Source organism: Zalophus californianus, chromosome 3 (genome assembly GCF_009762305.2).
Source record: "Zalophus californianus isolate mZalCal1 chromosome 3, mZalCal1.pri.v2, whole genome shotgun sequence".
NCBI lineage: Eukaryota > Metazoa > Chordata > Mammalia > Carnivora > Otariidae > Zalophus > Zalophus californianus.
This window is the reverse complement of record NC_045597.1, coordinates 57,835,624-57,945,901: the sequence shown is the minus strand read 5'-3', so window position 1 is coordinate 57,945,901 and position 110,278 is coordinate 57,835,624. Positions and strand designations below refer to the sequence as shown.

The window sequence follows — 110,278 nt, the reverse complement described above, 5'->3', positions numbered from 1 at the left end:
GTTAAAAACAATTGATAGTTTGGACTTCATCAAAACTTAAAACTCACTCTCTTTGAGAGACACTATTAGGGATGGATTGTATTTCACCCCTTCCCAAATATATTTGATTATGGGGATTTTGGGAAGTAATTTGACTTAGATGAGGTCATAAAGGTGGGATCCTCATGATGGGATTATGCCTTTACAAGAGACCAGAGAGCTTGATCTCTCTTTCCCCAACATGTGAGGACATAAGAAGAAAGTGGCTATCTGTACACCAGAAAGAGGGCTCTCACAAGGAGTTGAATCTGCTGGCACCTTGATCTTGGACTTCCCAGCCTCCAGAACTGTGAGAAACAAATGCCTGTTGCTTAAGCTGCCCGGTCTATGGTATTTCATTACAGAATCCTGAGCTAACTAAGATATAAACTATGTTTCAAAATGAAGACAAGCTACAGACTTAGGAGAAAAATGTGTAAAGCACATTTCTGATAAAGGACTTGGATATAGAATATGTAAGGAATCCTCAAAACCCAACAATAAAAGCTAACAACCCAATAAATAAATGGGCAAAATTATTGAACTGAGATTTCACCAAAAAGCAATATGGGTGGCAAACACATGCAAATATTTCAACATGATGAGTCATTAAAAATTTAAAACTACATTGAGGTACCTATATACATCTATTAGAATGAATATATTTTTTTTTTAATCACAAAGACTGGTAATATCAAATGCTGGAAGTCCAGTTAGAACTCTTACACAAATCTCTTGTCAAATAAATAAATAAGGGGGTGCCTGGGTGGCTCATATGATTAAGCATCTGCCTTCAGCTCAGGTCATGATCTCCAATTCCTGCGATGGAGCTCCCAGCTCAGCAGGGAGTCTGTTTCTCCCTCTCCCTCTCCCCCTGCTTGTGCTCTCTCTGTCTCTCTCTCAAATGAATAGATACAATCTTAAAAAAATAAAATAGTGATTTATAAACACACACACACACAAAATAAATAATCTTTAAAAAAGTTTATAAAAAAAAGAACTCACATCATTGGTGGGAATGCAAAATGGTACAGCCACTTTGGGGAAAGCAATTTATTGTTTCATATAATGTTAAGCATAGGTTTATCATACAACTCAGCAATCCCATTCTTAGATATTTACCCAAAAGAAATGAAAATTTATGTTATCTTCAGGACCTGTATGCAAATGTTTTAGTGGCTTTATGCATAATAATAAAAAACTGTAAATAACTCAAATGGTCTTCAACTGGCAAAGGGATAAATCAACTGTAGTACATTCATACAGTGTAGTAAATTCAGACAATAGAAAACTACTCAGCAATATAAAGGCACAAACTTCTGATCCATTTAACATGGATAAACTTACATTATACTAAGTGAAAGAAATCAGATATAAAAAGCTACCATGTGTATGATCCCATTTCTATGACATTCTGTTAGAGTCAAAACTATAGACATAGCAAAAAGTTCAGCTTTGCCTGGGGCTGAGCATGTGAGGAGGTTGACTAAAGGGCATGAGAGATGTGGGTGAAGGAACTGTTCTATATCTTGATTGTGGCAGCAATAACATGGCTACGTGTTTGTCAAAACTCAAGAATTATACACTAAAATGGGTGAAACTTACTATATGTATATAATGCCTCAATAATCTAATCTAACTTTAAAAAAAAGCCAAAAAAGAAAAATGCAATGTGGAGTTGTGGAAAGAAAAAGTTGAGCTGGCAGTTCAGCAGTGGAGAGCTTCAAGGCAGCACAGAGCTAAGCTGCCCTATTTTACCGATGTTAAAAGTTGTCATTCTTGTGTGTGGAGTTGTTCTCTGGAGATTATGGTGTTTCCTGGGAGCTAGCCTTAGGATGGAGCCTGAGCTGGGAGTGCGGGGGGAGTGTGTGTTCAAGGTCACAGGCATCCTGTTAAGGAGAGTAGGCTACTCCTAAACACATAGTAGGAAGTCAGGGGCTAAAGGGAGTGGTGGGCAAGGACAGCCTGTGACATTCAGGAGTCACATTTAGTAGCCAGTTTAAAGTTTTCCTTTATTGGGTTTATAATTCCATTTTACTATCCTGAAGCCTTCAATAAAGTCTGTTTACATGTTACAGGCTGGTCTTAACCTATGCTTTGAAGAGTTGTGTAAAGATGTGAAAAAAGAATAGCATCAGGCCCAAGACGCACTGAGGTCAAGGAGAATGTCTTTGATCTCAATGTTCTGGGGACTTGGAGCAGTGACTGACATGTAAGTGCCCAATAGATGAATACGTGAACAGAAGCTTCTCTCCTCATTATTGATGTGGAGAACAAAGGCAAAAGAAAAAAAAAAAAACTTCCTTAAACTTACAGCCCATTGATAAGTATTTGGGACAGGCAGTGTGACCTTCCTCCAGGAACTCACTGCCTCAATGTTAATACTTGGCTAAAGGCAAAAGGCAAGCTTAGCTTGACATTAGCCTGACCTCCAGGATCCTATAAGTCTACTTTAACATATGAAAGTCCCTTGGCAACTCCCTTTATCTCTACCCATTCTACCCACTGCAAGATATCTGCTAGCAATAATCCTCCAAGTTTACAGCAAACTGATAAACATCTGAAGAGTCTCTTGACTAGGGTTTTACAGGACAGTAGTAAATGACCTTTTCCTAACAACAGCTAGCCTCTCAAGGTCCTGGATACCTTGCTTCCAAATTCCTTAGAGATTTACACCATCCCTAACCCTCTCCCAACTTGGAAGTATGTAATCAGTCACTCATGACCCCCGGGCAGCTCTTAACTGCCCTTGGGTTCTGTCCCTGTGCTTTGATAAAACCACCCTTTTTGCACCAAAGATGTCTCAAGAATTCCTTCTTGACCGTTCGCTCCCGTTCGCTCCCAAACCCCAACATTTCACATCAATTATCAGTGTAACAAAATAGTTTCAATGTATTTAAACAAACTAGAAAACAATTTTTTCCTGAAATATTTATGTATATGTAAAAAGGTGGCATGATTCACATGAAATACAAATAGTGATGAAGGGAAAAAGACACCAAACTGATTGATGTTTATGAATCATACAAGAGAAGTGTAAATCAACCCACTTAGTTGTCACTCTATTTTAGAGAATTCACATATCACAATTACCTTCTGCAGGGTTTCCAACTAGGTGACCAAAGTATACCAGCAGTTCCTGCAGCATTAGAACCTAACAGAGCTTCGTATTGCCACATCTCCTTCCTAGTTTATTCAGATTCCCAGTTAAAGGGTGGGGTAGCCAGGCACAAGGGCCCCTCCCCTGCCCAATTCCAGGCTTTATTGGGAGAGCACTGTTTTCCTCCCAGCCTGTCCTGTGTTTGATATTCAAAGCTGTATATAACTCATGCACCCACCTGATGGTTTTACGCAGCATGATGTTGTATGCATTAAGGCAGAATTTAAATTTAACAAATTGAACTCACATCATAACTCAGATGCACGAAAATAATGACTTTCTTTCTCTTTCTCCCTTCCTTCCTTCCTTTCATTTTTTCCCTCAAATTCTTTGTCATTAGTTGGCATATGGGTCTGTAGAGAATTCGTTACCGTCTGGTTCAAGACAGTCCAGCCTAATAATTTAGTCAGGCCCCTTTTAAAATCACATTCAGTCTATCTTGGTTTCAACAGCTGGCCTCTCAGTCAACTTTCTCCCTCTTATTTTTACTTAAGACATCCAGATGTATGAAGTTGTGTATGTGGCTTGTGACATACTGTTTAACACTTTTGGAAGACAGTTTCCTTGAGTCCATGTGGACTTAACATGTGCCCAGGGATCAGGCAGGTAAGAAATCTGGAGTCCTCACATAACAACCAAGCGTGGCTGAAAGCCCCCCTCTGCCTGACTGTACCATGTTACCGAGTGTGTTCTGGTTCTGGAGATTCTTCAAGGCAACCTTATCTCAGAGCCTGAACGTGGAAGTGTGACAAGACTGGGGCAGGGCAAATCTTCTGCCTTCAACATTGCTCCCAGTGGAGCAGTGATGCCAAGTTCATTTCATATTTTCATATGTAGGAGATATATGAATATTTGTGTACCTTGGAAGTTGAATTCTATTATTAATCTTATTACGTTAAGTGCCAGAAAATCAACCTCTGGCAAATCAGGATCTATCTCCCTCCCACCTCCTTAGATCCAGGAGATAAATGCAGTGACAGATGAGCAGGGAACAGCTAGTCTGTGGTATTGTTAGATAACTAAGCTGACATTTATTGTCACATTCCTTTTCCAATATGCTCTGCGTCATTGTTCCTTAGAGGTCTATCCTTATATGTTTCCACCTGCTTTCTCTCCATGCTTGTCTACATAGCTGTCAAGGTTCTGGAAGCCATTGCAGGCTTCCCCAGCTTTGGTGGGGTGGGTACAAATCCTGGGAATATGATTCAGCTCCATTTGCAGGGGTATACCAGCCTGCCAGAGGTTTCCACTTCTTCTGTGCCACCTATGTGCTCAGGGGATTTTGTGTCTTCTTCCAATATCCCTTGTTTTAGATCCCCCAAACTCTTTGGGGGTGGTAGAATAACCCTTCATCCTGGACACAATGGCATTGGAGAATATATGACACAGGGGCCCTCCGCCAGGAACCACTAGAGTGTCTTGCTTCCCTCCCACTTTCCTCTCTCCATATTCTCTAGGGAAGAGATAATTCCAGTTCTATTTCTGAGGCATAAACTTTCCTTGAGTCCTTCTTGGTTCTGGCTTTTGAAACTTGAAGTTCAGTCTCTTGCAGGTCTCAGGCTTTGCATTTACATCTCAAAGTCTGTCCTCTGATGGTCTGCACCATCATTCTTTCCTTTAGGTAGTGAATACTATTAATAAATGGAGTGAAAGGTAAAAGGTTAACGAAAATGATAAGACGATATGAATCTTAGTTATTTTCTCAAATTCTCATCTTGCCATATGGAATTGGGTTCAGATGTTGTGCTGGAACAATCAAGTAAAAGCTATGACTCTGGGCAAGTTACTTACTGTTTCTGAACCTCTGTTTTCCCTTCTGTAAAATGCAGGACTGTGAGGATTACTAAGATGTGTTTCTGTCTTTTGCTACTGCCATTCTAGGGTGGTCTAGGTAAGTGTTCCTACTATTACTTCTGAGGCTTTAAAAGAACTAAGAGAAATCCTGTGTAAACATACAGTTGTCTCATACTCTGTTACTCCTTCTTCCTTCACTACTAAACTCTATATAAATCTGGTAACTGTTTATTTCTCTGGCACAGATTGGACGGGTAAAATGGAATAAGTTGAAAACCAGAGAATTCTGAAAATGTCTCATGGTAAAATAAAGGATAGAAAAAAAATGTATGTAAGAATCTGGCACCAAGGGTGCCTGGGTGGCTCAGTCGTTAAGTGCCTGCCTTCTGCTCAGGTCATGATCCTGGAGTCCCAGGAGACAGTCCTGCATCCAGCTCTCTGCTCAGCGGGAAGCCTGCTTCTCCCTCTTCCACTCCCCCTGCTTGTGTTCCCTCTCTCGCTGTCTCTCTCACTGTCAAATAAATAAATAAAATCTTTAAAAAAAAAAAAGAAAGAGAATCTGGCACCAAAAACTAAGTGTTCAGTAAATTGCCATTATTCAGTCAGTCATCAATAGAAGTTCAGGGTAAGCCGATATATTGGAAGTTGTTTCTACAGCACTTGGTAATTCTATTAATTCTATAGTTAACAGTAGGACAATTTATTTCAAGTGTTTCATTTCTCTGTAAAAAAAATTTAGCAAGAGTAATTTGGACTACATTTCAAACTTGCCTCCTTCTTTTTGTATGACTTAAAATACAAACCAAACCTCTTTTCTGTATCTTTGTGAATTGTCATACTTGTTTCTAAGTTTGAATCTGTCTCCAACATTTCTTTTTTTTTTTTTAAAGATTTTATTTATTTATTTGACAGAGAGAGAGAGACAGTGAGAGAGGGAACACAAGCAGGGAGAGTAGAGAGGGAGAAGCAGGCTTCCCATCAAGCAGGGAGCCCGATGCGGGGCTCGATCCCAGGACCCTGGGATCATGACCTGAGCCGAAGGCAGACGCTTAACGACTGAGCCACCCAGGCGCCCCTCCAACATTTCATCCATTGCATTTTCAATGTGATTCATGGCAGCCACTTTTCTCATCTGTGCCGATAAGTTTGCATTCACTAACTGGCTACATATTTAGAATCTCTCGAATCTAGATGGTGTTAACACTGATAGGTAGTGCTAACATTTCCAAGTCAGCTCTTTCTTCTATAATCCCATTTACATTTGTTTCAAATACTGCAAAGTTATTTGTAAAGTGAGTTAAAAGATTTTTTTAAGTTTTTATTTTAATTCCAGTTAACATACAGTGTTATATTAGTTTCAGGTGTACAATATAGTGATTCAACACTTCCATACATCACCCAGTGCTCACCACAACTGGTACATTCCTTAATCCCCATCACCTGACCAATAGGAGAATTTAGATAAGGCTTTGCTCTGGGCAATAAAATGTGGCAGGTGTAACAATTTAATGATTTTAAGGGACTGTGAAAAAAATTAAAGTCTCTCCCTCAGGAAATTTCTCTTCCCCTTTTTCCTGCACACCACGCCCATCCTTAATCTCCAAGTAGAGGATTAAAGTCTCTCCCTCAGGAAATTTCTCTTCCCCTTTTTCCTGCACACCACGCCCATCCTTAATCTCCAAGTAGAGGCAGAGATAGACAAAGTGGGAGACTACAGGTCAAGCATAAGAATAACATTGCACTTGAAGAATAATTTTCCCCGTCTTCATATACTCTCCCCCTACCCTCCACCTCCGCATATTCTACTTCATACATTCTGCCTACTAGTTTCTAAGATCCTTGTAGAAAAAAATTACAAAAGTGTTTGCCGCAGAAAAAGTAGTTTCTTAGTAAAGCAATTTCATTTTTTAAGGCTGACTGCCAGACTCCTGGGATTGAGCCCCGCAACAGGCTCCCTACACAGCGGGGAACCTGCTTCTCCCTCTGCCTGCCACTTTCTTGTGCTTGTGCTTTCTCTCTCAGATAAATTAAAAAATAATAAATAAAACTAGATATCCAGAGGAGAATAGGCACCAGCCATCTGTCCAGTGGTCAAGTCTTGATGGGGCACACATCTCATCTCAGGGTTTTCAATGTTTAGTGTGTGTATTCTCATTCACCTGAGAGCTCTAAGAAATCCTGACTCCATCCTCAGGTGGGTCTGGTGAGGGAAATTTTTCTAAAGCTTCCTAGGCGATTCTGTGTGCCATTTGGATTGGTAACTAGTGGCTGATCGTCTTTTTTTTTTTCTTTTTGGAAGGTAGAATCGCTTTGTTTTATTCACTGCTGTATCAACGCAAACTTTGGCACAAAGCGGACACTGAGTACTTATTTTTTGAATGAACCCCATCTTACAGATAAGGCAACTGAGGCTCAGAGAGGTTCAGATCACACAGATGGCAACGCTGGTCATTTTTCCAATACCACATCTTACCACTTTACCAGGAAATGTTCAGGTTGCTTTCTGGTCACAGGTTGGATATTGAGGCTGCCGTGCTGAGATCTAAAGGTCAAAGTTCGCTCTGTGCGCGTCAACCCCATCCTTGCTTGAGCTGGCAATTTCTGCTAAGGGAATCCGCATTTGCAGCGTTAACACCAGGTCCCGCCCGCCATGGGTGGGGCCAGGGGTTGGAGTGCGCGTCGGGAGCAGCTGGGTCGCCGGCCGCCTCGCGCCTCTGCGCCTGCGCACGGCGCCGAGGGGACGGGGTCGGGCTCAGAAATGGCGGCCTCCATGTTCTACAGCCGGTTATTGGCCACGGCCGCCCTTAGGAGCCGCGGGTCCCGGCCGGCGCTGCGGGCCGCCGCCCAGGTATTGCGGCCCAGCCCGCTCTCGCTTCGAGGGTCGGCAGGAGAAAGGGCGAGGTGGGAGACCTGGCTCCTGTGGGCGAGGTGTGAGGGGATGCGAGGCCCGGCTCGGGGTCACTTCTCAATAGGTGACATTGGGTGACATGGGTGTGCCCAGTCGGGCCCGCGGGCGGCTTGCCCTGGAGTGCTGCCCGCTGTGACTGCGAGAGGGCCCATGTTTGCGCCGCTCTGCTCTCGTCCTCAGCCCGCGGGGAGGGCTGCTCTCTCAGTTTCTGAGGGGCGGCGGGGAGGCGGGTGAGGGGGCCTGGGCAGTTTCTGCTGCTTTTCCCGCACCCCGCGCAGGGGGCAGAGGGATCCGTGGCCCTTCTTTGGGAGGGGGAAGATGCCCTTCAGATGTACTTTTATGCCCCTTGGGAGCTGTCGTAGGTGGGAATGTTTTCACAGGACCAGCTTGCTGACGGGCCTCTTGGGACGAGGCAGGGAAGTTTCCCACCTCCTCCCCCATGTAGTTGTTTTCTGTTTGTCAGTTTACCAGCTGGGGAAGTAAGACAGTTACCTTTTGGATCACTTCATTTTTGGGTAGAATATAGCATCATCACAAGTTTTTGTTTGTCTGTTTTGATTTTTTGTTTTGGAGTGTTTACCGTGTGCTAGGTACTGAGCTAGGCATTTTACTTGTAGTTTGTTAGGCTTTCCAGCAGCACTATAAGGGCGTCATTAATATCCTACTCATTGATGAAGAAACTGGCTTAGAGAGCAAGTAATTTGCGCTCCGTCACAAAGCAGGTAGGGTCAAAGCTAAGGCTTAATTCCAGAACTATCTGGCTCCAAAGCCTGTGTGTTTGAGTCTGCTCCTCAATTTTTTCCGGAAGACTTGGCCTGTTCTTTCCAGCGTTGACACCAAGAAACTTGTGAAAGGGCATGATAGGCTTCATAAGTCAATTCCAGAGTTTTAGATTATGTTCTGAAATTAACTCCTTAGACATGACAAAAATGAATTTATTTAGACTTTTTTTTCTTTATTCCCTAAACCTGGAGGCAGTGAATTACATGAGTATGCTTCTTAATAGGAGAAGTGATTTTTTTTTTTTGGCCTTGAACTTCCTTCTTAGGAGTCTTAAAGAGTGCTGTCTTGTTTTTAGAAAATGAGGATGTGGTGAACAAATATGTTTTCATCTGTCCTTTTGGAAATTCTTTTGAAAGCTCTTGTCTTTCCATATGGAGGTGCCTAGTATATTGTCTTAACAACATCTCTTCCACCCACACATTAAATAATACAGATTTAGAATTTGGAAGGCCCTTAATACAACCCCTTGCTTTTGTAGATGACACAGAGGTGCAGGATCCTAGGAAAATTGTTCAAGGTCACACAGTGAGTTTAGCAAATATTCTTAAACATTTTGTTTAGTTCTATGACCCTCCTACTTTCTTTGGGGGACTTTTGTCCAGTGTATCTGATAAAATAGTTCAGGTTATGAGCAGATGAACTAATTTTAAATATTTTCTCAGTTGTGAATCACGTTCTCCAGTAACTACATTTTCCCACTTTTGAATTAATGATTTAAATTAGGTGAATGATTGATTAAATGGGTGGTGGTATAGGGATTTGGCCAGGAGTTGGTGGCCTTTTGGCAGTAGGAATCTTCTAAGTGATAATGTGGAGAAAGACAAAGACTTCAGTGTGGGAATCCTTGTGATTCTTCAGGAATATTTATTACCAGGGTAATTAAAAAACTGATATTTCAAGTCATAACTTCTAGTGGTGCAAGGGAAGGATTATCAACACTTGAGATATTAAAAAACCTTTAAGGAGGTATAAAAGCCAGCAGCATACCTTATGAGTACTACTGATTCTTTGTGAATATAGATATTTGAAAGAAACTGTAAAAATATACTCAGAGCTTTGTGTCATTGGTTTACCCTGAACTTTTTTTTGGAAAAATTTCAGACTGATAGAATGTTCCAGCAATAGTACAGTGAGCACATATATTGCTTTCACACATTTTCTTTATCTTTAAAAAATTATTCATGTGCATATATATATGTTTATATATGTATGTGTGTATAAAATTACATTCATTTATTTTTGCTCAACCATTTAAGATAGGTGGCAGGTGTGGGCACTTCATCCCTACATAGTATTTGAGCACACACCTTTTATTTTATTTTTTTAAAGATTTTATTTACTTATTCATGAGAGACAGAGAGAGAGAGAGAGAGAGGCAGAGGGAGAAGCAGGCTCCCAAGGAGCAGGGAGCCCGATGCGTTACTAAATCCCAGGACTCTGGGATCATGACCTGAGCCGAAGGCAGACGCTTAACTATCTGAGCCACCCAGGCACCCGAGCACATGCCTTTTAAACATAAGGACATTCTCCTTAATATCTACAACATAGTTATCATATTTAGGAAATTTGTAATTATCATACTTGGGAAATTTAGATTTAGATTTCTCAAGTTCTCAAATGTCCTTTATAGATAGTAGTTTATTGATTTTTTTCAAAGATTTATTTGTTTGTGACAGAGTGCACCTGTGAGTGGGGAGGGGGGCGGGCGGAGAGGGAGAGGGGAAGGAGACTTCCAGCTGAGCCTGGAGCTTGCTGGGGGCTCCATTTCACCATGAGATCATGACCTGAGCTGAAGCCAAGAACCGGGAGCTTAACTGACTGAGCTACTCAGGAGCCCCAAGTTTTTTTATTTTCAAACTGGGATCAGGCCTCCACAGTATTTTTTCTAGTCTGTCCAGCTAATTAGGTGCTGCGTAATGACTCTGAATGCTCTTATATGTGTTGTAGGTGTTCATTTACATGCTCATTTACATTAAATGAATTCTGTGCCTGAGACCAAGTCGGTTTTATCCTTTCAGCATCCCTAGCACAGTGTCTGGTATGTAGGCCTTCAAAAAATAAATTGAGTGTGTAATTATTTTTACCAAGCTCTGCTAGGTACTCCCCGTCCCCCCTTATTTTTATTGTTATTTTGAGGTATAATTTATATAAAGTGTACAACTTTGGGTAGCTAGATTAATTTTTATGTATGTATACATTTGTGTAGCCACCATTCAGATCAAGATATGTAATACTTTCAGCCCTGAGAAGCACCTATATCCTCTCTCCTTATTAGTACTCCCCAACAGAAGGTGACCACTAATTCTGGCTGACTTCTATCACTAATTTTGACTGGTTTTGAACTATATAAAAAGTATGTATTCTTGTGTTTGGTTTCTGTTCCTCAAAATTATGTTTTTGAGATTAATCCATTGTTTTGTGAGCAACAGGTATTTTTAAAAAATTGCTCTGTAATATCCTAGTATATGAATATGCCATATTTTATTCTGTTGATGGGAGATTGGGTCATTTTCACTTTTTATTTATTATGAATAAGCCTGCTATGCACATTCTTATATATATGCCTTTTGGTAGACTAAGCACTCATTTCTGTTGGGTATATACCCAGGAATGGGATTTCAGAAAGTAGATGTGTACTGAATGGTTTGGGATATTGCTGGTTTTTAATATTGAAGTGACACTAAATCAGGGAGTTGAGTTACTCTGGTGAAATGTTATTCAGGATTTTAGCTTACCAGATGAATCAAATAAGTTGTTACTAGGTGTGACTGACTTTAGACTAGTGGTTCTCAAACTGTAGGGTGCTTAAGAATCAGGTGAATGACTTGGTATGAATGCAGATTTCCTGAGGCCCATTCCACAGATTCTGATTTTGTAAATGAGAGTGGGGCCCCAGAATCTGCATTTTTAGACACATCCCAGGTAATTTTGATGCAGATGGCTCATGAACCCCCTTCAAGAAAGACTGTTTAATAAAGCAATAGTTGATAATGCAGCACTGCGCATTTCTGACCCTCTTAACTGTCTATAACATGGACTATTAGTAAATGGTTTCCAATCTTTTATATTAAAAAGAAATAGACTATATATGATCCCTTTAAATTCAATTCTTATGCTATTGTGTGTTTCATGTGAGCTGTGTTTCAGTATTCTGCATTCCTGTGTAGAGAATGGAAATGTATGGCTAATACTTAAATGTGTAATTTCAGTTCATTCTTCTAGGGCTTTCATAGCACTTAATTTGTTCTACATATTGTCATATAAAGTTGATAGGATTGAGGAATTTGGATGATATTTGCGGGCTATGAAATAGTTTCATTGAGGAAGTCAACTGGAAAGTGGTATCTGGATCAACACCTATGGGGGAGTGAAGGAAGGAGGATTGAGTAGAGGGAGAAGTAGAAATGTGGTACAGCTGCAGTAGGAACCTTTGCCTTTCCTGTGGGATATCTGGAACTAAGATGGTCCTTCAGAATTATCCCAAATGGGGGAAGGGTGCTGGGACTTTATATCCTTACCTCAACCCCCATTGACCAGTCATTGGATGCAGGCTGACAATGGGAAGATGTGACTTTGGGCAAAGAAGCCAATGAGAGGGCTCAGCTGAGAGCTGTCAGTAGCCAGGACTCCCAGCAGCTGGGCTATGAAAGGGGAATCTGAGTAGCACACCACAGTGATCACTACAGATGAAACCAGGGTTTTGAGTCTTGTGTGTATGAAAGAGTAATTACTCAACTATCACTCAACTAAGTACCACATATCTAGTGCCAAGGGATTTGTTTGGTGCTGGAAGAATGATGGAGAGAAGAAAGCTGGGAAGGATTTTTGGTTTGTTGGAAAAGATGAGGTTGTTTTTAGATCTGCTGAATTTGGCATTGAGGTAGAAATGCTCTGTAGGTCATTAGGGATATGGTAGTAGAGCTCAAATAAGACCAGACATGATGAGAAAATAGTTGAAACTACAAGGGTAACATTTGATATTTAGCTGGTAGGTTAGCTCTTAGGTTATAATTTAGGTACTCTGAATATTATTCTTTGATGATTTAATGTAATGGTTTTATTACAGTTATGAAGAACCAAGTACTGTATATAAAAATATTTTGAGAAGGTGTTTTTAATAAGTTCCAAATTGCTGTCATATATAATATGTCCCCAATTTCTTTAGGTTCTGGGAAGTTCTGGATTTTTTAACAACCATGGACTACAAATACAGCAGCAGCAAAAAAGGAATCTCTCACTACATGAATACATGAGTATGGAATTGTTGCAAGAAGCTGGTGTCTCCATTCCCAAAGGACATGTGGCAAAATCACCAGATGAAGCTTATGCAGTTGCCAAAAAATTAGGTACTAACTTAAGAAAAACTTAAGGCACTTTGACATGGGCACTTCTGATAAGATGTGAACTTTACTTAGAGTTTATAACAGCTTATAGGTTTTATTTTATTTTTTAAAAAATGAAATTTATTTAAAAGAGAAGGTGGAACTTTATGATTGTTGACATTCTAAAATTATTATGAGATTATTATGAGCTCCCACAGAGTTAGTAACTTAAGAACCAATTATATTGGAATTAGGAAGCCTTTAAAGTCTTGTTTTTAGTTGGAATATAGTTATGGGGAAGGAAGATCTGTTTAATATTCTGAAGCTTAAAAGACTGTTGTCTGTGATGATTCTTCAAGGAAATAGTGAAGAAAATCTTAGCTGTTTATGTGATTGTAAACAAGTCTAATATTCCTCCCCTGACTTTCTTTGACAGGAAAAGTATGGAACCAAGGTGGTGCGAGGGAGGGGAGAAGCTGAGTCCTAGACTGTAAGCTCCATGAGAGCAGGGTTTCTTTGTCTTATTTTGTCCAGTGATACATCCTAAACTCTTAGAAGAATACCTGGCACTTAGGTGGTCAGTAACTATTGATATTTGTTAAATGAATTAAGTACTTGCCCATGTTTATTAGTAGATTCTTTTATTGATAACAGAAAACTTAATAGCTTTTGTTAATTTGAATTTTGTTAATTTATATTAATCTCTTATTTAAAAAAATATTGACTTTGGAAGGTATCCTTCACTGTACATTTTTAATGATTTAATATGAGGCCATAATAACGAGTAATTTACTAGCTATACACTGCATTTTATTTTTAGCAGTATTTAAAATCCCACCAGTTTTATGAAGATTAGCACAGTCTGTTGTATGTATACTTGATTAATAAGGCTTTGAATGTGCTTTAGTGAAGACTTTGCTTTTATTAGTATTTTAAGAAGGCAATGGAGCATTTAAAAATGTTTAAAATTTTTAAAGTTTTACTCTCATTTTGTACTTATTTGTTTCTAGAATGAGTTTTTCTTTTAAAAGTAAGGGTATGTACAAGTTCAGAAATATGTCATTTAAGTTATGTTTTTGAATGAGATGACTTCGAAGCATGATTTTTCATTGACAGTTTAATTTTTTGTTAATCAGAAAAAAAATCCTTTTTATTCGGATTATAAGCAAACTTCTTTTTATTCATTGAAAGCCTTGTGTAAATTGATACTAATTTTGGTGAAATTTTTTTTAATTAATGGTGACCTGTAGCTTCAACTTATGCATGGTAAAATATGTGCCTCATTTTTACCTTCAAAACACTGTATATTAGAGGCTCTTAAAGGTCAAGTTTAAAGAAAACTCGTGATTGTACTTTGTATTTCTGTAGTATTTCTTGCAAAGGCTACTTTTTAAATTTAATTTTATTTATTTATTTGAGAGAGAATGAGGGATAGCATGAGAGGGAAGAGGGTCAGAGGGAGAAGCAGACTCCCTGCTGAGCAGGGAGCCCGATGTGGGACTCGATCCCGGGACTCCAGGATCATGACCTGAGCTGAAGGTAGTTGCTTAACCAACTGAGCCACCCAGGCGCCCAGGGCTACTTTTTAATAACTATTCCCTTGAGATTTGATCTTACCTATATGACCTAAACTTTAATTTCTAAAGAAGAGTCAGCTAAGTAGAAGGGAAAACTGGAAATGCAATTGAGAAAGTATAAGGTTTTCTTATTCTACTGTTCTGTCCTTAATGAAATTTAGACCCTTGACTTTGTTCTTTTATTTTTGGTAGTCTAATCTCTTGAGTGATGATTTTTTGTTTGTTTACCAATTCTTTCCTTTGTAATAATGTTGAAGCTTAAAATGTTTTTCATGCCAGTGTTAGTAAGGCCTGATTTATATTTAATGAAGTTGGTAAAAACTATTTTTTTCTATTTCCAAATTATTATAATTGGTTTTTCTGTATTTTCCATATATTTACTCATTTAGTCAAAATTCATTGTTTTATCAAAAAAATCTGTAGGAACTTTTTCATAAAACAGATAGGATTTATTTGGATGCCAGTTTCTTGATTTCTTTATTCCTTATAAACTTTAATGATGCTTAAATGATTAAAGGAAGAAAGAATAGTTAACATGTGCAGGGTATACTCTGTGAGTATTTCTGGGAAGGTCTCTGGGACCAGGACTTCTATGAAGTAAGGAGCAGGTAGGCAGCTCTGATTTTGAGCCCCTTAGAACAGAAGGTATCTTGTCCATCTAGAAAGTACGTTTTTGTGGGATTGGGATATGGAAGTGGGATTAGTGACTAAGGAGGTCTTTTAAATTTAGAGAATCAGAAATGCTACTTTTAAAAGGTATATTTAGTAACTACTATGAATATGTTGAGGACAGTTTTGTCTTTCGTTGGGAGTCATTAATGTCAGAAGATGTTGATTATAGGATCTAATTGCACAAGGTATGATACAAGGTGCCTTAGAAATACACCTGGTTCTGTCCATCTGGCTAGCAATTCCCAATGCTGATTTTGGCTACTTTGCTTCTTGAGTTATTGAACAACTCACAAAGTATTAATTCCCATTTATTAAAACTCTTACATCGCCAACTGATATAGTGAGATATAAATGCTTTACAGGTGGGCCAAACTTGCTTCCTCTCAGTTCTGTGAGTTAGCATGGGGATTGGGGCCACTGAGCCTTACAGCTGGTGACTCCTCCTGAAATAGCCCTGGCCTCTTTCCCCGGTATTCCCTACAAATTCTATAATTTTCTGTGTATATCATGATGTGAAAAAAGTTGGAAACACTATTCTGGAGGCTAGTTTTGCCTGTTGTGAATAACTGAAGTTAGGGTTGGAAGAATGGTTGGGAAGAAATCTAGTTTCTTTTCCTTTGTGTGTGTGTTTTTTTTTAATAGACTGGTTTTCTCGTACCCATTTTTAAAAAGATTTATTTATCTTGAGAGAGAGAGAGATTGAGAGCATGTGCAGGGGTAGGGGCAGAGGGAGAGAGACAATCTCAAGCAGACCCCCGCTGAGCACAGAGCCTGATCCCAGGACCCTGAGATCATGACCTGAGCCAAAATCAAGAGTCAGACACCTAACCAGCTGAGCCACCCAGGCTCCCCTTCTCATATCCATTTTTATTTTATTTATTTTTTGGGAAAGATATATTTATTTATTTGTCAGAGAGAGAGAGTGTGCGCGAGCGCTCGCACAGGCAGGGGGAAGAGCAGGCAAAGGGAGAAGCAGGCTCCACGCTGAGCAAGGAGCCAGATGGAGGACTCAGTCCCAGGACTCTGGAATCGACTTGAGCTGAAGGTAAACACTTAACCGACTGAGCCACCCAGGTGTCCCCTCATATCCGTTTTTAATGATAGGTCTTTAGTAGACAGCTCATTAATTTCATGATTCTGTATTGCCAAAAATAGTATGTTTTAGGCTTGGGAGGTTTCTCCCATTTTTGTTTAATTTTCAGAGGAACTGTGCTTCATAGAATTTTAAAAGGTTAACCCTAGTACAAGTTCAGATACAAATACATCTTAGTTCCTCTATTACCCTAAATAGAATTGCATCTGTATTGGCTTTCCATGTTTGAAATTATACACAATGTAATCATTTTGCTGCTTGAAAATTGTTCAACCTAGTAAAATTTAGATCTGTATTTTTTACATATTTTGTTGACCCTTTTTTTAAGAGTAGATTTTTAATTGCCAAATTCTAAATTTCATTAATAGTAATACTTATATCTGCTACATATTTTTTAATTGCTTAAAACATAAACTTATTTTTACGTTTTACGAGGTTATAAGTTCGAAATGGGTTTTAAGTCCCATCTTTTTTTTTTTTTCCTTTAATTTTGACCACCTCCATCCATTTTTCCTATCCCCCATCCCCTGCCTTTGGCAGCCACCAGTCTGTTCTCTGTATCTATAAGATTAATTTTTTTTGTTTGGTTTGGTTTTCCAATTCCATATATAAGATTCCGTTCATATGGAATATGTCTTTCTCTGGCTTACTTCACTTAACCCTTAGGTCCATCCATGTTGTTGCAAATGGCAAAATTTCATTCTTTTTTTGTGGCTGAATACACACACACACACACACACACACACACACACACGTACACACGTGCATATACTATAATTTCTTTACCCATTCATCCATCAATGGATACTTAGGTTGTTACCATATCTTGGTTATTGTTAATGTAAATACTGTAAATAGTGCTGCAATAAACATGGAATACATATGTTTTTTCAAGTTAGTGTTTTCTTCAGATAAATACCCAGAAGTGGAATTGCTGGATCATATAGTAGTTCTGTTTTAATTTGTTTGAGGAACCTCTTTACTGTTTTCCACAGGGGCTGCATCAGTTTATATTCCCATCAGGAGTGCATGAGTGTTCCCTTTTCTTCACATCCTCACCAACACTTGTTATTCCTTGTCTTTTTTTTTTTTTAAAGATTTATTTATTATTTATTTTGAGAGAGTGAGAGAGAGAGTACATGAGAGGGGGGAGGGTCAGAGGGAGAAGCAGACTCCCTGCTGAGCAGGGAGCCCGATGCGGGACTCGATCCCGGGACTCCAGGATCCTGACCTGAGCTGAAGGCAGTTGCTTAACCAACTGAGCCACCCAGGCGCCCTATTCCTTGTCTTTTTGATAATAGCCATCATAGCAGGTGTGAGATAATACCTCATTCTGGCTTTGATTTGGATTTCCCTGATGAATAGTGATTTTGGACATTTTTTTTTTTTTAAAGATTTTTATTTATTTGAGAGAGAGAGAATGAGAGCTAGAGAGCATGAGAGGGAAGAGGGTCAGAGGGAGAAGCAGACTCCCTGCTGAGCAGGGAGCCCGATGTGGGACTCGATCCCGGGACTCCAGGATCATGACCTGAGCTGAAGGCAGTCGCTTAACCAACTGAGCCACCCAGGCGCCCTGAACATATTTTTATATATAGTGGCCATCTGTATATCTTTGGAAAAATGTCTGTTCTCATCTTCTGCCTGTTGTTTAATCACATTTCTTTTTCCACAGTTGAGTTCTCTTATGTTTTAGATATTAACTCTGTCAGATATATGATTTGCAAATATTTTCTCCCGTTCAGTAGGTTGCTGTTTTACTTTGTTGATGATTTCCTTTGGTATGCAGACGTGTTTTAATTTGATATAGTCTCACTTACTTATTTTTGCTTTTGTTGCATTTACTTTTGGTGTCAGATTGAAAACATCATCACCAAGACCTATGTCAAAGAGCTTGCCACCTACATTTTCTTCTAGGAGTTTTATGGTATTTTAAGTCTTATGTTCAAGTCTTTAATGCACTTCAAGTTAATTTTTTTAAAAAGATTTTATTTTATTTATTTACTTGAGAGAGAGAGAGCACAAGAGGGGGTAGGGTCAGAGGGAGAAGCAGACTCCCTGCCGAGCAGGGAGCCAGATGCGGGCCTCCATCCCAGGACTCCAGGATCATGACCTGAGCTGAAGGCAGTCACTTAACCAACTGAGCCACCCAGACGCCCCAAGTTAATTTTTGTGTATGGTGTTAGATGGTGGTTGAGTTTCATGCTTTTGTACATGGCTGTCCAGTTTTCTCAAAACCATTTATTTTATTATTTAAAAACTTTTTTAAAGATTTATTTTTAGAGAGCAAGTGAGCAAGTATGGGGCTGAGGGAGAGAGAGAGAAGGGGAGAATTCCAAGCAGACTCCCTGTTGAGTGCAGAGCCCAACACGGGGCTTGATCCCAGGACTCTGAGATCATGACCTGAGCTGAAATAAGAGTCGGATGCTTAGCTGACTGAGCCATCCAGGTGCCCTGTCCCAACACCATTTATTGAAGAGACTGTCCTTTCTTCATTGTATATTCTTGGCTCCTTTTTGATAAATTAATTGACCATGTATATATGGATTTATTTCTGGGCTATTTTGTTTTGTTGTGTCAGTAGTATACTGTTTGATTATTGTAGCTTTGTAATATTTAGTTTGAAATCTGGGAGTGTGATATCCAGCTTTTTTCTTCTTTTGCGAGATTGCATTGGCTACTTGGGGTTGTTTTTGTGGTTTCATACTAATTTTAGGATTGTTTGTTCTATTTCTGTGAAAAATGCCGTTGGAATTTTGATAGGGATTGCATTGAATCTGTAGATTGCTATGGGTAGTATGGACATTTTAACTGTATTATTCCAATCTATGAGTATGGAATATCTTTCCATTTTATTTTTGTCTTCTTCAGTTTCTTTAATCAGTGCCTTACAGTTCAGTATACAGGTCTTTTACCTCCTTGGTTAAATTTATCCATAGGTATTTTATTCTTTTGATGCAGTTGTAGATGAGATTTTTTTTTAATTTCTCTGATAGTTCATGATTAATGTATAGAAATGTAATTGACTTTTGTGTATTGATTTTGTGTCCTGCAGTATTAGTGAATTCATTTATTCTAATAGTTTTTTGATGGGATCTTTAGGGTTTTCTATATATAATACCATGTCATATGCAAATAGTGACAGTTTTACTTCTTCCTTTCCAATTTGGATGCCTTTTATTTCTTTTTCTTGCCCGATTGCTATAGCTAGGACTCCCAATACTGTGTTAAATTAAAGTGGCAAGAGTGGGCATCCTTCTCTTGTTGCTCATCTTAGAGGCAAAGCTTTCAACTTTTCACTGTTGTGTTGGATATTAGCTGTGGGCTTGTCATATATGGCCTTTGTTATGTTGAGGTATGTTCCTTCTGTACCTGCCTCGTTGCGGTTTTTACATAAATGGATGTTGAATTTTGCCAAATGCTTTTTTTTTGCATCTGTTGAGATGATCATATGTTTTTTACCCTTCATTTTATTAGTATAGTGACTGACTTGTGGATATTGAACCAGCGTTTCATCCCTGGAATAAATCCCAGTTGATGATGGTATATGATTCTTTTAATGTATTGTTGTATTCAGTTTGCTAATAATTTTGTTGAGGATTTTTGTATCTATGTTCATTAGGGATATTGGCTTGTAATTTTCTTTCCTTGTGGTATCCTTGTCTGGTTTTGGTATTGGGGTAATTCTGGCCTTGTAAAATGAATTGCAAGTGTTCCACCTCTTTTCTTTTTTGGAAGAGTTTGGGAAGGATTGGTATTTTTTTAATTCACCAATAAGCCATCTGGTTCTGGACCTTCATTTTTTGGGAGGATTTTGATTACTGATTCATTCTCCTTGTTAGTAATCTGTTCATATTTTGTTTCTTCATGATTCAGTCTTGGTAGGTTGTCTGTGTCTAGGAATTTATTTCTTCTTGGTTGTCCGGTATGTTGTCATGTAATTCATCATAATAGTTTCTTATCCTTTGTATTTCTGAGTTTTCAGTTGTAGTATCTCATCTTTTTGTGTCTGATTTTATGAATCCACTCTTTTTTTTCTTGGTGAGTCTAGCTGAAGGTTTGTCTATATTGTTCATCTTTTTGAAGAAGCAGCTCTTACTTTCATTGATCTTTTCCATTGTCTATGTAGTCTCTCTTATTTATGTTCTGACCTTTGTTATTTCCTTTCTTCTACTAATTTTGAGCTTTGTTCTTCTTTCTTAGTTCCTTGAGATGCAAAATGAATGTGAGACTTTTCTTGTTTCTTGAGATAGGCTTTTATTACTGTGAATTCTTAGACTGCTTTTGCTGATCCCATAAATTTTGGCATATTTCCATTTTGTCTTGATGTATTTTTTTTATTTCTGTTTTGATTTTTTTCCTTGACCCATTGATAGTATGGTTTTTAATCTCCACATGTTTGTGAATTTTCCAGGTTTCTTCCTTTAATTAATTTCTGGTTTCATACCATTGTGGTTGGAAAAGATGCTTGGTGTGATCTCAGTCCTCTTAAATTTATTAAGACTTGTTTTGAGGTTTGCCATGTGATCTATCCTGGAGTATGTTCCATGTGCACTTGAGAAGAATATGTATTGTTGCTTTTGGATGGAATGTTGTATTTATATATTAAGACCATGGTCGAATATGTTGTTTAAGGCCTGGGTTTGCTTATTGATTTTCTGCCTGGGTGATCTACTGATTGATATACTTGGGTACTGAAATCCCCTACTATTAATTGTATTGCTATTTCCCCCTTTATGTCTGTTAATATTTGCTTTATATTTTAGGTGCTCTTATGTTGGGTGCATAAATATTTATCAATGGTACATCCTCTTGTTGGATTGCCCCTTTATCATTATGTAACACCCTTCTTTGTCTCTTGTTATAGTCTTTGTTATAAAGTTGATTTTGTCTGATATATGTAGAGCTACCCCAGCTTTTTTTTGGTTTCCATTTGCATGCAGTATCTTTGTTCATCCTTTCAGTTTCAGTCTGTGTCCTTACATCTAAAGTGAGTCTTTTTAAAAAATTTTTAAAATTTTTTTTTAAAGATTTTATTTATTTATTTGAGCGAGAGAGAATGAGAGCTAGAGAGCACGAGAGGGAAGAGGGTCAGAGGGAGAAGCAGATTCCCCGCTGAGCAGGGAGCCCGATGTGGGACTTGATCACGGGACTCCAGGATCATGACCTGAGCTGAAGGCAGTCGCTTAACCAACTGAGCCACCCAGGCACCCTAAAGTGACTCTTTTATAGGCAGCATAGATTAGTCTGTTTTTTTTTTATTTATTCAGCCATTCTGTGTCTTAATCCTAATGTTTAGGATTCTAGTATAATTAAGGTGGAATTTTTGTCTGGTTGAATAAACATGTGCAAAGTTTGCCAATTAGTGAATAACCGCCTGGAGGAGATTTGTAATGGCATAAAATAGGACTTTGCTTTCTTTTTTCTTGTTCCCAGTGTTTTATTAGATGACTATATATGAAGAATGCTTAAGACATTTGTGAATAACTAAAGCTAGGAGGGATAGTGACTATATTTTAAAGACAACCCTGGAATCCATAAAAGATCTTGTCTGACTAGAGCAAAGGGCCAAATCTGATAAGACTGTAAGCTCTCTAAGAGCAGGGTAGGTCTCTTGCTCATTGGTGTATCTATGGCTCTAGCAAGTAACTGGTATATAGATGTAATTGTTGAATGAATTAATGGAATTGAATAAAATCTTTGTTTCAATCAGTTGTGCTCAGATTTCTCTTGTAATCCCTCTTGTCTTGATGAGACTGTATTCATTAAATTTTTTCGGCTTTTCATTTGTTGTGAAGGGCTTTTTTAGAAGGAACTTTTGAGGAATCATCTCTGCCCTTAAGGAATTTATATTCCTAAAGAAAGGAAATTGACATTTTGTGGAGGAAGAGACTTCTGTCTTGTAAAATATTTTTGAAAAACTAGAGCTTTATTATCTTAATAGGTCAGTTTTTTAAGTTCTCAGTTTACTATGTTAGGAATGTTTGAATTGAGCCCAGCAAAGCACCAGTTTAACTATTGGCCATTTTTACATTATACTTACACTGTTGGGTTTACATTTATCCTCTTTGGATATGAATGAATATATCTGAAGTACTGGAAAAACCAGGTAACCAGAAACAGGTAAAACGACTAGTGGCTGCTCCTTTTAGTTTGGGCGTGAACTCTGTAATTTGCCATTGCCCCAGAGGCTACGTGTTTTCTTTCCAATAAGAAAATTATTGTTCGTTTTAAGGAAATTTCTTAGTTTTCTTTAATCTTCATCTAATATTAGTTGTTTTTACCTGAATGGTGGGGACTATGGCAGATAGAAAAGGGTCTATCTTGTGTAAACCAGGCACTTTTAAACAGCTTTAGTTGCAGGGCCCAGCATTTCCAGTTCTGAGTTTTTAAAAGAGCAGTGGAAAATCAAGATATGCAAGAATTCTTTCCATCTTTAAATGTTCTTTTAGTCAACATTCAGAAAATATATGCTAGGAACGCTCCCAGGAGCTTGAGAACATCAGTGAACACAAGGAAGATTCTGCCCTTCTGAAGCCTGTATTTTAGTGGGGGAGCAAAACAATGAATGGTAAACATGAGAAAATTATATATTATGTTTGAAGGTGATGAATTCTATGGAAAAAAGGCAGGGTAAGGAGGATTGGTCCCAGGTGGGCAGGTTGTACTATTAAGTAGAGTGATCAGGGTAAGCCTCATGGACAATGAGATATAAGAAGAAAAACTTGAAGGGAATGCAGGCCTTTCTCAAATGGATACAGGTGTCTTCTGGTATCTGAAAGTAGAGTATTCTTGTGAAACCTTTTGTAAGCCAAAATGGTATAAAGTGAAAGCAGTTACCATTAATTATAAGGAGAAATTTTCAAGTGTTTCCAGAGCCAGTAAATGACCCCTCCTAGGCTAAAGCACAGATGCTCACAGGCATGGTTCAAAGCTTTGGTGGCTGGATGCTGAGTGTAGTTCCTGGGTAAGGAGCTTGGCCACTCTTGCTGCTTGGGGTGTGTGCTACCTCTCTAATGGCTCTCCACAAAATCAACACTGAACGCTGTTTTTTGCAAAAGCGAAAATCAGTTTCGGATTTCTTTCAGTTAGTAAAAACAGGTAACCGATGCAGGTCTTTTGTAAAAGCGAAGTGGTGTAATGCAGACTTTTGAAAAGCAGGGGATTCCTGTACCTGATGAGTATTTCAGGTGGAGGGAGCATTAGAGCCAAGTCCTGACGGCAGAAGCATGCCTGGGAACAGTGGAGACTAGTGTAGCTGGAGTGGAGTGAACGATGAGGAGGTCATAGGAGATACAAATAGTAAGGATACTGGGGAATTATATAGGTCCTTGTAGGTCATTGTAAGGAGTGTGACTTTTACTTTGAGTAAAATGGGCATTCACTGTAAGGTTTTAAATAGAGGAGTGATGTGCTCACTTTGCTGCTTTGAGAATACTCTGTCAGGGACGAGTATAATCTAGGTGAGAGAGAATGGTGGCTGGAACCAGGGTTCAAACCAGATGATGAAGAGTGGTCAAGATTCTGGATAAATTTTAAAGATGAGTATAGGGTGTGAGAAAGACGGCTTTTTAAAACACTTCCTTGACTGACTCACAGGGCCATCTTCTAACTTCTAAATGTAGACTCGTTTACATCATTAATTTTCTAAACATTCTTTTTAAATAATTGTTTAGGTATAAACTTTAGGTCATTTCTTACTGGTTTTATCAGAAACTGCATCTGTTACCTCTTTGATTTTGTTGGTTTATCTGATTAGGTGGGAGTCCCTGCATTCTGCATGGTGTGTGCATGGATTGGTAGTTATATACCAGGGACTGCTTTGGGCTTGTAACCAATAAGAATAAGATGATTGTTTTGCCATAATGTAATACAAGTGTTGTACTGCTAGTATAGGCAAAATGCTGTAAGAGGCAAAATGAGGAGATTCTGAAATTCTGCTTGTCTGGGGAGACAGAGAATACCCTCTGAGAGGAATAGCCCTGGACCATGAATGATGAGGGGTACCCAGGCTAACCAGCTGGTTTGCTGATTTTCTTCAGCGCATTAGAAAGAGGAAGATAGAAGAGAGACCAGTCTACCTTTATGTTAAAGAAGAAAAATTCAGGGGCGCCTGGGTGGCTCAGTCGTTAAGCATCTGCCTTCGGCTCAGGTCATGATCCCAGGGTCCTGGGATCGAGCCCTGCATCAGGCTCCCTGCTCCACGGGAGGCCTGCTTCTCCCTCTCCCTCTCCCCCTGCTTGTGTTCCCTCTCTCGCTGTGTCTCTGTCAAATAAATAAATAAAATCTTTAAAAAAAAAAAAAAGAAAAATTCAGCATATTTATTTTAAAAATTTCATTTAAAATTTTTTAAAAAGTACTATAAAAAATAAAAATTTAAGACTTATAACATCCCTGAATCTTCTGATAAATATAGCTTAACTCCTGATAATACTCCTCATAACAGTATAGCTCAAGAAAGTTGTATTAACAGGTCTTTCTGTTAGTGGAACAATATAAGTTGGTATCAGTACTGGCAGTTTCTCCTTAAGTTATGATGTATTTCTGCTCAGAGTAGCATTTTTTAACTCAAATTTTCACAGGATAGCAATTTTACATGTGAATAGAAAGGGATGGAAATGTTGGGAAGACATTTGAATCTCAATTTTTGGACTTTTAATACCTTCCAAAGCACTAGATATTTAATGTTAAGGAAAAGTAAAATTGTTTTCAGTCTACTTTAAGGAATCATATGAATGGCTAATTTTTTAAACTTGTGGATCTTTAGATGGTGAACGTTTTAATATTCTAATTGAGAAAAACTGTATATGTGGAATACTTCATTTTTTGACATTGTGGGTAAATGAGTCTACTACATTTAATAACATCACTTAACATATACGCTTAGTAACAAAATAATATCTTGCATGCTATTCCATGCTGCTTATCTAACAGAAGTGTTTTTCTTCTAGGTTCAAAAGACGTTGTGATAAAGGCACAGGTTTTAGCTGGTGGTAGAGGAAAAGGAACATTTGAGAGTGGCCTCAAAGGAGGAGTAAAGATAGTTTTCTCGTAAGTCCTGCTTTTTAAGGAAAAATCATCATTATTAAAGAAAAAATATATTGTAAAAATTACCCTTATTATTTAATTGATGAAAATACTGAAATTTAAATATTAAATGAGTGGGGCACCTGGGTGGCTCTGTCGGTTGAGCGTCTGACTCTTGATTTTGACTCAGGACATGGTCTCACGGTCCTGGGATCGAGCCCCGTGTTGGGCTCTGCACTCAGCATGGAGCCTGTTTGAGTTTCTCTCCCTCTGCCTTTCCCCCCGTTGGTGTGTTCTCTCTCTCAAAATAAATAAATAAATCTTTAAAAAAAATTAAAATAAATATTAAATGAGATAAAATTTTGGCTGTCATATGCTTTTGTTTTTCTCAGTTGGAGGAGAAAAAAATTTGAGTTCTTGTTCTTTTTTCAGTCCAGAAGAAGCAAAAGCTGTTTCCTCACAAATGATTGGGAAAAAGTTGTTTACCAAGCAAACAGGAGAAAAGGGCAGAATATGCAATCAAGTATTGGTTTGTGAGCGAAGATATCCCCGGAGAGAATACTACTTTGCAATAACAATGGAAAGGTCATTTCAAGTGAGTAATTGTAGACATGATACCTTTAGGATGACTTCACTACATTCAATTCCAGAGGTTGGTTATTTCTATTTGTATGGGAAGGATTAAAAAGGTATGATCCATAATTTTATTTATATATGTCATGAGAACAATATTTTTGTGTCATTTAAAAAAACCCAGCATGGTTAATGATAAAAAATTTAATATATAATATTGTGCCTAAAAACAAAGGTGTAGGCAAAACCTTGCTGAAATAGAATCCACAGGACTTCTACATTGTTAATTTACGAAAAACACTTAAATCCTTTGGCTTCATCTCTAGATTCCATAGACTGAGAAAATAATTTCTAGCAGAGTAAAATCTTTTAACAAAGAGAGTTCTGAACCCATTAAAAGAATGTGTTTCCATGACTTCATCTTGTTCTTTTTCAACCTCTTGGTGTTTTTGTGTTTTTTTTGTTTTGTTTTGTTTTGTTTTTGTTTTTGTTTTGTATAGTTTGGGGTTTATTTCACTAGTCAGTTTGGTGTTTGGCAAGTTGAAGGATGACATTCAGTAGCAAACAGTATGATTCTAAGGAGCATAACCCTACCTTTGCTTTCCTCTCTTTATGGAACCTAAAATGCTAGCATTTAGGAAGTCCTTCCATAGACCTGTTGGCATTGAGAGAGCATTGATAATCATTTTATACTACAATTATCTGGCTTTTTAAGTGCATTGGCTAGATAGTGGGCTGAATCTTTGTGGTAGCTTCTTTGTCTTTTGAAGCAACTTGAGTATGTATTTGGAAGCCCTAGAAAGGATTTGATGTAAATTACACAGTTAGTAATACAACAGAAATTTTAAGGGTAATGAAAATAGGTTTCTTATATATGACAGCTTTTTAAAAATAGTTATTTTCTATACTGTGATTTTTTTTTTCCCCCTAGAGTTAATTATATCTTTAGTAATGTTTGAGTGATACTGTAAAGTGTCTTTTGTAACTTAATTTTTACAGGAAAGTATTTCTTAAGGTATAACACTAGGTGGTAGTAAAAACCCACTCAGGATATATAGGATGAAAGATTGTTTTATCATGGATCACCACATCAAAAACTAATGATGTATTATATGGTGACTAACATAACAAAATAAAATAAAAAAAAAAGACATTGTTTTATTTGTAAGTGATGTCTTTACCATTTTAGGTTTCTCTATGTGGTAGAATTTAGTTTTGTTAGTTACTTTAGAAATCTCATGACAATAACCTTATATGTATTACACACATTTACAAAAACAATAATTTTACAAATTCACTTATTTTCATTACATTTTCTTTTCCTTTCCATTGATGTTGTATATCAACATGTTTCAATTTGTTTTTTACTTTTTGTTTTAGAGTTACGAGTCCTGTAATATTAAACATTCAGAGTACCTCATTTTGATTGGAGTAAATATAGCAAACTGAATATGTGTTATTAAAGATATGACTGTAACACACTGAAAATATTTTATTAAAGATATAATGACCACTGAGAGAAGAGTCATGACAAAATGCATTAGAGAAAAGGATCAAATTTGAGTTCATTTTAAGGACTTGAATTTTTAGAGAACTCTCTGAGTCTTGTGTGGGGAAAAAATGTTTTTATTTCACATTGCATAGTTGTAATAATTCAGATTAAAAATTTGGTAGTACCATTAGGGCACCTGGGTGGCTCAGTCAATTAAGCGTCTAACTTTGACTCATGTCATGGGATCGAACCCCGCGTTGGGCTCTGTGCTCAGCCAGGAGTCTGCTTTTCCCTCTCCTTCTCCCTCTTCCACTCCCCCTGCTTGTGTTCCTGCTCTTGTGCTCTCTCTGTCTCTGTCAAATAAACAAATAAAATCTTAAAAAAAAAAAAGAAAAATTAAAAAAATAAAAATTCGGTGGGGCGCCTGGGTGGCTCAGTCGTTAAACATCTGCCTTCGGCTCAGGTCATGATCTCAGGGTCCTGGGATCGAGCCCCGCATCGGGCTCCCTGCTCAGCGGGAAGCCTGCTTCTCCCTCTCCCACTCCCCCTGCTTGTGTTCCTGCTCGCTCGCTCTCTCTCTCTGTCAAATAAATAAATAAAAATTAAAAAAAAATAAAAATTCGATAGTACCAATAAAACCATTTGGCCAACTGTTATTTGAGTCTCTCACATTAGACAATGTAGAGTTGGTTGGTGTTATCTTTTGGGGGTATGGCATGCATTTTGGGGACTCTGTTAAACAAGAAAAAAATCATCTATTTAAACCAAAAAGAAAACATTTTTGATTGAATTAAAGTTCTGTAAAAGTTGGTTTTGTTTCTTATCTGTTTTTAGTAGTGTATCATAGGCTCTTTTGGTCTTCTTTAGTATGTGTTACATCAGGAAGCTTGGGTAGATATTTTCCATAGGGTTGGTATGTCAAAAAATCAATTTAAGTACCTACTCTGTTTTGGCACTTTTTCAAAATTAGATTTCTTACTATTTGCCCAGTACCTATTGGGTACTTTTGGGCTGACACAAATCTAATTTAGCAACTTACATTTGCTATTTTAATTTTTTTTTCTAGTAAAACATTGTAATCTGCTGTAAATGAATGGTGCATTTAACCATATCAAGTTTTTTACTTTGCTTGGAATAGATATCAAATGCCTCAAGAATTCCAAATTTTTATTTTCTATACTTTTATTTTTTTTAACAGATTTATTAGAGAGAGAGAGAGTGAGGGGGGCAGGGGCAGAAGGAGAGGGAGAGAAAGTCTTAAGCAGTCTCTGCGCAGAGCGTGGAGCCCATCGCGGGGGGCTTGATCTCCTGACCCTGAGATCAAGACCTGAGCTGAAACCAAGAGCTGGACGCTTAACCAGCTGTGCCACCCAGGCACCCCACTTTTATTATTTTCAAAAGACATTTTATTAAGTGGCTTGTCATATTTAAAATTCAGATCTATTTTAAGGCAAAATTTTTTGTAGGACCAAAGAAAAGAGGAATTTAGGTTAAGGAGAAAATAGCATTATTAATTTATTTGAAATTACAACTATTTGCTAGAACTTAAATAGTTCTGAAAGTTTATCACTAAAATTTAAAGTTGAAACCAGATTGTTTAAACAGAAACAGCATGCATTCAGCAGTCATGACCAAATGCAAAACTATAGTCATTGTTTTAACTGATTTATATTTACCTATGTAAGCTTTCTTCTGATCAGCTGCCTACAATTTTGGGGTTTCTTTCTAATTGGTTAGGGAATTAGTACAGAGAGAGGCTGTTCACTTTCTTTTATATATTATTATTTCATATGTATTTTTTTGTCTTTTTTCTTAACTTACCGCTAACTCTTGGAGACCTAATCATTACTTCAGTGAGAATTTAATACTATCTTTTCCCTTTCAGTAGTGCTACTTCTATGTGGCTCCTAAATTTCTCTTATCAATAGATATTTTAAAAAAGGTAAAACTAAAATAAAATCTTCAGGGGCGCCTGGTGGCTCAGATGGTTAAGCGCCTGCCTTTGGCGCAGGTCATGATCCCAGGGTCCTGGGATCGAGCCCCGCTTCGGGCTCCCTGCTCAGTGGGAGTCTGCTTCTCCCTCTCCCTCTGCTGTTCTCTCTCTCAAATAAATAAAATCTTAAATAAAATAAAATAAAATGTTCAACTATTTTAAAAGTTTGTTGGTTTCTGCCTCTTCTGTTGGATAAAATTATATTTTGGGGTTATCAGTACATTAATTTACTAATATTCTACCTCAATAGCATGATATTAGTCGAGCAGAGCCTTTTTAAATCTGTATTCCCCCCTCCTTTAGATCTTTGTAAAAGCTTATAATTATGAACTGCCTTTCTAGAGAGGAAGTGAAGAATACCTTTTCATTTGAAATTTATACAGGAACTAAAATTTAGACTATAATTTCAAACATTTCTCTTTCGCTTGCTATTTTTCCCTTCTTTAGTCTCAGGAGGCACAATGAATTCTTTCATTAAAAATTTTGTCTGTGCTGGGCGCCTGGGTGGCTTGGTCGGTAAGCATCTGCCTTCAGCTCAGGTCATGATCCCGGGGTCCTGGGATCGAGCCCCACATCAGGCTTCCTACTCGGCGGGAAGCCTGCTTCTCCCTCTCCCACTCCCCCTCTTGTGTTCCCTCTCTCGCTCTCTCTCTCTGTCAAATAAATAAAATCTTAAAAAAATTTTTTTGTCTGTATATATTATAGTGAGTTCTGATACCATTTACCCAGACTTGGGCCAAACCTCACAGGTTAATGGTACAGGCCTCCACATGGCCTGTGCTCACTTACCAGCCTCAAGTTTGGGGTTCCCCAGGTAACCTGTATGCTTAATAGCTGGTTACAAATTTGGGGGTTCCTAGTGCCCCATCAGGTTTAATAATTTGCTAGAGTGAATCACAGAACTTAGGAAAATACTATACTTATGATTACAGTTTTACTATAGCCAAAGGACACAAATCAAAACCAGCCAAATGAAGATGCACAGGGCAAGATCTGGGAGAGTTCCAAACATAAAGTTTCCATTGTCCTCAGATACATGTCACTTTCCTGGAATATTGATATATGACAGTGCACAGAAAGAATACTGCCAACCACAGGAGCTCATCAAGTTTCTTGTCTAGAGTTTTTTCTTTTTTTTTTAAATTGTTGTCAAAAATATGTAATAAAATTTACTATCTTAACCATTTTTAAGTATACAGTACAGTAGTGTTAACTTTATGCATATTGTTGTGCAGCAGAGCCCTAGAATTTTTTCATCTTGCAAAATTGGAACTATATCCATTGAGCAGTTCCCCTTCTACCGCTTTTTTTAGTGCCCGGCAATCCCCATTCTACTTTGTTTTTAAGAGTTTGATTTTTTTAGTTAGAGTTAAACCTCATGTACGTAGAATCATGCAATACTTGTCTTTTTTTGTGACTGGTTCATTTTACTCAGCGTTATTGTCTACAGGGTTCATGCTGTAGCATGTGTCAGGATTTCCTTTTTTTATTTTTAATTTTTTTAAAGATTTCATTTATTTATTTGACAGAGAGAGAGCAGGAACACAAGCAGGGGGAGTGGGAGAGGGAGAAGCAGGCTTCCCGCCAAGTAGGGAGCCCGATGTGGTGCTTGATCGATCGATGCAGGACAGTGGGATCATGACCTGAGCCGAAGGCAGATGCTTAACGACTGAGCCACCCAGGTGCCCACAGGATTTCCTTTTTTTAAAAGGCTGAATATATTCCATTGTATGTATATACAGTTTTTCTTATTTTCTTTATTTTTCGTCTGTTGATGAACATTCAGGTTTCTTCCTCTTGGCTATTTTGAATAATGTTGCAGTTAATGTGGGTATGCAGATAATCTGTTTGAGATACTGTTTTCACTTCTTTTGGATATACCTAGAAGTGGGATTGCTGGATCGTATGATAATGTGGTATTTAATTTTTTGAGCAACCTTACACCGTTTTCCACAGTGGCTCCACTATTTTACATTTCTACCAACAGGGTTCAAGAGTTCCAATTTCTCTACATCCACCAATGCCTTTTTTTTTTTACAGAAATTATCCCTTATGGGTGTGAGGTAATATCTCACTGTGGTTTTGATTTGCATTCTTTAATAATTAATGATAATGAGCACCCATTCTTATATGTGTTGGCTATTTGTATATTGTTATGGACTGAAGTTTATCTCCTACCCCAATTCATATGTTGAAGCTCTATCCCCTAATGTGATGATGTTGGGAGGTGAGGCCTTTGCTAATTAGGTTTAGGTGAGGTGATGTTGGTACTGTGAAGTGGGGTGCTGCTATAACAAATACATAAAAACATTGAAGTGGCTTTGGAACTTGGTAAAGGATAGAACCTGGAAGAGTTTTGAGGTATGTGGTGGAAAAAGTTGGGATTATCATAAAGGGACTGTTAAAGGTGATTCTGGTGAAGTCTCAGAAAGAAAAGAGCTATAGAGAAAACCTCCATTTTCTTAGAAAATATATAAATAATGATGAGTAGAATGTTGGTAGAAATATCCATATGGATAATAAAGACCATTCTTTTGAGGTCTCAGACTGAAACGAAGAATGATGGAAAAAAGGTGATCCTTGTTACACAGTGGCAAAGAACTTGACTGAATTGTGTTTATGTTCTTGTGTTTTGTGGAGGGTAGAACTTCAGAGGGATAAATGTTTAGCTGAGGAGATTTTAAGCATTGAGGGAGCGGCTTGGTTCCTTCTGACTGCTTATTGGTAAAATGTGAGAGAAGAGAAATGAATTGAAGAAGGAATTGTTAATCTAAGCAAAAAGGAATCAGAATTTAAAGATTTGGAAAATTCTCAGTCTGCCTATACTGCAAAAAGTGAGAAAGCTATTTGGGAAAGAATATGAAGGATGTGGCTGACTAACCATTTGATAAGGAGATTAGTATGGGTGTGAACTGTGAGAAGTAAATGTCTGTTGTTAAACCACCCAGTTTACTGCATTTTGTTTTATACTATCCTAAGCTGATGAAGACCTACATCTTTGGAGAGATGTCTATTCAAGTCCTTTGCCCATTTTTAAAACTGGGCAAAGAAAATTATTGCCAAAGAAATATTGCCAAGAAATTATTGCCAAATCCAAGGTCTTCTAGAAGTTTTGCAGTTTCAGCTCTTACATTTAGGTCTTTAATCCATTTTGAGTTAATTTTTGTATATGGTGTAAAGTGAGGGTCCACCTTCATTATTTTGCATGTGGATATTCAGTTTTCCCAACACCATTTTTTTTTTTTTGAGATTTTATTTATTTGTCAGAGAGAGAGCACAAGCAGGGGGAGAGGCAGGCAGAGGGAGAAGCAGGCTCCCTGCAGAGAGGGAGCCCGATGTGGGACTTGGTCCCAGGACCCTGAGATCCTGACCTGAGCCAAAGGCAGATGCTTAACCGACTGAGCCACCCAGGCATCCCTTCCTAACACCATTTTTTGAAGACTATCCTTTCTCCATTGTGTAGCCTGGCACATTTGTCAGAGATCATTTGACCATATACATGGGGATTTATTCCTGGGTTTTCTAGTCTGTTATATTGGTCTATATGTCTATCTTTATGCCAGAACCATACTGTTTTGATCACTCTAGCTTTATAATATGTTTGAAACCAGGAAGTATGATGCTTCTGGCTTTGTTTTGCTTTGTCAAGATTATTTTGGCTATTCATGGTCCTGTGAGAGTCCATACGGATTTTAAGGTTTTTTTTTTCTGTTTTTGCAGAAAATGGATGATGGAAAAAAGATTGTACTGGGAAAATATGCCAATAGGGATTGCATTTAATCTGTAGATTGCTTTCAGTAGTATTGGACATTTAAACAGTATTAAGTCTTCCAATCCATGAACACAGGATGTCTTTCTGTTTATTTGTGTCCTGTTCAGTTTCATCTAGCACTGTTTTATCATTTTCTGTGTACAAGTCTTTTATCTTTCTGGTTAAATTTATCCTAAGTTTATTTTATTCTTTTTGATGCTGTTGTAAATGGGATCATTTTTAAAATTTCCTATATAGAAATGCAAGACATATTTGTTGATTTTTGTATAGTATAACTTTGCTGAAATCATTTAGTAGTTCTTAAAGTTTTTTGTGGGTTCTTTAGGATATCTTTATACATGATCATGTTATCTGTGAACAGAGGTAATTTTACTTCTTCCTTCCCTATTTGTATGCCTTTTATTTCTTTTACTTGCCTGATTGTCCTGGCTAGGACTTCCAAATGCTATGTTGAAGAAAGTGGCAAGAGTGGGCATCTTTGCCTTTTTTTCTGATCTTAGAAAGCAACTTTCAGTTGTTTGCCATTGAGTATGTTGGTTGTGGGTTTTTTATATACGGCTTTATTATGTTGAGGTAATTCTTTCTATTCCTAGTTTGTTGAGTGTTTTTATAAAAAGATATTGAATATTTTTCAAATGTTTTTTCTGCATCAAAAACTTGATTCTGTTAATGTGGTGAATTACTTTGATTTGTGTTCATTGAACCATCCTCGCATTCCAGTAATAAATCCCATTTATTCATGATTTTTAATCTTTTTAGTGTGTTACTGAAATTGGTTGCTAGTGTTTTGTTGAGAGTTTTTGCATCAATATTCATCAGAGATAGTGGTTAGTAGTTTTCTTATAGTATCTTTGTCTGATTTTGGTATTAATGCTGGTCTCACTGAGTTTGGAAGTGTTCCCCTCTCCTCAGTTTTTTGGAAAAGTTTGAGGATTGCTGTTAGTTCTTTAAATATTTGGTAGAATTCTTCAGTGATGCCCTTTGGTCCAGGGCTTTTCTTTATTGGGAGGTTTTTAATTACTGATTTAATCTCTTACTTGTAATATGTTTATTCTATTCAGATTTTTTTTTTTTTCCCTTTAGGACTCATTTTTGGTTGATTTGTTTCTAGGTATTTTTCCATTTCTTCTAGGTTATCCAATTTGTTGGCATGTAATTGTTCATAGTGGACTCGAATGAACCTTTTTATTTCTGTGGCATCCATTTGTAATATCTTCTCTCTCATTTCTAATTTTTGTTGTTTGAGTTTTTTCTTTCTTTCTTAGTGTACCTAAGGGTTTGTAAATTTTGTTGATCTTTTCAGCAAACCAGCTCTTAGTACTGCATGGAGCACTGGGTGTTATATGAAAACAACGAATCGTGGTTCACTACATCAAAAACTAATGATGTATGGTGACTAGCATAACATAATAAAATTAAATTAAAAACAAACCACCACTTAGTTTTATTAATTTTTTTCTATTTTCTATTTTATTTCTGCTCTAATCTAATTATTTCCTTCTTTCTGCTAACTTTGGGTTTAGGTCTTTTTTCTAGTTCCTTGAGTTGTTAAAAAAAAAAAAAAAAGTCCCTGAGCTGGGTGCTTTTTCCCAACTTTTAGGAGCTGTGTTGACTTATTTCTGCAGTATTACAAGTTCTGTAGTGCAGTATTACAAGTTCTACAGCATCCCAAGATGCTGAGCTCTCTTGTGATCTCAGTTGTGTCATGTCTCCCCCGCACCACCAAGTAGAGTATGCTTTTCCTAGTCAGTCCTCCAAGTCAGGTGAGACAGAAACCTGTTGCTTTGTAGCCCCCTGAAAAACGGGAATGTTAGAGATGCATTCCACTTCCCCCTTTCCCTCCCAAGGAAGAAACAGGGCATTGGGCTATTTCTCTTCATCTTTAGCTGTGTCAACCTAGGGGAGGGGCTGCCTTGGATGAAATGAAATGGCCTTTTCTTACCTGTTTCATTGCATTTGAACTTAAGGTACTACAATTTCCTAACTGGTTTCTGGCATTCTCATAAAGAGATTTATTTTCATAGAAGGGAATAAAAATTCAGATCATATATTGTTAAGTTTTGTTTCTGTGGGAGAATGAGGTCTAGGCCTTCCTATTCTACCATCTTGCTGTTGCTGATGTCCATAGTTTTGGGGGAGCTGCTTTATTAAGTAGGCATGACTGATTAAATCATTGGCCACTTGGTTGAGCTTAATCTCCAAGCCCCCTTTCCTCCCAGAAGGGTGGGCAGATATCATGTAGCTCAAAACTCCAAACCTCTAATCACAGTGTTTGTCTTTCTGTCCTGGCCTGTGGCCTATTGGGGAGTCATCACCTTTGTAATACTAGGGGTGCACCATGAGTCACTTCATTAGCATAAACTGTCAGATGTAGTGGAAGGTTAAAAGGTTGTCCAGACACTGGGGACACAGGCCAGCCAGATTCTTTATTATACGTGCATATTGCAATCTAATCACATAATATAAAATTTAAAGGGTATGAAGATGTACAAGGAAATATAAATCTCCCACCCACCTGTTTCTCAGCCACCCAGTTTTTCTCCATGGAGGCTGGTACTATTTTTTAAGTTGTTTTTTCACTAAGTAACAGTTAATTCTCTTAAAAAAGTAATAGGTTATTTCTTTTCCTCTTGGCTATTGCCTTACTTTGAGGATTTGAAGGACTGTTTTGTTCTCCATACGGTAATGAATATAATACTATTCCTTTACATTATGTCTTGAAATGAGTTTGTTACTGAAACACTAGTTGCTGGGATAGAAAAGTGAAAATAGTCTTTTGTTTTGTTTTTGCTTTTTTCCCATAAAAGTCACCCCCCCGATTAAGAATACTATGTTGACTGTAAAAAAAAAAAAAATTGGGGGGGTGGAAGAGTGATACAAAATAATAAAAGTCTTATCATTTAATGTTTTCGCATTTTTTTTTTTTTTAGTTTGTGTGATTAGTGAATGGGTGCACTTTTAAACATACTTTATGTTAAAAAACCCCACACAATTGAGAATGGAATCCAGAGTTTTACATCATTTTTTTCCCACGTAACACTACTGAGATAGTTTTCCTATATCATTAAATAATCTTCAGTAATATGGTTTACCACCTTCTTGTTTTTGTATGTTAAGAGTATTTCCAATTTTGTGCGTAAATTAACAAATCTATTAGATTATTTTGCTCTAAGGTTTTTTTCTTGATTGATTTTATATGACTTAAAAGTTAATTTAATTATTTAGTATTTACATCTTACCTTCTTATATTGTTCATGGTAATAGCCAGAACTATTGTTTAAAGGTAGGTAACTTTCTTTTTTACTAACTTGCAGTAGGGCTAGAGCTTATAAAATCTTCAACTTTATTCATTAGACTTTTCTTTTTAAATATCAGTATCTTTTTTTATGATTTTTAAAAATGTTCTTTAATACTTTAATTGCCCTTCGGTTCTTAAGAAAAGTGCACACGTTATATTTTATATATATGTATTTATGTTAACTCATTTGGTATAAGTTTTATGTTTATTTTGAATGTTTTTCCTTCACAGGTGAGCTATTGTCTTCCTCTACTTTTTTTTTACTTCTTTTCCATTATTTCAAATGAATGCTTATAAAGGGGCAGTGTGCAGGAGGTATAAGGAGAAATTCTCCGGGAAATTTAAAAATAGGAGTGAAGAGTGATAGATGCCTAAGTCTGATTAGTGTGCATAAATAGGTTTTAACATTTTATTGAAGGGTCCAAAATAAAATCTGGATGTTTTGTCTGTTTCCCCTCTTGCTAGGGTCCTGTATTAATAGGAAGTTCTCAAGGTGGTGTCAACATTGAAGATGTTGCTGCTGAGACTCCTGAGGCCATAGTTAAAGAACCTATTGATATTGTAGAAGGCATCAAGAAGGAACAAGCTGTCCGGGTATGTTGTATTCTGAAAAATTTCTATCTAGCTTTATTGGATAATTGTAATACTTAAAAAAAGAGAGAGAATTAACTTTGAATAAGTGAAGTGATTGACGAAACTTAAAAAAAATTTTGAGTGTCAAGGCATGTTAATATCTTGTTTGAAATTGAAACTTTTAGAAGTATCTACATTATTTCCTTTCTTTCCATAAATATTTCATTACTTGTCTTTAAAAGGTAAGGATTCTTTTAAAATAGGCACTCTACCATTGTTATACCTAGTAAAATTAATAATAATTCCTTAATATCATTGCTTACTTACCTAGTCATTCACATTCCCTTGTCTCAAGTTTTTCATTTTTTTTCTTTTAAATTTGTTTGAGTTGGGATCCATATAAGGTCTTTCATTGCTTTTGGTTATTGTCTCATAGGTCTTTTTCTAATTTAGAGGTTTTCTTTCCCTCACTCTCTTCATCTTCTTTCATTTGTTGAAGACACTGGGGTGATTATACTTTATTGTTTATTATAGTCTGGATTTTACATCCCCCTGGTGGCATTTAATATGTTTCACCCTCCCCTTTATTTCCTGTAAAACTGTATGGAATGGTAGGGACACTGTCTTATATATCCCTGTGATAGATCAGTGATTTTATTTTTGGGGGTGTGTAGGGATGCTTTTGAGAACCTGATGAAAGCGATGGACTTTTAGTGTCTGCACATACAGAATAAGTTTTGCCCACAATTTAACTAGTATTGTGTACTGTCCTTTTTGTGTGCTTCTCCCCCCCATACCCCGTTATCCACCCTTCCCACCCCCTGCCACGAAAAAAAGCCCAACCATGAAGTTTAATGCCATGGCCTATGAGAGTTGCTTGGTAAGGTTGGTAATACTGCTATTGAATTAAATTGTTTAGTTTGGGTATGAAAAATAAATGACCCATCTTAAAAGTCTGAATATTAAAGTTTGAATGAAATTACCATCTATTAGTGGGAAACTATGTCAAAATAAGCTTATGATATTGAAGTACAGTAGAACAGGAATTTTTGGCACAAAGGTTTAAAGGAGATAGAGAAATTATCTGATAATGTCAGTTAGGCAAAAGAATGGTATAAATCTTTAGAGGGGACAGAGGTTCGATTCATTAGGTAGTTATGTAATGAGTGATGACTGGACGGTTAAATTTAGATGAGAAAGAATACTTGATTTACAAGACTACTTGAAGGCATAATCTATTAAGATTATAGCTTTTTGAGTGATGAACAGAAATAGTACCTAGCATAGCATTTGGTAAATTAATGTCATTCTGGGTTGATCAGAATTCTGTCGTAATTCTCAAATGTTTAGATCTAAAAATGGTGGATTATGACCTAGTGAAAATCTTTCTTAATGAAATAAAATTTCATTATTTCTCATTTATTTCTTATTATTCTTTATTTGAAATAGTCTTTTTTTTTATTAAGATTTTATTTATTTATCTGTCAGAGAGAGAGAGCACACAAGCAGAGGGAGCAGCAGGCAGAGGGAGAAGCAGGCTCCCTGCTGAGCCAGGAGCCCATTGCAGGACTCGATCCCAGGGTCCTGGGATCATGACCTGAGCCGAAGGCAGGTGCTTAACCGACTGAGCCACCCAGGTGCCCCTGAAATAAGTTTTAATTGAAAATGACATTTCTTAGCTTATCTACTTTATTGGCATTTGATTTTTTACAAAAAACCATATTCACCCTTAAAGAATTCAAGATTTTCTGTAATTAAAATTCAAATGTATTGCAGCCTTAGACAGCAGTTGGAAAAGAGGTGAACGTCCTCCATCGTGTTTTTGAGCAGTGGCAGCAGTTAGAATAAGCATATAGACATGTAGCTTCTGTACCAGTGGTTCAGAATTGCTTATGGAACTTCAAAAATTGTGGATGGCTTGGTCCACTGTAGAACTTGTGAACTGGAACTGCTGGGTTGGGACCTTGGGATATGTATTTAAAAATAAACAAACAAACAAACAATAAAATGCTCTTCAGGTATATCCAGTTAGGAATTTCTGCTCAAGACTGTAAACTCTTCTATTAGATTGGAAGCTTAAGTACCTATATCTTTTGGGCTTCACTTACATTAGGTACTCTGTAGATTTTTGAATGAATGCAGTTACACTGGTTTGACTGAATGTGTCCTCTGCTTGGAGACATTCTTCATAAATTACCTAAAAGGTAAACAGGTGATTTAATATTTTTGCTATCATTTGGACCATTGGGATTGTCAGTCTGCCTTTTATATGTCATTTTAATAAAATATAAGCCTCTTCTTTCAGTTTAGGTTTGCCATAAGGCTTAGAGGCAGTATGGAGGCTATGGAATAAGCACTGGAACTGGAATCTAGGCAAATGGCAAGTCACTTGACCTCTCTGAATTTCTTTCTCATTTATAAAATGGGCATACTACTTGCCTTGTGAGAATTTTGAATAAAAAGTTTTGTTTAACCATTTAGTAATAGTAGCTGCTATTTCAGTCATTCATGTTTGACTACAAATGATTCATGCTTATCATTTTAATGATAAACAATAAGGTTTTTTATTTACAAGAATTTAATGTTGATTGGATATATGCAACATACTTGTACTATAATAAAGAGACAAATGAATTTCAGCTTGCACAGAAGATGGGATTTCCACCTAATATTGTGGATTCTGCGGCAGAAAATATGGTCAAGCTTTACAACCTTTTCCTGAAATATGATGCAACTATGGTAGAAATAAATCCAATGGTAGAGGATTCAGATGGAACTGGTAAGGTATCTTTTATCAAACATTAATGATGTATTTATCTACCAATCATACGTTTCACTAAGGAAGTTGAACTCATAAGGGAGTGAACTCACTCCTATGTAGAAACTTATTTTATAATAAATTGAATGTGAACAAATATTAAAGATACCTATTAAAATAAACACTTTAAATATATATTTTGTACACATGGGGGGTTAATGCTGCACTGTACAATATGGGGGTTACTAGCCACATGTGGCAATTAAAATTAATTAAAATGATATATGATTAAAATATTCCTCAGTCGAACTAGTCACATTTCAGCTGTTCAGTAGCCACATGTGGCTATCACATTAGACAGCACACATATAGAAGATTGCTATCATTGCAGAAAGTCCTTTTGGGCAGTGCTGATTAGGGCATCCAGTGTGGTAGTGAGTAATGGCTGTAGTTATGGGAAGTAGCCATTTTAGTCTCCCACAAGTTTCAGACTTTAGAGTCATCATGGATCTTTATTATTACAAAGGGTAGACTTTGGGGAGGAGGGAAGGTAGAATGGTTAAGATATGGACTCCGAAGCCACAAAGGGTAGACTTTGTTACTTGAGTCCTTTTAATATTTTTATCCACCGGAGAAGTAAGATTAGCTTGTCACTTTGACACCTTTTCTTTTGCAAGTGTTTAAAGATTCTGAATTACCACACTTTCCATGTATAGTTGTTTTAAAAATATAAGTTGCATTATTATAGCTTAAGTTTTTCTTGATTATTTTTTATTTAAATTCAGTTAGCCAACATACAGTACATCATTAGTTTCAGATGTAGTGTTCAGTAATTCATCAGTTGCATATAGCACCCAATGCTCATCACATCATGTGCCCTTCTTAATGCCCATCACCCAGTTACCCCTTCTCCCTTTTCTTGATCATATATTTTATTACTGTAATTTATTGGATTTTGTTTCAAGTCGCTTTGGACATTTTAATCTCTTAAGCATTTGTAGATCATCTTTCACTTTTATACTTATAATTAGTTATATTCTTTATTATAGATACCGATTTTTGGTTGGTCATTTATATGGTTGTATAAAGAATGAGTAAATTCTCTTTTGATCATACAGGTAGTTTATAAAACTAAAAAAAAATTTTAGAAAGAGTAAAGGCACATTTTATTTTATTTTAAAGATTTTATTTATTTGAGAGAGGGAATGAGAGAGAGAGTGAGAGAGCACATGAGAGGGGGGAGGGTCAGAGGGAGAAGCAGACTCCCTGCTGAGCAGGGAGCCCAATGCCGGACTCAATCCTGGAACTCCAGGATCATGACCTGAGCCAAAGGCAGTCGCTTAACCAGCTGAGCCACCCACGCGCCCATAAAGGCACATTTTAAAAATGAGATGTTCAGTGAAGGAGGATTATTTGTATAAAACAGGTATTTCTTTTTTTTTTTTTTTCCTTATGTAATAATAACATTGAAAGCAAGATTCCTGAATTTTCAGCTGTGGAATTCTGCAGCCATATTCTCTTGCTAAGAGAATGTCTTTGTTCTCTTAACAACCATTTTTTCCCTTTGTATTTAGTTTCTCTTCTTTGTATGCATTTCTATATATTTTGAAGGAGTTATTTTTCTTTGCTGAATAAGAGCATTGTATATTTATTTTAGAAAATTTGCACCAAGAAATATAGATAGGTTGGAAAAAACTCATATAATCTCATTACCTAACACCATTTTAATATTTTAGTAGTTCATTTCAATCTGTTCTGTAGTTGGGATCATTTTGTCTATTCAGTTTGTATCTTTCCTTTTTTAAACTTAAAACTATATAATAGAATATTTTGATGTTAAATATTTTTCAGTTTTTAAAAGCTTGTATATTATTTGGATATAAATATTTGCAGTCTTGATTCGTATAGATTCTTAGAATTTTTGGGTCAAAGAGGAATAATATTTTCACATATGTTTGATTACTGGGTCAGGATAATAACATTTTGAGATGTATTTTGCCAGATTGTTGTCTGGAAAAGTTATTCTAACATACAGAGTGTCCATTTCATTGCCTACTTGTGCCAGAAGTGAGTTTTTTATTGGGTTTAAACTCTGTCAAACTAATAATCAGGAAATGGTGTCTTTATTTTTCAATTCTTTGATTACTTGTGATGTTGAGAATTTTTCATGTTTATTGGGCATATGTTTTCCTCAGTAGACTGCAAATTTTCTGTTGATGTCTTTTGGTAACTGTATTAGTTTCCTGTGGCTTCTATAACAAATTACTACAAATTAGGTAGCTTAAAACAACAGGTACTTAATCTCTCAGAGTTTTAAAAGCCAGAAGTCCAAAATCAGTGTCACACGAATTCAAGGTGCTCCCTCTAGAGGCTCTAGGGAAGCCTCCATTCCTTGCCTTTTGTAACTTCTTACGGCATTCTGTGATTTGTGGCCACCTCATTCTAGTCTCTGCCTCTCTCTTAGGATACTTGTAATTTAGGGCCCTTCAAGATAAGCCAGGATAATCTTCTTCTAAGATCCTTATTTTAATCACATCTGTAAAAATTTTAACGTATAAGGTAACATTCACAGGTTCTTATGTATTAGGACCTGTTTATCTTTGGGTGGCCATTATTCAGCCTATTACAGTACTCAAAGGAAACTTTTTCATCACTTCAAATGTTTTCTCCTGCCCCGTTCTCCTTCCATTATCACATGTTAGGTAACTTCTTGCTGTCTAACAGGTCACTTTTTTTTTTTTCTGATTGGGTAACTTCTGTTTATCTGTCTTCAGGTTCGGGTTCATTGACCCATCTCCAATAAATACATTGTTAAGCAAATCCAGTGAATTTTTCATTTTAGGTATTGTACTTTTTACTTCTAGATTTTCCATTTAGCTCCTTTTGATAGTTTTATTTTCTACTGAGATACCTATCTGGTCTTTTATTACGGCCATATTTTCATTAAAATCCTTAAACATATTTAAAAGAGCTTTTGGAGTCCTCTGATTCCAAATCTGGGTTGTATTGGGTTTGGGTCTTCTTGACTGCCTTTTCTCTTTATCGGTGGTCATTATTTTCCTGTTTTTCCTTTACTGATCCATTGTATACTGGATATTTTGGGAGATACGGTATAGAGACATAATTCTTTTATCTTCCTCTGAAAGAGTGTTGATTTTTTGTTGTTATTAGTAGTTAACTTAGCTGGACTTCAAATTTTGTCTCTTGTGTTGGGTAGCCTTCAGGGATAGCAAGGAGAATGTTGTAGTTAATTGGAGTGAGGAAGGGATAAAGCACTGAAAGATGAAGTTGGGAGACGTAACCTTCATATTAGCCATTTTGGTAGAGTGCTGGAGGTAAACCTGATTAGAGTGGATTTAAGGGAGGATAGTGGGAGAAAAAATTTGTACAATGAGTTTAGGCAAAGTGGTTGGCAGATGTAAATATTTTAGGTTTTGTGGCCCACATATGGTCTTAGTTCCTGCTGCTTTTCTTCATATCTTTGTCCTTCTCCTTCTTCCTTTTCCCTTCTTTCTTCACAATCCATTCAAAATATATAAAAATGTGAAACCCGTTCTTAGCTCACAGGTAATACAAAATAGGCATAGGCTGAATCTGACCCCTGAGCCATACTGGTTTTTCGCTGACACTTGGTTTAAACAGACAACTCTTTCAAGGATTTTTGCTGTATTTGAAGAGAAGAGTAAGGGGGAAGAGGTGGCAAAATATTTTTTTTCTGCTTTTTTATGGTGGGAGAAATAACAGCATTTTTGCAAATCATTGGGATTTAGCCAGTGGCAAAAGGGGAGCAGTTTATAATGCAGGAAGGATAGAATTGCTGGAACAACGTCCTTAAGTAGGTAAGAGGCAGTGGGGTCCAGGGCGCATGTGAAGGGGGATAGCTCGGTGCTTGGCTGGTTAGTTTTTGGTAATTTTAAAACAAATCTTGAGTGTTTTTGAAGTGGTGTTTTCCCCCCTCTTTTATCTGTTATCATTGTCTAGGATGAATGTAGAACTAGTAACTTTGATGAGCAGTTTTAATTCCCAAATATTCTTTTTTAATAAACAATTTGAATACATTGTGAACATAAATTGAAATACTTTCAATAAGTAACAAAACCTTTTCCCCCTAAACTGAGAACATTTGATTATTGGATGGTTTATTGTGTTTGTTTTGAAATTAAGATCACTTTCTCTTTTTTCCTTCAAAGTGCTGTGCATGGATGCAAAGATCAATTTTGATTCTAATTCAGCCTATCGCCAGAAGAAAATCTTTGACTTACAGGACTGGACCCAGGAAGATGAAAGGGAGAAAGGTGCAGCTAAGGCAAATCTCAACTACATTGGCCTCGATGGAAATATAGGCTGTCTAGGTACCATGTATTGTTATGTTAAAGTTGGATTGGCTGAACTTAATTTATTTTCTTTGTGTTTGTTGTTTATACAAGTCATTTTTCCTCTTGACAGTAAATGGTGCTGGTTTGGCTATGGCCACAATGGATATAATAAAACTTCATGGAGGCACTCCAGCAAACTTTCTTGATGTTGGTGGTGGTGCCACAGTCCATCAAGTAACAGAAGCATTTAAGCTTATCACTTCAGATAAAAAGGTAAGGGCAGGGCTTATGTTTTAGAATTTGAATGACAAGAAGTAACTTGATTAATTAGTAGATGTGGTCATTACAGTAGTAGAGCATTAAATTTCAGAAGACCTAACTAGTTTAGAAAAAGTTACTGAAATTAATGCAATAAAAGTTAACTAGAAAAAAAGGTAAAGTTTCCCATTGTAATTCAGAAAACAGGATGAAGATATATTAGATGGTATTAGGTAATACTATAAATGGTAGTGATCTGGTATGGGAGTCATTTCTGTGGAAAACTGCTGGAGATGGTAGTTGACCATAAAAGCCCAGAGATCTGGAAAATCTATAAAGCTCCAAAGAAGAAAGTTAAAATTACCTTTAATGCTATCTAGAAATAATTTTTGTTACTACTGACTTGATCATTTTTTTGACTTATTAGTGCTTGTATATTTCACACACACACACACACACACACACGCACACACGCTCTCTCACACTCCCTGTCTTTCTCTCTTTCTGTTTACTTATATATCTTTATAGAAACAACTTTATTAAGATATAATTCGCATGCCATCTAGTTCACCCATTCATAAATATATATCTTTCAAAACACATAGTTTGAGTTTTTTGGCTAGCATATCTTGAACCACTTTTTGCATTCACTAAGGTGTTCTTCTAAAACACTCATTTTAATGTTTGCATAAATCTTTCATATGTAGATAGGCCATAAATTAGAACTATGATTTTATAAGTGATTATCAGAATACAAGGGATGTGAAGCATCATGATCCAAAAGATGCACAATATTGTCAATCATTTTTTAAAAATATTTATTTATTTGACAGAGAGAGACACAGCGAGAGAGACAACACAAGCAGGGGGAGTGGGAGAGGGAGAAGCAGGCTTCCCGCCGAGCAGGGACCCCGATGCGGGGCTCGATCCCAGGACCCTGGGATCATGACCTGAGCCGAAGGCAGACGCTTAACGACCGAGCTACCCAGGCACCCCAATTATCATTTTTTAAAGAAGTATATCTACTATGTGGCCATTTTGAGTTTTGTAAGACTTATGGAAAAATAAGGTAGTGGCTTCTGTGGAACTAGTTTTACTGAATTCAGAGCTGAGAATTCCTCATTGGTAAGGAGCATTTCTTACTGTTGCCTCTTCCTTTGGCTGGCATAGTGCTCAGTGCATACAGAGGTCATTAATAAGTATTTGTTATTGATGCTGCTGACAATGTACCTTTTTACTTATGGTGTTAGACTCTAGAATTGTTTTTAAAAAATCTTTTTTACCACTTTTTGAGCCTCTAGAATTATTTGCCATGTTTCGTTTTACAAAAAGCATTGAACTGAAATGAGAAATAAAAGTGCTTTATTTTCTTGTTTAATAACTATTCAGAAAATAAAACTTACTGGAACTATATTTCTATAGCTTCTTTTGGCATAAGCTCTAAAAGCAGAGTATTAGCTAATTATTTAACTGTTGAGTACTTACTAAGGTGAACTAGAATTGTTATTATTTTTCTAAGTATGGCTTTTAGGGTCTAGGTACAAAATGGAGAAAAGCATATGAAGAATTTCCATGTTGTGGACTGACAGGAAGGGCATTGGAGTTGGAAACAAGCCAGGAACCCTTGGAGACAACATGGATAGCATTGAAGTAGCTGTATACTTATTATGTCTCTTTGTGTTGGACACTGTACTTGGATTTGGGAATACATGGTTACTTTGCTCAAGGCATTTATAGTCTGACTGGGTTGATAAACTGAATCTAGTATTGTGGAAGAAGTCAGAGCTGGTAACAAGTAGGAGAATCAGGGAAGCCTTCACTGAATGAATGATTCCTTGAGCTGTCTTGAGAAATTGAGTGAGTTAGGCAAGAGGAAGAAAATATACAAAGATATATAGAGTCCAGGGATGTCTGGGTGGCTCAGTTGGTTAAGTGTCTGCCTTCAGTTCAGGTCATGATCCCAAGGTCCTGGGATCGAGTCCCACATCGGGCTCCCTGCTCAGCGGGAAGCCTGCTTTGTCCCTCTGCCTCCCGCTCCCTCTTCTTGTGCTCTCTCTCTTTTTCTATCTCTGATAAATAAATAAATAAAATTAAAAAAAAAGATACATGGAGTCCAAAAAAGACCACTGTGTTTATGGAATGGTAAGATGCTTATGTGTAAGAATACAGCATTATTGGAATGAACGAATAATTTGGCAAATTGAGACCACATTGTAAAGATCTCTGTATCTGTAGTTAGGGAGTTTGGATTTTAAGTTCCTTACCCTAGTCCATACAAAGGGATATGTATATAAATATATCCCTTACCTTTTTGTTCATTGTTTATTTATTATTTTACATTTTTTAAAAAGAAGGTAACTGTTAATAGAGGATGAAATGGAGAGGAGGGAGGCACTGGCAGGAGAGATAATTCAGTTGTTACACCTGCTTGTGCAAAAATATGAAGAGGTCCCTGACAAAGGTAGTGTCAGTAAGAATAAAGCAAAGAGACCCAATTTAAAGGCATGTTTGAGATAGAATTCATTAAATTCATTTTTTCCTTTTTTGTTGGGAGGCCATGGAGAAGGGTTGGTTAGGTTAACATTAGGACTTTTGTTTGGGGAGAACCATTGGGTGCCAATGCCTTTTGTGTAGTCAGAGGCAAAGTAGAGAAATAGGTATTTCTGACTGAATGTGTTAAGCTTGGATTGTGGTGACTGTCTAGCAGGTGATTATATAGATACTATACTTCTTATAATGGTTGGATGTATACTAAGACAGTCCTCAGTACTTTGAGAAAAGTTGAAGTGTTAGGAGTTGGTAGGATGACCCATGTGAGTGAGAGGCTGAAACTAAGAATGTGAACCCCTGCCACCCCCGGAGCTGAAGGATTGAATAGAGAAGGAAGACCCAATAAAAGAGAAAGAACAAACTGATGGATAGTTGGAGATCAGGAGAGAGCAATGACATCCAAGGCCAAGGTAGAGAGTTTTGAGAAGTAAGGGATAGGCAGCAGTGTCCATCTGTAGGAGTGATCAGGTAGAGTAAGGACTGAATTAATGATTGGGAACCCTAGCAAGAACAATAGGGGAGAAGGGGGCAGAGACCAGGTTATAATGGGTTGAACTGTGATCAGGAATTGAGGGAGTAGAGACTTCTAGGAGAGATTATCCTTTCAGGGTATTCTTCCTTCCTTCCTCCCTCCCTCCCTCCCTCCCTCCCTCCTTTTTTTTTTTTTTTTTTGAAGATTTTATTTATTTATTTGAGAGAGAATGAGAGATAGAGAGCACAAGAGGGAAGAGGGTCAGAGGGAGAAGCAGACTCCTTGCTGAGCAGGGAGCCTGGTGTGGAACTCGATCCTGGGACTCCAGGATCATGACCTGAGCCGAAGGCAGTTGCTTAACCAGCTGAGCCACCCAGGCGCCCTCCTTCCTTCTTTTTTTTTTTTAAGATTTTATTTATTTGAGAGAGAGAGCATGCGTGCGTGAGCATGAGTCGGGGGAGGGGCAGAGGGAGAGGGAGAAGCAGACCCCCTGCTGAGTGTGGAGCCTACCCTACAGGACTCCATCCCAGGATCCTGAGATTATGACCGGAGCTGAAGTCAGAGGCTTTAATGACTGAGCCACCCAGGCATCCCAGGGTACAGAAGGACATAGAGAACATAGTGTTAGCAGTCAAATGGAGGTGGGATTGAGGAGAGCTGTTTAGTTATGTTTGCTTTCTTGTTTGTTTAGAAGACCAAGAATATGAGCTGTATCTAGCTAGAGAGAGAGAAGAGATTTGAGGATGAAGAAGAAAGTGAGTTTAGCTAACGGAGTGAAGACCTGGAGGAGATATGTTGTAATGAGGTGGTGAGATTAGTTTTAGAGAGGAGGTTAACTCCTTCCTTGAGGTATCATTGGAGAAAGGGAGATCACATCTAAAAATTAGCTTGAAGTGGGATAGGAGGCTTATGAAGAAAGTGAGAGGAACGAGGCCGACCACTAAAGAAAGGATTGTTGATGAAGAGTCATTATTGTACTGTTCTTTAGGTTATGCTAATGTTTCAGGGTTGTTGTTGTTGTTTTAAACTTTTTAGGTCTTCCTTGAAGTTGGAATGAGTAAACTGATTGACTGGAATCATCCAAGAGTGCTTTATTTGAAGGGATGGCAGAGGCAGACTGGTCTTGAGAGGAATGGGTATGGAGGAATTAAGCATGCAGGTGACAGTATCATTGGAATGCTGAGCCACAGGTTCCAGGCTCTGTGGTGAAGAAAACCAGATCTGCTGGGAGTCTGGGAGATAAGATCAAGGTTGAGAGACTAGAAGCTTTTAAGAGGAAAAGACTGGGTTTGATGGAGTTGGAGGTGAGAGGCAAAACGCGAGGAGGTTGAGCAGAGAGTGGGATTTATACACTCGATATTCTAGAAACATTCATTCTGGTCAAGTCAAGGATTTAGCCTTGGTGATCATTAGTTGAAAGAACTGGAGGTAGAAGTGACATGGTAGAGATCCAGTAACTTTAAGGCTAGAGTGTTAGATGATGCCTGTAGTACATATCAAAGCTGTCCAGAATGAGGTGGGAGGGAAGAAGAGAGGAGGGTGCGTGCCAAGATCATTGTGAATTCCAGTCTATTTTTTCATTTCTTAAAGGTCTAGAAATACTGTTGGTAAAGATAAGGAATGTATAGTATAGTTCAGTGTGTTTCAACCTTTTTAATGTCTTATCATTCACAGAAAATGGTATTTCAATGGGGTATAGAAGGTAGATGGAGAAGGTTGCTTATAGTCAGAGGCCACTGGCCCAGAGGTGCTAGCTGTCCCAGAATCTTCCTAGCTGCCCTATGGGTAGAGGGGAACCATATCTTGGTATGTCTGTAACCCATTTATATTTCACTAGTTGGAAGCTCTGGTGAATATTAGACTCTTTTTTAAAAAAAGATTTTTTTGGGGGGAAATGATAGAAGAACAGTGATTCAGATTCATCAGTGATGATGTAAGAATGCTGATCCAAACAGGCCTTGAGGTTTGGATGTGAAGTGTAGCTAGGAGTGGGTATTCAGGAGAAGTTGAGTGATTTTGTAGTTCTGCTTTGTGTGAGAATTTGGTTGAGATGATGGGGATAAATGAAGGTGGAATGATAGGTGGTGAACATTAAATTGGAGATCTTGCATGTAATGTTATCTTAGATCCTGATCTGGGGCAGTTGTGTTGTTTAATAGAAAACAAGTAAATGGAATCAGGGAATCTTGTTCATATGGGCTAAGAGAGAAGAGACTATGAGCCAGGTATTGAAATCACCCAAGTTGGGGAGAATGAGTTCTGGTGGGTGGTAGACTGCATAAACTTTAGTGATGAGAGCTGCAGAGAATGTGATGGTCTGGCTGGAAAATATTACCATGGAATTAATTTGTATCATAAGGCACAGACACTAGTATTTTCTTGAGAAGGAAGGACACATACTCCTTGCTTTTAAATTTTAATCTACAAAAACCGTTTTATTCACAGGTACTGGCTATTCTGGTCAACATTTTTGGAGGAATCATGCGGTGTGATGTTATTGCACAGGGTATAGTTATGGCTGTAAAGGATTTGGAAATTAAAATACCTATTGTGGTACGGTTACAAGGTGAGTATAAAAGGTATCTTGCAATTGTTCCATGAACTCTGATTGTTTAAAAAAAATAAAATAAAATACAGTTTTCAAATAGCTTTATCTTTTAAATGAAAATGTTATGTAATAGGAAATTTTTAAAATGTGGGTTTAAAAAATATTTCTCACATCGGGGCAAAATTATGGGTTTTGCTTGGTATATAATTTAGTATGTTATTTATTTGTTGTGCTTTGTTTTAAATTCTGACTTACCTGAGTTACCATTGACATGGTAAGGCAAGATATTTCCTGAGGTAACTCCAGACTTTTACGGTATTTTCTTTGGTTTTAGAAATATTTATGTTAAATGATGGAAGTACTCCTATGTTGAAATTTCATATTGTGACCAACATTTTAAATGCTTTTGTGCATATATTTAAAACACCTTTATATTTGCATAAATCATTTCCAGGTACAAGAGTTGATGATGCTAAGGCACTGATAACAGACAGTGGACTTAAAATTCTTGCTTGTGATGACTTGGATGAAGCTGCTAAAATGGTAAACAGGCTACGTTAATCTAAGGATAAATTTGTAAAGTGTGTAAGATGGGTGATAGGTATAAGGGGTTCAGTGCTCCTAATATTTAGCAGAAACACTCATTATTGGCAATATTAGCTGGTGCATTTTAGAATCAGTTAGTTTCATTTATTTTTATTTTTTTAAAAGATTTATTTGAGAGAGAGAGAGTACGAGTAGGGGGCAGCAGAAGGACAAGCAGACTCCCTGCTGAGTGGAGAGCCTGATGTGGGACTCAATCCCAGGACCCTGAAATTGGGACCTGAACTGAGGTCAGGCACTTAACCTACTGAACCACCCAGGCGCCCCTCATTTATTTATTTTTAAAGGAATTTTTGTTTTATGTAAATATTACATGGTTAAAGCAAGGTATATTCAGAGAATCTACGTTTTATACTTAATCCTGTTTCTTCCTTCCCCACACATAACTAGTTTTTTAAAGAAGTTTTTAGTTCATCCTTTCACTTTTTTAAAATAATAAGCAAATAATATATGTGTGTGTATATATACACACATACACACATGTATATATCTATATCTTTAGTTTCTCACATTGTATGAGAATAATATATATTTTACCTAATTTCTTTTACTTAATAATCTGTCTTGGAGCACACTCCATAGTAGACATAGAGATGTTTTTATTTATTTTATTTTATTTTATTTTTTTAAAGATTTTATTTATTTGACAGAGAGAGACACAGCGAGAGAGGGTACACAAGCAGGGGGAGTGGGAGAGGGAGAAGCAGGCCTCCCGCGGAGCAGGGAGCCCGATGCGGGGCTCGATCCCAGGACACTGGGATCATGACCTGAGCGGAAGGCAGACGCTTAGCAACTGAGCTACCCAGGCGCCCCCATAGAGGTGTTTTTAAATGAGAACTTTTGATTCTTTCCTACCTTTGTTTATGGTCATTTCATGGAATACTCTGGGGCTATATGGTTTAATCAGCAGTAGGCTTTTGAGATTTGCTGAGTTAATGTGGTATCATTTCATAAAAATAATAAAGGTCTTATGTCCTTCTTTGGGACATACTTTGGGAAAGTACTTACTAGTAAATAAAAATCAGCTGCACTTTAGTGACAGATTTATACTCAATCCTGAGTTTATTTTTTGATTTATTTTATTTTTTTAAAGATTTTTATTTGACAGAGAGAGACACGGTGAGAGAGGGAGCACAAGCAGGGGGAGCGGGAGAGGGAGAAGCAGGCTTCCTGCTGAGCAGGGAGCCCGACCTGACCCATGGGGCTCCATCAAGGATCCCGGAATCATGATCTGAGCCAAAGGCAGATGCTTAACCAGCTGAGCCACCAGGCGCCCCTCAAAAGATTTTGGGCAAGGGAATGGTAGAGCAAAAGTGCTTTGTGGACATGGAAAAAGAGTAGAAGAATCAATCAAATCTTGATCTAGTAGACCATGAAAGATAAAAGTGAACAGTTGATTTAAATTGTGACTGCAGTGTTTTTCTACTGACTATGAGATTATGGAAGTTATGACAATATTAATAATAATATGATAGTAGCAACTGCTGCCACTTATTATTTATTGTGCATGCAATGCTAAGTTTTTTTTCAGGTATTATTATATTTGATTATATGATTTCTGTTTTTATAGATGTGGAAATAGAGGCTAAATAAATTAACTTATTCATCAGGATGACATGTCATAAACATCAGAGTGGGATTTGAACCCAGGGCGCCTAACTTTGAAACCTTTTCTTAACTACTCTCCTGAGCAGGAGAGAAGCTGAATTTGTGTTTGGTGTTAGACATGTTTAATTTTAATCTTTTGTATGGTACCAGCTGGCTATCCTCAGACGGATTATAGATACAGCATTGGAATTCAACTTGACAAAAAGTGAAATACTAACTTCTAGACCCAAGCTCCTATCCTGATATTGCAAGTTAATATCATATACGTACTATTAAACAGACTTTGATTAGATGTGCTTTGCATTGTGTGCAAAAAAAGGCACTGTTTCTGCCTTTAAAATAGATAAAATTGAGGCAGTAAAAAAGAGGTGTGTGTGTGTGTGTGTGTGTGTGTGTGTGTGTGTGAAATCAGAAGGTATTGAACTGAGATGTGGGTTTATGAAGAGTCTCAGATTTGACAGTCTTTCAAGAGTGGCAAATGCTTGTGTGAGTGTGAAGTGATTTATAACAATGTCAGTATAGCCCAGATGTTTTAAGTGAGGAAGATTGAGTGTGCATTAATTTCACATTTACTGGTAGTTCTGATTTTTGGTTTCATGGAAATAAGAGACAAAGATGCTTTGTTTTTTCCTTTCAGGTTGTAAAGCTCTCTGAAATAGTGACCTTAGCCAAGCAAGCCCAGGTGGATGTGAAATTTCAGTTGCCAATCTGATCCGAGAACCTAGTGGATGGCTGAAGGTGTTAAATGTGCTGTAATCATTAAAAATCCTGTGTTCTGTATTACTATTGTTCCTTTTCTCTTTAGCGTTCCTTTTCTCTTAGTGGGGATTGTAATTGCCAGCTAGGCACAAAAACTTTCAAAAGTATTTGGTCTGCATTTAATTCTACTGTTCAGAGTGGGCTGTTTGTATAAAGAATGTATAATGCAGTGATCTAGTTTCTTTTATTGCAGCTTTCTTTTTCACTTCTATAGACTGTCACTTGCAATATGCCAGTTTATTGTTAGATTCAACATTCTTCGTTGATAAGAGTCCTATGAATAAAATAAATATGAAGATAAAGCTTTATTCTTTAGTGTTAGAAATATATTGTATCTAATAACTAGCCTCATTAGTAGAGCAATGTATTAAAACAATGTTTTATATAAGAAGTGTTTATCTTCAACACCAAATACCTATCTAAATATATCAATTACTATTTATAAAAAGAGCTTTCAAACACTCCCAAGAATATTCTTTTAAGTATGTCAGTGAAGTAACTTGTTATTTGAACATTGTTTTAATCATTATAAAACACTGATTACTGTAAGTCTTCTTGATCCTGTGGTATTGATAAGAACCAGTAGGTTTGTATCAAATAAAGGTATATTCACTAAGGACTTGGCAGACAAAATTAACAATGTCAACTTAAGTTAATAAAAATCTCCCAGTGTGACTCAGATTAATGTTTTTTCTTTTTTCTAAGTAAACACAGTGGATGGTGATGTGTTCATCATTGCACTAAATATCTTCAAGGAACCGATTTGTAGATCATGTACTGGGGGCATGACATTACATACTATGGAGCTACCTACAGATACTTCCCTTGAATTCTGATGTTTATGTGTGTACCTTCTGGTACCTTCTTTAAAAAAAAAACATGTTTTCCTTTGTGTCCCTCTGTGTGTGTATGTGTGTATTAATCTTTTGTTCACTACTCAGAACAGTTGATATTTAACTATTAATAGTGTTAATACCATGGAAGGAAATACCAGCCAGGTGGTAGGCTATGTAACCGTACTGATGAATATGAGAATTTTTACCTGTTTTGATGTTCTTAACGTGTGATCAGATATATATATACTATGACAGGTCGCATAGCATAGTGATTATGAGCACAGAATTTGACAGGTCTGGTTAGTACTTGGATGGGAGCACAGAATTTGAAAGCGGGTCTGTCTGGTTTGAATCCTCACTACTTACTATCTGTATGAGTTTGGATGAGTTTTTAAATTTCAGTGTATCTGTTTCCTTAGCTCCTTTCTCATCTTGACTAGAATTATTTGGTGGGGAGAGGGAGATAGAGAAGGACAGCAGGCGATGGAGGGGGAGGAGGAAAGAGAAAGAGAGACATTCTATAAAGAGACTATATAAAATATATATTTAAACCAACTATACCTATATCATTATCTAACTATCAATCTGCCCATCCTGCTCATATATTAAAATACTAAATTAGAGCAATTAAACCATTGAAAATTGTGATAAAGTTATAATTAAAAGTCCAAGACTTTGGCTTTTAATTAAAAAAAAAATTCCAAAAATTGCCAGCCAATGACGAACTCAGAAAAGATCGGCATTTTGTATTAGTTGGGGTCCTAGTCAGGAATTTAAAACAATGCTTGGTATTTTGGGGAGGATACCAATACAGGCTATTGGTAATACTAGTGTTTCAGTTACCTATTCTTGCATACTAGATTACCCTAAAACTAGGTGATTTTCAAACAACATTTATTATCTCATAGTTTCTGTGGGTCGGAAATTTGGAAGCAGTTTAGACAGGTGGTGGTTTTGGTGCCACAGTCATTTGAAGGCTTGACTAGGGCTGGAGGACCTACTTCCAAGATGGCTCTCTCAGATGGCTGTTGGCCAAAAGCCTCAGTTTCTCCCCATGTGGGCCTGTCGACAGGGCTGCTTGAATATCCTTGTGCCATGTCAGCTGGCTTCCCCCAGAGCCAGTGATCCAAGGGAATGAGGGAGGAGTGACATTGCCTTTTGTGTTCTCATTTCATTGTCACTTATGCCTCGCTTTTTGTTAGACGTGACTCACTGAGTCCAGGCCACAAGAGAGGGGAATTCAGTTCCATTCTTGAAGGGGGAAGTATCAGAGTTTGTGGACGTATTTTAAAACCATCACAACTCATGTTTGGAAACTGAAAGAGCAAACTGGATGCTGAGTTAACTCAGAGATTAGTAACTGCTAAGACTGAGGTAGTAGGGAGAATCTGGGAGCCGGGAGGACTTCCGTTGCTTGCAGCCCTGAGGAGGAGAGTGCCTTGGCTTCAGTGGTGGGCCCAGGAAAACTACAAGAACATTTATCAGGGAAGGCAAGGAAAGAATGTTTCCAAGGTTAGAGTGATCAGTGGTGTCGAATCCAGATAAGTCAAAAAACATAAGGACCAAAAAGTGTTTAGTGGAATTGAAACAGCACGTAACAACTTGGTAAGAGTGATGGTGGTATAGCTGTGGGCAGGAAGTGGGAGTTCTGTGGAGAATGGAGAGCGAAAACCTCCTCCTGGCCGTGTAGACACCCTCCCACTGCAGCCCCCAAGCATCCCATTCACCCTTGAATATTCTTTTTACAGGCTTGATACTTCTGTCCCTACAGCCCTGCCTGCTTCCTGGGGGTGGGGGTGGGGAGCCTACTTTAACATTTGAATTTTCTCCTTTACAGTTGAATACATCCATCTGAGCAACTCCACTTTCTGCATAGAATATAACTAATTTTGACTATGATAACAGCTTGCAGAAGAACCCAGGACACCAAGACTAATAGATATTCATACTTTGTACCAGATGGGGTTTTAGAAAAACCACATGTTAAGGGGGAAAACATGTAAAAAAAAAAACAAAACAGAAAAACAGGGAGGTAGGGAAGAAAGAAAAGAAGGAAAGAAGAAGGAAGGAAGGCAAGCAGGAATGAAGGCAAGCAGGCAGGTTGTACAACCCCAGCAACCCCAGCAGGACACTGAAGCTTTTAATACTTTTTAAATACTTTGGTGAGTTTTTCTGTCTGGCGACGAATTCTATTTAAAGAAATTTTAAGATCGTGGGCATAAATGTTAGCAGGCTGGGGGCCAGGTGTGCTATAATTACAGTCATGTTCTTTTGTCCTGTTGAAATGTAAGGGAGTGAGATAGGACCTGTGGAAAAATCAATTTTCAGATTCGTGTGATTTATTGTGTGGTAGTAAAAAATCGAAATAAGATTTAGAGGTTTACACTATAAAATGAGGAAAGGCAAAAGGTTGGTAAATCAGTTTTTGTCTAAAATGTGATTTAAAACGAAGAGGTGAAAGTGAAGGGATAAAATAGTAATTATTTAAGTGACAGCCGGAGAGAGGACTGGAGAAGGGAGGGCTGTGCCGAGCCAGAGGGACTTGAGATAATAAAGCTACAGTGTCTTCGAGTGCCAGGATTTTGCCCCCTGTCTGAATGTTCTCAGCATTGAAGCTATGGCAGTCTTTGTTCTCTTTTTCAAAAATTTTGCTCTGTCGGCTTCTTTTTCCACTTTGAGGAAATTTGAGTATCTTTGTTATTCATGACTTTGCCTCACAAGGAGATAAGACTATGAACAACTTTTGTTTCTTCACAAGTAACCAGCTTCTTTCTATTTTTCATTTCTTCCAATCTTGTGTGTATACATTGTTGTTTTCCTGCGCATTGCCACCTCTTCATGGTTTGTGGGGAGGGAGCCCCGCCATGTGTGTCACCCCCACTTGTCTTTCTTTACTTGATAACTGTCACTGGTTGTGCGGTCAGCAGCAAACTTCGTCCGTAAGCAGCCATCCTGGGACATGAAACTGGAAGGGCTGACCCACCAGGATCCAGTTGGTTACTTCCCAAAGGAGTTTGGTTTGCCCTCCACATCACCTCCTGTTATTCCATCATTACTGTTTTCATGCCTTTGGCTTTAGCCTTTACGTTCCCTACATGAACAGGCAGATATGTGAGGACTCTTGGACTTCACCTTACCCTGTCCGTTAAGCGGAATAATGGCCCCTTCACAGATATCCACACCTCCCTGGAAACTATGTATATGTCACATTACATGGAAAAGGGACTTTGCAGATGTGATTAAGACTATGTGGACCTTAAAATAGGGAGATTGTCCTGGATTATCCCCAAACGCCTTTTTTGGGCTTCTATAACAAAATACTGTAGAATGGGTGGCTTAGAAGCAACAGAAATTTATTTCTCTTGGTTCTGGAGGCTGGGAAGCCTACGATCTCAAGGCACTGGCAGATTCAGTGTCTGGTGAGAGCCCGCTTCCTGGTGGATGGGCCATGCCTTCTCACTGTGTCCTCACCTGGTAGAAGGAGCTAAGGAGCTCTGTGAGGTCTCTTAAAAGAGCACTAATCCCATTCATGAGGGCTCCACCCTCTAGATCTGAGCATCTCCCAAAGGCCCCATCTCCTGATATTATCCGTATTGGGCATCAGGTTTCAGTGTAGGAATTTTGGAGGGACAAATAGTGTTAAAGCAAGGCCCAATCTAATCACATGAATCCTTAAAAACAGCATTTTTTAAATGTTAAAAACAACATCCAACTGGAGGCAAGAGAGGTGGCTAAAGGGGAAGTTGAGAGGTTCCAATGTGAGAATTCAATATACAGTTGCTGCTTCTGAGGTGTAGGAGTCCATGTGCAAGGACCACAGAGAGGCCTTTAACTGAGGGCAGCCCTCAGCTGACAGGCAGCAAGGAAATGGAGATCTCAGTCCTACAGCCAAAAGGAATTAGATGTTGCTAACAATTGGAAGTGGCTTTTTTCCAGATGACCAGAGAAACCAGACAAGCCTATCTGGACTTCTGATCCACAGAACTGTGAGATAATAAATTTGTGTTGTTCTAGGCTGCTAAGTTGGTGGTAATTTGTTATAGCAGCAATAGGAAACTTAATATACTAACATCCATACTACTGTATATTAGTTATAAAAGCCAAACTGAGGTCTCTCAAACTGAGGTGAAGGGCCATTTTGTAAAAATTAGAAATTTAAAATTTTATAATCTGTCATGGACTAATTTTTTTTTGAAGATATATTTATTTGAGAGAGCGGGAATGAGAGAGAGAGAGAGAGAGAAAGAGTACATGAGAGGGGGGAGGGTTAGAGGGAGAAGCAGGCTCCTCGCTGAGTGGGGAGCCCAATGTGGGACTCGATTCCGGGGCTCCAGGATCATGACCTGAGCCGAAGGCAGTCGCCTAACCAACTGAGCCACCCAGGTGCCCCTGGACTAATTCTTTTATAAAATACAATCAAAACAATTACAAGAAATGATTTTTTTTAAAAAAAGCATACAAAATATGAGCTCCAATTTTATTTTTATTCAACAGCATAAAACTTCAAATTGCTATAAAAGTTTCTAGATGCTAACTCTTTTTTTGAAAGATTTTATTTATTTGACAGAGACACAGCGAGAGAGGGAACACAAGCAGAGGGAGTGGGAGAGGGAGAAGCAGGCCTCCCGCGGAGCAGGGAGCCCGATGCGGGGCTCAATCCCAGGACCCTGGGATCATGACCTGAGCCAAAGGCAGACACTTAACGACTGAGCCACCCAGGCGCCCCTAGATGCTAACTCTTTACCTGCTTATCTCTTGCAGATTTGTGAACTGTGGATCAGATCAGCGTCAGTCCACAGATTACATTTTGCGTAGGACTGAGAAAAGCTCCATCACATCCAGTTGTGAGGATGTGAACATAAAAATTGGAAGTAGGATGTAAACAAACATCTAGTGTTGAGAGGCTCAGCCTTGAATAGTTTCTAGTCAATATGATGGTACTCATAGCTTTGTAAATTTGGGAAGCAATTGCCATCAATCAGCAAAGCCACAGACTGCTGTGTGTCCTGGAGTCCAGTCAATGCTAATCCAGAAAATCAGTTGAGCAAATTGCGGTATGCAGGGAGAGGGCCAGGAGTAGTCTAGCTTCATGTCTGGTTTGTATGTTGCTAATTTGCACACTAACATCATCAATGTCTTTGGTAGGAGTTGACTGATGACTAGTTGAGACCTTGCAATCCTGCAGTTCAGGGTGACAGTTCCAGGGTGATGGGATAGATGTTTTGTAATAAGGAAACTAGAGACAAACATTGAATGGTTCAGGATTATTCCTATGGTCAGTTCTAAAAGCAGAAAAGCATCTTTTTCTTCTGTTTCTGATATATGTATTTGATGAAACTAGCCTCATTTTAGAAAAAAAGACCTTTGTTTCAGTGAAAATGATACATACTCATTGTAAAAAATAAAAACCTCATTGAGACAGAAAGTACCAAGACAAGTAAGACTCATTTGCAACCCCACAACCCAGAGATAACACCTGTTAACAGTTTGGAAAATATTCTTTGTCTTCTCTATGTCTGAGCATATGTGCACAGATAAATGAATATACTTTTACGTAAGTGGATCAAAGTCTAGATACTGTGCTATTCTTCAGTAAACACTTAGGTATCTTTCCATCATGTCCAATATAAGTCTACATCATTTTTAATGACTGCACACACACGAGAATGTATGTACCATTGTCTTACATACCCAGTCTTACACTATTGACCTTGTTTCCTACATTTTCAACATTCTAAATAGAAGAGGAGAACGCCCTGGTGCATAAATTCTCCTTCGGATAAAAACCTTTGAGTGGATTAGCTGTGTCAAAGCAGAACTATACTTAACATTCTCATGACAGTCACTGAGCAGCTGCTTTGCTGCAAGTCTGTCCTGGTTAGTTTCCCACTCACAGTGTATAACAGTTTTTCCACGCCTTTGACAACAGTGCGTTGCTAATTCCAACGGGCAAAAGACGTGTCTTCCCTGTTTAATGCTGATGAGGTTTCATCTGTTTACTAATCATTTGTGCAGGAGCACATGTGTGTAACTTCCATTTCAGTGTTTTCTATTGACTTCATTCTAATTGATATTTAAGAACTTTTGCATATTTGAGATTAGCCATTTGTCTATAATATATTATGTATTTTATCATATGTAATTTTTTAAAAATCATGGTAAGAACACGAGATCTAGCCCCTTAGCAAATTTTAAAGTGCACATACAGTATTGTTTACTATAAGCACGGTGTTGTGCAGCAGGTGTCTAGAACTTACCCATCTTGCATAACTGACACTTCATACCCATTGAATAGCAACTCCTCATTTTCCCCTCCCCCAGCCCCTGGCAACCACCATTCTAATCTGTTTCTATGACTTTGACTTTTATTTTTTTAAAGATTTTATTTATTTATTTGGCAGAGAGAGAGAGAACACAAGCAGGGGGAGCAGCAGAGGGAGAGGGAGAAACAGGCTTCCCGCTGAGCAGGGAGCCCGATGTGGGGCTCAATCCCAGGACTCTGGGATCATGACCTGAACCAAAGGCAGACATTTAACCGACTGTATTTATCCTTCACAGGTGTAATTTTCAATATAACAAAGTGTACCAATATTTATAGTTTCTGGTTTTCATGATATAGTTTGAAAGGCTTAATTTTGGTGTTAGTTCTGAGCTTGAGTTATGAATGCGGAGCACATGATCACTGGTTGACTTCTGACCTAGAGCCAGGCAATCAGAGGCTCCTCACCTGCTCCCCATCCTTGGAATGCACCTTCCGCCCTGCCAGCCCTTCCCACAGCTGGAGCCATTTTCAAGGACGCCGCCTTGAGAGAGCCGCATGTAGTCGAGACCTGGACCACATGCTGGGACTGAACCCAATGCAGGTCTCTAGGTAAGCTTTCAAGACCTGGCGGGCAGATGTGGACATCTACTTGTCTCTCGGTTGCCCAAGAGGAGCCTTGGAAGTAACTTCTCTTGCTTATGGAGACGGCCACCTACCAGTCTGGAGTGGCCTTCCCCTTTCTTCAGGTTCTCCTTATCACTCTGTTTGGGAGTAAGTTTTTGAACCAACATTTACTCTGGGAGGGATGCTGAAGAGTAATAGCCAAAGGAGCAGTTTAAACAAATTGGTCATGGCTTTCTTAGAAAGTGTGATTCAACTGACATGGACCATTTTTTCAGCTTGTGAGAGCCTTTTCATTATGAGTCAACCTTTTAAATACCGTTGACTTAAGTTGCCCAGGCTGTCAGTTCTCATGTGTTTGGTATCCTAAGTCAGTGTGAAATCAGTGAAATATTCCAACTCACGGAGACCGTTGAACAGATAAGGAGCTGTATCTGACTCCTCTTCTGGCCGACCTTGCATTCCTGACCTTTGGTGCCTGTTCTGGCTCCTTTCCCTGGGGTTCAGCCCTATGGTTAAATTCTCCCCTTGATGCCTGTTCTGGTGTACTTGACTGTGTACTGAGATCAGTTGCTTGGCTGAGCATTAATGCTACAACAGACAAATGTTATTTTTATGGTACAGCACTTAGCCTAGTGCCCATCTTATGGAGGTATCATTGTTGATGACGCAGTGTAGTGAGGAGATTCAAAAATTGACATCCCGTTTTAGATTGTCACTGTGGTACCAGGTGATTAAACTTCTAGCAGTACCATTCAACCTGCTTACTTGAGCAGGGTTTGGCAAACCAGTCATTTAGGGGACTTGTGAAAGAAATCCCATTTGAAGGAAGTCCGTTATTGTGAAATTTCCTCACTGAGAAAAGGGTTGAAATCCAGGCTATTTCTGAGATGAGGAAGTTCTATTTAAAAAAAAGAAATCAAAAGGATCCATTGTTCCTCAAGTTAACATAATTAAAAATTCAGTATCATGCAGAGAAATGGGCTACCCAGTACCAAGAATCCTATGAAGTTAATGGCAGTTAAACATGGGCCAGGTAATTGCCATTGTAGGGGCCAAGGGCAGGCTGCCCCAAAATGTGCCGCCTTGGCATATTATTTTAAATAAAAGTTACTTAAGAAACAGCCAGTGCAGACACTCAGACCTGCCTTTGTCCCTCTGAAAGGAAAAAATCAATTTCCCATATGAAAGGGACCCTCCCTGAACTAAGTAAAAAGATCTCCTTATCACCAGAGATAGGAACTTTAAAGCCAAGAAAGATATAGAAACAAACCTTGTTACTTTTTTGTTTTAGCAACCTACTACCTCAGCCCAAATTCTGCGTAGATTTCCTTACTAATTAAAGCTCCCAAATATCCATTTTCTTTATCCTGTCAATTCCTCACAAATTTATTTTCTCTTTGTCTAAAATGTGTAAAAACTGCCTGCCTTGGTTATTTCTTTAGGTTTCAGTTTCATTATTGGGGCTCCATGCACATGTAAGAAAACTTTGGCTTTTATTCCTGTTACTCTGTCTCATGTAAATTTAATTCTCAGTCCAGCTGGAAGATTGAAGGATAGAGGAAGAATTTTTCCTTCCCTACAACATGCATTTGGTTTGCTTAACAGTAAATGGTCGACAGGCTGTAGGGCAAAGCCTGTTTAGAGTATGAGTAGTTTTTGCATTAGTTGATCAGTTACGCTGTAGTCACATACTTTCTGAAATATGTGTGTCAAGGACAAAAATTTCCTACTTGATGCCCACTTTTGGCTTCTGTTTTTTTTGGCAGCTGTAAAATACGTAAGCAGTAAGATCTTTTTTTGCTGTCTCAGCTTACCTAGTCCAGTGGTTCCCAAATTTTGGTGTAAATTAAACAAATCTTTCGGCCGCCTGTTAGGCAGGTGGTTTCCTAGGTCTCCTACCCAGAGATTCTAATGCAGGAGACCTGGCAACATCCATGTTTAATACATTCCTCAGTTGATTCTAATGCAGGTGGTCCTTTGAAAAACAATGGATTGGGGCAAAGGGTAGGAGAAAATGAGTTGATATTGTTTTATGCATCTACTGTGCACCAGACTTAGTCATGCCGGGATACCTCATTTTGGTGGTTCCCTCCCAAACCTCAAATTCTCTGTCCCCCTGCTCTAGAAATAATATACGTGTGTGTTAGAATCTATATCTAGGGAATTGTTCCTTTGATTTAAAGCTCTCTATTGTCCTTTAGATACCATTTTATACCTAGCATAATGCTATTGAAAGTGCCAGTCTCTGAAGTGATTTTTTACTGATTTGCAACCAGGTAAGGATCTTGTGCCAGGATGTAAGTTATTTACATCACTAAGCACACAGTGTAGCTCACCTGATAGATACTTTTGTCTCGGCAGCCAGATTTTTCCAATGAAGGAAGCTTCAGTGTTTTGATTTATGTGCTGGTGTAAGTTCTTAATTTTTCACACACTGGTAACGAATGGATTCAGGGACCACACTTTGAGTAGTGCTGCCTTAACAGACACTTGAGCCTTGAGGGGGTAAAAACAGAACAGCTTTAAGTGAAGAGCTAAAGACTCTGAGTGGAAAAGCTCCCGAGAGACAACATTGGAGGTACCAAGTACCAGCTCTATTTCACCAGGCCTGGCTTTTGTAAAAGCTCCAAAACTCACGCCCTGTGATTAGCTGTTTCTTTTTCCTGCCTAGGCTGTTACCAACCACCGCCCCCCCCCCCCCCCCCCGCCCCTGCCGTGGAGGTGGCAAGGAGAAGAGAAGCCCAAATACATTGCCTAGAAAAGAGGGCTAATTTAATCTGCAAGTCCTGGATTGACTGTGAAATCTGTTTGAGGATGGAAGTGTAGACTAGTAAAATGTTTCCCTCAAAGAACTTGAAGCTGAGTTTTTGTTGGGACTCTCATGGATAATTTTGAACATCACTTTAGAAGAAACATCCTTGATATCACTATTGCATTTACTGTTACTTTATGTAGATTAAATTGCTTCACTTCAGTTGTTCAATCTAAATGGGAATACTTGATAATAAGTAACTGAAAGGATTGCTAAGGTCTCTTCTAACTGAAAGATTCTGTGATTCAAGAATTCTTTCACCTACACAATTATTTCAGGTATCTACTTCCAGTATTCAGTTCATTCAACAAATATTAATTGAGCACCTCCTATGTGCCATACAAGGTATTGGGGTACCCTGGTATATACAGTGATAGATAAGAGGCATGATCTCTCATGGTGTTCATAATGTAGCTGGGGAGATAGACATGCAATGAAATCAAAATAAGCATAAGAATGAGCATAGAACTAAATGTGAACCTAGTGAGAAAAGAGATGACAGTTTAATGGTTGTCAGATATAAATTTCAGTTCAACTGAATGCAGCAGATGGTTTTTTAGTATGTACTTTGTACCAGACACTGTGCTGAGTATTAGAGACACAGAGATGGGCAGGAGAACATTCCTGACTGCAGAGGACCTCAATCCCATTTGATTTTGTTGGTTGATTTGTGTAGGCTTGACTATTTTATTGGCTTTTCGTTCCATACTCTTAGGTAGGACTTCCTGGTATCCATTTGTCTGAGGATGTGGAGCTGCCTTTCTGGGTTTGTGAATTTGACCTGAAGAAAATCGTATTTACATGATTATGGCTTTGGAACTCCCAGCTGAGCTGCTGAACTTACACAGACTCAGCAGAGCTGAGAATTATTATTGAACATCTACCACAAAATTGTAGTCTTTGAGTCAAAGTGATCACAGCATATGTTCATTCCTTTATTCAACGCATCTGAGTTCCTTCTATGTGCCAGGCACTGTTCTGGGCACAGGTGGGGACATAAGTGAACAAAGCAATACGAGTCCCTGCCCACTTACATTCCTTTCAACTTAAACATTTTCTTTTTTGTTTTTTTTTTTCAGATCTTTTATTAAAACAAATCCAATTGCGAGGCAGCATTGCCGTGTACAGATCCCATCAATCAGTTGTTTTCCATCAACTTAAACATTTTCAACAGCTGGGAGGGAGATCATTCCCTTACTGGGAGCCATCCCATTTTCAAACAGTCCTAAATACTTGAAAGATCTCTATTCTGATCCGAAATCTGTTTCCCTATAGCTTTTATCTGGTAGTGTGAGGGTCTATCTCTGAGCCACTCTAGATAGGTATAAACCCTCTTTCACATGGCCGCCCTTCAAATATTTGAAAAATGCTCATGTTCCTTTTAAGGCTCCCCATTTTGTTATTTGATGTGTAGAAATATGCATAGATATATGAGAATGTGGATGTAACTTAATATAAATCAATGGCATCTTGATTTTGCTTGTTGTATTTGTTCTTTAGTTCCCTGAATCCCTGAAATACAGGTATGTTAACCATCCCTCCACCCACTGTTGAAATGAAAACTTACCTTTGCTCAGTGTGTTAGTTTCCAGAATACTCTCGTGTGCATAGTCATTTGGGGCTCACTACAATGTCAGTGGCAGGTGTTGTCCCCATTCAGCAGATGAGGACAACAGAGATGCTAAGCAAACTGAGTAACTTAACTAAGGTGTCAGTACTGTTACAAGAACTGGGTCTTCAGACTTCAAAATCTGTTTTTCATACTACTATATACCTCCTCTATGCCTTGCTGGCTTTAAAGTGGAAATGTTAGGTTTTAGAATATTCTGTCATTTGATAGTTGTTTCGGGAAGAACCCTAAACTCAGTTCAGAAATATTCCCCATCTGATTATTAGGAGGACTTGAGCAGGGGCAGCTCATGGGGCACATCCCCCTTTCTACTCTTCCCTTTTGGTGGCCTACCTTTCCCCTCTGTTCTTTAATTTTCTTTTTGCCCTTCTCTTACGCTGATGCATAGCCTTTAAGCTTCCAGAGTGGAAAGGTCTGTGACTTCAGAGCTAAAACATTCTCTGACACTGGCAGGAGCTGAGGGCAGACTCTGAGTATGTCTGAATCTGTTGGGGGTGGGGTGGGGTGCAATGATAAGTACATTCCTCAAGCCTCCAAACTGAAATGTATTTGTTCCAGCAATAGATTTTTATGCCCAAAGTTAGGAGGTGGTGAGAAAAACTCATGCAAAGAAAAATATGCTACTTGGTAAACTACAGCAAAGCTGGAGTATTAGTTAAGGACACAGATACCAAATGTATAATTGGATAGTGCTTTTATAATCACATTCAAAAAAGCTGCTAACACTGCATAGGAGTAGGAAGAACACCAGACCTTGTGAGAAGGAATGAGGCATGAACCCCTTAGAGGTGGCAAAATTAAATGAACGTTTCACCCATTAATTTGCAAGGGTAAGAGATCTTTTTTGTCTTTTGCTAAAAGTGACTCCAGCAGTTTACTCCTCTGTACCTTTAATCAGCAAAGAACACAAGTTTGGGTAGTAAAGAACTTGCAGAGAATATGATTTGTGTTTAAAATTTGCTTTAATAATCCTGTAAACTATCACCTTAGGTCAACATAGCTCAATATACTGCTTTTTCCGTTTCTCCGCCAAGAGTGCTATAATTAAGCAGCCAATAATCAGCTGCTTTTTCTCACATGAAAATCTCAGTCACCCTGAAAGACAGCACCAGAGGTTTATTTTCTGTAAGGCAAACAAGCTAGTTGATTATCGGTAAGAGGTCCCTCCCTCCCTTATTTTCTGCTGCACCACCTCAGATTCACAAAAGGGCATTTGCAAAGATTGTTCCTTTTTCTGAGAGAGAGAGCTACTGCCTACTACCCACTGAATTTCGTATTTCAGATTTATTTATACTCTTCTTTCCACAAAAGGATTTTGGTGACCTACAGCAAAAGATGTGCAATTTAGTTTAGTTGAACCAACATTTGTCAAGTGCTAGATTTTTTAGTGGGAACTGGGAATACAAATATGACTAAGGTCTCTGCCATCCTAAGAGCTTAGAGGGGAAAATTGCTACTTTTACTAGAATGTAGTTGCCACAGTGATGAGGCTCTGCTTAGGGCACTGAGGGAAAAGTGAGGGTGTGGTGAGGTGGGCAGCGCTTCACTGCCCTGGGGACCTCAGGGAAGGTGTAGATTTAGATTTAAGCTTTAGATTTTATAGGTCCAATGGTGGCATAGATGTAAAGTGACCTATGAAAAATACAAGTAGCCCAACAAAATGTACATCTTCAAGGTGACAACAGAAAGGAATGATTGGTGAGCATTTCACTGAACCCTTTTATTAATTCAAATCAATATTTGTATGTCTCTCCTCCCACAACGAGGATCCTGTATTTCAGCAATATGAACATATTTACCTTTTTGCTGAGTCTAATACATCCAGAATCATTCCCATATTGTCTTGTCCTTAACACTAAGCAAACCTACTAAAAGGAGTTTAGGATTTGTTTGCACTTTTTCCTCACCTGGTATCCTAACCTGCCCCAGACTTAGGGGTTATAGACAAATACTTTGCTAGACCATGTTCATAAGTCACCTGGATTCGTTATTTTTTCCCCTTCAGTGTGGCTATATTTTTCATTTGAGATACACTTAGATGCATTTGTTTCAGTTTGTTTTCAATTTTTGTGTTTTTCCTTCCCATTTTTATTGATTCAGTGTTTCTTTTTGAACAAGAGATCAATTTGCTTTCAAAAGTCAAAACTACAGAAAAGTTATGCTCAGAAGCATGAGTCTTGTATTTCCTTCCCATCTATGCCTTGCAGGTAACCAATTTCATTGTTTACTGGTTTACTAGTTCTGGCTTTTTGTTAATAAGGAAATATATGCCTTTTTTCTTATTTAAAAAATACACAGAAGGTGGCATACTGTATACGCTTTTTTTTTTTTTGAATTGACAGTGCTTCCTGGAAATCACTTTATATCAGTTCATAGGAATCTTCCTCATGTTTCTTTTTTTGGTTTTTATTTAAATTCCAGTTAACAATGTACGATTAGTTTCAGGTGTACCATATAGTGATTCAGCACTTCTACACAGCAGCTGGTGCTCATCACAACAAGCCCACTCCTTAATCAACATCACCTATTTTCCCATCCCCCGAACCCACCTCACCTATGGTAACCATGCTTGTTAACACTCTATAGTTAAGAGTCTGTTTCTTGGTTTGCCTCTCTTTTTTTCATTGCTTTGCTCATTTCTTAAATTCCATATATGAGTGAAATCATTATGGTATTTGTCTTTCTCTGACTGACTTATTTCGCTTAGCCTAATACTTTCTGGCTCCATCCATGTTGTTGCAAATGGCAAGATTTCATTTTTTATGGCTGGATAATATTCCATTATGTGTGTATCTATACATAGATACACATGTGTATTTACTACACGTGTGTATCTGTATAGATAGATACATATGTGCATCTATCACATCTTTCTCCATCAATTGATGGACAACTTGGGCTATTTCCATATTTTGGCTTTTGTGAATAATGCTTGTATAAACATTGTAGTGCATGTATCCCTTTGAATTGGTATTTTTGTATTCTTTGGGTAAATACCCAGTAGTACAATTGCTGGATCATAGGGTAGTTCTATTTTTAACTTTTTGAGGAAACTTCATACTGTTTTCCAGAGTGGCTGTACCAGTTTGCATTCCCACCAGCAGTCTAAGAGGGTTCCCCTTTCTCCGAATCCTCGCCAACACCTGTTGTTTCTTGTGTTTTAATTTTAACCATTCTGACAGGTGTGAGGTGGTATCTCATTGTAGTTTTAATTTGCATTTCCCTTATGATGAGTGATGTTGAGCATCTTTTCATGTCTGTTAGCCATCGGGATGTCTTCTTTGGAAAAATGTCTGGTCATGTGTTCTGTCCATTTCTTGATTGGATTTTTTTTTTGGGTGTTGAGTGTGATAAGTTCTTTATAGATTTTAGATACTAGCCCTTTATCTGATATCATTTGCAAATATCTTCTCATATTCTTGATTTATTTTAGGTAGTTGGGTCTGCTTCCAGTCTATTTCTTTGATTTGTCTATTTGTATGCCGGTAATACATTACTTTAATTATAGAAGCTCTGTAGTATGTTTTAATGTCTGGTTGGGCTAGTCCTCAGAACATTTCCTTGTCATTGTTTTCTTAACCACTCTTGTGTGCTTATTTTTCCATGTGAATTTTGGATTGTCTTTTATCTGACATTTAATGTTCAATTCTCCTTATTCCTAAAGGTGTTTTAGGGCTCATTGTTAGAAGCTATCTCTAGGAATCTCCCTTCTGCTCCTTGAATAACTGCAGTTATAAGAACCTGCTATTGATGACCTATATCACAGCTTGCAGGTATGTTGGAGCAGTAGAACAATAATTCTTAACCTTGGCTACACATTAGAGTCACCTGAAAAGCTTTTAAGAATTACCAATGTCAGTACCCTCCATTAAATTAGAACCCCTGAGGTTTAGGTCTTGGTGTTTGTATTTTTATTTGTATTTGCCTTTTTTATTTTTAATTTTTTGGTTTTTGTTTTAATTTTTTATTTAAACTCAGTTTAGTTAACATATACTATATCACTTTTCAGGGGTAGAATTTAGTGATACATCAGTTGTATATACCCAGTTCTCATTACATGAAGTGCCCTCCTTAATGCCCATCACCCAGTTACTCCTGCCTTCACCCATCTCCCCTCCAGCAACCCTCAGTTGGTTTCCTATAGTTAAGAGTTTCTTATGGTTTGCCTCGCTCTCTCTCTCTCTGTTTTTATGTTATTTTTCCTTCACTTCCCCTATATTCATCTGTTTTTCTTTTTTCTTTTTTGGTACCAAATTACTTTATTTGAAGAATGGTACAAATGAAAGAAGTTAAGTAGATATTTTGGTACAACTTATAGAAAAGGTAAAGGTAACCCCAACATGCATGCACTGCCTTGGTGACCAGGGAAGTCACCCTTGTGGCTATGGGAAGACAGCCTAAGGCTTAGCTTTCACTATCACTGTTTCCCAAGGTGTGCTTGTCAAAGAGATACTCTGCCATGCCAGATTCGGGAGCCCCCATCTTGCGCAGGTTGGTTATGTGGTCACCCAATTCTTTGATGAATTTCACCTGCTCATTCAGGTAATGAGTCTCAATGAAGTCACACAAATGGGGGTCACTTTTATCAGTGGCCATTTTGTGCAGTTCCAGTAGTGACTGATTCACGCTCTTTTCCAAATGTAATGCACACTCCATTGCATTCAGCCCGTTCTCCCAATCATCACGGTCTGGTTTCTTGATATCCTGAAGGAAGATTCGGCCACCTCATTGGTTCTGCAGTTTCATCAGTTTCTCAGCATGTTCCTTCTCCTCATGAAATTGGTGAAGAAAATATTTGGCGAAGTTCTTCAAAGCCACATCATTGTGGTCAAAGTAGTAAGACATGGACAGGTAGACGTAGGAGGCGTAGAGCTCCAGGTTGATCTGGCAGTTGATGGCGGCCTCTGAGTCCTGGTGGTAGTTCCGGCGCACCTGCGAGGGGGACGCGGTCGTCATGGCGGTGGCTGAGAAAAGGCGGCGGCGAGCGGTGGTGGGGGCCTTGGAGCGGTCCCAGGGCGTGAGGAAGAGATGGCAGAGGGCTGGCTCTGAACGGCCGGCCCGGGTAGGGGATGAGCGCCGGTTCCGTCCAAGCACTGTTGAAGCAGGAAACGGCAGCGACTCTCGGCAGAGACTGTCCATCTGTTTTGTTTCTTAAATTCCACATGAGTGAACTCATATGGTATTTGTCTTTCTCTGACTGATTTTACTTAGCATGATACACTCTAGTTCCATCTACATCATTGCAAGTGGCAATATATCATTCTTTTAGATGGCTGAGTAATATTCCATTTTATATATTTATATAGATATGTAGATATATTTACATAGATATGTATATATCTACATATACATATAGGTATGTGTGTATCTACATATATATACACATATACATACACATCTTAATCCGTTCATCAGCTGGTGGACGTTTGAGTTCTTTCCATATTTTGGCTATTATGGACATGGCTATAAACATTGGGGTGTATGTGCCCCGTCAAATCAGCATTTTTGTATCCTTTGGATAAATACCTGGTAGTTCAACTGCTGGGTTGTATGGTAATTCTATTTTTAACTTTTTGAAGAACCTCCATACTGTTTTCCAGAGTGACTCTACTAGTTTGCATTCCCAACGACAGTGTAAGTGGGTTCCCCTTTCTCCACATTCTCACCAACATCCGTTGTTTCCTGACTTGTTCTTTTTGGCCCTTCTGACTGCTGTGAGGTGGTACCTCATTGTGGTTTTGATTTGTATTTCCATGATGATGAGTGATGAGCAATTTTTCCTGTGTCTGTTGGCCATTTGTAGGTCTTCTTTGGAGAAGTGTCTGTTCATGGCTTCTGTCCATTTCTTGACTAGGTTTTTTGTTTTCTTTGGGTGTTGAGTTTGACAAATTCTTTATAGATTTTGGATACTATCCCTTTATCTGATACATCATTTGCAAATATCTTCTCCCTTTCTGTAGGTTGCCTTTTAGTTTTGTCAATTGTGTCCTTTGCTGTGCAAAAGCTTTTTATCCTGATGAAGTCCCAGTAGTTGATTATTGCTTTTGTTTCCCTTGCCTTTGGAGATATTTCCAAAGCAAGAAGTTGCTGTGACCAAGGTCAAAGAAGTTGCTGCCTGTGTTCTCCTCTAGGATTTTGATGGATTCCTCTCTCACGTTTAGGTCTTTCATCCATTTTCAGTTTATTTTTGTGTATGGTGTAAGTGGTCCAGTTTCATTCTTCTGCATGTGGCAGTCCAATTTTCCCAACACCATTTGTTGAGCCTGGTTTTTTTCCATTTTTCCTTTAGATATTCTTTCCTGAGTTGTTGACGATTACTTGACCGTAGAATTGAGAGTCCATTTTTGGGTTCTCTATTCTGTTCCATTGATCTATGTGTTTTTGTGCCAGTTCCATATTGTGTTGATGATTACAGCTTGAAGTCTTGCATTGTGATGCCTACAGCTTTGGTTTTCATTTTCAACATTCCTTTGACTATTGGGGTCTTTTCTGGTTCCATACAAATATTAGGATTGTTTGTTCTAGCTCTGTAAAAAATGCTGATGGCATTTTGATTGGGATTGCTTTGAATGTGTAGATTGTTTCAGGTAGCATAGACATTTTAACAATGTTTATTCTTATCCATGAGCATGGAACGTTTTTCCATTTCTTTGTGTCTTCCTCAATTTCTTTGAGTGTCCTATAGTATTCAGAGTACAGATCCTTTACCTCTTTGGTTAGGTTAACTCCTGGGTATCTTACTGTTTTTGGTGAAATTGTAAGTAGGATCAATCCCTTGATTTATTTTTCTGCTTCATTCTTAGTGTATAGAAATGCAACTTAATTCTGTGCATTGATTTTATATCCTGCCATGTTGCTGAATTCCTGTATCAGTTCTAGCAATTTTTGTTGGACTCTTTTGGGTTTTCTACATAGGGTATCATGTTGTCTGTGAAGAGTGAAAGTTTGACTTCTTTGCTGATTTGGATGCCTTTTATTTCTTTTTTTTGTCTGATTGCTGAGGCTAGGACTTTCAGTACTATGTAGAACAACAGTGGCGAGAGTGGGCATCCCTGTTGTGTTCCTGACCTTAGGGGAAAAGCTCTCAGTGTTTCCCCATAGAGGATGATATTTGCTGTGGGTCTCTCACATGTGGCTTTTATGATGTTGAGGTACGTTCCCTCTATTCCTACATGGTGGAGGGTTTTTATCAAGAAAGGAGCTGTACTTTGTCAAATGCTCTTTCTGCATCTGTTGAGAGGATCATACAGTTCTTGTCCTTTCTTTTATTAATGTAGTGTATCACTTTGATTTTGTGAATATGAGCCATGCCTGCAGCCCAGGAATAAATTCTACTTTGTCGTGGTGAATAATCCTTTTAATGTACTGTTGGATCCTCTTAGCTAGTATGTTGGTGAGAATTTTGCATCCATGTAAATCAGGGATATTGGTCTGTAATTCTCCTTTTTAGTGGGGTCTTTGTTTGGTTTTGTGATCAAAGTAATGCTGTCCTCACAGAATGAGTTTAGAAGTTTTCCTTCCATTTCTATTTTTTGAAACCGCTTCAGAAGAATAGGTATTATATATTAATCCTTCTTTAAATGTTTGGTAGAATTCTCCTGGGAAGCCATCTGGCCCTGGATTTCTGTCTGTTGGGAGATTTTTGATTACTGATTCAATTTCTTTGCTGGTTATGGGTCTGTTCAGCTTTTCTATTCCTGTTTCAGTTTTTGTAGTTTATGTTTCTAGGAATGTATTTCTTCCAGATTGCCCTATTGGCATATAATTGCTCATAATATTCCCTTATAATTGTTTGTATTTCTTTGGTGTTGTGATCTCTCCTTTTTCATTCATGATTTTATTTACTTGGGTGTTTTATCTTTTTGATAAGTCTGGCTAGGGGATTATCAATCTTATTAATTCTTTCAAAGAATCAGCTCTTAGTTTTGTTGATCTGTTCTACTGTTTTTTTTTAAATTTGATATCATTAGAGCAGAGATCAGTCTTTATTATTTATTTTCTCCTGCTGGATTTAGGTTTTATTTGCTGTTATTTTTCCAATTCCTTTAGGTATAAGGTTAGGTTGTGTATTTGATACTTTTTTTTGCTTCTTGAGGAAGACCTGTATTGCTATATACTTTCCTCCTATGACCTTTGCTGCATCCCAAAGGTTTTAGACTGTCATGTTTTCATTTTCATTTGCTTCCATGTATTTTATTTTTTTTAAAAGATTTTATTTATTTGATAGAGTGAGCGAGAGAGCACCAGCAAGGAAGACGCAGAGGGAGAGGGAGAATCAGGCTCCCCACTGAGCAGGGACCCCGACGTGGGGCTTGATCCCAGGACCCTGGGATCATGATCTGAGTTGAAGGCAGATGTTTAACTGGCTGAACCACCCAGGTGCCCCTTGCTTCCATGTATTTTTTGAATTCTTTAGCTTCCTGGTTGACCCATTCATTCTTCAGTAGGATGCTCTTTAACTTCCATGTATTTGTGGTCCTTCCACATTTTGTCTTGTGCTTGACTTCGTTTCATAACATTGTGTCTCGAAAATATGCATGGTATGATCTCAGTCTTTTTATACTGGTTGAGACCTGATTTGTGACCCAGTATGTGATCTACTCTAGACAATGTTCTATGTGCACTTGAGAAGAATGTGTAGTCTGCTGCTTTAGAATGAAATACTCTGAATATATCTGTTAAGTCCATCTGTTCTAGTGTGTTGTTCAAAGCACTTGTTCCCTTGTTGATCTTCTGCTTAGGTGATCTGTCCATTGCCGTGAGTGCAGTGTTAGAGTACCCTACTATTATTGTATTATTATCAGTAACTTTCTTTAATTTTATTAATTGGCTTATGTATTTGGCTGCTCCCAAGTTAGGGGCTTAAATATTTATAATTCTTAGGTTTGTTTGTTTTTTTTTAATTACAGGTGGAAGCCACTATTTATTTATTTATTTTTAAAAAGATTTTATTTATTTGAGAGAGAGAGTGAAAGAGAGATCATGAGCAGTGGGGAGTGGTAGAGGGAGAAGCAGACTCCCTGCTGAGCAGGGAGCCCGATGCGGGACTCAATCCCAGGACCCTGAGATCATGACCTGAGCCAAAGGCAGATGCTTAATTGAGCCACCCAGGTGCCCAGAACTTCCTGTTGGATAGACCCCCTTTATTATGATATAGTGTCCTTCTTCATCTCTTGTTACAGTCTTTGGTTTAAAATCTAGTTTGTCTGATATAAGGATGTCTACTCCAGCTTTCTTTTGATTTTCATTAGCATGATAAATCGTTCTCCACTCCCTCACTTTCAATCTGGAGGTGTCTTTGTGTCTAAAATGATTCTCTTGTAAGCAGCATATTGATGAGTCTTGTGTTTTTTTTTAATCCATTCTGATACCTATGTTTTTTGATTGGAGCTTTTAATCCACTTACGTTCGGAGTAACTATTGAAAGATGAATTTAGTGCCATTGTATTACCTGTAAAGTCGCTGTTTCTGTAGATTGTCTATGTTCCTTTCTGGTCTTTGTTACTTTTGGGCTCTCTCAACACTCAAAGGTTCCCCTTTAATATTTCTTGCAGGGCTGGTTTAGTGTTCACACATTCATTTAGTTTTTGTTTGTCCTGGAAACTCTTTGTCTTTCCTTCTATTCTGAATAGAGCCTTGCTGGATAAAGTATTCTTGGCTTAATATTTTTCCCATTTAGTACATTGACTATATCATGCCAGTCCTTTTTGGTCTGCCAAGTTTCAGCTGACAGGTCTGCCACCAGCCTTATGTATCTATCCTTGTAGGTTAAAGACCTCTATTCTCAAGCTGCTTTCAGGATTTTCTGTTGATCTTTGTAACTTGCAGGATTCAATATAATATGTCAAGGTGTTGACCTATTTTTGTTGATATTGAGGGGGGTTCTCTGTGCCTCCTAGACTTGAATGCCTGCTTCTTTCCCCATATTAGGGAAGTTTTCAGATATAATTTGTTCAAATAAACCTTCTGCCCCTTTTTCCTGCTCCTAATCTTCTGGGACTCCTATAATACAGATTATTTCACTTTATGGAATTGCTGAGTTCCCTAAGTCTACTTTCATGATCTAGTAGTTTTCTTTCCCTCTTGTTTTTAGCTTCCTTATTTTCCATCATTTTATCTTCTATATCACTTATTCTCTTTTCTTCATTCTACCCTTGTTTTTATGGTCTCCACTTGGGACTGCATCTTGATAATAGCATTTTTTTTTTAAATTTTGGCCTGACTAGATTTTAGTTCTTTTATCTCTACAGTAAGGGATTCTCTAGTGTCTTCTATGTTTTTTGCTTGCCCAGGTAGTATCTTTATAATCATTGTTTTAAATTCTAGTTCAGATATCTTACTTACATCCATATTGATTAAATCCCTGGCAGTGAGTATGACCCCCTGTTTGTTCTTTTGGGGTGAATTTCTCCATCTCATCATTTTGTCCAGAAAAGAAACAAAGAAAAGAGAAAAAAATAACAAAATCAAAAACAATGGGAAAAGAAAGAAACTAGATTCTGGGTGTGTTTTGGTCTGCTTTTTAAAAGAAAGTAGATTCCAAAATAAGAAAGGACAAAAAATATGTATATATAAAATAAAATACAATGAAAGGAAATGAAAAATAAAAAAATATATAAAGTACATATAAAAATAAAAATTAAAAAATTGAAAAAATAAAATAACTGAAAAAATGATACTAAAAGACTGAATAATAATAAAAATACAAAGAATGCTATATACTGTTTTCCCCAAGAGCTGAGACTTTGCAGCCTTTCATGATCAGTAAACTTGGTGAGAGCGAGTTGTGCTGGTCTTCTGGGGGAGGGGCCTATTCCAGTGATTTTTTTTTTTTTTTTTTTTTAGTTGGGCTTGCCCTAGTGGAAATGTGCCTTCAGTGCACAGCGAGGCCAGGCTTGGTGTAAGTGGCTCCAGACTCCACTAGGTGGCGCTGTTTTGCTCCCTGAAGTCTTTCAGCACTGAAGGGTGGGACGAATATGGCTGCACTCTCCTCTCCATCCTGACAGCTGATAATTCCTGCCCCTACTCTTCAGTGAGCCCTCACAGAAAAGCAATCAATCACTCCTATCTTCTGGGTTTCTGTCAGAACTCTGTGTTCACCCTGCCTGTGACTGAGCATTTTTTATCTCTGGCACATGACTGAATTACAAAACTCCGAATTTTATGGACTTCTGTGGCGTGGACCCACGCTGTTCCTCCCTGAGTGGGAGGGGGGGTGGAGAGGTTTTGCCATGCTTCTGCCTTTTGTTGGACCCATCCCAGGAAAGTGGTTGTATGAATCCACGGTGGTTCACAGTTAATGGCAGCATAGAGTAGAGAGCCAGTACCTAGACTCACTGTTCTCAGCCAGCTTCCCTGCTCCTGTGCCTGGGAACTCTGCCTCACTCAGGTGCCACCCATTCTTCTTGTGACCCTGGGGATCCTGAGACTACCCTGTCACACCTGGGATTCTGCCCTGCTTAATCACCTGAGCATTTTAAGCCAGGGACATCCCCCACTGTAACAGACTTCTAAAAGTTCTGCTTTTGCACTCTGCTACTTCTAATACTTAGCAGTATCCTCCTTAAGCTGGTTCCCTCTCCACCACTGCATCCTTGGCTAGGTAATACCAGATTCAAGACCCTGCACTTCCTGCTTTCCAACAGTGGTTGCTTTTCTACTTGTAGACTTCAGCATTTGTTTTCTCAGACCTCCGATTGATTTCTCAGGTGTTCAGAATGATTTGATAACTATCTACTTGTATTTGAGGAACAAGGCAAACTTAGGGTCCCCTTACTCCTCTGTCTTCTTAATTCCTCCCTTGGCATTTGTATTTTTAAAAAGCTTTCCAAGTTATGCGATGTGCAGCTGGGGTTGAAATCCATGGCTTCAGAAATATAGCTAGTGATACCTGTGTTTAACATTATAGGGTCTGTGGGGGAACAGAAAATTTCAGTTAATGGTCTGTGATACAGGCAGACAGCCAGATTAGTCCCAGAGGAGAGTGGAGGTGACTGAAAGCTGATGGAAAGTGACAGGGTGGTGATATTTGGGAGGGAAAATGGTAAGAGAAGATAGTAACTGCCAAGAGGGCCCACAAAAAATTTTTTTTTCTTCCTTTTTTTCAAAGATTCCATTCATTCAACAGAGTGAGAGAGTACAAGCAGGGGGAGCAGGAGTGGGAGAGGGAGAAGCAGGCTTCCCACTGAGAAGGGAGCCGACATGGGGCTCAATCCCAGGACCCTGAGATCAGGACCTGAGCCGAAGGCAGATGCCCAACTATCTGAGCCACCCAGGTGCCCCAGGCCCACAGATTCTCCGAGTGGATATAGAACATAAACTTCATGCTTGGTATCCATGTCAAATAGTGGGCTCTATGGTTATACTTCTTGAAATCACTCAGGTACAGATGTTCTTCTTAAACTTTATTCCCAGGAGTGTTAAAAAGTGGTTTTGAGTGTATGTGGGGAGAGGGCAAAGATATTCCCTAACTTGAGGGAGTTCACATGAAGTTACACTAATGAGAATCTACTCTCACAATACAAGAGACACTGTATTTCTGAGGGGTGTGGAAGTGGTGAGAATACATGCCTCTTGGTTCTCTTCTGGAACATATCTACAGCACACTAGGTTATCATGTGTCTTCATCAGTTCGGGCTGACCTAACAAAAGTTCCACAGACTGGGTGGATTAAACAACAAATATTTATATCTCACAGTTCCAGAGGCTGGGAAGTCCAAGATCGAGGTGCTGGCAGAGTCAGTGTCTGGTGAGGGCTTGCTTCCTGGTTCCTAGTTCTTTTGGTGTCTTCTCTTGGCAGGAGGCTCTGTGGTGCTGCTTTTATGAGGGCACTAATCCCATTCATGATGGCTCCACCCTCACGACCTCATCACCTCTCAGAGTCCTCACCTCCCAACACCATCAAAATGGGGGTTAGGATTCAACACATAAAATTTTGCAGGGACAGACACAAACATTTGGTCTATAACATCATCATTGGGAAGTACTCAATATCCGACCATCATGCAACAACCACCTTTCTGATTTTCATGCCACAGGCTCATGTTTTGTCAGTTATTCTTCCTTGAAGAGTAGTTCTTATCCTTCTACCTACCATTTCACTAACTGTAGCTGAGATATATTCAAAGAGAAATAGAAAAAAGGAGGATGTTTTGAGATTTTTAAAAATTGGAGACTATTTCTAGGAACACGCTTCTCCCTGTACATAATCACAGGATTATGTCAGCTACATTGTCCAGAGGCTGATTGCAAAACCAGTCTGCCTAACTGCAACAATCCTTCAGCAAACCTGGGTGAGCAGGAGACTGGGCTGCCCCCCACCTTTAATCAGAGGGTTAGCACCAGAAATGGCATGTTGCTTTTCATTTTTTTTTCATTTTATCCAGTCTTTGGCATGGTGTGTCACCTAATTAACACAAAAAATGTAATTTTGTGTGACTTTCCCTCTTTTCATGGCTCATTATTGTTCCTCCAGTGTAGGAAATTGCTGCCCACATCCTTTCTTATTCTCCCTCTTTCTTCTAGAGAATGCCCAATTTGAAAGACATTTTCTTTAGTTTACTGCTATAAAAGCCCTCTGGTGACCTTTCCGTTTGCCAACAAAAGAACCATTTCCTGCCCAGCATCATCAGTCAGCTCCTTTATAATCAATTCGGTTTAAGGTCAGTGCTGGCCTATAACTACTTATAGAACTATAGCTTTAAAGGAAAATGGAAATAATGTATTGCAAATGAAAAACATCTTAGAGAAAGCAGTTATTTTCTGATGTTTTTAAAGGAATAGTCAATGATGGGATGTGGTCTCTAAGGAAAGCTCATGCCATCTTGGAAGCCATTGGCTACATCCCATGACCAAAAATTCCTCCCTGTTTTGTGCTACGCTGTTCAGTTCTCAATATGCAGTTTCATGAGAGATGGTAACAAGTTAGAGAAAGGTGTTCAAGATGTTAAGGTGCCTGGAAAAAAATGTGGAGAGTATTGCCAAAGTTGAGCTGGGTAGAATGAAGATAAGGGGGGGCATGATGACCATTGTCCTATCTTTGAAAGGGTATTTTAGTATGAAAGAGTCTCATTCTGCTTTGCTTCAAAGCTTAATAATTACCCGTGAGTATAAACATAAACAAGGCAAATAATGGCAGGAACACCCCACAAGTTGGTGAGTAGCTCATCTCAAAGTATTAAGTGAGAGGCCGGATGATAATTTGCAGGACTGTTGTAAAGGGTTTTCCTCTGCTGGGTGGGTTTCCATAATTCTCATGTAAGCATATTATATTTTTCATGTTGCTAAAGAGAACTTTTTCAATTTAAAATGGTTTAAATAAAATGGTTTAATTTATTTATTTATTTATTTATTTATTTTTTTATTAAAAGATTTTATTTATTTGTTTGAGAGAGAGAATGAGAGATAGAAAGCACGAGAGGGAAGAGGGTCAGAGGGAGAAGCAGACTGCCTGCTAAGCAGGAAGCCCGATGTGGGACTCGATCCCGGGACTCCAGGATCATGACCTGAGCCGAAGGCAGTCGCTTAACCAACTGAGCCACCCAGGCGCCCTAAAATGGTTTAATTTAAAGAAGACTCAAGTCCTTTCTAAAATTTTAGGTTGCACATAAATTCTTTGTTTACCTGGGGAACAATTATTCCATATAAAGTGTTATTAAATGTGGATTATTGTTTATGCGTTTTTAGAAACAATGCTGCTCTAAATCTGAACACTCTAGATACACATTGCTGATTTCCAGCAAGCACTATAGATGGAGCACTTTCTCAGGCCTTCTTCATTCAGCCTCAGGGAATGGGTGTTATCTCAGATACTGTAATGAACCAGATGCTCACTGTGCTGGGAATCCTAAACCATGATAGGTCAAACTGATAAACTGCAAGAGACTGGGCTTTTCTTTTAACAAGACACTTTCCCAAAGCCTTGACATAGTGATCAAAGCCAGTATCTGTTGTCTTTGTGTTTTGAAAATACCATCTTGATATTGATAACAGGAAGCCAACTGTTCAAGGTGTTAAATCAGGCCTAGAAGGATTTCCTAAAATAGTACATTGTTCTCTTTGCTCTGTGAAAAGAGACAAAAAGAAAGAGGGACTTCCCACCTGCCTTTCCTGACAACAAGAAAGTCCCTCTATACTCTCATCAGCTTTTTGGTCTCTTTAGAACTTTCTTATTTATAGCTTCTCACTGATAACTGTCCATTCGTACTGCTCATCATTAACAAATCCAAACGTCTTAAGGACAAAGTTTACTACTGTCTGCTTCACAGAGAGGGGTTAGTTTGGATATTTGCAGCATATTACCCTCTTGCCTTTCAGTTTTTTGCAACAAGCATGAAGGTAACTTATACCTATTTTTTTAAACAAATTTTTGAAAGCAAGAGATGCCGCAGTGAAATGCTGTAAGTTAGCAGGCTGCATAGCATAGGAAAACCTCTACTCTAGCAAAAGCAATTCAGTATATGCAAGGCACTCTTAGTCCTCCTGTGATTGTTTTGATTTCAAAATAAAATTAGAAGCATTCCACACTTTGGTGTGTCAGGTGGTGGTGTAGGTGTTTTGCATATTCTTCCTTAATACTCTCAGTGATACCATGAGGTATGCATTATTACCCTCACTTGCAAATGAGAAGCCAGAGGCTTGCCCAGCATCACATGGCTGGTAAAGATGGAGCTAGTCCTTTTAACTCCAAAGCTGATGCTTTCACTATGGTCAAAGGATTGCTTAAGTGAGGCCATGTGGTGGACATCCATCAAATTGCTACCCACCATCTCTTTTCCACTAGTTCCTCATCAGTCCACATGATTATGGCAGGAGTTACCACATTTCTACATGATCCTGACCCCCTGCCATGTTTGCTTGGTCTGGGACGTTTTATCCAAGTTGGTCAATCAGTCCTTTCCTTGAAATTTTGATTTTGGAAATAAGGGTGAGAGATGGGCTTCTTGTTGGGTATCTGAGATGGAACGTATAAATCCTGGTCACATGCCACCATGTGTCTAGAGGAGCAGAGGAGGCCAGTCTGTGTTGACAGGGACTAGGGGAGGTGATGAACCGGGAAAACAGAGGGATTGATGTGGTGAGACCTCCAGTTTCCCTACAGAGCTCCAGACTGTTGCTATGTTCTGGGGGTTGTGTTTCCATCTTTGATTTTTGTGAGATTCCATGGGTCTTTCTGATGAGTTTCTCTTTTCACTTAAGCTGGTTCAAATTGGACTCTCTTTTTTGCTTTTTAATAGATTTTATTAATTTGAGAGAGAGAGAAAAAAAGCGCACACAAGCAGGTAGAGGGCAGAGGGAGAGGGAGAAGCAAGCTCCCTGCTGAGCAGAGCCTGACACAGGGCTCGATCCCAGGACCCTGGGATCATGACCTGAGCTGACAGCGGACGCTTAACTGACTGAGCCACCCAGGTGCCCCTGGGCTCCTTTACTGTAGCAAAGAGCCCTATTAAATAACACAGATTTATTTATTTTTAATTAATAGAGAGAACACAAGTTGGAGATGGAGAGGGAGAGAGAGACTCTCAAGAGAGAATCTCGAGAATCTCCATGCTTGAGGCTCGATCTCACCACCCTGAGATCATGACCTGAGTTGAAATTAAGAGTTGGTCACTTAACCGACTGAGCCACTTAGGCACCCTAACACAGGATTTATTGAAAAGACCCTGGGGCAGTTCACAGAAGGGAGAGAAAAGTGGCACAAGAACTAGGGGAAAGGCAGGGAGCAGGTGGCCCGGTGGCCTTGGACATGGGAGCTTCTGGCCCTTGCTCAGTGACTTGGTCTGCCTCCTTCCACTTCCATATGTTAGCACTGGACCTTCATGTACCCCAGGGGGAGACTGTCATGGGCCCCTGCTAGGTCACTCTCTGTCCCTGTTCCAGAAGAGAAGGAGGAAGAGTGCTGGCTGACAAAAACAGAAGCCACTCTATCTGGACCTGATTTGTTCCCTTAGAGCATTCTTCATTTTAACGTGTTGATTGCTTGATTGTTTAAGGAAGGAGAGGAGTTTCTGTTTCTGAAGTTTTGATTAATCTCCTACCAAGAAATGTAAAGACCTAGAGCAGAGGAGCCTGGAAACCATTCTTTTCCAATCTTTTTTTTTTTTTTTTTAAATTAGTCACCATACAATACATCATTAGTTTTTGATGTAGTGTTCCACCATTCATTGTTTCCGTATAACACCCAGTGCTCCATGCAGTATGTGACCTTCTTAATACCCATCACCTGGCTAACCCATCAACCCACCCCCCCTCCCTTTTAAACCCTCAGTTTTTTTTCTCACAGTCCACAGTCTCTCATGGTTCATCTCTCCCTCCGATTTCCCCTCCTTCATTTTTCCCTTCCTTTTCCTAATGTCCTCCATACTATTCCTTATGTTCCACAAATAAGTGAAACCATATGATAATTGACTTTCTCTGCTTGACTTATTTCACTTAGCATGATCTCCTCCAGTCCCATCCATGTTGATGTAAAAGTTGGGTATTCATCCTTTCTGATGGCTGAGTAATATTCCATTGTATATATAGACCACATCTTCTTTATTCATTCATCTGTTGAAAGGCATCTTGGCTCTTTCCACAGTTTGTCTATTGAGGACATTGCTGCTATGAATGTTGGGTGCATATGGCCCTTCTTTTCACTACATCTGTGTCTTTGGGGTAAATACCCAGGAGTGCAATTGCTGGGTCAATAGGGTAGCTCTATTTTTAATTTTTTGAGGAAACTCCGCACTGTTTTCCGAAGTGGCTGTACCAACTTGCATTCCCACCAACAGTGTAAGAGGGTTCCCCTTTCTCCACAACCTCTCCAACATTTGATTCTTGCCTTGTCGATTTTTGCCATTCTAACTGGTGTAAGGTGGTATCTCAATGTGGTTTTGATTTGAATTTCCCTGATGGCTAATGATGATGAACATTTTTTCATGTGTCTGTTAACCATTTGTATGTCTTCTTTGGCAAAGTGTTCATGTCTTCTGCCCATTTTTTGACTTGATTATTTGTTTTTTGGGTGTTGAGTTTGAGAATTCTTTATAGATCTTGGATACCAGCCCTTTATCTGTAGTGTCATTTGCAACTATCTTCTCCCATTCTGTGGGTGGCCTCTTTGTTTTGTTGACTGTTTCCTTTGCTGTGCAGAAGCTTTTTATCTTGATGAAGTCCCAAAAGTTCATTTTTGCTTTTGTTTCCCTTGCCTTTGGAGATAGAGATGTGTCTTTTTTTTTTTTTTTTTTTAAAGATTTTATTTATTTATCTGAGAGAATGAGATAGAGAGCATGAGAGGGGGGTCGGGTCAGAGGGAGAAGCAGACTCCCTGCTGAGCAGGGAGCCTGACGCGGGACTTGATCCCGGGACTCCAGGATCATGACCTGAGCCGAAGGCAGTCGGTTAACCAACTGAGCCACCCAGGCGCCCTGGAGATGTGTCTTGAAAGAAGTTGCTGTAGCTCATGTCAAAGAGGTTACTGTCTATATTCTCTTCTAGGATTTTGATGGATTCCTGTCTCACATTGAGGTCTTTTATCCATTTTGAGTTTATCTTTGTGTATGGTGTTAGAGAATGGTTGAGTTTCATTCTTCTGTATATAGCTGTCCAATTTTCCCAGCACCATTTATTGAAGAGGCTGTCTTTTTGCATTGCATATTTTTTCCTGCTTTGTCAAAGATTAGTTGACCATAGAGTTGAGGGTCCATATCTGGGCTCTCTATTCTGTTCCATTGGTCTATATGTCTGTTTTTGTGCCAGTACCATGCTGTTTCGGTGATCACTGCTTTGTAATATAGTTTGAAATCAGGCAATGTGATGCCTCCAGCTTTGTTTTTCTTTTTCAACATTTCCTTGGCGTTTAGGGGTCTTTCTTGATTCCATACAAATTTTAGGATTATTTGTTCCAGCACTTTGAAAAATGTCATTGGAATTTTGATAGGGATGGCATTGAAGGTATAGATTGCTTTGGGTAGCATAGATGTTTTTTTTTTTTTTTTTTTTTTTTTTTTTAAAGATTTTATTTATTTATTTGAGAGAGAGAGAATGAGAGATAGAGAGCACGAGAGGGAAGAAGGTTAGAGGGAGAAGCAGACTTCCCGCTGAGCAGGGAGCCCGATGTGGGACTCGATCCCGGGACTCCAGGATCATGACCTGAGCCGAAGGCAGTCGCTTAACCAACTGAGCCACCCAGGCGCCCTGGGTAGCATAGATGTTTTAACAATGTTTATTCTTCTGTTCCATGAGCATGGAATGTTTTTCCATCTTTTTGTGTCATCTTCAGTTTCTTTCATGAGTGTTCTGTAGTTCCTAGAGTATAGATCCTTTACCTCTTTGGTTAGGTTTATTCCAAGGTATTTTATGTTTTTTGGTGCTATTGTAAATGGAATCGTTTCTCTAATTTCTCTTTCTACAGTTGCATTGTTAGTGTATAAGAAAGCAACTGATTTCTGTGCATTGATTTTGTATCCTGCCACATTACTGAATTGCTGTATGAGGTCTAGTAATTTGGGGGTGGAGTCTTTCGGATTTTCCACGTAAAGTATCATGTAATCTGCAAAAAGAGAGAGTTTGACTTCTTCTTTGCCAGTTTGAATACCCTTTATTTCTTTTTGTTGTCTGATTGCTGTTGCTAGGACTTCTAGTACTATGTTGAACAGTAGTGGCGAGAGTTGTGTTCCTGATCTTAAGGGAAAGGCTCTCAGCTTTTCCCCATTGAGGATGATAATCACTGTGGGTTTTTCATAGATGGATTTTATGAACCTGAGGTATGTTCCCTCTATCCCTATACTCTGAAGAGTTTTACAGGAAAGGATGCTGTATTTCATCAAATGCTTTTTCTGCATCAATTGAGAGGACTATATGGTTCTTCTCTCTCCTCTTATTAATGTGTTCTATCACACTGATTGATTTGCAGAGGTTGAACCACCCTTGCATCCTGGGGATAAATCCGGATGTTTTAATGTATTGTTGGATCCTATTAGCTAGGATTTTGTTGAGGATTTTGGAATCCATATTCATCAGGGATATCAGTCTGAAATTCTCCTTTTTCATGGGGTCTTTGCCTGGTTTGGGGATTAAGGTAATGCTGGCCCCATCATTCTATGCATAATTTTAATGCATCTGGAAGCTTTCCTTCTGTTTCTATTTTTTGAAACAGCTTCAGGAGGATAGGTATTATTTCTTCTTTGAATGTTTGGTAGAATTCCCCAGAGACTCCATCAGGCCCTGGACTCTTGTTTTTTGGGAGGTTTTTGATCACTGCTTCAACCTCGTTACTGGTTATTGGCCTATTCAGGTTGTCAATTTCTTCCTGTTTCAGTCTTGGCAGTTTATGGGTTTCTAGGAAGACATCCATTTCATCCAGATTGCTCAGTTTATTGGCATATAGTTGTTGATAATAATTTCTAATAATTGTTTCTATTTCCTTGGTGTTAGTCGTGATCTCTCCCATTTCATTCATAATTTTATTAATTTGGATCCTTTCTCTTTTCTTTTGGATAAGTCTGGCCAGTGGTTTATCGATCTTATTAATTCTTTCAAAGAACCAGCGTCTAGTTTCATTGATCTGATCTACTGTGTTTCTGGTTTCTAATTCATCGATCTCTGCTCTAATCTTAATTATTTCTCTTCTAATGCGTGGCTTAGGCATCATTTGTTGCTTTTTCTCTAGCTCTTTAAGGTGTAGAGTTAGTTGGTGAATTTGGGATTTCTCTATTTTTTTGAGTGAGGCTTGGATGGCTATGTATTTTCCCCTTAGGACTGCCTTTGCAATATCCTATAGGTTTTGGACAGATGTGTTTTCATTCTCATTGGTTTCTGTGAATTGTTTAAGTTCTTCTTTGATTTCCTGGTTGACCCAAACATTCTTGAGCAGAATGGTCTTTAGCTTCCAAATGTTTGAATTTCTTCCAAATTTTTCCTGTGATTGAGTTCCAGTTTTAAAGCATTATGGTCTGAGAATATGCAGGGAATAATCTCAGTCTTTTGATATTGGTTGAGACCTGATTTGTGACCCAGTATGTGGTTTGTTCTGGAGAAAGTTCCATGTGCACTCGAGAACGAGTATTCTGTTGTTTTAGGGTGGAATGTTCTGTATATACCTATGAGGTCCATCTGGTTCAGTGTCATTCAAAGCTCTTGTTTCTTTGTTGATTTTCTGCTTAGATGATCTGTCTATTGCTGAAAGGGGAGTATTGAGGTATCCTACAATTAACATACTGTTATCAATATGACTCTTTATTTTGGTTAACAGTTGGCTTATGTAGATGGCTGCTCCCATGTTGGGGGCATAGATATTTACAATTGTTAGATCTTCTTGTTGGATAGGACCCTTTAAGAATGATCTAGTGCCCTCTGTGTCTCTAACTACAGTCTTTAGCTTAAAATCTAATTTGTCTGCTCTAAGAATTGCTACCCTAGCTTTCTTCTGAGGTGTGTTGACACGGAAAATGGAACTCTGTCCCTTCACTTTCAATCTGGATATATCTTTAGGTTCAAAAATGAGTCTCTTGTAGACAGCATATGGATGGGTCCTGTCTTTTTATCCAATCTGCAACTCTGCACCGTTTTATGGGAGCATTTACACCATTCACGTTGAGAGTGATTATTGAAAGATATGAATTTATTGTCATGTTTCTTGTGAAGACCTTGTTTTTATAGATTGTCCCTGTAAATTCCTGTTCTATATCACTTTTCAGGTCTTTCTCCTTTTATAGAACCCCCCTTAATATTTCTTCCTGGGCCGGTTTAGTGATCACATATTCTTTCAGTTTCTGTGGGTGTTGGAAGATCTGCATCTCTCCATCCATTCTAAATGACAGCCTTGCCAGATAAAGTATTCTTGGCTGCATGTTTTTCTCGTTTAGTACACTGAATATGTCTTGCCAGGCCTTTCTGGCTTGCCAGGTCTCTGTGGATAGGTCTGACGTTATTCTGATGTTCCTCCCTTTGTATGTAACGAATCTCTTCCCCCAGTTGCCCTTAAGATGGTTTCATTGGTTCTAAGATTTGCAAGTTTTACTATTACATGCCAGGGTGTTGGCCTATTTTCCTTGATCTTGGAAGGGGTCCTCTCTGCCTCTAGGACGTGAATGTTTGTTTCATTCCCCAGATTAGGGAAGTTCTCAGCTACGATTTGCTCAAATATATCTCCTAGTCCTCTCTCTCTCTCCACCCCCTCAGGGATCCCGATAATTCTGACATTAGAATGTTTGATGGTGTCACTTATTTCTCTGATTCTATTTTCATGGATTTTGAGTTGTTTATCCCTGGCCTCCTCTTTTTCATTCTTGTCTATTAATTGGTCTTCTAGATCACTAATTCATTCTTCTGCCTCGCTTACCCTAGCTATAAGAGTATCGCAATTAGATTGGATCTCATTGATAGCATTTTTAAGTTCTGCCAGAACAGCTCTCATTTCTGCCCTTAGAGACTCTATGTTGCCATTAATCGATTTCTGCATGCTAGCTGTTGTCTTCACAATTGCTACCCTGAATTCCATCTCCCATATCTTGGTTATATCTGTATCCATTTGTAAATCTGTGGCAGAAGTCACAGTCTCTGAGTCTTTCCTATTTTAGGGGTTCCTCCTCCTAGTCATTCTGTTGAGGGGTGGTTGAGGGAATGTACAGAATCCAAATTATTGACCAGAACCCAAGCAAGGTGCACCTGTTTTCTAGGGACCTTAGGGTTGTTGGCCTCTTGTTCTCCCAGGCTGTCTTCTGTGGAGGAAGGCCCTGCTGCACTGTTACTCAGGCAACTCTGTTTGGGCAGAGTTGCCCTGCCCCCTGTGGCGGGGGATGAGCTCAGTGAAAACCGTTTTTTTGGGGCTTGCTTTCCCTGGTGGCTTTCCGTGTCTCTTCCAAGAGTCAGAACAGAAGAGATTGTTTCCAACCCTCTGCCTCAGAGTGGAGAGATTGCCGTCTGTTCTTCAGTGAGCTCTCCAGGCCACACTATCTCCATTTTTGGTTTCTGTCTGTGCTGTTATAAACTGCAGCATACTTGGTTGTGTGCCCCTCAGCAGCGCTCCTAGTCCTCGCCTTCAGATCAAGGCACATCTCTGCCCTTCATGCTTTTAAAGCCACCAGCCACCCCCCAGTTCACTCACGGGGCCCTGCCGCTCTGGGTTTCAGCCTTTCCCCGTCGCTACCGATCTGCATGTCTGTGCCCTATTCCCAGCTCGGGAGGATAGCGCTTATTGGTGGTGTAGGATCCCAACGGCTTGGCTCCCTCCCCCTTTCGTTTATCTTCCGATATTTGCCTACGGGATCACGGTTCCCTGCTTCATACCTTGAAACCAACCACCGGCGATATTCTGTTTGTAGAGATCCACATCTATCTTCTTACATCTCAGGCTGATTTTGTATGCGTTCAGAGTGGTCTGGTAGATATCCAGCTCAATTCTGTGAACCAGGGGGAAGGGGGTCCCCTACTCCTCCACCACGTTTTTCCAGCCCCATTCTTTTCCCATCTTGACACCACTCTGTCTCTTCATCCTGGACAGAGTGTCCTGACTGCCATTTAGTGCAGCATGACCTTGAGCAAGATGTCATTATTCTGTAAAATGGAGATAATATCAGCACCTACCTTACAAAATTGTTGTAAATATTAAATAAGGTCATGTTTGCAAAATGCTTGGTCTAGAGTCTGGCACCTAGAAAGTGCTTAACAGATGGAAGTGCTTATCATTATTTGCTTGCAGATATTTCAGTTCTACTCTCTGAATCCTGAGCTATCTTGAATGCTGAGCACTGAAGCCTGAAGGCTCCAACCCGAGCACCTCTCATTGAAATCTCCTATATTCCTCACCACTTTAAGACTGAAGTCCTGACTCTCAGAAGCCTCTCCCTTAAATTTTTTCTTATAATATACATATAGAAATATGCAAATTATTTGAATTCTTACCTATGTATATATTCATGTAATCACTGTTAGGACAAATATCTAGGACATTCACGACATTTCAGTAGGTTCCTGTATGTTACCTCCCAATCAATATCCACCCCCTCCTCCAGAGGTAACCCCTGTTCTGACCTCTTTCACCATAGATTTGTGTTACCTGTTCTTGAACCTCATATAAATGGAATCATACAGTACACATGTTGGTATCTAGCCTCATCACTCAAAATTATATCTATATTGTTGAATATAAAAGTGGTTTATTTTTATTTCTCTGTAATAATATATGAATATACCATAGCTTATGCTTTGTACTGTTGATGTACATTTGGATTGGGTCCAGGTTTTGTCCATTAGGCACGTACATCTTCTGGAGGAGAAATGCACACACTGTGGGTACAATACTTTGTAGTAGAATTGCTAGATCATGAAGTAATCATATGTCTAGCTTTAATAGTTTCAGTTCAACAGTTTCTCTGAGCCTCATGTGAACCTTGAACTTTAAGCCTTTGCCTTGGTGAGCCTCAGAACCCTCAGCTTCCCCATGATACTTCTGAGTCCAGAGGTTTCGGAAAGGATAGGAAGCAAGTAACTAGGCACTAAATGGAGCGTTGGTGGAAGGTCTGTGGGGAACTTGCAAGGATATCAGGAGCTCCAGTCTCCCCTGACAGCAGTCAAGGGTCAGGTAGGATAAAGTGTGTGGTCCCCACACTGTGTGAGGAAGCTAAGACCCCGAGAAGTGATGTATCCTCTCTAGGACAGTCCAGAAAGAGCTTCAATGGCTTAATTCCAATGTTACTGTGGGAATTGATCAATTAGTGAAACTTGGTATGATTCCCCATGAACAAAAGGGAAGTACCTAGTTCCCACAGTGAATCCTGAGAGCTTCTCCCTAAGATTAGGAAGTCAGGGTCCCACTGACCTAGGTGATCTTTGCTTTGGGAGCTCCAACAGATATTTGTTACTCTCACCTATTCCATGTGCTTCTTATCAATACTTTTTCAAAAACAGTGCTTTGATTCTGATGGTGAACTTGAGCATGGACATTTGTTCAGATACTGTGGTTTTCACAGTTATTCTAATTTCTTTTTTGAACAAGATATTTTAGCTCTCTTCACTGTACATATTTATTTTCCCAGCTGTTCTCATTTGCCAAACAGAAGCTTTACAAAGTATCTCGGAATTTGTAATGGCTAACACTTTAAAAAATGAATTTGGTTTTATAAGTCAAGCTGATACAACACAATTTCTCAGATAAATTAGTTCCACAGTTTTGCTGTTTCCTCAATAATTTGCACCCTAAGTTATTTAGCTATTTACATCAGTTTTCCTTGGGCTATTACCAGAATAGCAGAGGGTATCTAGTTCATTTCTCTTCTTTTAGGAAAAGGCACAGATGACTTTTTTCCCAGACAAATGGGCATCAAAACAAACCTAAAATATTGTTCTGTAACTCATTCAGAATCAGAAACTTTGCATTTTTTCCTCACTATCTCATTTTAAAAATGTATTTGCACTATTGTTCCGGAGTGTTCTGTTCACATGTATTATAGTCAGAATGCCTGGGTTCAACACTTGTATTGGCCATCTGCTAGCTCCATAGCTTGGTAAGTCTCCAAACATGGCTTTCCCTGTCTGTGATAGTCAGGAGGGCCTGCTTAGTGCAAGGCACTGTTGTGTTGAGGTTCCAAGTAATGAGCTTGGTCAGGGTATGTGGCCCATGTTCATTAAATGGCAGTAATTGTTATTTTGATTTCACCAAGTATATGTGTATTATATTGAACTGTTTTAGAGAATTGTGTGATTTATATATTACCACTTATGTCAATTCAGGGTTTATGCAACACTGACAAATACCAGGGACCCACTCTGTCATGAGCTGTTGTAGGCAAGCAACAGAAACCTCCTCTGGTTAACTGAATTAGAAATGACATTTGTGAGGAAGTACTGGATAACTTAGGAATCTCCAGAAGGGCCAGCAGCCTCAGAGGACCCCCTAAGCCAGGCTGCAGAGCATATCCTGCAGAGTTGCTGGGGTCCTTACTCTCAGGTGTGGATATCACTGCTGCTGCTGCAGGGTCCAGCTGGCTGCTCCAGCTGCAGTTGTAACTGCCCCTTGGAGCTGTGTGGAGTGGCTGTCACTGCCACCATGTGTCGTCTGACTGGATTTCGCAGTCCCTGTCTGTGTCTTGCTGGCTGTGCAGGTGTGTCCCCTCAGTAGAACCCAGGTCACAAGTCCTTGCCCAACCCCAGGCATGGCCAGGAAAGTGAGTAGCCGGCATTTTCAACTTTGTAGTGGCAAGTGGGTTTACCTCTTCTGTTAGTTTGCTAGAACTGTCCTGATAAAAACCCTGCCCTGGGTGCCGTCCACAGCAGAAACTTACTGTCAGTCTTCTGGAGCCTGGAGGTCTGAGATTCTGGGCTTCCCTCTGAAGGCGTGAGGGGAACATGTGTTCTGGGCCCCGCCCACTTCTGGTGGGTGCTGGGCTTGAGGCAGCACACTCCAGGCCTCACCTGGCCTTCTCTCTGTGTGTGTGTCTCTGAGTCACAGTCCCCCTTTTTATATGGACACCAGTCACATTGGATGGGACCTGATCTACTCTGGTATGGCCTCATCTTGACTGAGTACATCTGCAACAATTCTATTTCCAAGTAAGACCGCATTTCAAGGTACTAGGGGTTAACACTTCAATGTTAGGGGAGACAACAGCCCAATCCATAATACCTCTTAAGGTAGGAGACTCCTTCAACACAGAAAGGGCAGCCAAAAAAGAATGAAAAACACCTACTATAAATTCAGAAAATAGTATTTCCAATCCGTGAGACTTTAATAACTTACTATTGATAAGAGTCACGATCTTATGTGGGCTGAAGATTGTTTTCTGTGAATATTAACCAGAATGATTGAAGAAACTAAAGCCATGACACTTTTAGGGCTGGAAAAATCCTTAGAGATTGATCTGATACTTGCTTTCTTCTAGTGATAAAAAGAGAGGTCCAGAAAAGTTAGGTGACTTGCCCAAGATCACACAGCAACGATGGAGACAGACCCCAGAGACTCCTAGTCTGGTGTTCTTCCTTCTACAACACATGGGGTCTGTTATATGTTCCTTTAACAATCAGGTTTCTTTCAGGTCCAAACACCAGCTTCACATGTATGCAAATGTCAGACTCTGCTTCCGATTCTCTAAGATAATTGTCCACAGAGCATCCCAATGCCCATTTGCTGCTGCCTAGCCCAGTTTCAGGCAGATGAACCCTTCCTGCCTTGGGCAGCAGGCCAGTGATGGTGGTGGGTAGAGTTTGGTTTAGGGTTGCTGAGCGCTCTGAAGACTTAGCCCGAGGTCCTGGCCTGGGCTGTGGGGTGAGGGTGGAGTCTGCACAGCCAGGTCCCAGCAGCAATTGCTAGCTTTTCTGGAGAAAGGAGAAGAGGACCTGGAAGGATAGCAGCTGGCCTTCTCTGATGGGGAAGGATATAAAGACAGAGAATTTCAAAAGGAACATTTAGAAACAAAAATCTTCATGTTCTGCTCTCTTGCAAGGGCCAGCCTCCAGGAATTGAGCTAAGATCTTTGTCATTCGAAAAGTGAGAGCTCTGGGCTCTCATGAGGATGGGTCACCTTCCTGAGATCCTGGTAGAGGTTAGGTTCCCTAGTGGGTGTCCTGGGAGCCTTCAGGGCAATGTGTGCACCTTTGCTTTATAAGATGCTGAGATTGTCTATTTAGCCTCTGTGTTCTCATTCAAACATTGTTGATGACTTCTAAAGATCTTCATCTCCAACAGGATATTAATTATAAAAATAAAACAAGCTCCAGGGACACCTGGGTGGCTCAGTTAGTTAAGCGACTGCCTTCGGCTCAGGTCATGATCCTGAAGTCCCAGGATCGACTCCCACAACGGGCTCCCTGTGCAGCGGGGAGTCTGCTTCTCCCTCTGACCCTCCCCCCTCTCATGTGCTCTCTCTCTCATTCTCTCTCTCAAAATAAAAAAAAATAAAAAAAATAAAAAAATAAAACAAGCTCCAGATCTTTCTTTCCTTCTTGTCACTTTCCAGTCCTTTTTGCTTCCATTCCGACATGTTTTTTTAAAGATTTTATTTATTTATTTGACAGAGAGGGAGAGAGACAGTGAGCGCACAAGCAGGTGGAGGGGCAGAGGGAGAGGGAGAAGCAGACTCCCCACTGAGCAGGGAGCCCAACACAGGGCTTGATCCCAGGATGCTGAGATCATGACCTGAGCTGAAGGCAAGACGCTTAAACTACTGAGCCACCCAGGCGCCCCTTTTCTAACATATTTTTATCCAAAGAAAGTGTTTAGATGTGAGATTTCTCTCTTCTACACACTTTATTAGGCACATCTGAGAAAACGATGTACATGCTTTCAACCTGTTCTTTCCCACTCAGTAGGTTTCTGCCTTAGTGATTACAGATGCCAGTAAGTTTTCTACATCCCTTCCCTCCCTGAATTGTCTTCTCCCTTTGAGCAGAGGAGTCCCTCCCAGGGAGCTGTCTCAGCTTCTCTTCTGTAGCAATGGCTAATCCAAGTTTGTGGATTTCTATACTTTTCTTTCTTCTCATGCTTACTTGTGGCTGATTAGTACCTCTAGGAGAGACTGGGCTAGTCCCAGGTGAGGAGAATCCATCAGTTGTTGGAGATGCAGGTCACAAATGGAGAGAGGAGAGATTTAGGTTTTTTAGCTGGTGTTAAATTTTTGATTGAACTTTCTCCATCCTCTCTTAATCCCAAGACCTTGGAGAATTAGGTGTGTACTGCCAGTGACTCTCTTTATGGCTGGCATTCAGTAAATGCTTGTTATATTGAATTGCATCTTATTAGTCATGGCACAGAGCCCCAGGTGAGCTGGCTGAATGTCAAAAGAACCAAAGGCTGTTTTGGTTGAGGGAGTCCTCTTCCTGAACAATTTAACCTTTTAACCGTTGGTCTGTTACCATATGTATTAGTTTGCTAGGGCTGCCATAGCAAAATATCACAGACTGGAGGTTTAAACAACAGAAATTTATTTTCTTATAGTTCTGGGGGCTGGAAGTCCAAGGTCAAGGTGGTATCAGGTTTGGGTTCTCCCAGGGCCTCTCTCTTCGGGTTGCAGATGGTAGCCAAATACCCACCCCACTGCCCCAGCCAGCCAACTTGCCCAACCTCCTTTTAGAGTTCTTCCAGGGAAAACAGAGAGGGTAAGTTGTTTTTAGCCACCACCCCCCTCCCCACCACAAAATTTATCTTTTTCATTTTCCAACTCCAGCTCTCTTCCTGGCTCCTTCCTGTCCAGCCCCCTTTCCCTGTGATGTCCTTTCCCTGTGATGGCCTGCTCTCTGGACACTTCCTCCTGCTATTCCCCCCTCCACCACAGGCTGCTTGTCCCAGCTTGAAATTCCTGCTCTTCAGTGGCTCCCCCATCACTGCTCCCTCTGCTGGGCTCCCACTGCCTCCTGCGTAGGTAGCATTTTCCACTCTGCCCTGTAATTGTCAGCTGACACGTTGGTCTCCCCTCTAGACTGAAAGCATCCAAAGCAGCCAAAGTGCAGGGACAGCATCTCCTTTTCCTTTGTACCCTCAGAGTTTGGTAGTGTCTGCAATAGAATAGCCATTCAATCAGTGCTTTTGGAATGAGTGAAGTCACTAATTTCCTGGCCACTGCTCAGTAGATCACAGCTTGACTTGGGCTGATGATCGGCTTCTTGTCAGTCTATAGAGGTGAGGCCATCGATTGTTTACCCTACCAGCTTTGGAGGCAAGTGATCCGGATCTTCATTTCCTCATTCAGGCATCACTTCAAACATCTTTTAAGAGCTTACTGTGTATCAGGCATTGGGTGACAAACAAAACATGCTTCGTGTTCTTAGGAAGTTCAACGTGGGACACTGCAGAGCTGGACGATTTCCCTTTTCTGTTTGACATCATAGATTTGGCAGAATAAAGACTTGAAGTTACAGTGCTGGGCCCATACCAGGCTTCTAAAGATTTGTTGGTAAGTTACTTTGACTTGCATACTTCTACTATCTTGGATGAACACTATGGTATCACGGTGCAAAGTGTCAGCCAGGAAAAAGAGGCTGACTAACCTGATCCTTTGTGGACCATCTGAATGCTACTGGAAATCCATTTTGGCTGTCTGCACTCCCCAGGCCAGTCACAGCTCCCACATCCTCCATTGTTCTCTATTTTAGGAAAAAAAAAAAAGACTTCAAGTCTTTTTGTGACAGTCCTGCAATTATTGTTCACATTCTCAAATTAATACTCCAGGCATTAAAAATATAATTTGCATTATGATTTGGGGAGTGATAAATCTTGTGCCAAGAATTTTTTTTGGATGAGAGATTGCTAGAATTATGAAATTCTCGTTGCGTGTGACAGGAAACGGGTTGGGCTCTGAGGAGAGGGAAGAAAGGGAGAGAGACTGTTCTTTGTGTCTGGGGGAGCAATGAGTGAATTTATTTACATTGATGAATATATTTACACACAGATGCAGTTTTTGGCTTTTGCAGTTTTTTCTCGATAATTTACCATTTCTAAGATATAGTAGACTCACTTCTACATAGTTGAAAGCACATCCTATAACTGTATAAATCCCTTGATTTAAAAAATCTTCTTTAGGGGCACCTGGGTAGCTCAGTTGTTAAGCGTCTGCCTTCTGATCAGGTCATGATCCTGGGGTCCTGGGATCAAGCCCCACATCGGGTTCCTTGCTCCACAGGAAGCCTGCTTCTCCCTCTCCCACTCCCCCTTGCTTGTGTTCCCTCTCTCGCTGTGTCTTTCTCTGTCAAATAAAATCTTAAGAATAAAAAATCTGCTTTAAATAGGTAATACATGCCTGTGAATATAAATGCACAGAAAAACCTACAGTGGAAAATGAGTGTTGTGGATGTTTGCAATCCTTTTTTTTTATTATTGTGGTAAAAAATACATAATGACCATTTTAACCATTTGTAAATATACAATTCAGTGACATTAAGTACATTCACAAAGTTGGGTAATCACCACCACCAACTATACCCACAACTTTTTTAGCATCTCCAACAAAAACTCTGTGCCCATTAAAAAATGATTTCCTTTTCCTCCCGCCAGCCCTTGGTAACCACCATTCTACTTTCTGCCTCTGAGAATTTGACGACTCATAAAACAGGAATCATACAGTATTTGTCCTTTGGTGGCTGGCTTATTTCACTTAGTAGGTCTTCAAGATTCATCCATGTTCTAGCAGGTATCAGAATTTCATTTCTCTTTAAGACTGAATGATATTCCATGGTATGTATGCATCACATTTTGTTTCTCCATTCTTCCATCAATGGACGTTTGGGTTGTTTCCACCTTTTGGCGATTGTGGATAATGCTGCTCTGCACATTGGTATAAATAACTGAGTTCCTTCAATGGTTTTGAATATATACCTGTAAGTGTAATTACTGAGCTATAATTCATTTTGGCTACTTAGATCCTGAGCCCCTGTGCAGTGTTGGAGGATTCATCTTTCCTTCTGAAGCAAAGGATTCTCCCTTCCTTCCTTCCTTCCTGCTCCTCACTGGAGAAGGTAGAATTGTTTTAGGACACTGTCCTTGGCTTTTTAGTCCCCTGAGTCTGATTTAGGCAGTATCTAAACCATCAACTATCCTTCTAACAGTCTCCCTTCCCACTTAAATCAGCCAGAGTTGTCTTCATGGTTTGCAATGCAAATGTTGCAAATGTTGACTGACAGTTTTCCACAGGACAGTATGTTGGTTTTTCTGTAATGGATGTTCAGCTGAATGATGTCTGTTCCCCAGCCCAGCAGTTCCATTCCTTGAGGCCACCATTGTCATCAGTTTCCTGTTTACTCTTCCAGATAATCCTTTAGTATTTGAAAATGTAAAAGAGGGTGTATATATTGCCTCGTTCACTAGACCTCACCTATGGTTAAGGCCTTGAGAATATAAACTACGTGTTAATTCAATAATCTTCTAATATCTGTGTTTGGGGCTGGGCAGAGGACAGGTGTAGCTACTTACTGTGGGCTCTGTTGACTGTGATGAATGAAAAGATGATGGTAAGATTGTCTTCAGAGAGCTCCGTAGGAAGGGCAAGAAGCGAAAAACAAGATGGGTTGCTATGGATGACATGGGAGCTGAGGCTGAAAAAAACCAGGTCTGGAGAGACTTTGCTTTGTTGCTGGGTTCTGCAATGTCTTCTCTGAGACCCTTGTCAACAGATTCCATTGCTGCTGAAATCCTTGATATTTAACCCTCAGTCTGATGGGTTAGAGATCACAGTGCAGTTGGTTTGAGTCCTATGTACCTGTGTTAGTATATATTGCATGCTGGAGGTCCTTTTTAGGCAACTTCTTAGATCTCCAGCTGGGGTGTAAGCTATGCTTTGTTCCACGTAGTGGCTTTGGGCCTCAACTGTTCAGAAAGGAAAGGAAGAGGAAGAGAATGAAGGCACTTGTCTTTTGAAAAGGCCACACTTGCTGGAAGGCACTGGAAGGCAGATTGAAGGGAACCTAGAATGCATGTGAGGACACAGTTAGGAGGTGGTTGTGGTAAGAGATGATAGCAGTTTGGAAGAGGGGGGAGGTGGTGGGGTGGAGGGATGTGGATGGATTCAGGAGAATATTTTATTTATTTTATTAATTTATTTTTATTTTAGTTTATTTTTTATTTTATCTTTTAAATTTTATTTTTTATTATGTTCAATTAGCCAACATATAGTACATCATTAGTTTTTGATGTAGTGTTCAATGATTCATTAGTTGTGTATAACACCCAGTGCTTATCAGAATCTTAGAAGTTAAAGCCAGCAGGACCTGGTGAAGGATTCTCAAGGTAAGTGGAAAGAGGGAGATGTTAAGGAGACTTCTAGATTTCTGGCTTGTGTCAATGATGCATTGTGGGCCATTTATAGAGACAGGGAACCTCGGAAAAGGACTTGTCAAGGAAATGATGACCTGTCAGGAGAGCTTCTGGGGAAAGAGCATAACAACAATGTAACAATGGAATAAACATGTTAGAATTCCTCGTTCATCAATTATTTATTGACAACCCAGTGACTGAACCTTTCTGAAAATGGGCCTAACTACGTTGTCTACTCCACGTGGTTGTGATGAGGAGTAAATGAGTCTTCCCTACAGAGCCCTAAGTATGGAGTCTCATCACTCTCATGAATGAGTTTGGGATGGTTTTAATTTTCTCATTTATAGAAATGAGCCCATTCAGATGTATACTCTTTAATGTCCCTTCTAGTTATTGTATTATGAGAAATGAAAACCATTTCTTCTCTCTGCCTCTGTCCTAAGAGGCCCTAGACTGTAAGCTAGAGGAGGTTAGGACATTGTCCGTTTTTTGTTCACTGGTGTTTCATGTAGGTTAACTCCTCCTGGGGGGTGGAGGGATGGAGTATTTATCTTGCCCTCTTTACCCACCTACCCCCGTGGGGAACAGACATAATTCAGATGAACATCCCTTACAGAAAAACCAACATGCTTCTTGTTTTGCGTTCTGACATTAAATAGGAAAATCTTTTCCGTGGGTGATTCCAAGTCCCAGTCACTTAAATATATTTTTATCTGCATCCATTTCTGGCAGTAAACTTGTTTCAGATTCAAGGGAGCAAAAAATAAAAAGCAAGCTTATCCTATCCTTGTCACTTAACAATCAGGAGAACTAGATCCAGTGTAACTATTCTGAGCTCTTTCCCAAAACATACCCTGGGGAAAGCATCTTGGGATCCAATCAAAACAATTCAGGGTAATAAAGAAGACATTCAGGTGCAGAACCGACTTCATGAAACAAACAGCAGAATCAGAAACAAAGACCAAAAAATCTGCCCTGAACCAGCCTCCAGCCAAACAAAAAGCTCTGTCTACCTACTCCCCCGTCTCCTCCCCCACCCAACCCACCTCTCCCCTTGCCCATCCACTTGCTGGGGAGTGGGTGGAACATTTTCTATGTCAGGCTCTTTTTTGCTTTGCAGAAACTTCTCCTTTCTGCTGTCAGTGACTTCTGAGGACTTTCTAGTGTTGGACATAATAGTAAGCATTTTACATGTTCTAATGGCCCCCTTCAATCCTCTATATGCCATCATTGGCTCTGAGATTACCGCCGCCATTGCCTTTGACATGAACGTCTTAATCTTTGTTTGAAAGTCTCTGGAGCCAAGACTTTTTTCTAAGACAATAACTTTTTCTCCATGTTTCTGAGTTGGGGGATAGATTAGTAGAAGAACTCAGGGGATCTTATATAGATGGAGCTGCCAGGTAACTGGCCATATTTCCTAGGCGCCCTCTCACAGTTGAGAAAAATCTTGGCCAGTTTCCTGTTTGAGGTTCCTAGTGTATTTTAAAAGTAAAGAAATGCCAAGTTAGGATGTTGAAACTTGTGGTATAGTTTACATGTTTAAATGTAAGAAGGAAATATCTTCTTAAATTTTTTCTTAGTTTTTATTTTAATTCCAGTTAGTTAATGTAAGGTGTTGTATTAGTTTGAGGTGTACAATGTAGATTCAACAATTCCATACATCATCTGGTGATCATGACAAGTGTCCTCCACATCATGACAGGTTCCCTCCTTAATCCCCATCACCTATTTAACCATCACTTCACCTACCTCCCCTCTGGTAGCCATAAGTTTGTTCTCTATAGTTAAGAGGCTGTTTCTTGGTTTGTCTTTCTCTCTCTCTCTTTTTTTCTCCTGTTGGTTTTTTGTTTTGTTTCTTAAATTCCACATATGAGTGAAACCATTTGGTACTTGTCTTTATCTGACTGGCTTATTTTGCTTAGCATTATACTCTCTAGCTCCATCCATGTCATTGCAAATGGCAAGATTTCATTCCTTTTTATGACTGAGTAATATTCTATCATATATTTGTGTGTGTATGTATGTATGTGTGTGTGTATATATATATATATATATATATATATATATGTATGTGTATCTATATATCACCTCTTTTTTATCCATTCATCAATTGATGGACACTTGGACTGCTTCCATATCTTGGCTATTGTAGATAATGCTGCTATAAATGTAGGGGTGAAAGTATTCTTTTGAATTAGTGTTTTTCTATTCTTTGGATAAATACTCAGTAGTGTGATTGCTGGATCATAGGGTAGTAATGTTTTTAACTTTTTGAGGAACCTCTGTAATGCCTTCCAGAGTGGCTGTACCAGTTTGCATTCCCACCAACAGTGCACAAGTGTTCCTTTTTCTTCACATCCTCATCGACACCTGTTGTTTCTTGTGTTTTTTATTTTAGCCATTCTGATAGGTGTGAAGTGATATCTCATTGTAGTTTTGATTTGCATTTCCCTGATGATGAGTGATGATGAACATCTTTTCATGTGTTTGTTGGCCATCTGGATGTCTTCTTTGGAGAAATGTCTGTTCATGTCTTCTGCCCATTTTTAATTGGATTATTTGTCCTTTGGGTGTTGACTATTATATTTTTAATATATTTTGGATACTAACCCTTTATCAGATATGTCATTTGCATATATCTTCTCCCATTCCAAAGGCTGCCTTTTCGTTTTGTTGATTGTTTCCTTTGTTCAGAAACTGTTTATTTTGATGTAGTCAGAATAGTTCATTTTTGCTTTTGCTTCCCTTGCCTCAGGGGGCCTATCTAGAAAAAAGTTGCTATGGCTGATGTCAAATAAGTTACTGCCTGTGTTCTCTTCTAGGATTTTTATGGTTTCAGGTCTCATAGTTAGATCTTTAGTGCATTCTGAATTTATTTTTGTGTGTGGCATAAGAAAGTAGTCCAGTTTCTTTTGCATGTTGCTGTCCAGTTTTTCCAACACCATTTGTTGAAGAGATGGTCTTTTTCCCATTGGATATTTTTTCCTGCTTTGTTGAAGCTTAATTAACCATCTAGTTGTGGGTCCATTTCTGGGTTTTCTGTTCTATTAATCCATGTGTCTGTTTTGTGCCAGTACCATACTGTTTTGATTATGACAGCTTTGTAATATAGCTTGAGGTCCAGTATTGTGATGCCTCCTGCTTTGCTTTTCTTCTTCAAGTTTGCTTTGGCTATTTGGAGTCTTTTGTGGTTCCATACAAATTTAAGAATTGCTTTTTCAAGTTCTGTGAAAAATGCTGTTGGTATTTTGATAGGGATTGCATGAAATGTGTAGATTGCTTTGGTTAGCATAGACATTTGAACAATAGTTTTTCTTCCAGTTCAGGAACATGGACTGTCTTTTCGTTTCTTAGTGTCATCTTCAATTTTTTTCATCCATGTTTTATAGTTTTCAGAGTACAGGTCTTTCACTTCTTTGGTTAGATTTATTCCTAGGTATCTTATTATTTTTGGTGCAATTGGAAATGGGATTGTTTTCTTAATTTCTCTTTCTGCAGCTTCATTACTGGTGCATAGAAATGCAACAGATTTCTGTATATTGATTTTTTTATCCTGTGTCTTTGCTGAGTTCATTTATCAATTCTAGCAGTTTTTGGTGGAGTTTTTCAGGTTATCTATATATAGGATCATGTCAGCTGCAAATAATGAAAGTTTCACTTTTTCCTTGCCGATCTGGATGACACTCATTTCTTCATGTTGTCTGATTGCTGTAGTTAGGACTTCTGGTATTATGTTGAATAGAAGTGGTGAGAGTGGACATCCTTCTCTTATTCCTGATCAAAATAGAGGAAAAGCTCTGTTTTTCCCCATTGAAAATGATATTAGCTGTGTGTTTTTCATATATAGCCTTTATTATGTTGAGGTATGTTCCTTCTAACACTACTTTGTTGAGGGTTTTTATCATGAATGGGCATTGTACTTAGTCAAATGCTTTTACTGCATCTATTAAAATGATCATATGGGGGCGCCTGGGTGGCTCAGTCGTTAAGCATCTGCCTTTGGCTCAGGTTATGATCTCAGGGTCCTGGGATTGAGCCCTGCATTGGGCTCCCTGCTCAGCGGGAAGGTTGCTTCTCCCTCTCTCACTTCCCTTGCTGGTGTTTCTTCTCTGTGTCTCTCTCTGTCAAATAAATAAATACATCTTAAAAAAGAAGTGGTTCTTAACTTTCTTTTATTAATGTGATGTATCATGTTGATTGATATGCAAATATTAACCACGCTTGCAACCCAGGAATAAATCCCACTTGATCATGGTGAATGATTTTTAAAAAAATATTGTTGGGTTCTGTTTGCTAATATTTTATTGAGGATTTTTGGATCTATGTTCATCAGAGATATTAGTCTATAGTTCTTTTTTTTGGAGGTGTCTTTATCTGGTTTCGGTATCATGGTAATTCTGGCTTCATAGAATGAATGTAGAAGTTTTCCTTCCTTGAATATTTTTGGAAAAAGTTTGAGAGGAATAGGTATTAGCTATTAGCTCTTCTTTAAATGTTTGATAGAATTCACTTGTGAAGCCATCTGGTCCCGGACTTTTGTTTGTTGGGAGTTTTTTGATTACTGACTCAATTTCTTTGCTGGTTATCAGTCTATTCAAATTTTCTATTCCTGTTTCAGTTATGGCAGTTTATTTCTAGGATTTTTTCTGGACTGTCCAATTTGTTGGCATATAGTTTTTCATAATCTCTTACGATTGTATTTTTGTGGTGTTGGTTGTTATTTCTCCTTTCCCTTTTATGATTTTATTGATTTGGATCTTTTCTCTTCTTGATATGTCTGGCTAGACGTTTATCAATTTTATTGATTTTTTTTCCCCAAAGATCCAGGTTCTGGTTGCATTGATCTCTTCTATTGTTTTTTAGTTTCTGTATCATTTATTTCTTCTCTAATCCTTGTAGTTTCCTTCCTTCTGCTGGCTGCAGGTTCACTTATTGTTCTTTCTTCTCTAGATCCTTTAGGTGTAAGGTTAGGTTGATTTTTGAGATTATTCTTGCTTCTTGAGGTAGGCCTGTATTGCTATAAATTTCCCTGTTAGAACTGCTTTTGCTGCATCCCAAAGGTTTTGGACTGTTTCATTTTAATTTATTTCCATGTACTTTTTAATTTCTTTCTTGATTTGTTGGTTGGCCTATTCATTGTTTATTAGCATGTAATTTAACGTCCATGTATTTGTGTTCTTTCCAGTTTTTTTTTATGGTTGACTTCTAGTTTCATAGTATTGTGGTCAGAAAAGATGCATGGTATGAGTTTTATCTTCTTGAATTTGTTGAGGCTGGTTTTGTAGGCTAATGTGCAATCTATCCTGGAGAATGTTCCATGTCCGCCTGAAAAGGATGTGTATTCTGCTGTTTGAGGAGGAAGTGTTCTGAATATATCTGTTAAATCCATCTGGTCCAGTGTATCATTCAAAGCCATTGTTTTCTTGTTGGTTTTCTGTTTAAATGATCTGTCCATTGATGTAAGTGGGGTGTTAAAGTCTACTATTATCTTATTATCAGTTCCTTTTAGTTTGTTGTTAACTGTTTTATGTATTTGGGTGCTCCTATGTTGAGTGCATGAATATTTCCAATTGTTATATCTTCTTGTTGGATTGTCCCATAAGGAAATATATTACAGATGAAAATATAGTTGTTTTTGTCCTAAAATACTTATAAAATTAATAAAATATTAACTATTAGTTTTTATAATATGAAAAGGTAAGTGTTTTTAATCAGTGGAGAAAAGGTGGGTGATTCAACAAATGGTGTTGGGACACATCATTATACTAAAAATAAGTCACAATGGAGCAATTTAAACTTGATCAATGAAATCATAAAAGTACTTGGAAAGGAACCAAGTTCATAGATATAAAGAACAGATTGGTGGTTGTCTGAGGTAAAAAGTGGTGGGGAGGTGGGTAAGTTGGCGGGGGGGGGGAACAAAAGAAAGAACCATCAGTTATAAAATAAATAAGTCCTAAGGATGTAATGGAAACTATAATAATACTATATTGTATATTTGAAAGTTGCTGTGAGAGTAGGTCTTAAAGTTCTGGTCACAAAAAAATTTCTGTGTGTATGGTGATGGATGTTAACTAGACTTATTGTGGTGATCATTTCACAATATATACAAATATTGAATCATGTTATATACCTGAAAGAAACATAATATTGTATGTCAATTATACCTCAATTTAAAAAAAATGAAATTACTCAAAAAAAAAAAACTATGGAAGAATTTTAAAAATTCATCTTGGTGGGAAAGACTTAAGTGTGACACAAAACCCAGAAACTGAAGAGAAATATCGTTCATGTATTTAAATAAATCAAAGTACAAAATTTCTGTAAGGCAAAATTTATATAATCAAAGTCAAAAGACAATGAGAAAAAAAATGTGCAATTCTTATCACAGACTTGCTGATGTCCCTAGTAGATGAAGATCTATAATTCAGTAGAAGAGCAACAAGCCCATAGAAAAGTGGGCAAAGGTAAAAAACTAATAGTTTAAGGTAGAGGAAATGGAAGCGGCTCAAACGTATAGATAAATGTCCAAGCTTAAGCTTACTCCTAATAAGAGAATGCAAATTGAAACATCACTAGGACATCACTTTTCACCTATTAAACTGCAAGATATGAAAATGTTTGTTTACACTGTAAGAGAAGGCATGGGAAAGAGATATTCTTCCAGAGTGATGGTGGGATTAGAAACTCCATGGAGACCCATTTGCAAGCATTGATGTATATTATAAATGTGAGTGCTTTTTGACTTGCACATGCCACTTCTAGAACTTTATCCTATAGTTATACAATTATAACATGACAGATATGTGAGATCCTTCATTGCAGTATAGTAGAGAATATTGAAAGGAGTTATAGATCTACTAAGAGGGGTTGGGTTCAATAAAATATTACAAATGTGTAATGGAACTTTACACAGCCATTAAAATGGAGTAGATCTTTATTTAGACATGGAATACACTGCAAAATATATTAAGAAAAATAAAAATAAAAACAAATTATGTGTGGAACAATTTGTATAGTATGTTTCCACTTTAAGAATGTGGGTTATCCATATAATATGCACACATATGCATATATTTGTCTGCAGCTGTAGAATCTATTTCATAAAATCTCCTGAGAGAGTAAGAGGGTTACTGGGAGACAGAGATGGAAAGGAGATCTGTCTTTCACTCTGTTGCATTTGAACTTTTAAAATTTATATATCATTAGCATAAATTATGAATTTAATAAATAAAAATGGAAAAATTGTGCACCCTCAGAAGTGCAGTTCTGTAATGGGACACAAGCTTAGATTTTTAAACGCCCCCCACCCCACCTGGCTAAGATGCTGGGACAGGTCTTAGAAGTCTTTATAACTCTTTCCTCTTATTTTGCTGCTCACCCTTGGGTGATAGCCAAGGGTCACTTTATAATTATACTACATGATACCATTGTATTTAATAGCTTCCAGATTTAGAAGATGCTGCCATTCTAACAGAGAAAGATACCAGGACCTAGATAGAGCTTTTCTGCTTAAAGGGAAGCTTTCTTTTCTCCTAAGAGCCTCTTTGTGCAGATAGATGAAATTGCTTTAGTGGTGATTTGAATAGAGAGCTGAACTGTATGACTTTTTCTTTCTGATGTTTTTTGAATCAATGCAGCTGTTCTTCATGCATTATAAATGACTTTCTAAGCTTTCATCCTTCCCTCCTCCCTTCCTCCTTCCCTCCCTTCCCTTCTTCCTTTTCTCTCTTTTTTCCTTCCTGTATAAATCCATTTTGCAAGTAAGTGCTGTTGGAAGTTCTATTTGCCTGTGATTGCCAAATCACAGCCCTGATTTGGTGACACAGGAATTCCCAAAAAAAGATTCTGCAGATTGAAAATTTTTAACTGTCATTACTTTTCTTTGCTAGTTTCTTTTTAAAATGATAAAGCTGTGTTAATGATCTCAAGATCACAAACTCTGCACCAGGCTTCATTCTAGAGATGTTAGCTCCCACATCTACAGCTTTAGCTCTGGGCTCCCTCCTGAATTATGACCCATGTTTGTTCACAACAAAGATCATGATGTAGGTTTCACCTGCAAACCTTTCCTCCCCCTTTGTTTCTGTATTGGCTAGCGGTGTGTGAGATCTAGTGCAGTTGCAGCAGGCCCAGGGAGGTCTGCTTTAGCTTTTTGTTGAAATACAGATTCTGATCTAATAGGTCTAGGATGGTTCTCCATTTCTAACAAACTCTCAGGTGAGCATGCCCTGCGGCTGGTTGTCTCAGTTATTCTTATCCTCTATTGTAATATCTTGTTTACTCATATTCCAGAGTTATATTCCTTATTTGTTTACTTGTTTATTGTCTGTCTCCCCCACTGAGTACAAACTCTATGAAGGCAATCTTATTTCTATTGTATCTACTGCATGTTGATTACACTGCCTGGAATTTAATAGTTGCTAATTAAATATGGAATGATATATGAACGAATGAACATACTGAAGAGACTGTCATGGGAAGTGACTCAAGCTGGAAGGGCTGTTTTTTGGCAGATTGTTGATGGAAACACTCAGCTGTCAAGGACAACTGAGGTGAAAGTTTAAGAAAAATTAAAAGCATAAGTGGAGGGTAGGCAGCAGTTGGCTAATTGAAACTGTTGACAGAGAAGAGTAAGGGCTTAAGAGATAAGTGGATAATATCAGGGTTTAGGAATCTAGTATTAAAATTCTGAGTATTCTTGCTATGTAACTCCGTGTACATCCCTGACATTTTGGTAGCCTGAACAAATAATATCAACCATCATGTCCAGGTCCTCTGGAATGTCATCAAAGATTTTAAAAGCTTACCATTAGCTCTCTTATCTAGACTCATCTCCCAAATTGTTCTCCCTCTTCTCTCCAAGATATGGCTACATTGCCCACCCATTGTCCTACAAACAATTGCTATGCTTACTATCTGTTGATCTGACCTCTTATTGAAATTCTACTCATTTTTTCTGGATCAGCCCACATGCCACCTTTTCCTTGAAGCCATCTTTAATCCTATTATTTCCTTCTTCTATACTGCTTTGACATTTAAGTTATAATTCTTAACATATTTTGCCTAGACACCAGTGTGCAGCGTGTCACCCCCAGGAGATTAGAATCTCATTAAGGACAAGTCCTAGTCTTATTAATCTTTGTGTTCTCCATAGTGTACTACAGTGTTGTTATATATAGTTGAAGCTCAATAAATGTTGGTTGAAAATGAGGCATAATAAAAGAATCATGAAACTTTGCATTCACATATGGAGGTTATAACTTTTCAAAATACATTCATAGACTTCCTTTTCTTTTTTTAAAGATTATTTATTTATTTATTTATTTATTTATTTATTTATTTATTTATAACAAGCAAGAGTGGGGGGAGGAGCAGAGGGAGAGGGGGAGAGAGAATCCCAAGCAGACTCCACTCTGAAGCATGGAGCACAACACGGGGCTTGATCCCTTGACCCTGAGATCATGACCTGAGCTGAAATCAAGAGTTAGATGCTTAACTGACTGAGCCATCCAGGTGCCCCACAAAGACTTTCTTTTCTGACCACGATAGAGGGACTGGATTTGATACTGTCTCCCCAAATAATGAAAAACCTGGAAAAAAAAATGAAACATTTATTTTCAGCCATTAGACAGCACGAAACACAAGGCTGTGATTCTTGAGAGAAGGAAAATGGGTGAGATATGCCCTGTGGTCGCTGCAGTTTGCCTGAAGGCACTTTCCCCATCATGAAGCTGAGTGTGTGTTGATCCTAAGCAGACTATGATGATTTTGCTGAGATCAGGAGACAGTGATCAGAGTTGACAAGGCTAAGGAAGCTAGGAGTTTAGAGAACTATGCAGAAAAATAACTCTATATATTTGCATGCGTCCTCTTGTGTCTTTGCTGAATAGTAAGATGTACAGGTATAGAGCAAAACTCCATGCAGTAGGGCAAAGAGTGCTCAGGTTGCTATGTACATCTTACATAGTAAGATGTACAGGTATAGAGCAAAACTCCATGCAGTAGGGCAAAGAGTGCTCAGGTTGCTAAACAGCTGCCAAACCTCACACAGTGCTGGGAGACATTTGAATTGTGACTATCCAGATTGGAGAATCATTGTTGATCACTTGGGACATTCAGAGGTTCTAGAAGGACCATACCTTATTTGCATGATAAAGTATCTGTAAAGTAAGGACTCATCTAGACTGGCCCTAACAAAGCTTAAAATCCTAAAGAGTGTCAAACTATATTGTAATTAACTTGACTGCCAGAACAAAGACCAATACTCTCTAAAGGAAGAGAATAAAATACACATTCTCACAACGTAAAACCCAGAATGTCTAAGATCTAATAAAAAATTCTGAACATAGCAAGACATGGGAAAATGTAATACACAAGAAGAAGTAAACTCCAGCAGTACAAATAGGGTGAGAAATGACAGAGATGTTAGAATTAATGAACAGAAAGAGTAAAACATCCAGCTATTATTATAACTATGATCAAAATATTAAAAAATGAGTATTGTGAAAAGAGAAATGGAAGGTAATAAAAACTTCTAGGGATGAAAAACTAAACTTGGTATCTAAGATAAAAAGTTTACTGGTTGGGATTAATAGCAGACTAGACAAACCATTTTTCAGAGTGGTTGTGCCATTTTACATAGCCACTAGCAATGTATGAGGGTTTCAGATTTTCTACATCCTTTCAAAGACTTGGTATTTTCAGTATCTTTGATTCTGGCCAGTCCACTGAGTATGTAACGGTATCTATTCTGGTTTTAACTTGCAACTCCCTAATGACATTTTTATCTCCAGCTGGACTGTTGCTAGGCTTGCCTTATCTTATGACTTGTTGGGCCTGACAGGCCTCACTTTATGAAGGTTCTCTTGACCACATGGTCATTTGATACCAAATTGAAGCCTTACCAAGTTTACCATTTTTTCCATTTCTGTTCCATGCTACTGTAGGGCCCAGTAGCTTGACAGAAGTTGTTTTCTAAGAAGGTATATGATTCTCCACTTCAGATGACATGACCTTGCTTCAGAACCCTAGGGACTGAGTTTTGATTTTCTCACCAAGGTTTGCCGTAAATTCTATATGGCACCTTTTCTGACCATTGAAATATCAATCACCCTAGGTCTGCCAGGTCATATGGTTCAAGTGGTAGGACTGCTTGCACCACCTGATGCTCCACCCAAAGCTGGCAGCTTCTTTGTCATCTGGCATATAGGCTAGAGCAGTAACCCTAGATGTGGAATATGCTGCCTCCAAAACCTGAAGTTGCTCACTAAGTATTCTTTCTTCATGGAAGGGGGAGCAAAGTACAATAATTTGACTTTTTTTTTTTTTTTGTAAGGTTTTATTTATTTGAGAGAGAGCACAAGCTGGGGTAGGGGGAGAGGGAGAAGCAGACTCCCCGCTGAGCCGGGAGCCTGATGTGGGGCTGGATCCCAGGACCCTGGGATCATGACCTGAGCCTAAGGCAGATACTTAACTGGCTGAACCACCCAGGCACCCAATAATTTGACTCATTTTTTTAAAATTTAATTTTATTATGTTATGTTAGTCACCATAGAGTACATCATTAGTTTTTGATGTAGTGTTCCATGATTCATTGTTTGCCTATAACTCTCAGTGCTCCATGCAGTACGTGCCCTCCTTAATACCTATCACTGGGCTCACCCATCCTCCCACGCCCCTCCCCTCTAAAATCCTCAGTTTGTTTCTCAGAGTCCATAGTCTCACATGGTTCATCTCCCCCTCTGAATCCCCCCCCCATTTTTCCCTTCCTTCTCCTAATGTCTTCCATGCTATTCCTTATGTGCCACAAATAAGTGAAACCATATGATAATTGACTTTCTTGCTTGACTTATTTCACTTAGTGTAATCTCCTCCAGTCCCATCCACGTTGATGCAAAAGTTGGGTATTCATCCTTTCTGATGGCTGAGTAATATTCCATTGTATACATGGACCACATCATTTTTATCCATTCATCTGTTGAAAGGCATCTTGGCTCTTTCCACAGTTTGGCTATTGTGGACATTGCTGCTATGAACATTGGGTGCATATGGCCCTTCTTTTCACTACATCTGTGTCTTTGGGGTAAATACCCAGGAGTACAATTGCTGGGTCATAGGGTAGCTCTATTTTTAATTTTTTGAGGCACCTCCACACTGTTTTCCAAAGTGGCTGCACCAACTTGCATTCCCACCAACAGTGTAAGAGGGTTCCCCTTTCTCCACAACCTCTCCAACATTTGTTGTTTCTTGCCTTGTCAGTTTTTGCCATTCTAACTGGTGTAAGGTGGTATCTCAGTGTGGTTTTGATTTGAATTTCCCTGATGGCTAATGATGATGAACATTTTTCATGTGTCTGTTAGCCATTTGTATGTCATCTTCAGAGAAGTGTCTGTTCATGTCTTCTGCCCATTTTTTGACTTGATTATTTGTTTTTTGGGTGTTGAGTTTGAGAAGTTCTTTACAGATCTT

General features: G+C 38.7%; 1 protein-coding gene and 1 pseudogene across 1 annotated transcript; one reads left to right on the top strand and one right to left on the bottom strand.

Annotated features, from left to right (window-relative positions):
* The first annotated feature begins 7,667 nt into the window (after positions 1-7,667).
* On the top strand, positions 7,668-53,605 carry SUCLA2 (succinate-CoA ligase ADP-forming subunit beta). The gene is made up of 11 exons (XM_027589850.1): positions 7,668-7,820; positions 12,829-13,009; positions 25,276-25,375; positions 25,784-25,946; positions 36,945-37,073; positions 39,693-39,831; positions 44,001-44,162; positions 44,257-44,399; positions 49,852-49,972; positions 50,409-50,497; positions 52,803-53,605. The coding sequence occupies exons 1-11, from the start codon at positions 7,731-7,733 to the stop codon at positions 52,875-52,877; spliced, it is 1,392 nt and encodes a 463-aa protein (XP_027445651.1). The 5' UTR covers positions 7,668-7,730; the 3' UTR covers positions 52,878-53,605.
* A 15,830-nt stretch (positions 53,606-69,435) lies between these two features.
* On the bottom strand, positions 69,436-70,044 carry LOC113920021 (annotated as a pseudogene).
* Between the last annotated feature and the right edge of the window lie 40,234 nt (positions 70,045-110,278).

Coding starts and splice junctions, on each gene's coding strand:
- SUCLA2 (XM_027589850.1), top strand. CDS start 7,731: ATGGCGGCCTCCATGTTCTACAGCCGGTTATTGGCCACGGCCGCCCTT. Junction 13,010..25,275: donor TGCAGTTGCCAAAAAATTAG/GTACTAACTTAA, acceptor TTTTTCTTCTAG/GTTCAAAAGACGTTGTGATA. Junction 49,973..50,408: donor TATTGTGGTACGGTTACAAG/GTGAGTATAAAA, acceptor AATCATTTCCAG/GTACAAGAGTTGATGATGCT.